This window comes from Dreissena polymorpha, chromosome 5 (assembly GCF_020536995.1).
Source record: "Dreissena polymorpha isolate Duluth1 chromosome 5, UMN_Dpol_1.0, whole genome shotgun sequence".
NCBI classification, from domain to species: domain Eukaryota; kingdom Metazoa; phylum Mollusca; class Bivalvia; order Myida; family Dreissenidae; genus Dreissena; species Dreissena polymorpha.
The window spans coordinates 114,412,490-114,548,157 of record NC_068359.1 but is presented as its reverse complement, the minus strand read 5'-3'; the positions used below and the strand labels follow the sequence as shown (position 1 = coordinate 114,548,157).

General features: G+C 35.7%; 4 protein-coding genes across 9 annotated transcripts; 1 reads left to right on the top strand and 3 right to left on the bottom strand.

The window, feature by feature from the left end:
- Window positions 1-975: 975 nt before the first annotated feature.
- Window positions 976-4,437, bottom strand: LOC127831561 (collagen alpha-1(XIV) chain-like). The gene is made up of 6 exons (XM_052356542.1): window positions 4,392-4,437; window positions 3,672-3,868; window positions 2,862-3,079; window positions 1,840-1,989; window positions 1,497-1,520; window positions 976-1,201 (listed from the first exon to the last, which is right to left on the bottom strand). The coding sequence occupies exons 1-6, from the start codon at window positions 4,435-4,437 to the stop codon at window positions 1,174-1,176; spliced, it is 663 nt and encodes a 220-aa protein (XP_052212502.1). The 3' UTR covers window positions 976-1,173.
- Window positions 4,438-27,374: 22,937 nt separating this feature from the next.
- On the bottom strand, window positions 27,375-132,437 carry LOC127832673 (cortactin-binding protein 2-like). 2 transcript variants are annotated; one of them, XM_052358282.1, is made up of 25 exons: window positions 132,165-132,182; window positions 123,266-123,367; window positions 114,946-115,044; window positions 110,028-110,267; window positions 105,289-105,396; window positions 100,023-101,132; window positions 87,016-87,154; window positions 75,707-76,583; window positions 72,264-72,388; window positions 71,821-71,920; window positions 70,357-70,507; window positions 65,183-65,362; window positions 64,636-64,753; window positions 62,883-63,164; window positions 59,330-59,428; window positions 37,927-38,003; window positions 37,370-37,456; window positions 34,781-34,880; window positions 33,822-33,968; window positions 33,088-33,160; window positions 32,428-32,587; window positions 31,649-31,785; window positions 31,033-31,202; window positions 30,039-30,204; window positions 27,375-29,684 (listed from the first exon to the last, which is right to left on the bottom strand). In XM_052358282.1, the coding sequence occupies exons 4-25, from the start codon at window positions 110,193-110,195 to the stop codon at window positions 29,030-29,032; spliced, it is 5,229 nt and encodes a 1,742-aa protein (XP_052214242.1). In that variant the 5' UTR covers window positions 110,196-110,267; window positions 114,946-115,044; window positions 123,266-123,367; window positions 132,165-132,182; the 3' UTR covers window positions 27,375-29,029. The 2 variants fall into 2 exon arrangements, with proteins under 2 accessions (XP_052214242.1, XP_052214241.1); XM_052358281.1 differs by lacking the exon at window positions 114,946-115,044 and having other exon boundaries at window positions 132,165-132,437.
- On the top strand, window positions 41,173-46,154 carry LOC127832681 (uncharacterized). 2 transcript variants are annotated; one of them, XM_052358313.1, is made up of 3 exons: window positions 41,173-41,755; window positions 42,391-43,469; window positions 45,083-46,154. In XM_052358313.1, the coding sequence occupies exons 1-3, from the start codon at window positions 41,421-41,423 to the stop codon at window positions 45,430-45,432; spliced, it is 1,764 nt and encodes a 587-aa protein (XP_052214273.1). In that variant the 5' UTR covers window positions 41,173-41,420; the 3' UTR covers window positions 45,433-46,154. The 2 variants fall into 2 exon arrangements, with proteins under 2 accessions (XP_052214273.1, XP_052214271.1); XM_052358311.1 differs by having other exon boundaries at window positions 45,080-46,154.
- Window positions 105,496-110,010, bottom strand: LOC127832692 (uncharacterized). 4 transcript variants are annotated; one of them, XR_008027063.1, is made up of 3 exons: window positions 109,464-110,010; window positions 109,194-109,283; window positions 105,496-106,368 (listed from the first exon to the last, which is right to left on the bottom strand). XR_008027063.1 is itself a non-coding variant. In XM_052358328.1 (3 exons), exons 1-3 carry the CDS (start codon window positions 109,867-109,869, stop codon window positions 106,137-106,139), a joined length of 630 nt encoding a protein of 209 aa, XP_052214288.1. In that variant the 5' UTR covers window positions 109,870-110,010; the 3' UTR covers window positions 105,496-106,136. The 4 variants fall into 4 exon arrangements, 1 of the variants encoding a protein (XP_052214288.1); XR_008027062.1 differs by having other exon boundaries at window positions 108,872-109,651; window positions 109,742-110,010; XM_052358328.1 differs by having other exon boundaries at window positions 109,194-109,463; window positions 109,742-110,010.
- Window positions 132,438-135,668: the final 3,231 nt, after the last annotated feature.

Sequence of the window (135,668 nt, the reverse complement as noted above, 5' to 3'; positions counted from 1 at the left end):
TGTAACTTTTGTTTCCGCAACAGCATGAATCGGTTGGCTTTTCCTTTAATACAACGGTTTTATCATCGCAACAAAGTTCCGTCTCTGGGTTGTAGCTTCTGCGTCCACAGCAACTTGTACTAAGACCTGAAACCAATGGCTGAATCGTGTCCTCGCAGCAAATTTTATATGTAGGATCATAATTGTCGTCTCCACAACATGTAGCAATTTCACCGCCGTTTCTTTTCTGTACTTTATTACCACAGCAGATGTCTCGGGCTGAACTGAAAGGTGTATTTCCGCAACAGCACGTTAAGTTACCCTCAACGGCTGGAAAAAGTTGTCCTCCGCAACATACTTGCTTCTTCTCATCAAACGTTGGTAGTGCGTATCCCATGTCACATTTGTAGCAACTTGAATGATAGTTTGGTGGGAAGAGCATACCTGTGTTATATAAAGAAGATCAATAAATGATGGTGAATACATTAACGAACAACATTTATGTTATGAAAAAAACAACATGCGAATTAATATTATTTTTAAATTAATAACATAAGTAGTGAGACGAAGTCATTAGATAAGGTTGACAGTTTGTTTTGGATTAACGCATACGCATAAAGCATACTTATTTACCATCGCAGCAGAATCTGTTACTGCCGTCATAACTGACGTTACCACAGCACAAGGTGCGCTCGCCAGCCGTGCGGGGTTGAATCTGAATGGGATTACAATCACACATCCGACTGATAATCAGTATGTTTATTTTGATTAAGTGAACAAAGTATACAATTATTAAATGTTTCCTGTCGTTAAAAAAAGTTGTAATAACAATGAAATTTCAAGAAACATTATGTAAACCTAAGCATACCAAATCATCATTTAACTATTCAGAAGAAAATGACTTTTGATTTATAGGGTTTAGAATACAATAGAAGAAACAAACGTATAACACACTGAATATGTAATATAGTATATAATATACTTACTACTGAGTTACAGCATATGGATTGCCTTGAGTCATACGATTCTTCGCAACAGCATGCGGTGAACTGACCAGCAAACCGTGGTTGTCTTTGTCCAGAGCAGCAGATGTAAGTTGTGCTGTCAAGAACATTATCACCGCAGCATACGGTCCCATTTAATCCACCGACCTGTGGGAAAAGCGTTTGGCCACAGCAAATTTCTTTGGAAGGTTCATATGGATTGACGCCACACAGAGACTCTGAAAATTGGAATGCAATATATACGTAAAAATATTATTAATTAAATTAACTAATGTTTTGAAATTTAAATCCCCTGTATGACAAAGTGTTTTTTTTGTCAACACGTACCATCGCTTCTATAACAGCAACACAACATATCTTTCCATGTAACAAATAGTTTGCACCGTCTGACATAAAGTTGTTTTTATTTTAAATTCGGTTATTTTTTACCAGATTATGGAAATTTTTCTAAAATATGTATATTGGTGATGTGTAAAAACAATATTCATCTAAATACCGTGAAAGAAAACTTACGGTTCATTGGTGGGATCGGGCGATCTGAAAATACAAAACACATATTTATAATAACTAATCTACTATTTGAAAAATCTATCAGTTTACTATTATGTTCAATTAAATATGTTCCAAATTTCTTGGAATTTTGCCTTCAAATATAATATTAAGAACAACGTCTTATTACTTTCACCTCCGATAAACAATAAATCATTATGTCCTATATGTGTGAACGTGTTGTCAATCAAATCCTAAATAATGAAAAAACTTGATCCCTTCTGAAGCATTATGACCTCGATCTGCACTTATCGACTAAAGATGTGAATAAAATATCACCAAGGTACATAATTAACAGTCATTTTACCTTGGCACGTGGTAATAAAGATAGATCCGGTGATAGCGTCGAGAGCTGCAGTCGAAGTTTTTGGCGAGAAACAGGTCCTCGGCGGGGTTGGAAGAGATTAGCTGGAGCTCGGTAATGTTCACGGCCTCACCAATACCGATGACGACCGTTCTGAAGCAGAGTCATCCAATCAAACAATTGAACTCCGTAACGTTTTACAGAAATCAAAACTTCGTGTGTTTTTTCAAGCAAAGTCCTTAACTTTTCCCAGCACAAACATAACAACTTTATGTTTTGTGTTCATATGCTATTCATGCACGTATTGTTCCAACCAACCGAACCGAACGTCACTGATCGACTTTATCAACACTTCTTGTGTTGTGTTTACAATACATTCGCGCAAGTTCTTTCGTTGTTCAAAATTTGTTATTTCTTTATTATATACAATCATACAGTAATGAGAAACGGTACATACAGCTTTATCCTGATTAAAAATCACACCAACCCAACTTGTAAAAAAAAAACACAACATGCAACACATATTATGACGCATCAATTATGGGATTACCATGGAGATTAATGAACATTAATTAACGAACAAATATATCTCGGAATAAAACGGTCGATTGCTTACATCCAATTAGTAAATCTTCAGCGAGTAGTTTTATGCATCAAATGTTAACAGATGTTACTCAATTATTTAAACAAGTGTATGCACGTTGCAAACTAACTAGCTAATCCTATCGCATTTGTTACATTAACATAATGCACATAGGTTGAATTCATCGGGAGCTTTTTCTTAATACCGCGACAGCTTTGCAAAGAGCAAATATCAAGCAGCTGTTGCAAATGCTTACACTAGGACAGATGTACCATAGATGAATAATTAATGTTGAAAATATAATAATCAAAAGTGTTCACATATAGAAGTTGATAAATTCTGATAAAATCTCGTCATTTGATAATTTAAGACAATAACGGTCAGAGTCAATTAATTGTTACCAATTATATTTCGGACAAAGTTAGCTTCAACTGCAACTGACCTGATGTTGTCGTTGTGCGCGATCTTGGCCTGATTAGCGGTGTTCACCGGGTCGTCGGACTGGCCGTCGGTCATGACGATCATAATGTCGGGGGCATCGGCGCGGTCTCCCTTGCTGGGGATGAACATCTCGTCGTGGGCGACCTTGATGCCGGCGGCGGTGTTTGTGCTACCCCTTCTATAGGGTATGTCGTCGATTGCTTTTAGGATTTCGTTGGCCTAAGCGTATACGACAAATCAGGATTTAAACAGCAAAAATGTCAACAGTTTTTGTGATAAGCCTGTCGCCTTCATATTTTTTATTTGTTCGTGTGTGTCTTTGATTATGTAAAATGAATGTTCAACGAGTTTTCGATGTAGATTTACAACGTGAATGGCAAACAAGGACACATGTTTTTATTTGAAATAGCAAAACCAATTAAGTACGCCGTGATTGGTGTTCCAGTGATATGCTTGATGCGAAATTAAAAGTTGTGTAGCAGCACAAAAAAGTAGAAATTTCAGGTAAAATGTACATAAGGTTTTTAATAATAATACAAATAATAAATTTTGGCAGTAAAGTGTGCAAAAGATGCTTTTAGAAAACCCACAACTTAATGCAATTTGTACCTGAATTAAAAAACAACAACATGTTCGTACAACACAATTAACTGTCAAAGTAAAATACTATTTAATGAAATAATTGACTTCGGCCGATATTTCTGACTCAAATTTTTTTAATAAATGGGCGCCTAAAGCTTATATTTTAATGCTCAAGGGAAACATTGAAATAGAACGCGGTAAAAAAAAACACGTAATCGAGCAGCAATACCTGAGTAAAAGCGTCGAGGTGAAAGTTGATGAAGGTGAAGTGGTTGTAGGAGACGCTACCGATGCGCGTGGTGCCTCGGTGGTCCATCTGCCCGGACAGCTTCTTCATGAAGTTCTTGATCTTCTTAAAGTTATCCTCGCTTATGCTCTCCGACTGGTCTATCACAAATATCACATCGGCCAGCGCAAAGCCGCATTCTGGAGGAGCGAAAAGAACTAGCTGATTGTATCTTGATATTTGTATAGAATGTTGGTGTCAATAATCATAAAAATGACGGTGTTTTATGGTTATTAAATCGACTGAGTTTTTTGATATTAAAATTAATCCCTTAAGGGTTATTAAATGGTTGTGTTATAAGAGTTTAAAATTTGGTAAGGTATGAGTTCTTTTTTTCTTTAATTATTTTTTTTTTTTTTGGAGGGGGGGGGGGGGGCGGTGCGTATAAGGATGGGTGGGAATAACGGTGTTTAAGGGTAATACAAAAAGGTAGAGTGCATTTTTTCACGTTCATCATGCTAACAATTTAAGCTGGGGTTAGCATGGTTAAAGGAAAGCATTGTTCATGATTTTCCAATTTATAATAAAAATGAAGGAAATGTATACATGTTACATTGATAAATGGTGGTAAATGCGTGAGTTTATTTAACTATTTCAAGCAACACATGCACCGATTATCGGTGACATATAAAGCGCAGAAACATGTGAATAAAGCAAACTTACTGCAACAGTCGGAGGTCATAAGCGTAGACGGCCTATCAACAATCATGCCGTCGCAACAAATTTTGTTTTTGGGATCGAACGTCCCAGTTTCGCAACAGCATGTCTTCAGCCCCGCCCTCGGGTAGATCTTTCCGGAGCAGCACACCTCAGTGTTCTGATTCTGACCGCAATCTATATGAACAGTTTAAAAGCGGCCATGTAAGGAATTAGTTGGGACTTGTCAATCAAGGCACGTTTTAATCAATACTGGGATAATATATTTGCTATATAATAGACCATAATTGTATATGATAAAATTAATAATCTAATTGTCATTTACTATGAAATAATGATTTTGTCGTAATCGTTTCCGGCATACAATAATGCAGATACATTTTCAAGCCCAATGTAGAAATATGTGTTCACTGAAACAGTTGATAAATGTGTTAACAAAATAGTGTAAGTGGTAAATTTCACACGCCATTTTTCTGTTACGGTATGAATTCGGTCACTAACGAAAAGATAATGTGGTGCGGCCCTTTTAACTCAGTCGGACGAGCACTAGCCAGGATTGCGAAGGGTCCTGGTTTTGAAAATCTGACTTGCCGAACAATTAACTCTCCTCAAGTGAGTTCATTTCATTATATACTACCCCCTCCCTACTAGAATAAGTCTTTGTCATAAAATGCAGGGATTCACGGTGTGATATAACCACGAGCATCGTAAGAACATGTCCAGCTAGTGTCTCGGTCCCACTTTGGATGCCCTATTTTACGGACTGTACATGGTTTTCTCTGGTGGGCTGTATAAAGCGACGAAGAAACCACGCCAATTAATAAAGTGAGGAAATATAGAAGGACACATACTCATGTACGCTCGACTTACCACAAACATATTATAGGTGTGCGCGTTTTTTCTTGCAAATTTTTGCAAGGTAAATCACGCAGTGGTGAAATAAAGAGTAAAATGTACACATAAATTAAAATGATATTAAAACAGAACAATGAAGTTTATATGGGGAATGTTCCATTAAAGTATATGATGTTATAATTAAATGGATATGATGAAAACGCAAAAAGCGCTAAAAGAATCATGGTACAAAACCTATTTAGCGCATACAATGTCCTTTCCAACATTGGCTATAAGATTTAATGTAATGTTTATGTATGATGAAAAGTATTTGTTAATATTAAAACTCATAATTCAAATGTTTAGAACTGTTTAACGGTTGTCCACAAACAAAGGGGATGGGAAGAACGTATTTGAAGCACGCGGAAACTTGAAGTGAGATATCAATGCATATGTGATAAATATGTACGATTGCTTGGCATTCTTTTTAACAAGCAGTACATAATCGTTTTCATTAAGCTGAGTATTTAAATCTTTAATTAAGGAATAAAAAATGTGACAGCATAAGGATTTTTGACCGACTTGTTATTGTAAGCTTACACGTGAAACGAGGTATAATACACTTAACTGAGATAGGAGAAATAAACTAGTAACATTGCTTGCAAATAAATATACATGTATTGTATGTATGTAACGAATTAACGTTACACATGTGTTTCTGTAAATCATTACATAGAACATTGTTTGTCTATGATACCATTTTTCTACCTCGTGGAGACAAAAAGACCCTCAATAACTAACTTCATGTGCATGATTTATCTCAAAAACATTGATACTATGCAACTGAATTGTCTAGTAACAGAATGTGGTTTCAATTAAAATAGCTTTCAAACATTAAAACATTCACTTGAATGGAAATGTGGTGTGTATTTAACAATCAATAAAACAGTCGCCATATAAATTATTTCATATACATAGACATTTCATTTTACAATAATGATTTCGTAATTACGATTACGATCTAACAAATATGTCCGCTTAATACATGTAGCTATTAAAAGATTATGGAACTTACTTTCTATGTGAGAAAACCCGTCCGTATGTGCGCCGCCGTAGACAGCTAAAGAAATGTATACAATACAACATAAATACAGTGCGCCAATATTATATAAATAATCACGATTAATATAAGAACGTGTAGAAAGTCTCGTAATATGCAACCAATTTCAGATTGTGGTCGTTTATATACTTCGTTTAGCAAACACTGATGGATGGTTGCGTTATGATGTCAAACATTCAATTTATCAATCATATTAAACAGAGGAGGAAGCTGAAATTACTTTTTGAATTCGGCGTTTGATTATTTAAATCAAATTTAAGGTCAAATAATATATTTAACGATAAATAACTTCTAAACCGAATGTATCCAATTAATTTTATTGAATACTAAAAAAGGAAAACTGAAGCAACTCTGAACTAAAGATACTCACTACAATTAATAGAATAATTTAATTTACTTAAATAAAAACCGTATCATTGATGAAAATATACCAGCAAAATATACAATACAATTTAACTTTAACTAGATTTACTTACGCTTTATGTTTTGCGGGACTGCTGCTGGAAAAAAATTACAATCGTACAACATTTGCAAATAGATTCGAATCTTTTATTTTCATCGATCACTATATAACAATAAAATTTAAACAACTATAAGTCAAAGACACGAACAACAATTAATACAAAAATTTGATATATTTAAATAAATACCGCATCACTTCTAGAGATATTCCAGCAATATAAACAATAAGATGAAAACTGTACTACTTACGTTGCATGTGGTGCGAGGTTGCGGCTGAAAAAAAAACACAATCGCATAACATTTGCAAATAGAGTCAAACTTTTCATATTCAGCCGTTAAAAGTGCGATGTTTGAATTTTTCTATTGTAGTTAATTCAATCAAATGAATAGTGAAATTTTGTTTGAGAAACAAATATGACGATTTGGCTCCATTTTAAATATGTAACGGTATTACTAGTATAAACCTGCTGTATATAGCAATACTTATGGAAGCCGAAACTATGTGATGAAATAAAAATATATATGAATTTGAAGCGTATCTCATTCAAGAAAAAGTGTATATATTCTTGCTAATTTTTTTTAATGTGCATAATTTACCTGATGAAACCGCATTGGCGGACAGCAAACAAAAGAATAATCGAAACAGCTGCGCCATGGCGCTGTTTAGCTTGACGTCAAGTATCGAGATGACGTTGGTCTGACGATATGCGTAAATTGTTCAGATGCACAGAAACGTTTCAATGCCCAGTCCAAAGCCTCGGGTGCCCAAACAACCGAGTGGCCAATTACTTTCTCCACTGAACTAAGTCTCTTAATTAAGTGAAAGAATGGACAGTAAAAATCGACTATCCAATACGGCTGCTTGCAATGGACTATTTGTCAGTGGGAAATAGGACTAACTACCCTATTTCTAGCATCAGGACTGGGCCGGTCTTGTTTGTAAGCGCGGTTCTGATTGGTCTGGCTGCTGTGTGGATGGGGATTACATGATTGACGTTGGGTGACATAAAATTCGTCTTTGAAATATCGTGGCCAATCTGTCAGCCCAACGTGTTACCAGGAGTTGAACTTAACGGATAAGTAAGAACTGTTAATCTTCTTTATTATTGCATAAGCGAACTAGATATGCCTGATTAAATTAGGATAAATATCAGTTGCCCGCAAAAAAAATGTATGTAAGCAAAATCTGATAAAACGGGTCGTAAAACAGGAATCTCGCATTCTTTCTGTCATGTAAACGTGTTGATACACACGCCTACCCAAAACAACGGATTTCAAAGGACACGTTTGCAACAAAGAGCTTGCAATGCGAGCAGTGTTTTTGCGTTATTCTCTGTGCAATTTATAAACATGAACCAGATGATTTCTTACTTTATTTTTTCAAATACGATCGAAGCACGCAAAAGAGCACATCATTTATATGCACGCATTTGAAACTAGTTAAAACGGGACAGATAACCGTACATATGTAAGACTACATATTATTAATTTATAAATAACTTTAATTTTGACAAAACATTAAGGCATAATGTGTCATAAGAATATTAAGCAAATTAAAAAAAAACACTTTATAAAATGAATAAACAAACAATTAAATATATAAACATTTTTAACGAAACATTTTGATTCAATAGTCAACTTCTAATAAAGTTGTGAAAAAGCACGTACTAAAAGGTTCACTTCTAATTGAAATGAGTTTTGTTGTTTTTTTACTCACATGTGTTTGTGTTTGCTTCATGTTTTGGTGTTGCTTCGCGTATTGTTTAGTCACAGTATCACTTGCCTGCTTAAATAAATGACCTCAATCACTTTTCTCTCTTGCTCGTACATCTGGTGCTTCACTCTGTTTACATGTGTGCAAAACGAATCATTTAAAATACCAGCGTTGGTCATATTACAGTGTCGCTTACAAGAACGCATTCAAAAACGTGATGATAACGTTTACTAATTTATTTTATTCGCAGTTCATTATAACAAAATGCGAACATTTCAACATATACACAAACAATAACGCATAAATGTTTTAGTTTTCGTGTATATTTGTATGCACTTAAAATGTATTATATTGAACATATAGAATATTAGCTTAAACATGGGTCGACTATAGTATTTATGTATTACATTTGCGAAACATGAGAATGATTACACGCAGATACGGGAACGTCGGTCTTAAAACGAAATATATAAGTGTCCGTATATAAACGAGTTACATCTCCATGTTTGTCAAAGTCGAGATTTATGTAAAAAGGAATCGCAATCGCGAGTTCTATAATGTGGTATCATGTTAACGGTATTATTTAACATGTGCTATCAGTGTTCACTCCCAAATGCCCCCCCCCCCCCGAGTATTGTTTCGATTTTGACCTGCAAAGTATGGAAGACAAGTTTCATATATTTATTTTATTTGTTTAAGTGATATTATGGGCATCTAATAGTTTATAGGTGTCTATCGCAACCGTTGTTTATTTTTGGTGTTTTCACTACATATACACTTATATTTGTTAATACAGCATCAACATACTAAACAATATTCCGGAAAGAGAAAAATAATGCATTTGAATATCAACCGTACTTTCGTTTGACAACTGATCACGCATGTACGATGTGAACCTAAATTTAGTTTTAGTGCAGATTCGTTCATACGACACAATGACACAATTTTGTTTTACGGATCATTTCGGCTTAGAGGACTGGGTGGGTCACGTAAGAATATCGAATATAAAATATATTTTTATAAACAATAGGTAGCAAGATGAGTTGCAGATAATTGGTCAGTATTCACATTTTAACTAACTCTTTTGAACTGTTAATTCTTTTCAGCTCAATTCAACAGTGCAAAATGCCCATAATATCACTTTAAAGAATAGACTAAAAATACTTTTTACTACACGCATGTGTTAATATCTAATAATATGAATTATTATCATTATAAATGGTCAAGATAAACATTCTGGGGCCCTATTCCAGTAGCTTCTTAAGTTAAAAAAATAACTTAAGTTGAAATATTGCGCAATATATTTTCTTATCTCCGCCATTTTTTCTTTAAACATAAGATTTCACTTAAGTTAAATTCTGGTAGCTTCATAAACTTAATAAATTTCTTTACTCTGTGTAGTGTATTTTTTCTCATATATAAAAAATTAAGTTACTTTAACTCTTAAAGGAATTTCTTAAAGAGAAATACTAAGGGCCTCATGTTTTGTTTTTGACATTTCAAATTTAACTTAAGAAATTTATTTAAGAAATTTCTTAACTTAAGTGAAAACTTAAGAAGCTACTGGAATACGGCCCCTGACAAGTTTCATCTATATTGAGACCTCAAACGTGGTAGCAAGGTTTTCCAGAGAATCACCCGGCGATCGAGTTTTTGGAGGAACGAGATACAGATTCAACCTAGATAGTGTCAAGATAAACAATCGGACCAAGTTTGATAAATATTGAATAAAAAATGTTGCCTCTTAAGTAGTAACGAGCTAAAAGTTGACGACAGACGATGACGGCAACCGTACATATTGTGATAACAATAGCCCACTATTAGCACTTTGTGCTTAGGCGATCTCAAATAAATAGCAATGACGTTGTGGATCTGGTTCTCCGCACGTATAGCCAAATTTCCTCTTTAATTGAATACAGTTTTAATTTTACAAACCTGGATAGTATTATTAATGGATATTATTAATGGATATTTATTTTACTTATCATTACTGTGAAAAGCACAACATATTAAAGTGTATAAAATTTATATGAACTACGTATTGATTTATTAACCATGCATTCAAAAGTGTACATGCAATACAATACATAACAAGCTTTTCATGCGGTGAAAAGGGAAAGAACAACTGAAAATATAGCAAAAATAAAACCAATTTGACCTTTGTCTTCTTTCAATATTTTGACATTTCAACATTCAATTTACTTTAAAAATCAGAACTTATTAAGTCGACGTATTTTATACCTTATATAAGCAATCTTCGTAGTTTCACAAAATTTAACGACAAAAACAGAACTCTCCAAATTATTCAATCGTTTCGCGTTGCAACGCTTTATAATTTTTAGGTTTTAAAATCGTCAAAAGATGCATATAATGGCTATATTAGACCATGGTAAATGTTCAGTATTACTGTTTCATCACAAATATCATAACTAAAACGAAAATTTGCGAATCTGAAACAACTTTTTTCAATTTTGTCAATTTACCAAAGCGTGAAAAGATCCCTTTAAAGCCACGCACCTTGAAATGAAATACATTTTAATCAATACATATAGATGCAATTTGTTCAGCATAAAACCAGCCCTTCTGAAGAAATGTCAAATCAGGCATCGTATTTGACTTTGGTATATTATGTAACCACACATGAATTAAGGTGGTATATGAAGACACAAAGGCTCTTAAATACGTAATCCGGTTTGGGAGGTAACGCAGCTGAAACTTACATGACGAATGCATAGACCATTTGTTTGAAACGCTTTCTATGGGATGACCTCAAAACAGGTCACATTGGCGTAATTATGCGGAAACAGTTAAGTAGATTATTACTAAACCATCAAAGAAAGTGCGACGTGTAATGGACAAATCGTTTTATCCATCAAAAATTCCTCAAGACAATGATGTCAAGGTAAATCATACTTACTGGTTATTCTTTTATTGCGAATCCGTCGCACTTTAAACTGCGCCGAAGTTCACCTAAATGTCAGGTTACAATATTTTGTTTGACGGGAGCGCTTACCTCGCGAAATAAAAGTACAATTACAAACAACTTTAATTCCTTAATTCTTATTTCATGCGCCGACCTGGTATTATATCAAAAGTTCACATTAAATTAATTATGATCGCTTAAAATATTAAAAACAAGAGGGCCCAGATGGCCCTAGTTCGCTCACCTGAGAGGAGACAGTTCATTCAATCTTTACCAAATGTCAAACTTGACCTAGAGATTGTCCAGACAAACATCCTGGTCAACTTTAATAATTATTTCATCTGCGAGTCATGATCAATGTACCTATGAAGTTTCATGATCCTTGGCATAAGCGCTCTTGAGTTATCATCCGGAAACCATCTGGTGGACGGACGGACCGACATGAGCAAAACAATGAACCCCCTCTTCTTCGAAAGGGGGGGGGGGCATAATGAGAAAACTGCCCCCCTCCCAGCAGCCATGTTATTCAACTGACCGGAACCATTTTTTAACTCAACTCTCGTATCAAGGAAACAAATGTTCTGATCAAATTTCATGAAAATTGGGCCAAAAAAGTGACTTCTACTGTGTTCACATGTTTTCACTCTACATATAGAGAAAAATGCCCCGCCCACTGGCGGCCATGTTTTTTCACCGATCCCGACCATTTTCAAATTCGTCCGAGATATCAATAAAACAATGTTTTGACCAACTTTCATGATGATTGGGCTAAAATTGTGACTTTTAGAGTGTTTACAAGTTTCTCTATAGCCAAATAGGGAAAACTGCCACTATATACATATAGAGAAAAATGCCCCGCCCCCTGGCGGCCATGTTTTTTCACCGATCTCGACCATTTTCGAACTCTTCCGAGACATCAATTGAACCAATGTTTTGACCAACTTTCATGATGGGGCAAAAATTGTGACTTCTAGAGTGTTTACAAGGTTTCTCTATAGCCAAATAAGGAAAACTGCCCCGCCCACTGGCGGCCATGTTTTTCAACGGATTGGAACCACTTTTGAACTCAACCAAGATATCATTAAAACAAACATTTTGACAAAGTTACATAAAGATTGGACATGAAATGCGACTTCTACAGTGTTTACAAGGTTTTTCTTTTTTTTGACCTAGTGACCTAGTTTTTGACCCGGCACAACCCAGTTTCGAACTCGGCCGAGATTTCATTGGGACAAAGCTTCTGACCAAGTTTCATGAAGATGTGACAAGAAATGTGGCCTCTAGAGTGTTTACGAGCAAATGTTAACGGACGGACGGACGGACGGACATACGACTGACAAAGACCGGTCACAAAAGCTTACCTGAGTAATCAGGTGAGCTAAAAAAACGTGTTTGAAAAACACATTGCAAATTACCTTCGAAATTAAGAAGAATATCAACTGATACTTATGGATTTGTTCAATATCTTGTAAAAACATTGGTCCCTTAAGATCCTAACAACAAATTTGATTATTAATAAAAATAACACAAATGAATCTTGGGAAAGAAAGTCCAGTCCGCATTTAAGATTTAAGTAACAAACCGTAGATCAAAAATGGCAAGAAGCATTCGTGTATTAAGATGTAAAAAATGGTTTATAATCCGATTCAAATGCATAGTCTGCATATTATGTTTGCTACAAAACACTAATTTTTACGTATTGTTGTTGAAATTGCTAGTAATTAAATATAAATTACAGTATATTTGGTATAGTGCATTAATTTAAATTAATTAGCCTTATACACTCTGACGCAATTAGGACATGATTAATTACATGTATACTTTTGATAATTATTTATGTTCTTGTGTAATACATATGTATATAATAATTCATGAATACATTGTTGTAACTAAACGTCTTTATTCCTTTGTATAAGTTTATTTTGTATAATCATAAACTGATTTTTTTTGTACACGCTGTATACTTGTTTTGTCAACTTGGGCATTCGGCCTTCTGGATGGATTGTTTAATAAACCATAAACCATTAAAACGATAACAATATTTCTTCTAAAAACAGACTGTTAATATATTATTACAAGCCAAGCGATTAGTATTTCCTAAACAAGTGTTTAAAAAGTTAGATATATACACGTCCACAATACATTGTTTAGGCTAAACCATTTTTTTCTGAAGAGATGATGAGGTCCGATAGTGATTTGAGACTGATAAATATGTGGTAAGTGGCAAATTTACCACTTTTTAGTATTTTTTTCCGTCAAAATATTTGCTTCCTTTTCCTTAAACATTATATACCGCCAGATCTAAAACAAACGTGCGCAAACGATAATTATTTCATTTTCGCTTTTACGTATACACACAAAACATAATTTTAGCATTTCGAATTAAAATGCATTTCAATCAAAATTTTGTGTTATGTATATTTTTTTCGCCTATGAAAATTCACAAATGTGTTTATTTTCAAAATAAAATAAGTAACGACAATTCTTTTCCCAAATGTCTTTTTTTTGCTATTCCGGTTTAAGTTTGTTATGTAATGTTTTATTTGTAATTCTCCCGCCCGACTGATATTATATGACAGATTTTCTGTAAAACCAATTATATAACACTGTTGGGCCACATGGTGTACCATTATTTTGTGCGGGTAGCTCTTGTCGTATTAAAACCTACAGATGTATAATAACTACCTAAGAAGTATAATACCTTGTAACATATCATTGGTCTTTGGAACGAGTTTGTCTTACATGCCAATCAAGACATACATCAAAGATACAATTCTAAAAGCAAACCATAACATTTGGTGAGCGTTTTCGTCGGCTAATTCTTGAAACAAATAGATACAAATGAAAATGATTGAACAATATATGTCGGTAATTTGGAAGGACTACATGGGCCTGTATACTTTGTCTGTGATGTTGTAATATTCTTTAAACATAATCACAAATTGTTCATTGTTAAGTTTGCATTGATTGAAAAGGCACATAGGTTCGACCTTTGCTTATAATTTGGTATTCGAAAAGGCAAGTCATGACAAATAACACCCAAAATCAATCATATAGATAGGTAAAATCAACTAGTCAGCTAAATCATGTTTAAAATCGAAACAAATCGAGCTATAACTTACTCGCAATAACAATGACCATACTGCAATAGTTACGAAAGAATGTTCACTAAAGAACCCGTCACCATACTGGGCAAATGTGTTCCCATTTCGGAAAGGTGTTATCATCCTAGGATGGTTCATCTTTGTTACTCGTTTGCACGGTTGGTACAAAAGATGTCTACTTGGAACATTTCTTTGAATAAGAAAAAATGATAAACAGATTCGGCGAAAATTAAACTGGGTGATAAAGAATCCGCTTGAAAGGTCTACAAGTCAGTTTAATAACTTGTTGAACTCTGTTGATGTTGTGGTCTGTTTAGAATGAAAAAGGTATTTCACTAAATATTGCAATACAGTTCGAAACGTTACTGCTTCGTTTCGAAATGCTATATTATGTGTAAGGAAAAGTGAGCAAATATATGGATGAAAAATGGTGATATAACCCGGTGGTCTTTTGGAAAGCCTTGACGGAGTTTTACTTCAGATGTTGTGTGAAATTATAATAGCAAACAAGTAAGCCATTCCCCTGGGTCTGTTAATAGACATGTGTCAGAAAATTGTTTGGCTAAGGTTACTATTTTGTTTAACAACCTAAATTGATTAAGCTTATAGTTTTGCAACGAAAACAATCGTTTGTTTGCATATTATTACATAAAAACTTGAACCAAAAATGAGTAACTGTTTTTTTTTCCGGCAAAAATGCATTTTTTATTGTGCACTTTTTTTATTATACAGAAGTTCGTAGTTACTGAATATACAACCTGTTAAAGTAAGATGTTTAAATGACGACAAAACTAAATTATATATCTTTGTAGAGTTTATTATGACACAATAAGAACTTTGCAAAATAAACACATAACGCGTGCAGACATCATGTTTCGTGAACATATTTGATGCGCCTTTAATTTCATATATTGAATAAATAGAATTTTAGCTTTAACACGATTCGACTAGTATATGTATATCATATTTGCGAGATAGGATTATGGTTGGACGCAGATGCGGGAACGTCAGCCCTAAAACGTTCCGGTAAATATAAGAGTTCTCCATTTTTGTCAACATTGAGCTTTTTAGATCAAAGGAATCGTTATCGCGAGTTATAAAAACAGTATCAATGAATATGTTGCTGTCACTTTATTCCTCCGAAGTTTTGTTTTAACACAAAAGTGTGATCTATATCTGAAAAGTACGGAAAACAGACATTTGAGATGGACAAAAACATCGCTTTTCAAAATATAATGAATTGGAACCTCTGTGTATTACAATGCATACATTTTAGTTGACTGTGACTGTGAAATACTATTATTTTTATCACATGCCATACCCTGTTTCCCATGTAATATAACAATTACATATATTTTTTTCACTCTCTTAGTTCTTACACTGCGGTTCATTACATTACATGTATGTTGAGGCACGAACGACAACTCTGCTAGATAATGATATTTTTTATCTCACACGTGTGTAATATACTTTTTAAGTGTTTTCATTGGCTTAGTTTTCGTTTATTGACCAATGCATTTTTGTTATTTTGCTGAAATGACGTTGCAACGTCAAATGACGTCACGAAATGTAAACAACATTCGGGATTTATCATTATGTTTGCGTAAATATTTATTTAATTTCCTCATTTAAAAGCATGTGATAAACAAGATCTAACACTCGTTGTCATATCATACCATATTTTATTAAACTAGTCCAGGAAATGCATCGCCAATGTCTCGCTTACTGACACAATTCCTGGACTCGTTTAATAAAATATGGTATGATATGACAACTCATGCCAGATTCTATAGGTAGATTTGTTCAAAGCATGTCAAACTTATGATAATGAAAAGTCACAACTTGATCAATTTTTAATCGTCGGCCTATCGCGGAAAGCCTTACTTTCAATGTCGTATGTTGCCGATGTGATCAGAGTGAAAACTGCCTTATCGGACTGCTTTGTTCTAAATCGCACCATCCCTTCTCAAGAAATTTCAAAACAGGCATGCACGCATTGAGGCAAAAGGTTCTCTTAATACTTTATACCATCTCTTATGAAATGGGTTCAACAAACAGTCATTTAAGGAAAACAGTAAACATGATTATTACTTACATCAAAGAAAGTGGGACGTGTAATGGACGAATCGTGTTATACAAAATTGCTCAAGCGAAGGGTGTTAGGGTTATTCCAACTAACTTGTTATTTTGTCTTGCGACTGTTTTCAACTTATCGGTAATTCAATCAAATCTAAGGCATTTATATTTTATATATTGTTTTACGAGAGCCCAAACCATGTATTTCGAGAAGTACACATAACATTAAAAGAAACGTTCGTGAAATTATTCTTATTTTATCCGCTGATCAGGTATTTATACTAAGCTCACATTCAAAAAAGTATTAAAACATTGCAAATAACAATTAAAATTAAGAAGATTACATTCGTATACTTATGGCTGCATTCAATATCTTGTTATTAAACTTTCGTAGCCCCTGAATGTACAGACAAAACAAAAACGGTGCGTTTTAATTTTAATCACACAAGAGAACGTTAACCTCGGACATGACAGTCTGCAAGCAAACTTGAGTGGATTTGGTAAAGAAATCATTCTTGACCAAAGTGGCAAGGCGCATTTTTAGATGTCACTGAATATGTTTGTAATCAGAGTCATATGCGTATTCCGCTTATTATGTTTGTTAAAACACCGTGACGTAAGGAAAGTTGCTGAAATAACAAGTATACAGAGTGGAAATGTTTTGTTAAACACAGACACATTTCATATCGCCCTATTGTTGCAAAGAGGAACCATGTGCCTTCTAATTTCAATCTCACATGGTACCTTTTTTGCACCAATGGGGTAATATTTAAGTATAACCAAGCGAAGTATTGTAAATGTGTTATATACACATCCACACTTCATTTTTATGCCAAACCATGTTGTTGTTTTTTTCTGAAGAGATGGACTCCGTGTATGTCTGAGAATAACTAAATAGATATTTTGGCAGGGGCAAATTTACGCTAATTTTAAGAAGCATTTTCCATCGATATATGCGCTCTCTTTTACTTAAACATAATATAGCGCCCGATCTAAAACAAAGTTATGCAAAATATAATTATCTGTTTTCAATTTAACGTATAAACGTACATCACATGGAATAATTGTAGCATTTACAAACCAGTTTGAATGCGTTGCTAACAAATATTTATTCAATGTTTTCTGTTATGAATATTACATTTTTGTTCATTCTCAAAATAAAAGATGACCCGTTTGCCAAATGTATGTTCAAAAGTTTATTTTTATTTTTATTGTATTTCACAAACTGGACTCATTTTTTGTAAAAGAGTTTTATAAAACCAACCATATAAAAATGTTGGCCTGAGTGGTGTACAGTTGTTTTATGTGGGTTGCTCTTGTCATATTAAAACCTACATAATCCTAAGAAGTATAATCCTTGGTCACATATGATTTACCTTTCTCAAGACTTTGTCTTTTTTTGCTAAATCAACATAGCTTAATGAATCTAACGAAATGTAATAAATGACAACGTGCTGTTGTGTTGAGGTTTTATCAATCAAGGTTTCGTCAGAATCGGCTAAAGGCACATGATTGACAAGATTGTGAATATCGGCATTTATTTTATGTTCCATTATTTAAACGACAAAGGTGTTTAATTATATATTGAACAACAATACGAAACGCTGGCGATGAATATTTAAAAGATAATCGTGCGACTGCAAGCTGAACAGAAAAGGCCCTAGATCACAGTACAGATTGAACCTTAGTATTGAACCTTAGTATCGACCTTAAATTGTTGATGAACAGAAAAGGCCCTAGATCACAGTACAGATTGAACCTTAGTATTGAACCGTAGTATCGACCTTAAATTGTTGATGAACAGAAAAGGCCCTAGATCACAGTACAGATTGAAAACAATCGACCTTGTTTCTCAACAGATACCTTAATATCGACCTTGTTGATGAACAGAAAAGGCCCTAGATCACAGTACAGATTGAAAACAAACGACCTTGTTTCTGAACAGAAAAGGCCCTAGATCACAGTACAGATTGAAAACAATACATAATGCCTTATACGTCGTGCAATTGAAGTATTAATTTTAAATATGCATAAACAAACACACTCAACCTTAGTATCGACCTTGTTGCTCAGAATTTGAAACGGACAAGTGAACGATTCCTAATGGCAATCCGTGACAAATATGCTCGACACGAATCATTAATTTAATTAGATAATCCAATTACTTACACGTAATATATTTCCAATATACAATGTATCCCATTTACTTATCGTTCATCAACCTCGAATTAAGATAAGGCAGCAATCGAGAATATGTAATTAAGAGTTAATTATCATTAAATTTGGAATGTGACGCTCTTCACAGAAGATTTTTCAATTGTTATTGAAGCATGTAATAAATATGCATAAAGGCAAGACATAGCTTACATCGAAATGTTTATGACGTACTCAGCTATCAAACCCAAATTCAGTATTATAGACTTCATTTGAGTTTCCTGCAGATCCGTAATACACTATTGAAAAGCAATAACGAATCGTAGCATAAATGTTCTTCTTAAATGGGCTCAAACGTAATAGGCATTACATCATATAGGCCATCAAACTGAAACTTGCACAAACACAGGCAACACGATTTGTTTCTGATGTATGCGTTACGCCATGAACCTGCAGCGCGTATCAACTAACAAACAACGTTAGAAACATATTTCTTTTAATACAAGCAAACAGTTGGCCATTTTTAAACCGATGACAGTCACACAAATCAATTTTCGCGTCCAACACTTTACCATGGATAACCATTATGCAAGGATTGTGAAGTGGCACCTCATTCAAACCGTCATGTATGTTGTAAATACTACGTAGTTAATACTCGTCTTTTGTGACAGTTTTATGAATTAACATGCCTGGACCACAGGCAGATGTGACGTTTCTTACCATAGATTATGTTGTTCAAGACGTATGTTATGCTGTTCAAGCCATCAATACCGCCATTTCTATAGCCTGTTCGTATATTAGATGACGATGTGCCATATGATCTCGCTCTGTATTATCGCAATTTGTCAACATCTTCGTAAATCCCCATATGGTGGTTTACTTAAGATGTTGTGTGCGTTAAATTATAAAGGCAAACAATCAAGGCGTCGTCATGTTTATCGTAAAATGTGTAAGAAAATTATCTGGTCAAAGTTTCCATTTTCTCAACTATACAATTGGACTGGCTTATCGTTTGACAACGAGACAATTAGCTCGTTTGTATATTGTTGCATTATAACTAGAACATATTTGTTCGAATAAATATTGTTTCTTTTTCAGCAATTTTTTTTAATATTGTGCATGTATATTAGTAGTTAGTCTTTTACTGATTTAGATTAAACGACCTATTAAACTAATAAAGTTTGGTCTTGACAGCATTGAGCATACAATCATTTGGCAAGAAATATATTTAAGTTAAATAAAAAATGTTAAATAAATTAATGAGTGGAAAAGAGATTGCAGGCTTTTGTTTCAACTATTTTAGCAAACATGTACGGACAATCCGCAGTAGAGTACATATGCCTGGAAAATATTGAAATAATGTATTCCAAAATAATTTTATGATATCTATCCAGAATTATGGCAATTAAATACAGACAGCTTGCATGGGAACTTTCGTGATAAATCCACAGTGTGTAATTTTAGTTACATCGCAGCTTAAAGCTTTATTCCATGGCATGATATATGACTTCAGATTTTATGATAAGGCTGTTCGTGATAATAAAGAAATTATCTGCGCGTTTCTCAGGAATATTACAAATAGCAGCTGTGTTGCTATACTTCAAACGTGTAAATCAAAGACCATTTAACAACATCTGTATATATTTCCTGTAGTGTATGTATATTTTTCAATTCCTTGATCAAAACGAGAAATGTCATTCAAAATAAGCATTTGCACACGGATATGACAAAAGACATTTAAAATTTATATTAAATCTGCACTTTGGTGTGTAAGAAATAATATTTGATGTAAGCTTAATTGTGCTGTTTTACCACCTATTTTGTAAACGCATGACACATATTATTTGTAATGCGTAAACATACCATACAATATGACTACATATGCAACAATTAAATCAACGTTCTATATTTGCTGTGAGTTCTGTTAACGATTATAAAATCGTGCAGAGTCGAAGCGCATTTTATATTAAATGGGCATTTTCACGTTTTGGTAAATTGAAAAAAATAAACAAAGTTGTTTCAGATTCGCAAATTTTCGTTTTAGTTAGAATAATTGTGAGGAAACAGTAATACTGAACATTTACCATGCTCTAAAAAATCCATTATATGCATCTTTTGACGATTTAAAAACATGAAAATTATAAAGCGTTGCAACGCGAAACGATTGAAAAATTTGGAGAGTTCTGTTGCTGTCGTTATATTTTGTGTTACTACGAGAATTTCTTACATAATTTATAAAATACATCATCGATTGTTGTATCAGCACGGATGGCCGAGTGGTCTAGACTTTTACTCAAGGGGTCGAGCCTAGTTGAGGGTTACTTTTTTCTTGTTTTAATTGTATTCTTGGTTTTTTTTTACTGGAGCTTTTTAGATACAATGTTTAAATTTATCAATATACAGCATTTAATGACAAACATCAATACATGCCAAAATCTGTGAAAAGGCCCCTTTAAAGCAGTTGAAGTGCATTTTTCTTCTAGGTGTACATTAAGAACCAAGAATCACGATTACATACTATTTATTTATATAAAACAATATTTACCTATATGTTCGTAATACAATTTTCATTTGATGATATTTCATCTAAGTCAATAATTATTATATAAGGTAGTTACTAATTTTAAATATTCAAATAAACAGTTCAAAGGATAATAATCGATATCGTTTATTATGTTTGAGTCATGTAGACCGATGATAGCACGTGTACCGCAAAACGCCCGTGTACCGCCAAACGCCCCATGTATACCCGTTGGTTTCGTTTAATACAAGCTGTTCAACCAATAGATGTCATTCGGAACTTGATGATAACACAGCAGATTAACAAATTTCAGAAATCAATACAAATGACCTAAATTCATTATCGTATCGTATGTATCATTCAATGTAACAAAAAATGACCGATATGACAGTATTGATGTTGCACAAGTGCATTTTTCAGCTTAAAGGAGCTCAATTCGAGGGATAAGTTTTAAATAAGGTCAATGTGTTAGCATGCGCCATTACACTGTCGAGATGACACCGCTGCTCTAACTTCTACACGGCCATTGGCGCTTTTATAAAACTACGTGCACATAAAATACATGTATCATTATGTTGGCTATTGTCGACGGCGTAAGACTAGAATTGATTAATTCTCGAAACTGCAAAAATAAAATAAAAATTAATGTTGGATATTCAAAACAAATATCTTACCAACACAAGTTCAAAAACACACCAACTGTTTTCATGCTGAAATTCGTTTACTTTTGACGAGAATGAAAGCCAATAACTGCACATGTTCTGTAAATCATGAAGGGTATTTCGACGGTCGCAATCAACTAGTTATACAGCAAAAAAAGTTCAGGGACACATTTTCATAACAACTTTAAGTAAAAGATCAATATTATTTGAAAATTGTGTAGTGTAATATTCATAATAACCATTTTCTTATCGCTCCCCAATGATTTGCTTAAGAGCATTCTCGATAGAAGACTGGATCTGTCAAACATATAATAATGGTCGTTCAAAATGCCAACTGCACGCATTTATTAAAACTGTCATGTAATGTCCTGTGTGTAAGTTTTATAAAAATGTATTATAGGAGTTTGTTGGCCTGGATGGTTTGCAAATGCTGTACATCATACAAGAGTTTGACTTCATGTCTATCAAATTTTCTTTTTTTCGCAAGGAACCCTATTGTGTTGAACCGTATACTCTGTGTTATAAATAACAAGAAATACCTTTAAAAAAGATATACGGCGTTGATTGTGGTTGGAGTTAATGAAAGGTAAAGACTTCAATGAATGAGATCAAAGATAGCGAATGTCTTTCTGTGCAGTTCTTAGCTGCAGCAAAAGCAGTACGGGATGATACGCGCAGTTTTCGCGGCTTATTTTACATTATTACATATTGCTGGTCATAAACCTATAGATACAAAACAGAAAACCACCGATCCGAACCATTTTCGAACTCAACTGTCATATCCAAAAAACACATGTTCTGACCAAATTTCATGAACATTGGACCAAAAATGTGACCAAGAGTATTCCCATGTTTTCACTTTATACATATAGAGAAAACTGCCCCGCCCCCTGGCGGCCATGTTTTTTCACCGATCTGGACCATTTTCGAACTCGTCCAAATAATCAATAAAACCAATGTTTTGACCAACTTTCATGATAATTGGGCAAAAATTGTGACTTCTAGAGTTTTTACAAGGTTTCTCTATAGCCAAATAAGGAAAACTGCCCCGCCCACTGGCGGCAATGTTTTTCAACACACAGGAACCATTTTTGAACTCAATCAAGATATCATGAAGACAAACATTTTGACAAAGTTACATGAAGATTGAACATAAAATGTGAATTCTACAGTGTTAACAAGGTTTTTCTACTTTAGTTTTTGACCCGGCACAACCCAGTTTCGAACTCGGCCGAAATTTCATTGGGATAAAGCTTTTGACCAAGTTTCATGAAGATGGGACAAGAAATGTGGCCTCTAGAGTGTTTACGAGCAAATATTTACGGACGGACGGATGGACATACGACGGACAAAGACCAGTCAGAAAAGCACACCTGAGCAATCAGGTGAGCCACGGAGTGTATATTCTAGAGTCCGTGGGTAAGCTAAAAATCTAGACTATAAATGTCTTTATTGATCTTTGGACGGTTGGCTACGGATATTACGTTACTTTTTATTGTTCGTTTTCAAACATCGAGAACTTACACGATCTAAAATGTAAACCGCAGTACTTTGTCCGACGTTACTTTTCTGAAAACAACGGTCTTCTTCGCAAATCCATTTTGATATACCGACATCAACTTCGACCGTCTTTTACGGTCAAGTAGGCACAATATGACGGCTACATTACACGATCACAAGTTGCGAAATTATATATAGTTTGTCATTATTATGGGGTTACAAAAATATTGTATTGATGATCGGGCCAATAATTGAACAAATTCATAGACACGATGGTCTACAAAATACTCAAAATGCATAGCAATTTACAAGGAAACGATTTTTTTTTAAATACGTTTTATTTTAAAGCCAAAACCTGTAACAAATGCGAGAGGATAATGCTTGACGAACAAGTATACTTGATGCCATATTTAAACAACACGTTCTATTAGTAAAGCCATGTATTCATGTAGATAAATTTCACAGATGTAATTCTTTCCCCATATGTAATTCTCTCCCTTACTATCACATTTGATTAAATTTAAAAACAAAATGTGACAGTGAAAGCTAAGTCTTGAACAAGATGAATTGCCAACCAACCCAAACCATTGCAATTGATCTTTTATTCAAACAAAGAAACCTATAATGTAAAATTCCGACACCCTTCTTGCAATGATGTGTGATATATGGTTAACAAAAAGATAAATGACACAAATATTATAAAGAAGTTATACAATATTTACTATTTCATGTGAGATCAAACATGACCTTAATTGAAAGAAAACTTAAGATTCGTTCAATGCCCTCTTTTTTTCAAATGGAATGTTAAACAGCTTATAAAACATTAATGTTCTATGAAAAACAACACTCCACTTGACGTGATTTCATTAGCTGCATAAAACTGGGTTCAAAATTGTGTCATCTACTCCTTCTTGTGTTACCTTAATCTTGTTGCCATTCTTTATTTGATTAAATAATCGTTCATAGCACAAGGCGCCAAAGGTGAAAATGATTAGATCCACATTTGATAACAGTCCCGATTTGTATGTACTTATCAACTGGATATATTTTTGTACAAGCTTGCATTTATTGTTTGTTCAAGAACAAGCCACATGAGGTGACATTGATAAATAGTTCTGGATTTGTGTGTGTAGTGCCTTTTTACTTATAATTGAAACAAATTCTGCTTGAGAATGTAGCATATAAATGTAAGAAATAATGAAAAGCGCATTTTTCATTCCTGGCACTAATCTTGGCAAGAAAATGTGGGACATAAACATGATGAACAAATATGATTTTTTTTATATTTACCGGTAATGCTAGGTATGTTAATATTTGCTCCGTTGAAATCATATCAATTTATACTGTAATCAGTTGGTTCCTGTGAACAATGTTGCAGCAGAAATTTTGGATTGAAATTCATGCAAAAATGTTGAAATTGTGTTTGTTTTTTTCAAATGTGTTGCAATTAAAGACAATAAGCAGCCCGTTGAGCTGCATAACTGTATCAATAATTGTAATATAATAGAAACAAAAGATGTGTTGGTCAGAAACACAATGTCCCCTCCTGCGCTGCTTTGATTTATTTTATTGTTTGGCAGGTACAGATAATTATCTCCCTTTAAAGTTTATTACTTTTCTTGGATTTGTTTTTTTGACCTTTGACCTTGAAGGATGATCTTGACCTTTCACCACTCAAAATGTGCAGCTCCAGCTGAGATACACATGCACGCCAAATATCAAGTTGCTATCTTCAATATTGCAAAAGTTATGGCCAATGTTAGTTTTCGGACCGACAGACAGTTCAAATGCTATATGCCACCCTACCAGGGGCATAAAAATAGAGCTAATAAACTTAACAAACAAAGTGATGCAGTATAACAAAATAACATACTGGAAATCCCAACAAAATATGTGTTTATTTAGTTGTAACAATTGGCCATTATCAACAGTATTTCAGTCCCATCATGGCAGTTAGTTTACCACCTCATACACACTTTTCTTGGATATCTGGTCTACCAGTACTAGGTCAAAAGGTGAACATACCAAGGCCAGAACATGACAACTGCCCTATATGAGTCAGAGGTAGGGAGAGAATGGCTGTAGAAAGTATTTAATTACCATTCCCCACACAAGTGATGTGGCCCTGCCAGGCATTGAACCTTCCATCCCAGCATTTGTTTTCAGGGCTCTACCAACTGTGATTACCGGCACAGTGGTAACACACGAAAAGCATTTTATTTAACAACTAAATACCTTTCCTAGTCTGTTCTACTCACTTATCATTACAATGAACTCCATAAATAAAAGTCTATAAACCCAAAACAATAATCAGGTTTTATCACATGCTATACCGTTTCCCATGTCATACAACCATGACATATTTTTTTATATTACACATGTGTAATACAACATTTTTAAGTGTTTTCAATGGCTTAGTTTTCGTTTATTGACCAATCGCATTTTGTTATTTTGCTGAAATGATGTTGCAACATCAAATGATGTCACGAAATGTAAACAACTTTCGGGATGTATCATTATGTTTGGGTAAATATTTATTTAATTTACTTATTTAAAAGCATGTGATGAAAAAGATCTGACACTCGTTGTCATATCATACCACATTTTATTAAACTCGTCAAGGAAATTTGTTAGTAAGCTCGCCAAAGGCTCGCTAACTATCAAAATTCCTGAACTCGTTTAATAAAATATGTTATGATACGACAACTCGTGCCAGATCCTATATGTAGATCATGGATATCCTTACTTTGTTTATAAATTCTGAAACTGGAAAGTTCTTATTCTATAAAAATACCGGTACTAAGGCAAATTCCATAAACTATGACGTACCCTTTGGGTCTAAAGTACATATACGCCAACAGCTAAAAATAGATATCACCGCGGTGACAAAATTGTCACCGCAGTGACAATTTTGTCACTGCGGTGATATATTTGTAACTGCTGTGATACTTTGTCTGACCCAAAGTGTTTGATAGGAGTTTAATCGAAGTGACCAATGAAATAACGTCTTGCAATACGGCAAATATTTCAATTGAAGCTTTATTCGTTGTATCTTAAGGATTGTCACTTTATGTTTATACAAGTATAATTTCATTAAAAATTAATAATCTAGGTGACAATTTCAGAAACCTTATTATTTGCCGTTGCCTCAACGTCTGTGTGTGTGTTTACAGCCGGAAAAGTGTCATAAAACCGGGTATACCGTGAAGGCAGTGGACCGTTCAACAAGTGATAACGGATCAATAGCACAAGTCTTTAACAATGGATTCCCTGATATCATTGCGATAAAGCAGATATGTCAATAAGTGTAATTTAACAAATAAAATATACGATTCATTAACCATTTATTTACTCAAACCAATAACTGTGACAAACAGCTTGCGATTTCTATAAAACTCTTTAAAAAGTTGCTGGTTTACCAAGAAAATCTATATCAAATTAACTTATCAATTTTTTTTATTTTTTTTTATTTTTTAGATCAATGTATGAGTAATTATACATTTGTAGACCACACTCGACAACAAAATAAATGTTGATCTGATTTTGATATATGAGAGTCGATTTGTAACGGGGAAAATGATTGATTGAAAACTGACCCAAACAAGTAAATGTAACAGCAGGCATAAAAATATACCAACAGTCAAAATTTGTCACCGCTGTGACAAAATTGTTACCGCAGTGACAAAATAGATATCACCGCGGTGACAAAATTGTTACCGCAGTGACAAATAGTCACCGAGGTGATATCTATTTTTAGCTGTTGGCGTATTTGTACATTTGACCCAAATGGTACGGCATAGTAAACAGTAACATACACTTATAGTGCCGAAATAGTTATTAAAACAATTTTTTTTGACCTCTTCAAGAAGAATTAAGCATTATTAAGAAACCAAAAACTTTACTACCTGCAACAGCATACTGCAACTTTATTTAAAGTTTATTCTATGGCATGACTATTGCATGTACAATGAGGCATTTGTTTCAACAAAGGCAAACAAATCATTACACATAGTATGACTGACATTCTTCATAAATATCCAATTGTTTAAGATAAAAAACTTTAACCTTAAAGATTTACCTATGGTAACCAATTTTAAATATAATCTCTTATGACCAATATGGCACACAAAACATACAAAATATGTAATTAAACTACATTATAGTTAATATGAACCAAAAATTCCTACCATTCATCACACATGGTCTTCAAATGAACATAGCATTGAATAGTTGTTGGCACAAGGGCAGTAACTCTTACAATTGCTGCAATACTGGTAATAAAGAGTAGCTATTCTTTGAAGAAACTATACATTTCAAGGTTAATGTGGCAAGAATGTTATATTCCTATGTATATATTTTTAGTAGTACACACTAAAGACTTCAGTGCATGTCTTCACAATTGCTAGCGAAATAAGCAAAGTCATCGGACTCTGTAATAGTTTTGGGAATATTTCTCCAGTCTGTACACTATATATGACCATAATATAAGTTGTTCTCAGTTTTATGCTGAAATAGTAAGCTTTAAACAAAACTGCATTAACTATGAAAAAGCAAGCTTAAAACAAAACTCCATTAACACTGAAATAGCAAGCTTTAAACAAAACTGTATTAACTAAAATATTTAAATAAAATCATATCAAACCGCATTAAAAAAATGTTGATGTATTTAATTGCTTTGAAACAATGCTGATGAATCTGCATGCTACATTGTATACTGATTTATGCTGAAAATTTGAATTGAAACAAAATTTACTTAGAAAACAAAATGCTGTGATGGGAAAAATATGGTGTAAATGCTTAAAACAATGCGTAATTTATGAATTACTGATACACAAAACTGCTGAATGTAATAAAATTTCATATTTAACAAGAGAAACACAATGCCCCCTACTGCGCCGCTTTGAAGCCGTATATTTGACCTTTGACCTTGAAGGATGACCTTTGAAGCCGTATATTTGACCTTTGACCTTGACCTTTCAACACTAATGTGCAGCTCCATGAGATACACATGCATGCCAAATATCAAGTTGCTATCTTCAATATTGCAAAATTTATGGGCAATGTTAAAGTTTTCGGATGGACTGACAGACTGACTGAGGGACAGTTCAACTGCTATATGCCACCCTACCGGGAGCATAACAAAACAAAGATCAGCAAGATACAAGCAGACAAATAAATGACCTGAAAGATAATGTTGGAATGTTACAATCCAAAGTTAATAAATAACTTGAATTTGTAACGTACCTGATATTTTAAGAATCTGATTCATTATTTCATTTATATTATACAATGTGTACAATTTCTAAAAAGTAGCATTTAAAAGGAACATTGCATAGATTTACATGTATTTCTTATGTTTATTTTTCATTGTAAGTGAACCTGTTTTGTCAATTGAACATAAATATAAGTCCAAACAAACATTTTTTTTTGCTTAAATTAACCGAAGAGAAATCATACTCATGCATTTCCCTCTGAAAGAATTCAAAATTTCAAAATAAATACTGGTATTCATTAAACATGTTGTTAACATATCATTTTAATTTGTATCATCTCATTTTACACATCGATAAAACATCATCTCCTATTCAGTGACCTTGGATAAAGCAAGGAAGTGGGGCTTGAACTCTGACTGCGGCTCTTGGACGGCTTTCTTTCGTTGCCCTTATCAAACATCTTGAATGAAAACAGCGATGTATTCGGTGTTGTGAGCGAGAAAGTAAACGGACTAGTTGCCTCCTTCTGGTCCTGTCTATTGGACAGCTGATCTGTCAGAGATAAATTCTCAGAGGACCTTGACCTTTTGTATGCCGAGGCCGCTGAGGACAACTGTGGAATCCTGCTCTGAGTAGATGAAAAAGTAGATCTTCGTTGACTGAATGAAGCATTCATCAAACTGTTACTGGCATTGGCACTTAACGAGCTACCGCCCGTCTTGGAATTTAACGAGGACCTTGATAGGCTGAATCTATCACCAGAGCTGAAAGTGTTGGGCAGGGATATCGGCAAACCTAAAAGCGGTGAGCGAATCTCCAGTTTGGGTATTTTGGCTTGTATATCGCCGGTAGCTGCACCTAGGGGGTCGTGGATGACGGGAATTTCAATGTCCCCATTCTGATTGGTTGGCTGGTCTGAATAGCTTCTTCGCTTTGGCATACTGTTGTTGTGATAGTTCTGGCTGCTTGCACTGGGGTTATTACTGCTGATGTTTGAAGGTGTACCACTTGAATTTCTTGAACGAGAATAATTTTCATTTGAAAAATATGGACAAAATTCACTGATAATAAAAGTTATATTAAATAGCTTTCAAGAATTTGATTTCTAATAACATGTATTTAAAAGATTCATTTATAGAGTTGCTATGAAAATGAAGATAAAAAGTTCTTCCAAAAATATAGTGTACATACTGATAATCTTTTTGTTAGTCATCTTTACTTTATTCTTATCATTCTGTAAAAAATGTAACAATACAACAATGTATACAGCTTCTTGTAACATTGTCCTAACTTTATTCTAATTTGATGTTAAGCATATGCAATCTTATATCATTCTTTACCATGGTTCTTTTCTCTTGAGAATATTTTACCTATTCTGAGCAGCAGACACCGGATTTTCGCTGTTTCTATGGTTTCCGTTGTGAAGGTTTTGCTTCAAGGACATTGCCATGGCAGCTGAGAAGTTAATCTTTTCTGTTTTAAGAGGCACATTGAGCTCATTGCTGCCACTCAGTTCACGAAGGAAGTCTTCCTTTTCTGAAATAAGCGAAAGACCAATGATGTTTATGCTGACACAAAAACCAGGTAACAGGTCAATGACTATGATAATGGAGGGAAACATAATAGTTTTCAGGAAATATCATAGTTTCTAGGAAACATAATAGTTTTCAGACATCTATTAACATATAACGAGAAATTTTATTTGTATCCGAGTTATATAACAAAAAACAAAAGCATACAATTAAATATGGCTAGCTCAGTTTAAAAATTTATTAGTAAAAGCCTTAAGGGCGTGTGCTTATTTCACCATGAAGACTATGCAGCGTGTTCTATGTCAAATATTGTTCAGGCAGGAATTTATCAAACAAGACTCTTTTTAGACAAAATAGCAATTCCCAATCTGATTCCTGTTGTCGGAGTAAGCTTAAATACATTTTGGGCTGTCACAAGATCCAGAATGCAGTTTCTCTTATTTGTGTAACCATAGCAACTACATTTTTTGCCGCATATAATATTGAAATCAGGTGCATATTTTCTACATGACCCTCAATCTACATCCTGACTTTAATCAACCTAGCTTAAGGACTTTTTTCAGTTATCACTTATTTCTGTAAACAAGGCAAAATAAATGTGCGAGGCAAAAAAAACCCCACTGAAATAATGTGCATATTCTTCATGGGACTCTATACACACACACATTTTTATCAACCTAACTCACAAACTATTGATTTATCACAGGAACCACATTTGAAGGGACTGTGGTTTATCCTATAGTCCAATCTAGTTTTTAAGGTATGGGACTAAGATGGCTTCAGGTTTGCTTTCTATTTACAGTTTGGATAAAGATGAAAGTTGAAATCTTACCCTGTCCGTTTAAGGGACACCCTGGCACTATTGCACGCTGCATCAAAACATAGAGGGCAGTGTTGGTGACCTTCTGCTGACCTTCAACAGTCGAGTCCTTCCCAGCACCCTTCAGTATGGCTTCATGCACTGCAGGGGCTACAGTTTCATTCCACAGGCGTTTTAACCAGCTACAAAATAAATAATGATGCAATCTTAATCCTGCTCGCTTTAACCTGATACCCTGACATTGCCTTTTTTATTTTAATATCTTTCTCACTGACCTCAAGATATACAGGGGTGTTATTTAAGAACCATACGAGAAGAGGAAAAAGCCCAACTCCCTTACAGAGATCAACTAAACGATTAAGTTGTATATGATTCCAGCAGTTAATAACCAAATGTAAAATTAGTTGACATTGAAAGGGAGGAAATCAGCTGAAAGGTGGAGAAATCACGAACAAGATATATGGTTACAATTACAATAATTAAATCAAGACTTTTAGATCAAATCAAACTTATGTGCAAAGAACAAATATCTATGCATGTCTTAGATGTCTCTTTCTGCCACAACAGCACGCTTTATGGCAAAATTCTTTCTACATGACAAATATTGTTGAAATCGTCTGCTACATACTCCAAGATGACAATTGAACTCTTGGACTCGAGAGGGCAGGGCAGGAAGATGTCGGGCCCAAGGACCACGTCCACTAGACCCAGCTTGTTGGCGCCGTGGTTCACACGCTGCCACACACACAGTACCCATTCCACAACCTGCAGCCAGAGACAAGAACAAGATCCACCAATGAGTTACACATCTGCAGCTATCACTGAGGGTGTTAAGTGTCCTCCCCCTCTCACTGACAAAATCAAGATTTGCATTCTGAAAACGAAACTTTGCCTATTTTTGAAGGTAATAAAAACACATCAATCGCCCTTACAAAACCAAAATTGTTCAACAGTATATGAGACTGCAGCTATCACGTAAGGTGATTATTACCCTATCACATACCACATGGACAAAACCCAAGATTTTCTAATGTCACGAAATCCTAGAGCTATCACTAAAGTTTATATGTATATACTAGCCCCCCCCCCTTAAACCCTTTCCACACTGTTAAACAGTTATTTTATAGTAAGCGCCAAAGCCATTAAGTTCTTTCACACAACACACTGTCTTAAATAGGTTGTGCTAAGTAATTTTTAGATCCATCAATGCATATGAAAGATAATGTGTTGGCAAAATTCAAGAAAGACATACAGGATGACAAAGTTATACTTGAAAAGAGCCAAAAGTCAGAAAATTATTTTACTTTCCTAAAATCTCAAACCATTGCATTAGATTGCTTGAATATTTTTTCATCATTTCATTTTATTTTTTATAAAATTGTTTTTTAATAATTTCCTAGCAATCACCTTAAAGAGACTCTCCTCTGGTGATGGAATCTCCCCACCATATGTATGCAGCAGACGTCGCAACATATGACGCCCAAGAAGGTTTTTGATTGGCTCGTTACTAATACGGAAATGCACCCAACGAAATCGCTGCTGCAGATTGAGGTCCAGCCCAGTCGATCTGAAAAAGAATGGACCTTATATTTGTATAACCAGGTATTAATCTCAGATAATGTATTGTTCTTGAATTTTATGTCATAGACCTTTCCCCTTACAGTATTAAAAAAGAAAAAAAACATCAACCATAAATTTACACCACTGGCAATTTCAGGATTACAATCATTTTAGTTACTGAAAACTTTCGTAACAAACTGTATAAATAAGTTGGCCCTATATCACTCACCTGAGTAATATTAAATTGTTTAAATGTGGATAAAGAGACATTACTTAGCTAAAAGATTATAATATCAACAACTTTCCCCCAGAGTGTGGCCACTTGTTATCTCAGGTGCATGATTTAAACACAGTAAGCAGAGGACCACTATGTGATATAACATACACATATGAACATTTATTAAATACCTGGGAAATTTCAGAAGCCCAGGTGAGCTAATAAAGCCTGACATGGACAACTATTAGCAGTAGGAAAATTATGGCTCGGAAAAATATAAGCAGTCATACCTTGGCTTATCCATTGTGGCAATGAGATAAAAGTTTTCTGGGAAGTAGTAGAATTCATGAACACCATCAGAAGCTGAGAACAATAAAGCAAAAATACAAATAAATATCTTCCAAGATTTTGGCTCGATCTTTCTTTATGTTGTAAATGCCATACGTATCTCAAGAAGAGCAACATTTTCATTCAAAGTAAAATTAAAGGCAATCGAGTTAAAAAAAATAAGACAAGTCTTTTAGAACACATGGTTTTGATTGCTTTATTCAAGTATATATAGAAACAGTTATGTATTGAACAGAGAATTTATCAAAAGAGCTGTTAACATTTCCTCAAGCTATCAACCTAAATTATTGGGCCAAAAGATAATTTATGCTTACAATTGATCACATGGCTCAAAAAATTTACCTTGGCAATAGACTGGAACATCTTTAAATAAACATTATATAGAATTTTCCACATGGCTCAACATTTTTTTTTTTTAAATCTACCAATTATTTCTGAATTCTTACAATTGTGGATATTTGATTGAGATTATAGTAGAAAATGCGCTGTCAAATTGAAATTTATTTCATGAATTTTGCTTATTGGTAGCCACTGGCTAATTCAGCCGATGCCATAGTAAGTCCTGGCCTTCTGAAGTCTGTGCAGATTGCACAGGCTTATCTTGGATGGCACTTAACCAACATGCATTTAGCCCAGTCTTCCCAGAACACAGCTCTAATCATACAACTGCACCCACCCTGCACACTGAAGGTATGCTTGCTGCCCCTATTGTCGATCCTCTCGGTGAAGCTGCCCAACATCTGGTCCAGGTTCACCTTCTCTAGGTGGAAGAGCACCAGCAGATTGCACCGGCACGTCTCACTGTCTGCTGGTAGCAGGCAACCTGAGGGCAGACAGAAATGCAATTAAAACAGCTAAAGAGACCCATTTTATCAGATTTAAGGGGTAAAACTCTTTATTCTTGAGGTGCCTGTTGGTGTACTGAGAAATAACCAAAACCCCAATATCACATGATTAGGTTGTTTGGGCAAACAATGTGGAAAGTGATCTACCAACAAACTAACATTGGTAAACCAATTAAGATCACACCGATTTGTAATGTGAGAGATGAGGGGGGGGCATTATCACATACAATCATTAAGGATCAACAACATTGCCTCTACCAATTCTATTAGAGTAAAACTGAGAATAATAACAATCTTCAAATTACAATTCATTGCGCAAACAACATTTTATTCACAAAGAATACCAAACAAAAGCCATAACTCTGTGTGACTTTTCTGCTTTTATAATTTCCAATTTTATAACAACTATTTTTGGACCAGATTTTGCCATCTCCATAGTACCAATAAACAAGATATGTGTTTGTCAGAAACACTATGTCCCCTTCTGTGCCGCTTTGAAGCTATATATTTAGCTTTGACCTTAAAGGATGACCTTGACCTTGACTTTTCACCACTCAAAATGTGCAGCTCCATGAGATACACATGCACGCCAAATATGAAGTTGCTATCTTCAATATTGCAAAAGTTATGGCAAAATGTTAAAGTTGGAGCAAACAAACACACAAACCCACCAACCAACCAACCAACCGACAGGGCAAAAACAATATGTCCCCCACTAAAGTGGTAGGGGACATAAAACGCACCTCCCAGCAATTCCTAAATTGCATTTGTTACCCATGTTTAAAAGTACCTTCAGTCTTGAGTAGGCTCTCGAAATCCCTGTGTTTGAAGTCCCTATGCAGGTAGACCTGGGAGAGACGGGACTCTCCACAACGCTGCCTCTCCTTCTCCTGTAAGGCAAGGAGGGGACATTTTAGTCTCGTTCTGAGATAACAGGGCTAAATGCATGTGTGGTAAGTGTCGTGCCAGATTGACCTGTACAGTTTTTTTCATCAAATTTCCTGACATAGCCATGCCTCATCGTTTTACTGAAGCAGTGGCCAGAACAGCAAAATAGAGAAACTCAAGTATCCATCTATAGCCATCTTAGTCAATATAAGACATCAATTCTATCTTCAGTTGTCATTTTTATTACACCCCAAGAGTAAAAACTATATGTTTCCACTGCATCTCTTCATCTTTCTTGCATAAACAAGTGAAAATCTCAACATAATAACACAAATCAGAACAAGAGGGCCATGATGGCCCTGTATCGCTCCACTGTTTTTTTACGCGAAAAAAGCGTGCAATGCGCATGGGTTGAAATGTACTCAAGCATGTGACTTTCTCTTTCTATCCCTCGTCCCACTGGGCGCTTAAAGTTGGATGGGCGATCATTTCTATATATGGAAAACGCTACTACCGTGTTAACTAAACAGACTAAAAAGCCCGGGAATTATCGCGCAGGTCCTTTGCTTATAACCTAGGTACATTTATCTCTCCAAAAGATATTGTCATTCTTTCTATTTGATGTTGAAGATCAAATATACGCATGTTCTACAAGATTAATAAAAGTTCCTTCATTCAATCATGAATCTTTTTCCAAAATTCCAAAGTGTTTGTAGGTTTCAAAGTTTCTGTTACTTATTTAGTTCATGACATGTGCAAAATACCTAATGACGTAGATCACCTGAACTTTACTTCATTCTTGAGGCATTAGTGAGTGTAGCAGGATTGTTACCTGGTACAGGGTTGAGTTGACGCATGCAAACCCCATTTCTTAGCACTTTCATGTACAAGTGCTATTTATCATTAGCAGCTGTCAGATTTTCAAGTTCCTTTGGTCACAGAGACCGGAAACCAATGCATGACAGTACATAAGATCTATTCACATACCAAAGTTCTATTATCTTGTAAATGGGCCCTTTCAATCAGAAATTGATGGAAATGTAATGCTTGCATAAATGCATTATAAAACTTCTGGATCCGGAGCAATCAAGGGATAAATTTGGCCATAGGGGCATAATTTGAACAAACTTGGTAGAGAACTATAAGATGTCACTACATACCAAATTTGGTAGCCCCAGGCTCAATGGTTATGGACAGGAAGATTTTTAAAGTTTGCACAAAAAAGGCTTTATATAAGCATATGTTCAGTTTTGTGACCCCCAGGGCAGGGTCAAATTTGAGCCCAGGGGAATAATTTGAACAAATTTGGTAGAGGAATATTAGAAGTCACTACATACCAAATTTAGTAGCTCTAGGCTCTATAATTATGAACAAGATTTTTTTTTAAAGTTTGCACAAAATAGGCCTTATTTAAGCTTATGTTCATTTTTGTGACCCCAGGGCAGGGTCAATTTTGACCCCAGGGGCATAATTAAAAAAAACTTGGTAGAGAACTTTAAGATTTTAATACATACCAAATTTGGTAGAAATAGGCCCAATGGTTATGGACATGCAGATTTTTAAAGTTTGCACAAAATAGGCCCAATATAAGCATATGTTCAATTTTGTGACCCCTTGTGAACGGTCAAATTTGATCCCAGGGGCTTAATTTGAACAAACTTGGTAGAGGACTATTAGATGTCACTACATACCAAATTTGGTAGCCCTATGCCATACTGTTATGGACAAGATTTTTAAAGTTTCCACAAAATAGGCCTTATTTAAGCGTATGTTCATTTTTGTGACCCTCGGGGCAGGGTCAAATTTGACTCCAGGGGCATAATTTGAACAAACTAAGTAGAGAACTATTAGATGTCACTACATACCGAATTTGGTAGCTCTAGGCACTATGGTTATGGACAAGAAGTTTTTAAAAGTTTGCACAAAATAGGCTTTATATAAGGATATGTTCATTTTTGTGACCCCCAGGGCAGGGTCAAATTTGACCCAAGGGGCATAATATGAACAATCAAAGTAGAGAACTATTAAATGTCACTACATACCAAATGTGGTAGCACTAGGCCCAATGGTTATGGACAGAAAGATTTTTAAAGTTTGCACAAAATAGGCTTTATATAAGCATATGTTCAATTTATTGACCCCCGGGGCGGGGTCAAATTTGACCCCAGCAGCATAATTTGAACAAATTTGAAAGAGGTTCACCCCAGGAACATTTGTGAGAAGTTTTATCAGAATTGGACTTGTAGTATAGGAGAAGAAAATGTTTAAAGAAAAAGTTACCGCACGCACGCATGGATGCACACACGCACGATGGACACAGGACCATGACATAAGCCCCGCTGGCCTCTGGCCAGTGGAGCTAAAAATGACCCGACTAAACTTGGAAGATTCCAAAACTCTGGCAAATGCAGACAAACTTTTGCCCAGGATATAACACTGTTTTGTTGGGTTAGCAATCTTTTACCAGTAATTGAACCAGATAGCAACTCACAGCCAAGTATCTTGACAGCCTTTTCACTAGCTGTTTCTTCCTGGTACCTTCTGGTCCGTAAAACACGACACATTTGTATTGCTCCAACTGAAAAGTTATGATACACGTCAACAAATGGATGACTTTAATTGTCTTGAACGTTTACTAGAACATACAAGGAATTGGCTACATATTACATTTTCCAACACATTTTGATCAAGGTTTTGATTTTCAATTTGATAAATATCGTTTGTAATATATAGTGCAGTTTATTCATTTTGTTAACCTCTTTTGCAACAGTCCCATTAATTAAAAAAAATTGCAGTAGCTAAATTAAGGCTTGTGATTTATCAGACAAAGCCCTTGCCATAAATAAAGGACCATTGTATAATAGGGTTCCTCTCCTTCTGATGCTGTGGAAGATTCACGTTATGTTTATCAGCAAATATTGATTATAAAAACAGTTTGAATTAAATTATTTAAATAATACTTGTTGCATGTTTTGTAAGCAAACGTTATTTATTTAGACTGGTACACAACTCTAAATCACAGACATGTGCACACTCTGTACCACTTACCAATCTGATGTAACTTTCAATGAAAGGTTTTGGGAGCAGCAGATCAAAAGCCAACGAGTCCAAGTCACAAGTGGAACCTTTATGTAACAAAGAAATAAGTCACAAGTGAAACCTATATGTAACCAAGGAAATAAGTCACAAGTGAAACCTATATGTAACACATAAATAAGTCACTAGTGAAACCTACATGTAACAAAGAAATAAGTCACGAGTGAAACCTATATGTAACAAAAATATAAGTCACACAAGGAACCTATATGTAACAAAGAAATAAGTAACAGGTGAAACCTATAAGCAACAAAGAAATAAGTCACATGTGAAACCTATATGTAACAAAGAAATAAAATCACAAGTGAAAGCAATATGTAACAAAGAAATGTCATGACAGGAACCTATATGTAAAAAAGAAATAAGTCACATGTGAAACCTATATGCAACAAAGAAATAAGTCGCATGTAAACCTATATGTAACAAAGAAATAAGACACAAAGTGAAACCTATATGTAACAAAGAAATAAGTCAATAAAGGAACCTATATTTAACAAAGAAATAAGTCACAAGTAAAACCTATATGCAACAAAGAAATAATTCACATATGAAAGATATATGTAAACAAGAAAAATGTGTTTGTCAGAAACACTATGTCCCCTTCTGCACCGCTTTGAATTTTTTTTTTGACCTTTAACCTTGAAGGATGACCTTGACCTTTCACCACTCAAAATGTGCAGCTCCACGAGATACACATGCATGCCAAATATCAAGTTGCTATCTTCAATATTGCCAAAGTATTCATAAAATGAGCGATTTTGGCCACATATACTTGACCTCTGACCTTGAAGGATGACTTTGACCTTTCACCACTCAAAATGTGCAGCTTCATGAGATACACATGCATGCCAAATATGAAGTTGCTATCTTCAATATAGCAAAAGTTATTGCAAAATGTTAAAGTTGGCGCAAACAGACAGACAGACCAACAGACAGACAGGGCAAAAACAATATGTCCCCCACTACTATAGTGGGGGACATAACAAAAAATATCTTTTTAAAAGATATACGGTGTTGACTGTGGTTGGTTTTGGTAAAAGGTAAAGAGATGAATGTGCAGTTTTCTGTGCAGTTCTTAGCTGCATCACACGCAGTACGGGTTGTCCATATAAACGGACTCCCAGAGCCTTTGATAATTTTTGCTATGGCGGCTCACTATGTCCCCTTCTGCACCGCTTTGAATTTTTTTTTTGACCTTTAACCTTGAAGGATGACCTTGACCTTTCACCACTCAAAATGTGCAGCTCCAAGAGATACACATGCATGCCAAATATCAAGTTGCTATCTTCAATATTGCCAAACAATTCATAAAATGAGCGATATTGGCCACATATATTTGACCTCTGACCTTGAAGGATGACCTTGACCTTTCACCACTCAAAATGTGCGGCTCCATGAGATACACATGCATGCCAAATATCAAGTTGCTATCTTCAATATTGCAAAAGTATTCATAAAATGAGTGATTTTGGCCACATATATTTGACCTCTGACCTTGAAGGATGACCTTGACCTTTCACTACTCAAAATGTGCAGCTCCATGAGATACACATGCATGCCAAATATCAAGTTGCTATCTTGAATATTGAAAAAGTTATTGCAAATGTTAAAGTTGGAGCAAACAGACCAACGTACAGACCAACAGACAGGGCAAAAACAATATGTCCCCCACTATAGTGGGTGGGGGACATAAAAAGAAATAAGTCACAAGTGAAACCTATATGCAACAACAGGACTTGACTCTAACTTCTACAGATTGAGGTCCAGAGGGAACTCTGCCTATTAAAATTAGAGCAAAATCCTTAGAAAAACCGGTGTCCCTCACCAAAATTTGGGGGTCTCGGGTTCCCTGGACACTGTTAGTGTCGAGGCCAGAACAAAAAAATAAGTCACATATAAAACGTATATGTAACAAGCAAATTCGTTGAATTGATATCCCCTGCCAATATGCTTCTGGACATAAAAGTATTCTATTGGACACTCAAAAAAGCATTTTTTGAAGATACAAAGGGCCATAACTCCGTTATTAGCAGATGGTGTACAAGGCCATGTAATGTAGGTATATCCCAATAAGAGGATGCAACGTTTACAAGAGCCATGCTTCCATATTTTAAAGTTATTTCTCTTTATTAAGTTTTTTCCTGAATTTTGTCCACAGTATATCTTTACAAAAATTATATGAGGAATCAGCTTTGAACTTAATAGGGGGGTAGTTCTCAATGAAGGGAAGTGCAGTTCATAAGAACCATAACTACAAGCTTTCAGTGTTAAAAAAACACTTCTTAAAACTGAACACCCAATGCCCTCTTAAAAAGTGGCAATATTAGGGGGGATAGGGATATTTAAGACATGAAAATGACAAAAAAAATCTAGATTTATTTTATTATCCACATATAATATATTAGAATAGTTTGATATTTTGTGTGTTTAATTATACTTGTTTATCACAAACTTGACATGGCTGCTAATGTAACCATGGTATTATAAAGCCAACATAAATGATATTTCTTTTTGAAGAGGGTACATACAATCTTACTGTTCTGACAGTATGCGTAAACGTTTTGAGGTTCCTCAGTCAACTTGTACATAAACAGAGTTTTATAATAGGTTAACCAGTTAATGATATAGTTCTTTGTTGCATTCCTAAAGTTATCTGAAGAAACAAAATTCACATGATTATGAAATTAAATTCCATGAAAAAATATATACATGGTACACATGAGACCTACACTTCCACTTCAAAATCACTAATTTGAAAACTAGGATATCTGAACATGCCAGGTTGTTTTTGTATCTTTTCAGTTACACAAGACATTCCGAAACAGTGTTAACCATATTGGAGGTTCATGCTCTCCTTTTAAGACTTTTTTAAGTGTGGCATAAAATATAATTTTCATTATCATCATGATTGTTAGTATCACAGTATTAATCTCTTGTTGGGTTTCTGGGTACACTGGTACATTTCATAACTTCCCAAACAAATCTTTCTTGAATGAACATTCAAACACTAGCTTGAAACAAAAATAGTTCTTCCAACCAATTGAAGTAGTTCACAATAAATGCTTTCTGCATATACCCATGTTATCAAGTTACCCTGAATGCTTTATTGATTGAGCACATTCAATGAGTTGATAACACTAAATCTTCCTATTTGTATATGCATATAAACCTCAGTTGTAAACTGTCCTGTACCAATATGGTTAAATCATATCCTGTCACAGGATAAGTTACATAGTTACTTTGTTTGTTTACTGACGAAATAACCGTGAAAAAAAACTTCAATTCAATTTTTATTTGACTTTTTAAGCTGGACATTATGTGTAGATAGACTTTGGACAAGAGCTAGATTGGTGTTTTGTTTTGTTTAATAACCATTTAGCCTAGATACTTTATTATTTGAGTTAAATACAAAGATATAGAGATCTAAAGTTTCAGTGGTGAACAAAATGGCAATGTTTTCTCAGTCCACCATTGAAAAAGGATCTGACATGGTCCAAGACTTCTTGTGTTCGACCTGTGAATATGAGAAACTGGATGAAATGGCTGATTACTATTGTGAATCCTGCGTGAAGTTTTACTGCCAAAAATGTATTTGTATGCACAGTCAATTGTTTAAAAAACATTCCACTCATGGAAGGGGAGATATGAAGAAATGGCCAGTGGCCAAGAAAGTGGAGGATTTTCTTCTTAAATGTGATGTTCATAAAGATGAAAACCTGGACATGTTTTGTAAAGACCATTGCCAGCTGTGCTGCACTAATTGTAAATTCCTCTATCACAGGTATTGTGATCATATTTGTGTTAAAAAACATTAATTTAAAAGACACTAAGGGCATGGTTTTAAATTACTTTTTACAAATAAACTTGAATACTTAGCCCACAATAATGTTAATACAATGAATAAATGTTAATTTACGAAACCACCATTTGATGTGCAATGCATAAAATGATTGCAGTTATAAACGTCCTGTCTAGCCATTTATTACTTGGATGAAAAGCAAACCTTCTGGTCTTAACACTTGGTGTAAGAATATGAATGGTGTATTTACACCAAATTTAAATCTGGTTTGTGGTTTATTATATCAGTAATATGATTCTGTATTCGTTTTGGTGAAAAAACACAGTTACAGAGTTCATGTCTCTTTAATTCTAATCAAACATGTATTAATGCCTTAATAGCCAATTATGTGTTGATAAATGTAACACTATTTTGGTTGTTAGAAGCCTCATAATGTAATGTATTGTGCAAAATGAACATTATGAATAAAGTGTTTTCAAAAGGCATATTGATTTTTGCAATAAATAAACTTTTTTAACAAAGAGATTTATCACATTTGCATGTATCAAGCTTTATTAGATAGGTGCATAATTGATAAATTATTTGTTTTAATAAAAATTAAATATGTTTTCTTCCAGACAATGCAAAATGGTGCCGCTTATATCAGACTTAGTAAAGAAAAATCCCACTGACCTGAAGAAGCTATCAGTAACTATCCAAACTTTTCTGAAAGAAATAAAGAACCTTCAAGACCAGCAGGAGACTTGCATTCAATCTGTCCAAAGCTCATATGATGAGCAATTGCAAAAAATACAGGAAACTCGCAAACAAATAAATGCAGCCTTAGACTTGCTTGAAAAGAATACACTTAAAGAAATGAAAGAAACACTAACCAAACTGCAAGCCTCTCTCAGAGGTGATATAGACAAATGTGCCTCACTTCAAGGTGAATTGAAACAACTTTGCGACGCCATACAGGACATTAGTGATAAAAGCATGCTGGAACTATCCTTTGTAGCAAGCATTAAATGCCAGGAAAAGATAAAACAGTCTGAAACCTATCTGAAGAAGAACTTTGCTCTAGCAAAATCTTCAATAGCTTTTGAGCCTAATAGTGATATAGTGCAGTACCTTACCAAGTTGTCAGGTCTTGGAAGGATTGAACACAGTGCCCAGACCTTACCAGTGCAGTACCTTACCAAGTTGTCAGGTCTTGGAAGGATTGAATACAGTGCCCAGACCTTACCAGTGCAGAGAAATCCACACCCAGTAATAAGGCTGAACTCTAAGTATGAGTATAATGCGAGCATACAAAGTGATTTAGACAATTGCTGTATCACAGCCATCTGTGTTCTCCCAGACATACTCATGGTCCTGGTTGTTGACTACGCTAATTGTAAAGTTAAACTGCTGGACCAGCAGTACAAGGTGGTGGATCACTGTATTGTATCCGATTGGCCAAAGAACATGTGTCAGATATCACCAACTGAGGTGGCAGTGACTGTAGATGGTGGCACCAATCATGAGATCTGGTTTATCACAGTCAACAACAACCAGCTGGTGACAAACAGGAAGCTTCAGTTACAACATATCTGTGGAGGAATTGCCCACTACCAGGGAGACCTGTTTGTCACATCTGGTACTGCACTGTACAAGTATTCAATGAGTGGAAAACTGGTCAGCAAACTGCACGAGGGCAAATCAGATGGATGGACAGGTAAGAACCATGATGGATTTATCTTCATAAAAAAAATATTATAAAAGGTTTTTGAATTTATTATCTTATAATAATTATAACAGGAGGGAAGAATTAATGCCTCGGTATGTAAAAGTAAGCATTTAGCAATCAGAATGTTCTTCTTAGCTCTGGATGTCTGTCAGAAAATTCTTGTCTAAGCCATAACTAGCCTTACTATGAGCGATTTTAAAATTAATCAGCCCAACTTTAACCATCATAGGACGTGTTATGTGTAACACCTGTCTCCCTACCTCATGGGTCAAGGTCACACTTAGGGGTGAAAGGTCAAAATAAGGCATTGAAATAGCTTCAAATTTCCTGTCTCAGTCATTACCTACTTTTCCATATATTGATAGATGTAAAACAAAACTTGGAAAAAATGTAAATCTGAACCTCAAGGTCAATGTTAAACTTAGAGGTTAAGTGTTAAATTTTGCCTTAAAGCAGCTTGTCTGTGCTTTAATTTTGCCAATCATCCTTAAATTTAACAAGAGGGAAAAGATGGCCTTTGTTTGCTCACTTTTTTACAAGGCCTTGTTCATTGCTTAGTTGAAAATTCAGTACTCTAGAGCATATTAGATTGGTTCTCTTCTGTTTACTTTTGCAGTGTGAGCATATGATTCTGATTGAGTTCTGTTCATTTGCATGGGTTTTTGCAATGCAAACATTGGCAAGTAATGCTAATTCTACATGTGTTTACAAGGTTTTTGTAAGATTTGGACCTCATGACCAAGATTTGACCCCACATGACCCAATGTCAAACTTTGCCTAGATATCATCAAGAAAAACATCCTGGTCAAGTATCATCATTACTGGACCAAAACTATGGCCTCTAGTGTGTTTACAAGGTTTTTGTAAGATAAGACCCCGTGACCTAGATTTTGTCCCCACATTACCAAACATCAAACTTGACCTAGATATTGTCCAGACAAACATCCTGGTTAAGTTTCATCATTATCGAACCAAAACTCTGGCGTATGGAGTTTACGAGGTTTTTGTAAGATTTGACCAGGTGACCTATAATTATTTTGACCTCTCATAACCAAACATCAAACTTTGCATACAAAAATATATATTATGACCACCGATCTGAGCCATTTTCCAACTTGTCCGAGACATTATAACCAATGTCTTGACTAAGTTTCACGATGATTAGGCAAAAAATGTGACTTCTAGAGTGTTCATAAGGTTTCTCTATAGTCATATAAGGAAAACTGCCCCCCCCGGCAGCCATGTTTTTAGACCGATCTGGACCATTTCTGATCTTGTCCGAAATATCAATGAAACCAATGTTTTGACCAAGTTTCATGATGATTGGGTAAAAAATGTGACTTCTTGACTGTTCACAAGCCATTTTTACCTTGAAGGATGACCTTGACCTCTCACCACTGAAAATGTGCAGCTTCATAAGATACACATGCAAATATCAAGTTGCTATCTTCAATATCGCAAAAGTTATGGCCAATGTTAAAGTTTTTGGACGGACGGACGGACTGACTGACAGACAGACAGTTCAACTGCTATATGCCACCCTACCGCCAGGGGCATAATTATGCCAAAACATTGTATACATGTATTATGTTTTGAAGTAGGGAGATGTGCTGTAAGCCCCACAGGTGACAAGTTGTATGTCGCCAACCCCTCCAACCACAAGCTCCTGACTCTGGCCAGTGATGGATCAGTCCTTGCGTCTTTCAAAGACCCTGATCTGAACTACCCAACTGGTTTACATGTAACACCTGCAGGCCAGGTGCTGCTATGTGGAGCAGTGTCCTGCACCATCCTACAGGTAAACAGTGAGGGCAGTAAGAAGCTGGCCACTCTGGCTACAGAGAGGGATGGGCTTCAGAACCCTTCCTCAGTATGCTACAACATCAACACTGCTTCCATTATTGTGGGACAGGAGTACACCAACAACATCCTGGTGTACAAAGTCCTATAGCTAATCATTATTGTATCTGATATGTGTAATAATAATAAATGATATATATATCAATAACTGTTAGTGTTACAATGCAACAATGTTTTTAAATTGTAATATATCGGAATCATATTTATACACATATTTTCTACAAATCATGTTATCTCATCATTTTTGAAATGAAACCTGTTTCTTAACTAACATGTCTTCCATGTCCTTAACATTAATGTTTTACTTTTTATCAAAGAACTCAATCAACGCATCTGTTCTGCGTTAAAAAATAAAAGTCTATTTTAACAAGAGCACCACATAACGGGTGTCACGCTCGGCTGCGGGTGCAGTTTTGAATAAATAAAAGCTTGTCAGATTTTTGTTTGTTTGTTTAGAGGTCACAGTGACCTTTGACCTAGTGACCCAAAAATGGGTGTGGCATGTAGAACTAATCAAGGTGCAGCTACATATGAATTTTCAAAGTTGTAGGTTGAAGCACTTTGATTTTAGAGCCAATGTTCAAAACCTTAAAATGTTAAGGTTTTAGCACGACGCGGAAGGCGAGCTGGCTATGACAATACCTTGGGTTTTCTCCGAAAACAGCCCAGCTAAAAACATTTTAAGTGACAGAGGTTTTACATTGAAAATAACCAGGTAAAAGACACTATTTTACTGTTTTAGGATGTAATTTATAAGATGTGCAACAATTTGCTGATGTATCCATTTATAAATAAATATATATGCCCTTTTTCATTCAACAACATTGTGTTTGTTTTTTTCCTCAAGACATACGACTCAATCCAGTCTATGACATTTTCATAACCACATAGGACAATACGTTAATATTTTAGGGAATCTGATAGATTTAAATCTATTGAAAATTATTTATCAACAGTAATAGCTAACATTCTGTCAATAATTAGTACCGTAAAAACCCAGTCATAAGTCTACCCGCTCATAAGTCGGGGGGTAAAAAATGATACGAAAATCGGAGATTTTGAATATGTCCAAGTCATAAGTCGAGTCAGAAATTGTCCGTCCACGAATTTCATAAACAGACGCTATTTAAAATGTACGGGAAGTTTTTATTCTATACATAGACCATGACGTCATTATAGCCCTGTGCGACGTAGACATAGCGGACACGTGTATTATGTACTGTGTAATATAATCAATACGATATATATTTAGGAAATCGAAAATAATAGATAAAAATATAGACAAGCAAATCATTATGAACCACATAAAAACAAAATCAACAACATAGGAAACCAAGACGTATATACATGTACATCGTAATTTACACAACAACGACATACGAAACACAAAACTTGCGTTCAGCAGCAGTATTATTATTTGATTGCTCTTCAAGTTCTATCACGCGTATTTTAAACACATTGTCATTCGCATGGCGTTTGCGTTTTCCAGGCATTTTCACAAATCAAATGTGTTAGTCAAATCAATAAATTATTATAAAGTTTGCACTTAATTGTCCACGCTAGTATTAATCCACAAACTTATAAACCGATGACACACTGTGATCACTGTAATCAAATCTTTGCACTTTTTATCTATCAAAACAATTGATTACTTCCTCGGTAAAACACGTTTTTATTACAATGATTGACATAACCAATAAACCGCTAACTCCACCTTTGATCTACATAACAGTTTAAAAGGCGGAGCAATGCACGTGCTCAAACATAATTGGACGATTACCAGTGAATAACAAACTCGTGATTGGTTAAACATGTCGCTTCACAAATTAAAGGAATCTTATTTTATCGGTGAGAAGGGTGATTCTTTATGGCTTCTTGACAGGAAGCGGCTTTCCTTTGATGACGTCAAACTGTCAATTCACACAGGTTGCCAATTATCGCTCGACTTTAAAAATCACCTGATCTTTTGTTTATGCTTTCAGTTATAAAAAACACCTGCTAACATGAAAACTTTGGATTAAATTATGAAAATAAAAACAATGGAAATGATGCAAACTGTGGTTATATTAATTGGTAAGTATCAGTTAAAAGACGACATTTCATGTGTCGTAAATCAACGAGTTTTTTTATACAACAACAACAATTGCTGCGGGGATCAATCTTCGTCAAATGTCATTAATTTTTTTCGTGGTCGACCTCATAAGTCGATACTGTATTTTTAATCAAATTTTGGAGGTAAAAAATCTCGACTTATGACTGGGTTTCTACTGGAGCTTTCACATAAAAAAACATTTAAATTCCTTGTTATTTGTTAACAGTTTGCTTGTTTGTTTTCCATCACATAGCGCTTGCTTTGATTATCATAATTTTATACCAAGCGCCTTCATGATACAGAGTCTTAAAGAATCAGGAACATCCCAGAGCGGATGCGGGGGTAGAGCATTAAATTCAATGTGAAATCATAACCCTAAAGATGACACAGCCATAGGCCACTACAGACTTGTAACAGAAATTTTGAAATTGTTCTTAATTCCCTGCTTCGAAGCTGGACAAGGGCCTTTAGTCAGTTCCATAATCTGTCTGTAACACTTTTGTGTCTGCCATATCTCTACTACGGGTACACCTTTAAAACAATTTTTTTTTAATAAAATTCATTTTAACAAGGGCTGTTTGTAAAACATGCATGTCCCCCTATATGGGCTATAAGTTGTAGTAGCAGCCATTGTGTGAATACGTTTTTTATCACTGTGAACGGTGGTGGTGGTGGTGGTGGTGGAGGAGGAGGAGGAGGAGGAGGAGGAGGAGGAGGAGGGGAGGAGGAGGAGGAGGAGGAGGAGGAGGAGGAGGAGGAGGAGGAGGAGGAGGAGGAGGGGAGGAGGAGGAGAAGGAGGAGGAGGAGGAGGAGAAGTAGCAGCATTACAATACCAATACTTAAGAATGATCAAATGGGAAAAGGTAACCTAGCACTGGCAGTAAATATGGGGCTCATTTACAGGTCAGATTTGGAATCTCTGCTGTAAAATGAGATTTTAAATGAATTAAAGGGAGGCAAATGCTGTAATAAAAAGGACATGCATAAATGGTAGTTGTTTACCTTGTTTGAACCATGCTAAATCCTTAAAATGCCTATTTCCAGTAACTGTGACCTTCACCTGTGACCTTGACCTAGTGACCTCAAAATCAATAGGGGTCATCTGCGAGTCATGATCAATGTACCTATGAAGTTTCATGATCCTAGCCCCAAGCGTTCTTGAGTTATCATCCGGAAACCACCTGGTGGACGGACTGACCGACCGACCGACATGAGCAAAGCACTATACCCCCTCTTCTTCGAAGGGGGGCATAATTATTAAATACTTACCTGCTATCTCATGCTTCTCCTTTCCAAGGGGAATTAACTCATCTGGAATTTTAACTGGGAATCCGCCACCTCAATACCGTAATACAGGCCAGGTTAAACATAGTGCAATGCAACCTAGCCAAAAATCGGTAACCAACCCTCAATATTCTTTCAATATATATACAGAAATATATTATTCGAATAGCGGGGTGGGAGGTTGGACTTACCGATAGCTGGTAAGTATTTAATAATTAAAATGAATTTTTTTTTTTTAAAAATGTTTTTTTTTATGTCATAAATACTAACCTGCTATCTCATATAAATTTTGCAGCTGCGGTGGGAAGGTTCGTATATATTTTCCCAACACAGTAGAACCCATAAACAGGGTTATCAGCTAATGATAGCAAAACCCTTAACAAGGGTTATCAAGTAATCTTCGTTTAAACGGTATTAATTATGACTTCTCGGACAAAGTAATATGTCTATGTCGTATAGAAGACACTACCGTTAGTGAAACCACAACAAGCCCAAACATATACAAATTGTATTGTTGGCACTTCAGAAAACGAAGATAAAAAGATGACAAAGGTGGTCTGATTCCTCCAGAAAACAGCTTAGAGCACGTCAAAAAGTGGGGTGTGATTAATATATGCCCACAAAACAGACAGAGCTCTTAATTCATGCGGTCAGATCCAAAAAAGGAATGAATCCTTAGATAAAGATAAGAGTAACTTTCCTTAGTCAAGGTCTAACCTTGAGAAATAGAAGCCGCAGACACATCTCCCCCTTTTTTAGGGAAATGAAGAGTGTCTTTTGAGAACCTCGAATGGACTTCCGACTAACACTGCTGAGATAGAACTTCAAGGCCCCGATTGCCCATAGAAGTTTATCCTCATCTTCATGACTACCAGTTTAAGAAAAACTTGGAAACTTGAAGGTTTTTTAGAAGCCATATAGAGGACTTGATATTAAGCAAGGAATCCTGGCTGACACAACAAAGTGAAGACGATATTAGATCCAACTGGTATTGGTCGTATTCAACAGAACAAGCATGAATTTCACTTCTCCGTACCGTAAAAGCCATAAAAAGAAGGAAAACCGTCTTAAAATTACATTGGAACTGTTAATAAGCCTGATGAAAAAGGTTCATAGGAAGCTCATTAAGCATCCCAATACATGTAACACAAGCCAAAACCGCTTAAGAAGGTAAAGGAACGAAAAACATAGTGTTGACGTTCCATAGCTTGGATCAGTTCCAAAATAGGTAAGACAGAGTTGTGATGACTTACACAAAACAAGGTATACGAAAGCATAATCGCTATCCTTTGATGAAGAAAAGAACAAATTTCTCATCATAAAGAAAAAGATGAGAAAAACCTCTATGTATCAAGCAGAGTGATTAAGGTAATAACTATGCTCTCGAATACCCAGTCTAAAAAGAATTTCCATAGAACCTTTATACAGTTCTGATGGAATTATCCTTGCACAAGTAACATGGATTGAAACTCTAACAGAAAAACGTTCTTCTGTAGAGATAACTAAATAATGGCCAGACATGTAGTGGCACATGTTTGGATCAGTACAAATATGTCTCTCTGAGATATGATATTTGGCCCGTGAAGAAGTTTCCTGAAAATAATTGTACATGAGACTTAAAAGGTCGTAGAACCATAATCCCATGGTTCATTAAGTATATTGCATGAAATTATGGCAAAAACTCAGTTATTCCAAAAACTCACCAAGAAGGCAAGATATTCCAGTTTATGTCAAGTGGACGAATGTATAACAATCGCACACCTGCTGGATCGATTTCTGTGAACTGCATTATTGACGTTGTTCAGCATACCGGTATATACTGCGATCTAAGATCACATAACGCTCATTACTAGCGTTAGATTTTAAACAATGTTCTTCGGTATACTATGCATCAATTTTTGTACGCCATTGCAAAATCACTGCCACGCATGAGCAATTACATTTATTTGAACCCAACGGAAAAATAATTCGACAGAAAGAACTGCAAGACAAAACGTCCAACAGGGCGTTGAGACGACCTGGTGTGAGTAAGACTTGCAAAGAACGAATAAGTTCCTGATTTCCAGATACAAGGAGTGATAATATGATCACCTCCGTGTCTGTAAGTAAACCACGACCGATGTGTGATAGTTGAAACCATCACAAAGGAATCGTGAAAATGTGTTGTAAATGAAAAACAGCTAAAAAGAATTTTCGCTTTTCAAGATGAAGATGTGCAGGTGACATTCATTAGGATACCACATAATTGAGAAAATCAAGATACGTTGTTCTATGTGATCGTCCCTAACCTTCTCTGCTCACATCTGTATAAGATGAAAGGAAGGTTGTGGTAGAATAAACTATATTCTTGCCAAGATAATCTTCTAGTCTAGACACCACTGAATAGTGGTAAATAATGACAAAAAGATGGAAATCTGTGTCATTGAATAATCCCGAGATTAATACAATTAACTTAAAAATAAAGCTGAAACATACGTAAGAAAAAACGTCTCAGCAGAAAGAACGGTGACCAAACCGGTAAATACCGACCGGTGGCCGGAACCATTAGATGGGTGGGGAAAGAAATCACGGCAAGCCAAACTTTCCCACTCCCAACACACTTGAAAATTGGTAGAATAGGAAAGTGTTTAACACTTATAAGTTTATGACCTATCTACAGTATATAGCCTCTGCTTGAACCAATAAAAGGCGCCTTTAAAAACCTGGAGAATACAGGTCGTGAAGTCATCGATTTGCGAAGTACGGAAATATGATTGACAGTGTAACCTCCGGAATCGGAGGTGTGATGGCAGAAAAAGGTGAAAACCCTAGGAGTAACCTTAAGGGGGTCCACCCTTGCCGGTAGAATGCTTGGAAGTCTTCAATTCTGACTTGATTAATCCATTTACTTCAAGACTCCTAACCGGATTTTTCCGAAAGGAATACGACCAGTTAAAGGAAGACGGCCTGTTATGGCCAGAAGTGTAATAAGAGAAGAACTTTAATATGAAGTCCCTCCAAATCCTAGCATCTATTATCTGAGTTCAATAGCTCCCAAGCCATCTACAAGACTGTAGCCGCCATGCGGTCAATCTGATAGGCAATCCTATGTATCAGAACTCTTGTTGATTCCAGTAGCTTGAAAATATGCACTGTCCTAGGAGCAATAGAAAAGCAGAGGTCGATACAAAATGTAGTATTGCTAATCCTGCTAGCGTCACTTATGCGTCCCAACTGTTCCGTGACACTGACTGCAAAGTCTGTAGCCGACAGGTAAAGGCGGTTAAAACAATTCATCCTTTGGGTCTGGAACATAAATTAATGGAGGTCAAATAGTAATGTTCGACCTCAATGCTAGACTCGGAGCCCGCTTCAGCCGATCTATCTGCAAGACCAGTAGTCTGCATATGGCCGGTTGAGATAGAAGTAGAAATAACAGATATAGGTATTTCATAATATTCTAGTATTAGTAGGTCATAACCAGCACCAGAATGGATAGCTGGTCAGGAAAATCAACCATAGACCAAGTCAGCGGAGATGATTTGGTAACCAACGGTCGCCAGTAGAAAATCAGTATTGAAAAACACAAAATGTCATGCAAAATTGTTGAATCCATAAAATATAGTATTCAATACAATCATAGCAAGGGGTATACAACTAGGTAATGTAGACGATACCTGTGATACTAAAAATTGACCGATGAAAACACAGTGGAATACCGGTGATTGGTAACTGGTGACCGAACCGGACCGGTCAATGACCTGTAACTGTAGCCAGGTGAATGGACCAGTCATAATATGACCAGTGACGTTACCAATTAAAGACCGAAAAATGGTGGAATCCATATGGTCTGATATCAATGTCAAGCACTGCTCAGAAAAGAAGATCGTGCCAAAAATCCAATCTGATGGCGATGAGACATCACTAAAGCAGACGACGAAGATTCATTCGATGACGAAGAAGAGGAGGAAGAATAGTCCAATGATGATGAAAGACTACTTATTCTGACCGGTGACCAGTGATCGGTGAAATGACCAATGGATGGTGACCGATGTCGCGTGATCGGACCGGACCGGTATAATACAACTGCGTCAGAATGGAAATATCTGGTGAAGAAGAATGACCATCCACGAAGTCATCTGATAATGTTAACCGGAAAACAATGGTAGATTATCAGTATTAATAGGCATAAATGGTCCTTGTAGTCGTAGTGGAGAAATGAACACCTTATCCCGAAGCCTGAAAGTTAAACGAACTAGTGTTCGTATACAAATACGGCTCGGTGACTGCAACATGTGTGGATGCCATAAGAAAAACCATCACACGTGGAATGGAGACATGATATTCCTAAAGGAATAAAATGGAGAACGTCGATATGACCAGTAGGTTCATAAACGCCTACATTAGAAGTGGCGACATCCCATATAACTGTGATGCCGAAATATTTTTCGGCTACACTGGAAATATTGTCTCCTACAATATTGTCTCCGTGAGCGTTGACGTGATCGCTTACGAGCGTATCAACGCCGAGAACTGCTCAATGAAGGAGAGGTATGTTCGATAACTATCCTGTTGTGCTCAATGAAGTCCGATGATGTCTATGTGAAGGTTGACTACGTCCTCGTTTCCTGCGATGTCGAGATCTGGATCGGCTGCGCTGTCGAGATGTGGATCAGCTGAGATGAGATCGAGATCTTCTAGAATACCGTCTCCGTGAGTGACAACGTGATCGCTTACGAGAGCCGGTACGATGAGAACTGCTCGACGAAGAAGAGCGTGTTCGATGTCTACTCCTTGACGAAGACGATGCATTCGACGACAAATAGGACGAAGAAGAATAATCCAATGATGATTACCGAGTTCTTCTTCTTGACCGGTGACTGGTGTTATTGGTGGCAGGCCTAACTGATGACTGTGGACCGGTGACCTGACCCGTGATTAATGACCAGACCGGTGACAGGACTGGTGACATGACGGGACCGGTGATCAAAGACCGGACCGGTGACATGACCAGACTGGTGACATGACCGGTGACCGTCCGGTATTTATCCACTCTTGTTTCTGCCACCATCATGTAGTCGAATATATGAAAAACAAGAGCAAAACATATTCAACCATAAACTGGTCACAGACCAGATTATCATACGGCACATAAAATCATTATTTGACCATAATGAAAATTATAATTATACTGCCGTAGATCATAAATTAAACAAAAGTTTAATTCAAAACAGATGAAAAATAAAATGACGATCAATTAGATTGTCATACGGAACGTTAAAATCATTATTGCACTCAATGGCAAATGATAAACAATCTGTCAATAGAAGAACACGCTTTGCACGATCTTGTTACACATTAGAAGAACATGCTTTGCACGTTCTAGCAAAGTATTAGAAGAGCACGTTTTGCATGTGGTCATTCGCGCCTGAAAACACCCAGCATGGTAGAAATAAACCATTGTTCGATAAAAACAAGCATGGCTTACCTTTACAAATGAAACAAAATCCATTAAATCCACATAAATTAATCAGAATGAGAAATAAAAAGATAAATAATACAATTTATCTATTCAAATCCCCAATCAACCAAGTGAAATAAATCGAAAAACAATTTTCAATTCAGAGCCGTAAAAGACACGTATACACCTGGTCGATCCGGAAAGAATATTGAGGGTTGGTTACCAATTTTTGGCTAGGTAGCATTGCACTATGTTTAACCTGGCCTGTATTAAGATATTGAGGTGGCAGATTCCCAGTTAAAATTCCGGATGAGTTAATTCCCCTTGGAAAGGAGAAGCATGAGATAGCAGGTCAGTATTTATGACATTAAATGGATTTTTAAGAAATGTGCTTCAAATATTAAGGTTATCAAAAGATGTGAATAAGGTGTAAGTCATTTAGACGATGTTCCGATGGTCAAAGGTTTTTGTCAACTCTTTATATTTGATGACCATTGGAGGATGTTCATGTAAAGCTGATGGCCTAGAGACGATGTCCAAGTGCACGCCCAATTGGCTACTGTAAATCTCTAGCATTTGTAGACCAGTTTAATGACAGATAAATCTTTAATCAACAAGCAAATTGGTTGAATTGATATCCCCCGCCAATATGCTTCTGGACACAAAAGTGTTATATTTGACACTCAAAAGAGCAATTTTTCAAAATACAAAGGGCCATAACTCCATTATTAACAGATGGTGTACAATGCCATTTGGCGTGCATCATCCTCTTATCCATATATATACTCATACCAAGTTTCAATGAAATCTGCCAAAACACTTCCAAGATATGGCTCCGGACGAACGGAAAGACGGATGGACAACGCCAAAACAATATCCCTCCGCCTATGGCGGGGGATAACAAAGAAATCAGTCACAGGTGAAACCTATATGTAACAAAGATATAAGTCACAAGTTAAACCTATGTGTAACAAATAAATAAGTCACAAGTGAAACCTATATGTAGCAAAGAAATAAGTCACAAGTGAAACCTATATGTAACAAAGAAATTAGTCACACGTGAAACCTATATGCAACAAAGAAATAAGTCATATGTGAAACCTTTATGTAACAAAAAAATAAGTCACAAAATGAAACCTATATTTAACAAAGAAATAGTCCTGAAAGGAACCTACATGTAACAAAGAAATATGTCACAAGTGAAACCTATAAGCAACAAAGAAATAAGTCACATATGAAACCTATATGTAAAAAAGAAATAAGTCACCGGTGAAACCTATATGTAACAAAGAAATAAATCACAAGTTAAACCTATATGTAACAAAGAAATAAGTCAAAAGTGAAACCTATATGTAGCAAAGAAATAAGTCACAAGTGAAACCTATATGTAACAAAGAAATTAGTCACACGTGAAACATATATCAGAGTTTGTAATGGACCTGAAGTTCCAATCCAGAAAATCAGCCGGGGTCCAGGGGTGGAACCCCTTGTAGGGGGTTCAGGGGGGCAAAGCCCCCCGAAGCAAAATAATTTTGAGCCTTTAGAGGACTTAAAAAGTGCATCCTTGCTATGTCAAATTGTATTGTATTGTTAAGGTAAATGTACCCTTGAAGGGGGTTCAGGGGGGCAAAGCCCCCCGAAGCAAAATAATTTTGAGCCTTTAGAGGACTTAAAAAGTGCATCCTTGCTATGTCAAATTGTGTTGTATTGTTAAGGTAAATGTATTGACTGACAGACTAAAACTTGACCTTTCTTTGGACACATTAAATCATTAGAAGCCTTTTTTTCTATGTTGTCACTTACAGGGCTCAACATTAACCTAAAAACCAACTTGCCCTACCGGGCAAGTATTTAGAAAATCTACTTGCCCTTAACTTAAAGCCACATGAAATATCACATTAACTGTAAACCTCATTTTTTTTATAAAGATCAAAATGATACTCCACAAAACCTTTTTTTATTTTTGCTAATTTACCAAATTGATTACAGCAATTTTAGTCTAATTTAAGTATAAATGTAGATTTGTGCCAATGTTTGACTTACAGTTACTTGTAAAGCCTTAGCTAAATAAACTAGACATTTCTCGTCTGCTAACAGTACTGTAAACAACAGGGAAGCGGACAACGACAACGAGCAAGGCATGGTATTGTAATGCGCATGGGGGTTAGAGGGTTAGGGTAAGGGTTAGGGTAAGGGGTCGGGTTTGGGTTAGGGTTAGCCTAAACCCATACCTTAACCCTAACCGGACCCCTTACCATAACCCTAACCTAACCATAACTCAGGGTTATCTCCCCTATACCATGCCTTGCTCGTTGTAATTGTCCTCTTCCCTAAACAACACCTGAACCGTAACAAAAATGTGAATTGACGTAAAGCAAAAGATTGTTGAAAAAGTATGTAGCAAAATATGAAATATATATACATATATTATATATATATATATATATATATATATATATATATATATATATATATATATATATATACGGAAGCTAGATCTATATAATTTTAGTATTTTTTTGTGTGACTGAAAACACCAACGTTATGTAACTGAAAAGTAAAGAAAAAGATAAACACAATTGCATTTGAAAGCCGATGTTTGGAATCCCAAGCCATTAACGGCGTTTCTAAAAAAAGGTTTGGAAATCCATGCGCACCATGCGTAGTTAGTTTTGACTTCCACAAACAACAAACCCCGAGGTAAATTCGTGCATTAGGCAAATCGTTCGTGATCATTTGTACTATTTTACCACATAAACACACAATTTTCTTTGTTCTTTTTTGCACTTGATTTAGCAGAATACTTTTAAACAAAAGAAGCTCCCGAAATAACCAGCCAATCAATTGATTGCTTTAAGACAGACGGTATCATACGAATAGAAACGCATGCAAACAATTGGCAGCCGGACTTTAACGTTTCTGCTGAATTCGACACGGTACGGATTAATCGCAAGTACCTGGATTTCGCGGTTCGTCACCAAAAACTTCGTACAGAGACTTTTTTTGCACCCAAACCCCCTCAACCCCCTGAAAAAAAACTCCTCAGATTTACGCCGATCTCAAAACTGGTACGGGAGCCTCCAAATCCTTGATGTAACAAAGAAATTAGTCACAAGTGGAATTTATATGTTACAAAGAAATAGGTCACAAGTGAAACATATATGATACAAAGAAATAAGTCACAACTGAAATCTATATGTAACAAAGAAATAAGTCACAAGTGAAACCTATATGTAACAAAAAATAAGTAAAAAAAGAAACCTATGTGTAACAAAGAAGATCATCACAAGTGAAACCTATATGTTACAAAGAAATAAGTCATAAGTGCAACCTAGATGTAACAAAGAAATAAGTCACAAGTGAAACCGATATGTAACAAAGAAATAAGACAAAAAAGAAACCTATATGTTACAAAGAAATGTCACAAGTGAAACTTATATGTAACAAAGAAATAAGTAACAAGAGAAACCTTGATGTTACAAAGAAATAATTCACAAGTGAAACCTATATGTTACAAAGAAATAAGTCACAATTGAAACTTATATGTAACAAAGAAATAGGTCACAAGTGAAACCTAAAAGTACCAAAAAAAAAGAGTCACAAGTGAAACTTTGATTTAAGAAAGAAATAAGTCACAAGAGAAACCTATATGTAACAAAGATATAAGTCAAAAGTGAAACCTATATGTAACAAAGAAATACAATCTGATCAACAACATATATGACACAAGATTTTCAAAGTGTATTTTTACGCTGATCGAGGTTATTTTCAGTGATATTATTAGCACAAGTGATTATCACCTGCACTGGTAATTCTTTATTTTTTGCTCAGTTTCTTCTTTTTCTTTTATTAAGACTAAGTTTCATTTTCTAGTAATCATAAATTACAAAAACTCATTTTTCCATGATAAATTTTAAGCCAGAAACACAACAATCTAATAATGACATAGCTCACCACCATTTACCTAACACTGATCGTTACTGAGGTAAACATAACATCACTTATATGGTGAAGAGTTTAGTTTTGGTACTGGGATCAGCTCAAAAACATATTAAAATATATCCCACAAACTTACTGTAATGTTGTCATTTTTGCGTAGTGAAATATGTCATAAACAAATTTCAGAATGAATATAGGAATCACTTTAATAAAGGCAATAATAAAATAAAGGCCACTACTTGAATTTTGGCCACACTTAAATATAAGTCATACTTGAATATAGGCTACCCTTGAATATAGGCTAAACTTAATAATGGGCCACACCTCAGGTTTTTTCCCTGATTTTGTGAAGCGGCCCTGGCCCCCTCACTTTGTGAAAAATGAGTCGCGAACTTCTGAAAATTGTGAAAAAAATGAGTCCCGAACTTCTGAAAATTGTAAAAAACGAGTCGCGTACTTGTACAAATTGTGTCATTCATAAATCAAAGCATAAGTATAGTAAAATTATGTTTACACTTAAATATTATGCAAATTTCCTTAAATAATGTAATTAAAATAATATTTTCCTTGTATGGATACTATATTCAGGGGTTTCACTTGCCTAAAAAAAAGGTCGCCACTTTATCGCGGTGTGAAAACCGTGGCGCTGGTTATTCCGACTTCATTTTATAAGAACAATCATTTAAGGAACCTTACTACATTAATGAATAATGGCATTGACTACATTTTTATTACTTTTAGGACTATGTTAATAAATAATAAAACATAAATAAAATAACAATTAGTACCTTCATAAGTCTAAATAAGCTTTATTTTTATCTAAATAACATTTTTTCACTCGATAAACCTGATAACCAACATAATATAATAATGTTAACAATAATGTAACAGTTATCATCCGGAAACCATTTTACTATTTAGGGTCACCATGACCTTGACCTTTGACCTAGTGACCTCAAAATCAATAGGGATCATCTGCGAGTCATGATCAATTTACCTATGAAGTTTCATGATCCTAGGCGTATGCATTCTTGAGTTATCATCCGGAAACCACCTGGTGGATGGACCGACAGACCGACTGACATGTGCAAAGCAATATATCCCCTCTTCTTCGAAGGGGGACATAAAAATTGGATCTAGTATGAAAGGCCTTTAATTAAATGTAACTTTCTAAAGGACTACAAATGTGTCACAACATGTATCTAAGTGGGAAAGGATTAAACTCACTATTACCTTTGAGTATCACAGCCACGGTGACTTCTTGTTGGTCAAACAGAATGTCTTGAAGCTTCACTGCCGGGTAGGGCTCAGATCTCCTCCAGAACACATTCCCTGATAGCATAGACACAGATTGTTAACAATTTACTTGATCAATTATTGTGTGGCTTACTTCATGGGTATTTTTAAAGCTCTGTAAGCATTGTTATTTTTGCTCTTTCTTTAAACAAGAGGGCCAAGATGGCCCTAGTTCGCTCACCTTTTTTTACAGGGCCTTGTTCATTGCTTACCGTTAGTTGAAAATTCAGTACTCTAGAGCATATTAGATTGCTTCTCTTCTGTTTACTTTTGCAGTGTGAGCATATGATTAATTCTGATTGAGTACTGTCCATTTGCATGGGTTTTTACAATGCAAATATTTGCAAGTAATGCTAATTCTACATGTGTTTACAAGGTTTTTGTAAGATTTGGACCTAGAAATCAGTCTTGGCCGTAACCGGCTCAACCGTCGACCGTGTCGAGTGATTTTTGCGTCGGTCGAGTGAAAATTCCAAGCCTGTAGCCCATGAGTCGAGTGCTTTTTTCATGTCCGAACTTAGTAACAAGTCCGAAATAGCTTCATATAGAAGACGCTTATTCAAAACTGCATTGGTTGTTTCCCTTGTGCACTTATTGATTAGACGCTTATCGAACAGTGTTGTAAGTCGATCTCGCCAGACACTTTAACAATTATTATTACTGGGTGTAGAACTTGTGGTGATTCATTTATTTTAATGTATTCTCTGTGTTTTTTTTAGCGCGCCTCGCACAAATTTAACCGCAAAATGAGAATGAAGGAAGCAACACAAAATATAAACAATAAAAAGAAAATTCCAAACGTCATGAAAAAATAATCGGTCTTGGCTTCATTTTGATGTCTCCAAGTATTGAGAAATTGATTATGCGCCTGCATTACTGACTTGCTGGTATGTGCATGTCATACACCATGTTAAAAAAAATGCAATTCAATATCATGCACTAACTTGCAAGTATAGTTTTTTTTTTGTACAGATAAAGTTTATCTGTCAAGGAACCAATCCTGAAAGTAAATTCAAATGTGTATTATACTGCATTTTAGATGCTGGTAAAATCGGAAAATCGGCTATAAACCATATGTGGCTTAGGCAATAGAACAACTGCTACAAATGTCATTTTAGGTTTAGGCTACTCAGAAGTTTAGGAAGAAAAGTTGCCTTCTTGTGCTTCTTCTTATGTCCAGGTATTATTGCTAGATTGACATTTTATTTACTTTATTCAGACATGTGTTAGGAAAATTTATATCATGTTATAACATTGTTTTGTTTTTCAGGCCGCCTTAAGGAGCATACATAATATGTCAGACCTGGATGTCGGAGACTCAGACCATGATTGAATGGAGATGTCTGTAGACATTGTGTTAATTTTTTTGTCAGACATTAACTGTGAATAAAAAACAGAATCAAGTGTGTATTTGTTTAATCTTTATTGTTCTATGTTTCTTCAATACAAACATAGTTATAAGTGTAACAGAATTGTAACTATTAATTCGGGCTAGTTAAAATTGATTCGGGCTAGTGAAATTTCAAAGCTGGTAGCCCGACCGGGCTTAAAAAAATTAATGCCAAGACTGAGAAATGAGGCCTCTAGAGTGTTCACAAGGTTTCTCTATAGCCAAATAAGGAATACTGCTCTGACCACTGGCAACCATGTATTTCAACAGACTGGAACCAATTTTGACCTCAACCAACATATCATTAGGACAAACATTTTGACAAAGTTACATGAAGATTGGGCATGAAATGTGACTGCTACAGTGTTTACAAGTTTTTTTGTTTTTTTTACCTAGTGACCTAGTTTTTGACCCAGCATGACCCAGTTTCGAACTTGATCGAGGTATCATTGGGACAAATCTTCTGAAAAAGTTTTATGAAGATCGGACAAGAAATGTGGCTCTAGAGTGTTTACAAGGTTTCTCTACAGCCAAATTAGGAAAACTGCACCGACCATTGGCGGCCATGTTTTTCAACGGACCGGAACCACTTTTGAACTCAACCAACAGATCATTAAGAAAAACATTTTGACAAAGTAACAAGAAGATTGGGCATAAAATGTGACTTCTACAGTGTTTACAAGGTTTATCTTTTTTTTGACCTAGTGACCTAGTTTTTGACCCAGCATGACCCAGTTTCGAACTCGATCAAGGTTTCATTCTGACAAATCTTCTGACCAAGTTTCATGAAGATCGGACAAGAAATGTTGCCTCTTGAGTGTTTACAAGGTTTCTCTATAGCCATATTAGGAAAACTGCCCCGCCCATATTTTTCAACGGACCGGAACCATTTTTGAACTCAACCAACGGACCAGAACCATTTTTGAACTCAACCAACATATCATTAAGACAAACATTTTGACAAACTTACATGAATATTGGGCAGGAAATAAGACTTCTACAGAGTTTATAAGGTTTTTCTTTTTTTGACCTAGTGACCTAGTTTTTGACCTAGCATGACCCAGTTTTGAACTCGATCAAGGTATCATTGGGACAAATCTTCTGTCTAAGTTTCCTGAAGATCGGACAAGAAATGTGGACTCAAGAGTGTTAACAAGATTTTTCTATAGCCATATAAGGAAAACTGCCCCGCCCACAGGCGGCCATGTTTTTCAACAGACCAGAACCATTTTTGAAGACAAACATTTTGACAAAGTTACATGAAGATTGGGCATGAAATGCGACTTCTTCAGTGTTTACAAGGTTATTCTTTTTTTTGACCTAGTGACCTAGTTTTTGACCCAGTTTCGAACTTGATCAAGGTATCATTGGGACAAATCTCCTGACCAAGTTTCATGAAGATCGGACAAGAAATATGGCCTCTAGAGTGTATACAAACTAAATGTGGATGACGGACGGACGAACAACAGACAAAGACCAATCACAAAAGCTCATCCAGAAATCAGGTGAGCTAAAGATCTTTATTTTGAAGTTCCCCTTTTGTTTGTATTTCTGAACAAAAACTATATAATTAATATCATAAAAGTTCATCCAACTCTTGCAGATTTATTTTTAAAATTTTGGTTTGGACTAAACTTCAAATCTCTGTTCAACCTTAATTATTGCAATTTTTATTAACTGTATCCCATATTTATCAAAAGTCTTCAGACACCATGTTTAAGAGTCACTATAATGATTGGCCAAACTAATAATTGTTAATGTTTCTATAAAAACAATTCAGAAACTTAATTTCTAATCTATGTACTCACAGATAGATTTTTTATAATTTCCTATAACCGATTATCAATTAACATATCATAGATCTTTTTGTTTATCAATTCAATGTGACAAAGGTTTTTTTCTGGACCATGCGCACGCATTGCCATAAATTAACGCCGCAAACAATAAATGAAATAGGCATAAAAAATAACAAATAAGTACATTCTTCATTTTTTTTTTAAAGGCATTCTGTTACAAGGTACCCTACCTATCAAAGTTAACAAACAAATCCTTGCTTCATAAAAAAAAAAAGTTGAGCGATTCTGTTGTGAGCTAAATTACCTATACTGTAGCCATCAATGCTGTCAGCAGTCAGGCCAAGGGTGAACTGAGATCCCTCGCTGCCAGACCCTTCCGGGTCCAGTCTGATGGTCTTCTTGGTGCTCAGACCCTTGTCCAGTTGTCCAAGGTATTCCCCAAAACATCGTGACACCGTTGTGTCCAGCTGGCCCCAGTGCATCTTGGGATGGACAAGAAGTCGACCAATCAGGTAAGGGTCTGCATGGGAGTAGGCAGGGCCAGAGCATTGCACTTCAACAGTGAGATTCAGGGTGCGAGAGTTAGCTGAAAAAAAAAAAAAAAAAAAAAAAAAGATAGAGATTCAGGTGCAAGAGTTAGCTGAACTATTAATGAAAGCGAGATTCAGGGTGCGAGAGTTAGCTGAAATATAAATGATAGAGAGATTCAGGGTGTGAGAGTTAGCTTTAATACAAAAGGTCTTGAGGCCTTAGGCTTAAATTGCCGTAATCAAAATTAGCAATTGTTACAAATTAAGAAATTTCTGAATGGTTTTATCAAGCCGCACATAAAGCAAAACTACAGTAAATTCAAAAATATAACACTTTGAACTGTATTTTTTTTTAAACTGCGTCGTTTATATAAACACTTGATTTCTCCTAGTTTTTCTGTCTTAAAATATAATTCGACTTATTGTATTCGCCATTTTATAACACTCAATCTTAATAATAAAGATGCTATTGCACCATACAATTCACCATATATTTGTACTCAATATATTTCTTACTGTTTTACATATTTTCAACAACAAAAAACTGTTGATTTTACTAAACTAACATAAAACAGACTAAGAAACTAAATAATATATCATAAATAAGGTGTAAAAACAAGCATCTTTCTTTTCTCCCAAGAAATAAACATATCAGTTAAGAAAATCATAGGTGATATCATTGTGTAAATATTGTGCAGATACCAATGCTTTGATGTAAGACCCCGAGAACTAAATGACCTCAAACTTAACAGTTGTTTTCTTTTCCAACTGAGTTACCACTTTACCAATTTGTTCTGTTATAAATTTCCTTCAACAAACCCCTGTGACCTTCACCTTTGTCTTGTTGACCTCAAAACCAATTCGCATCTTTCAATCAATCTAAATTAACAGCATACTAATTAAGATGATTGCAGTTGAAAGCGTTCTCTAGATATCATGCAGAAATCGGTCTCTTGATACAAGCTTAAGTGACCATGATCTTTGACCTGGTGACCTCCAAATCAAAATATTTTTCTTCCATGTAACCACTAAATAAATCACCAAGGTCATAGATCAAAGAACTCTCAAAATGTAGTACTGAAACTAATTTCCTGTTCCAAGCCCTTGTGACCTTGAACTTTGACCTGATGACCTAAAAATAAAAAATCATTTTCTTTACTCCTTAGTAACCAAATGTACCAATTTGCATAGTTGTAAGTCAAAGCATTCTCAATTTATGGTATGGAAATAAATTTAGTGTGGAAATCCCCTGTGACATTGACATTTTATCTCAATTTTTTTCCTGAGTACCTATCATACAAACCTGCATGGTTGTAGTTCAAACTTTTTCCTAAATTTCACATTGAAACAAATGTTTTATGGACTTATGAACCAACATGTTCAAAGCAATAATAAGGAAAGCCTAAATACTTCATTATCATAATTTATTACACTTTTTAGCTCAGTAATTATCCATGACTGACAGAAATCTTTATCTAAGATAAAACAACCAATTTTTGCCATCATAGGAAAAGATCATAATCCTACCATAATAGTCGAGAACATGCATGCAGTTAGGCGAGGATATATCGAGGACAGTTCGTCCCCATCTGTCGCACACATCGTAGTCAATATCACAGTAGGCTAGTATCACAGACAGGCATTTCTAAAAGCAGAAAGAATTTAACAGAATTTTTACATTCTGTTTGTCAGAATAATTATACTGTTGAAAAATAAACATTAAGAAGAAGAAAATATCAATATATGTGATATGGTCATCAAACATGTATTAACATTCGAGCTTTATTTTCTATTCATCCTGAAGTAATACATAGACAACTCCAGAAATAAAATTACTACACAAAAAATCCTTATAAGCATGTCCTTAATTTAATATTCGTATAACTATAAATACTGCTGTTAAATGTTATTTATTTTTCAACTTTTTATTATTATTTGTCACACTGACACAATCCTGATTTTGTGTCTGAAAACATATATCCAACTGCTTTAATATACCTTTTACCAATGACAACAGAATTTTGATTGTTTATACTGACATAAATTAAAAAACAAAAACAAACAAATTACTTACCTGGGACTGCTTACAAGCAGCTATATGAGATAATGTCTGGCCATCTTTATCTACAGTCTGAGCGATGGCCGACTGGACATGAGATGCCTTCTCTGATTGGGTGGATTCGAATGTTAACAGGAGTTCAAGAATTTCTGACCAATCAGATTGTACTGCCAGGTGCAAAGGTGTCCACATGTTCTTAAAATAAGGTAAGGTTAAGTGTAATTTCGAGCCATTAAGTTTAAAAGACATAACTGACATATAAAATGGTCTTGCCGACAGAGGGACTAAATATTACCCCCAAACAAGAGGGCCATGATGACCCTGAATCGCTCACCTGACTAACCTTGCTTCATGAACTTTTTATTAGACCCATATACAATCCCAAGCCAAATTTCATTAATTAATACATTCTGACAAAATTTCATTAAGACATGATGAAAACTGTGACCTCTTTCATCTACACAAGGTTTTACTAGAATTGGCGCGGTGACCTAATTTTTGACCCCAGATGACCTATATACGATTCAAAATCAGATATTATCAAGATAAACATTCGGACCATATTTCATTAAGATCATATGAAAACTATGACCTCTATTGTCTTCACAAAGTTTTTCTATGATTTGACCTAGTGACCTAGTTTTTGACCCCAGATGACCCTAATACAATCCCAACCCAAATTTACTAAAGATTAATATTCTGGCCAAATTTCATAAAGATTTAATAAAAACTGTGACCTCTACTGTCTACAAAAGTTGTTTTTTTAATCTGACCTAGTTTTTGACCCTAGATGACCCAAATTAAATCCCAACCCAGATTTTAACAAGACAAACATTCTGACTATATTTCATTAAGGTCTGATGAAAACTGTGACTTCTATAGACTACACAAGGTTTTTCTATGATTTGACCTAGTGCCTAGTTGCTGACCCCAGATGACCCAAATACAATACAAACAAGGCTCCCATGGCCCAAAAATTTATGTAGCCAACATTTTAGCCAAATGGAATTTTGTGTAGCCAAATTTTAGAAACTGTAGCCAAAGTTTTAGCAAAGCATTTGCATGGGTCAAAGTTGGATATTTTGAAAATCCTGAACTTAAAGCTGGGTGCCAGGGGGCCGCAGGGCCCTCGGTGGGTCCAGGGGACAAGGGGACCAGAGGCCCCCGGAAGCTCCTGGATTCGACGCATTTAATGGGTGCCTGTACCTGTTCTGGTGATTATTTTTTCTTTAAAAAAACAACATACACATATATTTAAAAACCTTCATGTATTTGATAAGGAACACACAAAAGTTAGTCAAAAGGCAATTCATTCACATGCACCCTGGCATGGACTCGACTGCAGGTGTTGCTTTTGAAGAACCCAGTAAAACCTGTAACAGTCGTTACAAATTATTATATTTTTCACACATACTTTAAAAAGTCAATAATACATGTGTAATAAATGCAGAATCAAATGTTTGTCACCATTTATATTCACAGAATCATGCTGCCAGAAGCCTCCACATACACCTAAGAAAATTGGGTATGGTGGCTTCTGCTCAACAGTTAAAATTGAAAATTTCATCATGGGTTCCCCTAGTTTTTATCCCAATCGTTTTGTTTGAATGCTAAATAGTTGTATCCTGGTGTGACCCAAATTCGACGATGTAACGGTTACATGAAGCAATATTTAGCAAATAAAGAAATAATGAAATGTTTAATAGCACAAAATAATAATTTTAAACTCAGCTATATTACTTTGAAATGATTCCAAGACAATAATCATCCATTTAATCGATAAAAATAGAACATCGTGGAATTTAGGTGTCGTCAAATTTGGGTTACGGTAGGTTGCCCATATTTGTTTTACAAAAAGTAAAAAAAACATTTCTTGCTGGTGGGCTCATATGTTGGGGACAATAAAACATTTTATTTAACAAACAAGGGACAAAATTGTCACAAAACCAGGTTTTCATTGTGAAAAAAAAATCTGATAAAGGGAGAAAACTCAAACTGAACTTTTGAAATGACCAAAAAAAATTAACCCCCTTTGTAAGTTTTTTTTTTTTTTTAAATCTATTTTTAGTCGTGGCGACCTTGACATTGGAGATATTGACGTGATTCTTTCGTGGGACACACCGTCCCATGATGGTGAACAAATGTGCCAAATGATTTTAAAATCTCACAATGAATGACATAGTTATGGCCAGGACAAGCTCATTTATGGCCATTTTTGACCTTTGAACTCAAAGTGTGACCTTGACCTTGGAGATATCGACGTAATTATTTCGCGCGACACACCGTCCAATGATGGTGAACAAATGTGCCAAATGATTTTAAAATCTGACGATGAACGACATAGTTATGGCTCGGACAAGCTCATTTATGGCCATTTTTGACCTTTGAACTCAAAGTGTGACCTTGACCTTGGAGATATCGACGTAATTATTTCGCGCGACACACCGTCCAATGATGGTGAACAAATGTGCCAAATGATTTTAAAATCTGACAATGAACGACATATTTATGGCCCGGACAAGCTTATTCCGCCAGCCCGCCAGCCAGCCAGCCAGCCCGCCAGCCAGCCAGCCCGCCCGCATTCGCCAATCTAATAACCAGTTTTTTCCTTCGGAAAACCTGGTTAAAAAAGACCTGTCCCAGTCAGCAAAAATGGCGTATTTGATCGTATTTTCAATTACTGTTAAAATTCTTTTCCTGTTTTATGCTTTATTCAAAGGCCAAAATGTTTTAAAAGCTCACAATTAATGAATCATACGTTATTAATAAAAAAAAATTGGCAAATTTGTAAGATCTATCTTGCCGATTTTTGATGCAAAACAACCTGAACAGTAAACTTTAGCAACAGAAAATACGACCAAATTCGGGGTGTTAGTTTAAAAAAATCCTACATGGTTGGTCTTGATGGTTCTTATATTCTTTATGTGATTAGGGTCCTCTTGCTCTGTGTGGAGACGAAATGCCTTCTTCCCACAAGACTGATAATTCAGGGTTTTCTTACAAACATCTCAAACCGCTTTTCCACAAGCTTCCACTTTTCTCAACCAGTTCACTCCCCACCCGTAGACTACGGCGTAGTCTTTCTCGTGTAACCATTCCCAGCGCCACTTATTTATGCACCTTCAAGATCTTTTACCTTATATCCAACAGGCAAGTATCTTGTTGCCATTTTTCTCAACTTAAGTCTAAACACAGATTCCCATTCGGCATTAAAAATACGCAACAAGTACTCAAATTGATTTAAATCGGCAGCAATCTTAAATCTTAAATCAGATATAATTGTTTATTTAAGCCGCTACGATGTACGATTTGTATTCACATCAGTAATTTGTCTCGATGACCGGTGTTTATGCCTACTGCGTAGCAATTTTTCAGGTCATTAACACGGCGATGTATTGAAGCACAGTCTACAGCTGAAAGCGGTTAATATCTGGGACGGCATGTCAGGAAAAAAATCAATACCAATAACAATAATTAAGCAACGATAAAAATGTGACCTCTATTGTCTACACAAGGTTTTTCTATTAGTTGACCTAGTGATCTAGTTCTTGACCCCAGATGACCCAAATACAATCCCAACCCAGATTTTAACAAGACAAACATTCTGACCATATTTCATTAACATAAGATGAAAACTGTGACCTCTTTTGTCTAAACAAGGTTTTTCTATGATTTGACCTAGTGACCTAGTTTTTGACCCCAGATGACCCAAATACAATCCCAACCCAGATTTCATCCCGATAAACATTCTGACCAAATTTCATAAAGATTGGATGAAAACTGTGAACACTACTGTCTACACAAGCAAGTTTGTTGACAGACGCACACACACACACACACACACGCACGCACGAACATACGGACGCCGGACATCACACGGTCACATAAGCTCACCATGTCACTTCATGAGAGGTGAGCTAAAAATAACGTATAACATTACATGGAATAAAATGACATATTCTTTAAAATTGATACTTATAAATTCTTTGGCAAAGCCTTAAATAAAATATATTCTTAATTTAGCTAAAAAGTAAACTAGAAATTATATGCATTTGTTATTTTTATAAAGAGCTATATTAGCAATTAGCAAACAACATACATTCTATTATAAGAGTCACATCATTGTGAATTTACTACACTAAATAATTTAAAAACAAGGGACAAAATTGTCACAAAACCAGGTTTTCATTGTGAAAAAAAATCTGATTAAGGGAGACAACTCAAACTGAACTTTTGAAATGAACAAACAAAATTAACCCCCTTTGTAAGTTTGTTTCAAAATAAATCTATTTTAAGTTGTGGTGACCTTGACATTGGAGATATTGACGTGATTCTTTCGTGCGACACACCGTCCCATGATGGTTAACAAATGTGCCAAATAATTGTAAAATCTCACAATGAATGACATAGTTATGGCCCAGACAAGCTCATTTATTGCCAATTTTGACCTTTGAATTCAAAGTGTGACCTTGACCTTGGAGATATCGACATAATTATTTCGCGCGACACACCGTCCAATGATGGTGAACAAATGTGCCAAATGATTTTAAAATATGACAATGAACGACATAGTTATGGCCCGGACAAGCTTGTTCCGCCCGCCCGCATTCGCCAATCTAATAACCAGTTTTTTCCTTCGGAAAACCTGGTTAACAATAACATAAACTAACAAGTGATGACTGTGTTTGTCGAGACACAATGCCCCCTATTGCGCCGCTTTGAAATAAAATTTCAATATATCATTTGGCAGGTTTAGAAATTATCTCCCTTTTAAAGCTTTTTACTTCCCTTGGATTGTATTTTTTTTACTTTTGACCTTGAAGGATGACCTTGACCTTTCACCACTCAAAATGTGCAGCTTCATGAGATACACATGCATGCCAGATATCTTCAATATTCAAAAAGTTATGACCAAACTTAAACGAAGGGTAAAGTTTTAGGAAAGAAAAATACCATGATATTTGACCTTTGACCTTAAAGGATGACCTTGACCCTGACTTTTCATCACACAAAACGTGCAGCTCCATGAGATTCACATGCATGCCATATATGAAGTTGCTATCTTCAATATTGCAAAACTTATCAAACTTTAACCAAGGTTAAAGTTTTGGGACAGAATGACAAATAGGCCAAAAACAATATACCCCCTCTTCTTCGAAGAAGAGGGAGCATAGAAATAAACTACCTACATTAGAATACACAAGTCTCCTTGCTCCATATGAGAGTAGAAGCCTGCATGCCCCCAGGTGGCCATTATTAGCTGCCCAGTGTAAGGGAGACCATCCATATTGGTCAGCAAGATTGGAGTTACCTCTCTTATCTAATAGCAGCCTCAGGCAACTGGAAATACCAAAAGAAACATTAGTTTTGTGTTTGTTTTAGATTTTTTATTTCTCTGATGCAAGGGAATAAATCTACTCACACTTTTCCTCGGCAAGCTTAGCCAATCAATTTGATTTACCGGTACTCAGTTATCATACACACCTCCCTTTGCCTGTTACAGACAAGTATGCATACTCTCACTCCTGCTGGGAAAAGAGGCAAGGGCCCTACCACTAAGAATTTTCACGCAAAATACCTTGACCGGGTAATTTCAGTATATTTTTAATTAATTTAAACAAGAGTCCCAAAGTCACTCACTTGAGATACAAAGCGACTGACCTGTTCTGTGCAGCCCAAGATATCAGGGCCCTCTCTACACTTTGGGGGATTGGGGCCGGGGCCCTTAAAGGGGGGAATTTCGCGTTGCTTTGGGCGAAAAGGGGATTTTAGAAGATCTTTTCACCAGTAATTAAACACCTAAAATTGCTATATTTTAATTACATAAACATACATTTAATCAATGTTTAGTAGCATGATACCAGCTGGCAACATAGGTATAAAAGTAAAAAAAACAAGAGTGCCAAACTGTCACAAAATACGCCCGTTTGAAGGTTTTGGACAACTTGATAACTTTACCATGACCTATATCTGAACTTGACCTACATGTACATATCATCTAGACACAACTTCTGACCAAATTTGGTGAAGATCAGATGAAAACTACTTCAATTAGAGAGCGGACACCATGCTAAATGCTTGAAATGCTCTAAGTGACCTCGTGATCTAGTTTTTGACCCGGCATGACCCATATTTGAACTTGACCTAGATATTGTCTAGACACAACTTCTGACCAAATTTGGTGAAGATCGGATGGTGATAATCAGATGAAAACTACTTCTATTACAGAGCTGACACCATGCTTAATGCTTGAAATGCACTAAGTGACCCCGTGACCTAGTTTTTGATCCTCATGACCCATATTCGAACTTGACCTAGATAATGTCCAGACGGATGGACGCACGCAAGCACGACAGACATCACACGATCACATAAGCTCACTGTGTCACTTCGTGACAGGTGAGCTAATAAATACAATAAATGTCAAAATGTCATTCATGCCAATATACATGTACATTCAAAACAAAAGCATCACTTAGGTATCTTTATTTGGGACTGTTCCTTGATATCCATATAAATACACAGAACTTTAAAAATATTTCTCAAATTGTGTATCCCCCTTTAAATCTAGACGTAGAAATGTAAAAAAAAATACATGCAAAACCTTAAAATTGAAAAGTGTAAATAAAGCGCAAGTTACATATAAAGCATACCCAATGTGACCAAAGGATGCTGAACAGTGCACAGGAGTCTGTTGGTCATCCCTCAAGCTGTTCACATGGCAACCCTTGTCCAAAAGTAGCTGTAAGCAGTCTGAAATATGTCAATGTCAACTGTGATGTTTGTATAGCATTTGAATATTTATTTCATAAAAAACTAAAGTTCAATATTGCATTGTTTAAGTTTTTTATTTTAAGTTAGGGGTAAAAAAAATTCCAGGAGGGGAGGCAAATATTCGTTTTCTTTCTTTTTGTTAATCAAATGCATAAATTCTCTTTACCCCTGCCTGGCTTTTTAACACTCGTTTACTGGCAACCTTTCATCAAGTTCAAAGTAAAACATTTAAACAATTTAAAAAGATTTTCACAAATACAATTTCAACTTTCAGGAACAATTATGCTTATAATTTGATTAAGGAGGCCATGAGATGACATACCTTCTTGACCATTTTCTGCAGCACAGTGAGCTGGCGTGGTACCGTCTTTCATGGGAAGATTAACATCAGCTTCTAGGTCAAATATCAACTTTCGTAGTGCATCCACAACCCCCGTTGCTGCATACCTGAACAAATGGCATGAATGTGAAACTGGTGCAAGTTTTCACCATTTCTATCAGATACATTATTTTGACATTTAACAATCAAATCACATGTAAGTTTCCTGATTGACAGGTTTTTATTGACATTTCGTAAAGCCATTCAGAAACACTGGACTGAATTATTCGTCAGAGATGTCATGTAAAAACATTTGTTTATTGTACACTGTGTTTGTAGGAGATCAAAGTGAGTTGTGGTAAAAAATCAAATAGCACTTTGTCAACTGTGCAACAAATTGGTGATATTACGAGTTTCATGCACTAGTTGTACATGGAGGGTCTACAGTGGAACAGTTGTATTTGCCTAACATTTATATATTAAACTATTATTTTACAGTTCTTACTTTACATGTTGATATTATTCTGATTCGAACTTGACAAAAAAGAACACAATTCTTTTATGCCATACGAATCTAACAGAAGTGGTGCAGTGGATATGGTGTCCGTCTAGCAATCGGTAGGTAATGGGTTCGATCCCCACTGTGGAAGTGTTCTTTAGATTTCCCACATAGACACCAAGTACTGGTTCTAGTCCAAGGTAACGGACACAAGAGCATTTCAAATAAGCTTAAGGCTTTTTATGCAATCAAGCTAAAATAAATAGGTTTTAACTAACAGAAGACACTTTGAGCAAACGGCTAATGTCAAACCCTACATTTCACTACATATGAGAGCGAATTAATAATAGTTCATTTAGACAATAGAAATGCAAGTTAACATTTTTAAATCTTTTTGCAGAGCTCCAGATAACATGCTTTAATGCTTCTGTACAAATTTATTTGAAACAAGAGATGTGTTTGTCAGAAACACAATGCCCCCTGTTGCGCCGCTTTGAAGCCATATATTTGACCTTTCACCTTGAAGGATGACCTTGACCTTTCACCACTCAAAATGTGCAGCTCCATGAGATACACATGCATGCCAAATATCAAGTTGCTATCTTCAATAATGCAAAAGTTATTGCAAAACTTTAACCAAGGTTTAAGTTTTGGGACACACACAATGAATGAATAACAGACAGACAGACAGGCCAAAAACAATATACCCCTGATCTTTCGATCCGGGGGGCATAAAAATAACAATTTAGATTAAAATGTGTAAGAATAAGCATTAAATAAAGGAAAATAAGTAATCCAAATAATATATCTTGCTAACCTGTAATATAAAGTTCATATACAATAAACCAATTTTTTGGTGTTGGTGAACTCATATACTGAAATGTCGGGGCACTAAGTCCATCAAATAGCATAAGTCATTTTGATTCATGATATCACTTTAGCACTTTCTACTAGGGATTATAGTCTAAACGACAACAGCTAACAGTTGTGTGTTCCAGTTACTGTCACTTATAACTGTTTTAATTGTGTTATGACTGCAGTACTTAGTATATTTCTGTTTATTATATAATGAGAGAGAAATTCAAAAGTAATATTATACACATTTGAAAACATTTGACGGTTTTTCCTGAACTGAAATGCCTTTTCCGTGATAATTTTAGAAATCAAAAGTACGAGTCCCAGGGATTTATAGGTTTTAAATCTATGGGTCCCAGAGAAAAAGTATGGGTCCCATCTATGAGCAGAAGAAAAACATAGTGGATCAGGGTATTTCAACATTTTAATGACATCACATGGCTATTTAGTCAGTAAACAGGAACTTTAATAAAAGGCAACTCAACAGTTTTATGACTCGATTATTTTCAAGAATTAAACAGGCAATTAAACAGGAAACTTTAAAAGGAAACTCAACAGTTTTATGACCCTATAATCTTTTAGACTGAAGGCGCTGATGTCGGAACAAAAAAAAAGTCGGTAACGGCATGATATGAACGGGTAGCAACAGATTTTTACACACAAAAAAATGTTTGAATAATGTATGCAAAACTGTCTTTGTTTGTGTTTGTGCACTTCTACATTCAAAGCTTTCGTTGGGCTGTTGACAACAAAACGGATAGCTGGTAAAGGGAGGTGTCGAGGTTTTAAACGGGTAACGGTAGGTGTGAACAGGGACTTCTGGTTGTTTTCCAGTTTGGTCTAGATTTTTAGCGCCTCCAGTGTACATCACTTTCACGCATGTGTAGTGTGACAAACAATAACCTCACTTGACCATTATAATAGATGAGCAGTTTTACGTCAATATTGACATATCTCCACGGCTGTAGCCATTAAGATGCAGCGTAATTAACATAAACATTTTCCACTTCAAAACAAAGCACTATGAGTTTTTATACATCATTCAAAGTAAAAGCCCAGGCTTTCCCTGAGGAAGAATTACATGATTTCTTATTTTTAAAATGTTTCACATGAAATGCACGAGGACTGTTAATTTGTTGCTAGAAAATTACAAAATTAATAGAAAAATATAGTGCTATGCAACACATGCTCCTTATCATAATGACCCTTCCTATTGTTGAATACAAAATTAAGCTTTCCAATGACCCGGATTATAAATAGTAAAATGGTCGAGTTGCAAGTTTTTTGGTCTTAAATTCTTTTTTTTTTCCATTCGTGAAATATTTTGCAGTATCATAATTTATACACCTTTAGGATTGTGCGTCCGCGGGACGCATATATAGCAAATGTTTGTGTCCCCTGCGATTTCTATGCGTCCAGGACGCAGACCTAAAATTATCCCTGCCTTTTTCAAATTCCAGATCAAAATGACACAGAGCACCTGTTCATGGATGCTTGATATTCTTAAAAGTTACTTAACTATAAGAAACCTGAAATGTGCAATAAGTTAATGTTACTGAAATGTAAAATTAAATGGTAAACAAGAACACTGCATAACAGGTGCCAACGCTCGGCTGAGGGTGCAGTTTTGAATGAATGAAAGCTTGTCAGATTAATTTTTTTTAGAGGTCAGTGACCTTGACCTTTGACCTAGAGACCCCAAAATGGGTGTGGCGTGTATAACTCATCAAGGTGCATCTACATATGAAGTTTAAAAGTTGTAGGTGGAAGCCAATGTTCAAAAGGTTAACAAAATGTAAAGGTTTTAGCACGACGCTGGATGACGAGCTGGCTGACAATACCTCGGGTTTTCTCCGAAAACAGCAGAGCTAAAAATGAATTGATGATCATTTTCAAGAATTCAATATTGTAATAAAATGCAATGATAATTGTTTTTAAGAATTCCATTTGTAAATCTGGGAGTAAAATAATAATTTCTATCAAAATCTTCTGGAGCTCCATCTCATTGTATCTACATTTTCGGATATGAACATTTTTAATTATTTCTGAGTGTCAAATAATGAACAATTGTCGTACATGATACATGTCATACCTATGGATTGGAGAAGCTGGCACAAATCTTTCCTGCATTCTTTGTTCTGGGGTTCTTGAGTGAACACTGTTGGCATACAGCTGACTGTTTTCATAGGAACTTCTAACAGCCATTTGCGCAGATACTCTAGTAACCACATTGATGGCACTAGTGGTGTTTATATCTTTACTATAAATCTCTACAGGCAATGTTTCCGGCAGAACTATCATTGTTGACAATTTTTGCTGAGGTTCAGAATTAGTTGTTGCTGTCCTAATGCTTATATTGGATGTTACTAAAGTCTTCTGTTGTGATATCATTGGTGATGTCATTGGTGACATATTTACACCAATTGCATGTGATGAAACAGCGCTGGCAGGTGAAGATATTACTGATGACATCAAAGATGATGTCAATGGTGACATGTTCATAGTATTTATAGGTGATACAACTGTTGACATCTTTGCTGATGTCATGACTGCAAATATTGGAGGAGATGTTGAAGCAGTACTCACTGATGCCATGGAGGTTACTATTTGCGTAGAGCGTGCTGATTGTTCAGCTTCCATTCTAGATGCTTCCATCCATGCTGATTTTCTTGGTGATATCAAAGGAGTTGCCACAGGACCCGGTGAAATTATTTCATTGGCTGCCTTATTACCAATATCTAATAAGCCCTGAGGAGTTCCATTGGAACTGCAGGTCATGGAATGGTCATCAAATGATGTCACTGATGATGTCATATTTACAGATGTGTTTGATGATGTCACAACTAATGATGTCACAGAGATTGGCACATTTGATGGAGACATTTCAATTGATCCAGAGCAGGGTGAACAAGACGAAAGCATGCCTTCTACTGCTACTCTAGAATCTACTCCAGGCGTATTGGAAGGTACTGCAAAATAAAGAATGCTTCTAGAAATTATATGACATATACTATTATTGCATGTATTTTTACATAAATATGCTATACATTTACATCACATTTATATTACACAAACAATAATTCATCATTATTTACAAACCCAATTCTCACAATCCATTTAAAATATTTAATTTTGATTAAGGGACCAAACTGGCCAATTTACAATTTTCTTTAATTATGCTTGTAAGACTATGCTGTACGCAATCATTTTGAAATGAACAAGTGATTACTAGTAATTCATACAAGAGTAAGCATTCCCATACATTTACATGATCTTTGCCAAAATGCTTCATACAGTATGGAGATACCTGACTACATTGCGACAACATTATAATTACATATTATGTACACAGAATAATGCATTACATGCTGTATATATTTTGTTACACTTTCAAAATACTGAAAGACCGTATTGTGTAACAAAATGGAAAGACTGAAAGACCTTAAGGTCCTTCTAAGTTTGGTGTCTTAAACTCTTACGATGCAAAATTACAGTTTAATCACTCACAACCATTGCTGGAGAGTAACACTATAGCATGTGTAAAATACATGTAGATTGTTTCTCTTGCATTGCATATTTTAAGGTCTACCTGATTTTTTGTTAACACTAAAATTGTTTGCATTCTTTGATGGTATTACACATAAAAGCATTGCCTTTTGCCTTAATATCAAACAAAAATAAACAATTTGTCAACATTTAATACATTACACTGAATATTAACAGTTTGACATGGAAGCACTTGAATAATGTGTCTGATGTCGGATTGCCCCACATCACATGTTTGGACAAATCTGTTATACATTCTACATAGGACAAAACCACCAAGGGCCATAATTCCACCAATATGGTCATAATAAAATTCCTGACTAAACTATCATATACACATTAAGTTCATTCAGCAGTGACAGTTTGAGCACAATGACCCAAGCAGTTAGAGGACTGAAAAACACAATTTGGGATAATTAATAATAATAAAAAAATATATCAAAGGGCCATAATTCTGCTAAAACTTGCTGTAAATGTTTGATAAAAATCCATAAAATTACTTAAGAGCAGTTGAAAACACAAGCTATGTAATGTACAGATGCTCATTTCGACAGACAGACAAGCTCAACGCTTAATGCCCCTTCCATTCCATGGGGGTGGGGGGGGGGATTTATGTTTAGTAGGAGCTTGTTACAGTAGTGATGAATACCCGCTGATGCTGCATGCAGTAATATGTAGTCAGTTCTAACAATGAAAATATGTCATTTTTTGCACAAAGTTTGTAAATGCAATGTTATATACCAAATATTAACCATTGGGCATTGTTGGTTAAGACAAAAAGGTATTTTCAAGTCATTTTGCTCTATAAGCCTATATTATAAACTATTGACTATTGGACCCCCTGGGTGTGGCCAGTTTTAACCCAGGTTCATGATCTGAAAAACTAAGTAGGGAGCCAATAAACAATCTTGCATAAGAAATATAATGCGAATTGAGGCTGTTGTTTAATAGATGTATCTTTTTGTTTATTAAGTCTAAACAACTATAACAATGTCAACACAACTCAAAAAAGGAGAACTACTCCCGACAAATATGTATCTTCAGACAGATGGACAGACATGGTGATTCCAGTTTTCTGCCTTTACTCTGTAAGGGGGTTGGGGCAGGGGTAGGAGGGTACAATAATGTGTTATGCACATTTATATTAACAAACTGGGACATGACAAAGAGATAAATGTAAAATGAACAAATGTGAATGACAACATGAAGATTACATTTTAGTAGTGGTAAAGGGCAAGTATTCACACAGTCATGCCATGCACAGCATTATTCTCTCTCTGTTAGTTAATTGGAATTAAAATTATATATATTGAAGAGTTAATAATGTTGATTTCAATATTAAATTATTGAACATTTAATAATCTCGAAGTCTTTCTTAAAGACATTAAGCAGTTTTGAAAATTTTGATTAATATAAGATGTGTGGGTCAAACATTTTAGATGCATAAACTGTATAAGATCAAATTATTTAATGTAACAACACTGTCTCTATAACAAACAACACAAGAGCTGTCACAAGACAGTGTTCTTGACCATTCTTCTGATTTGATAGTGTAGCGAACATAACCGTCAGTAACCTGATATAATTACTATTAAGACAAATTTCAGCACAATACCCAAAAGCAAAATCAATGTGTTCACTGAAAAGATTTTTGTCTATTCATAGTAGCATTGACCTTGACCTAACTGGCACTAAATGCAAACCTCAACTAAGTCTTCTTGTACACTACCTTCACACCAAGAAATAGCAAAATACCTTCATAAAAAAACAAGAGCTGTCACCATAGGATGACATATGCCCCCTAAAAACACTTTTACGAAACCTAAACACAAATTTCGAAACCTAAACATGGACCCAAAGTTCAAGGTCAAAGTCAAAGGGGTCAAAATTTGAGTGCATATGGAAAGGCCTTGTCCATATACACATGCATGACAAATATGAAGGTTACATCTGAAGCGACATAGAAGTTATGAGCATTTTTCGAAACCTAAACGCAAAGTGTGATGAACTTTCAGACAGACAGACAAGACGGACAGAAATGCGATCACTATATGCCCACCTTACGGGGCGTACAAATCTTAACTGAAATATTTATAATAATACACTTAATCTATTTTTAGTAATGACCTTGACTTAATTGGCTAAAATGCAGGGTCTACTTGCAGGCTTGCAATAGCCTTAGTTTCATCACAGTTTGAACGTGCAAACATATTTAGCAAACAAGAGGGCCAAGATGGCCCTAGTTCGCTCACCTGAGAGGAGTCGGTTCATTCAATCTTTACCTAATGTCAAACTTGACCTAGATATTGTCCAGACAAACATCCTGGTCAAATTTCATCATTATTTCATCTGCGAGTCATGATCAATGTACCTATGAAGTTTCATGATCCTAGGCGTAAGCATTCTTGAGTTATCATTCTGAAACCATTTTTCTAAGTTGAGTCACCGTGACATTGACAGCCATTGTGTGAATACATTTTTTGGCACTGTGACCTTGACCTTTGACCTAGTGACCTGATAATCAATAGGGGTCATCTGCGAGTCATGATCGATATACCTATGAAGTTTCATGAACCTAGGCATAAGTGTTCTTGAGTTGACATCCAGAAACCATTTTACTATTTCAAGTCACCGTGACCTTTGACCTAGTGACCTGAAAATCAATAGGGGTCTTCTGTGAGTCATGAAGTTTCATGAACCTAGGCATAAGTGTTCTTGAGTTGACATCCAGAAACCATTTTACTATTTCAAGTCACAGTGACCTTTGACCTAGTGACCTGAAAATCAATAGGGGTCTTCTGTGAGTCATGATCAATGTATCTATGAAGTTTCATGATCTTAGGCATAAGCGTTCTTGAGTTATCATCCGGAAACCATTTTACTATTTCAGGTCACTGTGACCTTTGACCTAGTGACCTGAAAATGAATATGGGTCATCTGGGAGTCATGATCAATGTACCTATGAAGTTTCATGATCCTTGGCATAAGCGCTCTTGAGTTATCATCCGGAAACCATCTGGTGGACGGACGGACCGACATGAGCATAACAATATACCCCCTCTTCTTTTTAAGGGGGGGGCATAATGAGAAAACTGCCCCCCTCCCAGCAGCCATTTTATTCAACTGACCGGAACCATTTTTGAACTCAACTCTCCTATCAAGGAAACAAATGTTCTGAGCAAATTTCATGAAAATTGGGCCAAAAATGTGACTTCTACTGTGTTCACATGTTTTCACTATATACATATAGAGAAAAATGCCCTGCCCACTGGCGGCCATGTTTTTTCACCGATCTCGACCATTTTCAAACTCGTCCGAGATATCAATAAAACCAATGTTTTGACCAACTTTCATGATGATTGGGCAAAAATTGTGACTTCTAGAGTGTTTACAAGGTTTCTCTATAGCCAAATAGGAAAAACTGCCACTATATATATATAGAGAAAAATGCCCTGCCCACTGGCTGCCATGTTTTTTCACCGATCTCGACCATTTTCAAATTCGTCTGAGACATCAAATGAACCAATGTTTTGACCAACTTTCATGATGATTGGGCAAAAATTGTGAATTCTAGAGTGTTTACAAGGTTTCTCTATAGCCAAATAAGGAAAACTGCCCCGCACACTGGCGGCCATGTTTTTCAACGGATCGGAACCACTTTTGAACTCAACCAAGATATCATTACGACAAACATTTTGACAAAAGTACATGAAGATTGGGCATGAAATGTGACTTCTACAGTTTTTACAAGGTTTTTATTTTTTTTGACCTAGTGACCTATTTTTTGACCGAGCACAACCCAGTTTCGAACTTGGCCGAGATTTCATTGGGACAAAGTTTCTGACCCAGTTTCATGAAGATGGGACAAGAAATGTGGCCTCTAGAGTGTTTACGAGCAAATGTTGAGCTCATAAAAACCTTTCATAAATTTAGTGACCTCACACAATGACACTGAACTCTTGCTCAGTTTCATTTCAATACTAGGACTAGAAACAGTGATATGGAGAGGTTACATGTTAACCTTAACCACAGCATTACCATGACACCAATGCAGACATTTGGGTGAGTAGTACAGCTCAGACTATTCGGTGAATTGTAAGGCTGAAAACAAACTGTGATAAGGATAACAAAAGGCTTGTCCTGCAGTCATTTATGGTTGCATGAACACAGATCCTATTGTTACAACAGGACCAAAGGCCCTAAGACGCTAACCTGAGACTCATAGAAACTGAACTGTTCTGGGCAGGAAGTGTTCACAAGGTTTCACAATGAACTGACAAGGAAACTACCCTTACACCTTGTAACTATATTTTTCTAACAAACCTCAATCATTTTCAAACTAAGTCTAGATATCATAACAACACAATCTTTAATGTTTTGTGCAAGTTTAATGGTGCATTGGTCAAAACTGTGACTTCTAGGTGTTTAAATGGTTTGACTTTAGCTCCCTGCTACATGACAGCCATGTTTTTCAATGGACTAATACCATATCTTTATATGGTGACGAAATCATTTGACCAAAATGTACTCACCATGTTTCATGAAGAATGTGCAAACAAATATGACTTTTACAGTGTCTAGTTTTCTAACTACTGACCAAGTTTTTGACCACATAAAACCACTTCGAAATCAGCTGAGGCAATATTGAGGAAAATTTCTGACCAAATGTTTTGAAGTTAGGACAATATATGTGACCTCTAGGGTTCACAAGCTTTGAATTTACTTTGACCTTGTGACCTAGTCTTTGACTAAATGTGACCCATGAGTTGCAAAATCAGCAGATATAATCATTAGGATAAATGTTTTGACCAAGTTTTTTGAAGATTGGGCTCTAAATATAACCTCTAGTGTTCCTTTATACTTTGACCTAGTGACAAATTTTTTTGACCCAGTTTCAAACGTGGCCCAGATATTTTTGGAAACATCACAAGCTGTTCAATTTAATTTGACCTAGAGACCCAGTTTCAAACTTGGGCGAAATATTATTGGAACAAATATTCTGACCAAGTTAAATGAAGATTTGGTTTTAAATGTGGTTTCTATCAATTTAACATACTTGATCTATTGTGTGACATAATGACCTTTTTACTCCAGTCTCAATTTCAGCCAAGATATTCTTGGGACAACTTTATGAAGATTGGTCAATAAATGTGGCCTCTAGAGTGTTCACAAGCTTTTTCTTTTATTTTAGCTAGTGACCTATTTTTAAGCCCCAAATGACTTAGATTCAAAGTAAGCTGAGACATCATTTGGATAAATGTTTCTTACCACGTGTCATGAAGATTGGACAATATAATAAATGTGGCCTCTATAATGTTCAGACTTTTTTCTTTAATATAACCTATTTTTTTTACCCCATATGACCCATTTTCAAACTAGGCAGAGACATGATTAGGACAAAAATTCTAACAAATTTTAATTAAGATAGGAAAATCAATGTGGCCTTTGGAGTGTTGATAATGGAAATGTTGAAGAATGATGACACACCATGCATTACGACAAACGACCGACACAAGAAAATCACAAAAGCTCACCATGAGCATGTTGTGCACAGGTGAGCAAAAAAGTGGACAGAACTTTTGACTTAAGTGTCATGTCTTAGCTTAGCTTTAGTTAGAAAATTCTATTAATCACTTATTCCAAATTTTAATTGTGTAACAAAATACAAATATTTCAATTAGGGACTAAAACAAGTATTGTTGGAAACGATGGATGCTCCCCGATGATGTGCTTTGTCAATCTATGTGTTAATAACCACCTTAAAAAATCTATTATTAGCCTTGGTGACCTTGACCTTGAACCCAGTGACCTCAAACCTCATCAAAAGGTAGAGGTCCATGCAAGGTACCTACATGCCAAATATGAAAGGGATCAGTAAAGTAGTGAAGGCCCTAGGAGAAACTGTAACAAAAGCGTGACGGAAAATCTATTATTAGCCTCGGTGACCTTGACCTTGAACCCAGTGACCTTAAACCTCATCAAAAGGTAGAGGTCCATGCAAGGTACCTACATGCCAAATATGAAAGAGATCGGTAAAGTATTGAAGGCGCTATGAGAAACGGTAACAAAACTGTGACGGAAAGAAGTAAGGAAGGAAGGAAGGAAGGAAGGGAGGAAGGAAGGGAGGAAGGAAGGACAAACTGGCAACTATATGCTCCGCCGAAATTTTATTTCGGGAGCATAAAAAACTTTGCATATAGTATAAATTTTAATCAAAGTTCCTCAAGAAATATTTTACTGGCTTCCATGTATTGTAAGTGTTCTGAGAATTCAATAAATGCAAACAACTAAATTAACACAAACATTTCTTTATATTTGGAAATAATGTATCTATATTGTAGAAAATATAAAATATAGCATATCATTATTATTTTAACACATCACAGGACCATGAGGTACACCATTACTATGATCATGTTCAAGCTGGAAAAAGCCCTTCAATATAAACAAGGGCTGTTTGTAATACATGCATGCCCCCCATATGGGCTGTCAGTTGTAGTGGCAGCCATTGTGTGAATCCTTTTTTGTAACTGTGACCTTGACCTTTGACCTGAAAATCAATAGGGGTCATTTGCCAGTCATGATCAATGTACCTATGAAGTTTCATGATCCTAGGCCTAATTATTCTTGAGTTATCATCAGGAAACCATTTTACTGTTTCGAGTCACTGTGACCTTGAACTTTGACCTAGTGACCTTAAAATATAAAGCGGTCATCTGCCAGTCATAATCAATGTACCTATGAAGTTTCATGATCCTAGGTGTAAGCATTCTGAGTTATCATCAGGAAACCATTTTACAGTTTCGAGTCACTGTGACCTTGACCTTTGACCTAGTGACCTGAAAATCAAAAGAGGTCATCTGCCAGTCGTGATCAATGTTCCTATGAAGTTTCATGATCCTAGACATAAGCATCCTTGAGTTATCATCCGGAAACCATTTTACTGTTTCGAGTCACTGTGACCTGGACCTTTGACCTAGTGACCTGAAAATGGATAGGGGTCATCTGCCAGACATGATCAATGTACCTATGAAGTTTCATGATCCTAGGCGTAAGCATTCTTGAGTTATCATCAGGAAACCATTTTACTGTTTCAAGTCACTGTGACCTTGACCTTTGTCCTAGTGACCTGAAAATGAATAGGGGTCATCTGCCAGTCATGATCAATGTACCTATGAAGTTTCATGATCCTAGGCCTAAGCATTCTTGAGTTATCATCCGGAGTCCATTTTACTGTTTCGAGTCAATGTGACCTTGACCTTTGACCTAGTGACCTGAAAATTGATAGAGGTCATCGGCCAGTCATGATCAATGTACCTATGAAGTTTCATGATCCTAGTCCTAAGCATTCTTGAGATATCATCCGGAAGCTATTTTTCTATTTCGAAACACTGTGACCTTGACCTTTGATCTAGATGAATAGGGGTCATCTGCCAGTCATGATCAATGTACCTATGAAGTTTTATGATCCTAGGCGTAAGCATTCTTTAGTTATCATCAGGAAACCACTTTACTGTTTCGAGTCACCCTGACCTTGACCTTTGACCTAGTGACCTGAAAATCGATAGGGGTCATCTGCCAGTCATTATCAATGTACCTATAAAGTTTCATGATCCTAGGCGTAAGCATTCTTGAGATATCATCCGGAAGCCATTTTTCTATTTCGAGTCACTTTGACCTTGACCTTTGACCTAGTGACCTGAAAATGGATAGGGGTCATCTGCCAGTCATGATCAATGTACCTATGAAGTTTTATGATCCTAGGCGAAAGCATTCTTGAGTTATCATCAGGAAATCACTTTACTGTTTCGAGTCACTGTGACCTTGACCTTTGACCTAGTGACCTGAAAATCGATGGGGGTCATCTGCCAGTCATGATCAATGTACCTATATATGAAGTTTCATGATTCTAGGCGTAAGCATTCTTGAGATATCATCCGGAAACCATTTTTCTATTTAGAGTCACTGTGACCTTGACCTTTGACCTGAAAATCAATAGGGGTCATCTGCCAGTCATGATCAATGTACCTATGAAGTTTCATGATCCTAGGCCTTAGCGTTCTTGAGTTATCATCCGGAAAACATCTGGTGGACAGACCGACTGACCGACATGTGCAAAACAATATACCCCCTCTTCTTTGAAGGGGGGCATAATAATTAAACAAATGACAGGCCAATACTAATTGATGGAAAGCAGAAAAAGCCCTCAATCAGTGAAGTTTTACAGTCAGGCAAGTTAAATCAGACCATCAATTCAATATAGTTCACATCCAAAAAACACTTTTCATTTGTTTTCATTGCCAAAAAAATTATTGTCTGATTAAGTTAATTCATAAAAGCCGAACTTTAAACAGATTTTGGTGATAACATTTCAAAACACAAACTTTCTAACAACGTTAAATACAAAACAAAAAAAATACTTCTTATGTCAACTTATTTTTGGCAATTTTTTTTAAATAACGCAGCCCCATCCAACTGACAATTTAACAAGGAGCAGTGGTCTGTATTTAACAGGACAGTTCTCACAGGGATTAACATACACAAAATACCTCCTTCTCAACCTTATTTGTAAAAGGTGGAATCTGTTAATTAAAAGAAGAACAGCACATTTATATAAGCCATAAAAAGAAATAATACAGAGTGTCAGTTTACTCAATAATATTTGAAAAAGGTTATTGATGACGAAACATCATTATTCACCTTATTTCTAAATGATTATGTAAACTTATTATCACGGAAAAATGCAAATCGTTTCCATTTATACTTTCTTGGAAAATTAACAAGTTACTAAGCAGAAACAAACCAATAACAAGGGCTGTTTGTAAAACATGCATGCCTCCTATATGGGCTGTCAGTTGTAGTGGCAGCCATTGTGTGAATACATTTTTTGTCACTGTGGCCTTGACCTTTGACCTAGTGCCCTGAAAGTCAATAGGGGTCATCTGCCAATCATAATCAATGAACCTATTAAGTTTCATGATCCTAGGCCTAATTATTCTTGAGTTATCATCAGGAAACCATTTTACTATTTCGAGTCACTGTGACCTTGACCTTTGACCTAGTGACCTGAAAATCAATAGGGGTCATCTGCCAGTCATGATCAATGTACCTATGAAGTTTCATGATCCTAGGCGTCAGCGTTCTTGAGTTATCATCCGGAAACCATCTAGTGGACGGACGGACTGACCGACGGACTGACATGTGCAAAACAATATACCCCTTCTTCTTCGAAGCCGGCATAATAACTAATGTTAACAATTGGATAACTCATGGCAATGTAGACAGAAATTTATAGCAACACCTTTCAAACGCTTGGCAAAGGGTTAACAGTAAAATGATTGGATAAAGCAGCCATGTGCATTTTTGTACCACCAAACAAATAAACCTTTCATTGATTGACCAGTGTCGACTGGTTTATTCTTACTTTCTGTAATTTAATGTGTCAATATATACAAATTACAACATTTGGTACAACATTATATTAAACGGATTAAGAGTACCAGTACATTGTACCATAAATTACGCACAACTTTGTTTCGTACGTGATTTTCACACAAATTGTGCGTCAAAGTTGAAGTGTGGGCTTTATGTGGGTGCGTGTAATTCATGGTGAATTATGGTATACTTTTGAATAAAAATGTCTTAATTAGTTTTAAGAATGGTAATACATAATACAAATTGAGTAAAAGCTTTATTATTCTATGGTTATTGTTTCAATGAATATATAATATCTATAGAAGTGCATCATATACAGAAATACGCAAGTTATTAATAAAATATTATATCAAAGTAATAAATTATCTTACATAGCCAAATTAGGTATCACAGTTTAAAGTTATTGGTTGCTATGGTTACCTGACACCATGGAAACAAGGAGCTGTTGAAGGTCGGCCATCTCGGGATCGAGAAAGTCAAAGGATTCAGAGGTGGGTGGGGGAAGTGGGAGATCAGCGTGCAAGTCAGAGGTGAAACTATCAAAACTATCATCACGAAACTGAAACAAACAACATGCAATGCAGCTAAAACACATGCTGTTAAGAGCAGAAGACAACAGAATGACAGGAAAATGATACACTGTGTTTACAAGTTTTGAAATATCAGTCAAAATTTCAAGGCAGGCGCTTGAAGTGGGCTATTATTTTGTTTTTTTTGCTGGTGTTTAATCAATTTTGTCGAACAAACAACACAAACAGGCAAAGATTATTTAGTTTTAGTTGTCCTCCCTTATTTCTTAACTATATATATATAAAGACATTTAACTTAAACAGAAACCCATGAAAGTCTTTAGCCCATAAAAATGTTAGCTTGATGCACAAATGTGAGCAAAGCAACCTTAATACGGTGTTTAATTGATTAACACAGGTTTAGTGTATGGTAAATCCTTTATTATTTTTACAAAAACAGATTTCATTTTAATAAAACATTAATTCCTATATTTTTCAAAAACATGAACAAAAATTCCCATTTTTTCAATTGTGTAATACGTATTAAGTGCAGCTATTAATTCAGTAATTTTAAACTTATTTCAATGTGCTACTAAAAGTACTGTTAAACTTTGCTGAATGTACTTTTATTAACCTAGCATATATTATAGTTGTTTTTATGGAAGCTGGATGATTTATATACTAATGCCATGTAAGATGGTATGCTTGCAATTTTACAAACTGTGATGACCTATATTTTTAATTTACAAACAGGTATTTGTATTATCAGCAGTTTCAATAAACAAAAATTTGAACAGAGTTAACACATGTACATCACGCAAACAAACCAAGAAATCGTATACAAAACCATGCAAAAATGTGAAAGCAATTAAAGCAAAACAATAGAAATGTTAACATTGCAACCAATATAAGAAATACCAAACCATACAGGCTTCACAAACTTTCACTTGACTCATTATATATAAATCCTTTTAATCAATTGTAATTTACAAATGGGCTGAAGCTTCTGTCAATATTTGCAAACAATTCATGACTATATTCACCTACATTCTAGGTAAATTATGTTATTCTTTGTATAAACTGGATGAGAATCTTTAAGAATATAAAACTTCACTACCGTACAACATGTTTCTCATGACAGTTCATGTTGATGTAAAAAATTGGCTCAAAAGCAGAAAAATCCTTAATAAGGATTGAACAAATGAAACATGTATGGTTAAGAAATTGTCACAGCATTAAGAGATTATAATAAAACATGTATGCCCTCAAAGTTGCAGCAAAGTGTTGTCAAAATGTTCAATTGTTAGCATTTTTTAGCATTGCATAAACCTGAGATATTTACCTTTAATCTCTTAAAAAAATCAATATGAATCTTCCTGAACTAACCAGCATATTTTATTGCTTAAAATTGTTCTATTTTGTGGAGATGAATTGCATGTTACAAGTGCCAGTGACCTTGACCTATGCCCTGTTGATATGAAAACCAATGCTGTCTTGCAATACTTCCACATAACCAGCACACAGCCTTAAAATGAGCATAGGTCCAAGCAAACTCAGGATATCATGCAGATTTGAGTTAAACGAAATATTCCGAAATGTTCTGTACAATAGAAATTTTGACCAACCAACAGGTGCAACAAATAGTTATTTATTGCAAGAAACTGCTCAGAGAAATCCAGAGGTATACATGTATACATTAGTGTAAAGCTGATAAGCCATCAAATCTATAATCATGTTTATAATTACACATTTTTGGTATAATGTGTGTACAATTTTTTGAAATTTCAGAGTGTCAAGTATTCGTCATAAAGAACTGTGTATGCATATTTCAAAACAACACCAACTGGGTAATATCATATCAAAGACGAAAGTCTGCTCAATATAATGAATATAACTATATGATTTTTTCTTGATGGATCTTTCTTCATGGTATGATTAGTATCAAGTCTTATGGTAGCAACACGGCATTCAAATGACATGTTCAACAAAATTACCAGTTAGCTTTGTGCCCAAATCTTATAAAGAGAAATGAACCCATTATGACTGGGTCCTAGGATGTGTTACTTTTTAAATGTTTTAATCAGTGGTTGAGAAGCAACAATAGCAAAACAAAACTAATATAACAATGATCAAACAAAAGGGTTAAGAGGGCCCTAGGTCGCGCACTGGAGTTGAACAAATCAGCTTTTGATTGGTGGTCATGTTTTTTAATTAACTTAATCTATTTTGAAAATAAAAAAAAGGCCATCACATGAGTTTTTTGTAAAGGCTAAAATTCAGCAAATAGGTTTTCAACAAGAGTTTATTTTTCATTTTCTGGTAAATTAAACTTGTATTTTCCATACAAACCAAATTAAAATATTCCGTTGAATAAGCAATTTTGTGAAGGACCACATGAGAAACTTCCTGCCAAGTTTGGTAAAAATCCTCCAGATGGTTTCACAGATTGTATTTGAAGGAAAATATTGACAAGGATAGATGGAAGCTGACCACAACATTACTGATCATTCTACCTCTGTGACAAGGATAGATGGAAGCTGGCCACAACATTACTGATCATTCTACCTGGGTATACTCAGGCGGGCTAGAAGAATTAAAGTTTCTAAACATATATGTACAATACTTAAGTCCATTTATCATGTGTGTAATTTTATAAACACTAAAAATAAGCAACATCAGAAACATGTTCACTCATATCCATATTACTGTAGCACTTGTTAAATTCCCATTCTTTTTAGCTGACAGAAAAACAATAGCTGATAGAAGGAAGAAATAGAGAAATTAACAATGGTACACACAGTTATATTACACTAGTACAAAGAAACTTACAATCATGCGTTATCATGAGCTATTTTATTAGGGAAAGATTTCTATGTTGATAAACAATAACTGACAATAAATGATTTAATTACTAGATACAGAGGAATACCTATTGTACACCCCATCAAATACAAGTATTGTTAATAGTGACCAAAAAAGCCAATTTGCAAGTAAAGACATTTGGTTAAAACCAAATTCTTTTATATTGTTTGAGAATAATGCAATGAAGTGTACTAGAAACTCATCTTTGCCCTAAATATAGTATTTTAAATCCTTCCCTGATGTCATGCACTGTCAAAACCCTCAATGACAAAAGAAAACACCATTGCAGGAACTTACAGATTTTATAGATTTTTTTTAATCACATTAAAAAAAATCATTATCTGAGGATCTCAACAATCATAAAAAAAATTTTAATTCTAAAAATGTAAATTCAATTGTATTTACTTTTCTTATTCAGATTTTTTCAAATTTAAGATTCTAAAACAAATGTTTCAGAATACAAAATATACCTGTCATTTAATTTTTTTGTATCACAATGTCTGCTTATAAACACATTAATATAAACCATTTTAATACATAAGCAGAAACATAATAAAAGACAAAGTAGAATAAAACATCCAAAGGGTATTGCTGAAACTACAATAAATTTAATTCAACATTTTAATGCAAGAGAAAAACCAAGCAGAATGAAAAACTTATTTGTTGTTTAAAACTGCATAGCTATTTCTTTTGTCTTTATACAGAAGTAGGATAAATATAAGTAATTAGTCATAACAAAGAACAATATGAACATGCAGAGGAAAACAACAAACATTTCAACTCACCAGGTATGGAGATGAATAAGGATGAAAAATGCTAATCACTTCTCGCACACATCTTTTTCATTTTGAAATACGATGTTGGAAGCAGTTCATAAAAGACTATTTTTTTCAAACTTCATCATGTCATATTTGTTGGATATGTTCTTGCTATTTTAAAGTTTTATGTTTAAATAACAGCACAGACTTACAAAATGCAAAACTATAACAGACAAAACTTGAAATGTTGCTGTTCTTATGGACTGAACCAGACACTTGATTCAATTTGATCTGCATTAGTTGTGCCAATAAAAATAAGCTTCATTACAAACGTGACGTATACACAACTTTGTCAGCTATGTTCAAGGGCAAATAACTTAACAGTGATAATATATTTGAAGTGTAAATATAATCACTCGATGAATGTGAATGAAATGTGCAAAAACTTCCAACATGTCGAGCCGACAAACTGACTGATTGATCGACTGAGAGAACAGATTTAATTACTCCCCTTAAAATGTTCTTTGAGGCCAGTATAAAATTAAATTTTAAAACTGCATGTTATCAATAAATACAACAGGACACTTGCTGCTTCATCATCATAAGCTGCCTTTTTCTTTTCCTTTCTTAGTGTTGGTTGTGATTCATACTTTAAATTGACAACAAAACAAATACAGTGGGACATAAGAAAATCCTCGACCATGAGAATTTGCAGCTGAAAGTTCACTTTGAACATCATACAACAAACAATTGACAAACAGACACTGTTGAAAATTGTTTTCATCTACAAATTTATTCTTTATGTTTTCTTGTTAAAGAATACATAGATGTGAAAATGACTATTGCAACATATCCCGATGCATATGGCAGGATCCAAAATGAATGATTTTCTGAAATATACAGAGGACTGTAAACAAATCCTCAAAAATGACATGCAAAAACTCTTCACACATTCGAGTAAAAATCTTGATAAAATGTTATACTTAAAATGAACAAAATACTGGTATTTTGTTGAGATTATGACAGGCATTCCATGAAAATGCTTTCATTTCAATAAATATATGTATACACCATACACCATAAAAACAACACAAACACAGACAATAACTTCACAAAAGTACACAATTCCTAAATTTATGTAAACATTTTGCAAATAAATAAAATATGTTATAAAATTTATGGTAAAGATATTATGACTTGAGACAAGTTTCACAATTATTACAACCAAATGAATAATATTCAAAATTTTAAATAATGTAGTAATCACAAAATTAATAATTTTTATATATTACTTATGTAAAACATAGCAAACATGGTGTGAATTTCTTTGTTAACTGAAGTTAGATTTCAAGAAACCAGCTTGAGAAACGAAGCTTAGCACAAATTTGCATAAATCAACAGGCCCTGACCTTATTTGACCAAGTCAATTAATACAAGCAACTCATTCTCTCTATGAAGCATCAACTCATAAGCTGCTTTATAATTAACATACATGTACTACTTCAAAAGATATACTTTTTCAGTATTGAGTATACCAGAAAAATGTTGTTCTATCAGTAATTCTTGTCAGACAATTATGAAATCTTATAAACTATAATATATAACATTAATGCTCATTTACATAAATCTGAACTAAGAACTAAAATCTTCTTAGAAACAGTTTGCCAGAGAGAATAGAATCATTAATAATGTCACTGACTATATTAGCAGTGTTTTATTCAACAATTTTGGGAATTGGGCTGGGTCCCATTGGATTGGGAAAATCGCAAGGTTTTGATTAAAATTGGGAAATCAGTGTTGTTGTTTTGCTAACAAATGCTTTAAAATTGAGAATAAAAGTGTTTTAAATAATATTTATACTAAGGTTCAACTAATAGAGCTGAATAGGAGACGAAATAAATGTTGAGATGTAAAAAAAAACAAAATAATCAAACAAATCTTTTTTTTAAACTTCAATTAAGAATTTGATGACTTTGGGAAAAATATATACTTTTCCAATTGGGAATGGGGCCAAATACTGTCCCGAATTCGAACGAAAAAACACACTGATTTCTCATAAATGTTAACTAACAACATGCAGTTCATTTAAGTAACTTGATTTCTGTCTTCATATTGTTCAAAAATACATTAAATTCAAAATGTATATTTTTGTGTAACAAAGTTAACACAATTTAAATGCAGGACTGTGACAGAGTATAGTTGCATATCAGTAAAATGAGTGATGCTTTAAAGTATATAGGCATTTTCCAGGCTATTTTGGGAGAAAATCGCTTTTGGGATTTGGAATATTTTTGTGCGAAAAGTGCACTGATTTGGGAAAAACTAATTTCACATAATTCTTTATCTGTTCAAATCACACACAAAATCATATAAAATATAGAAATATACTTTGTTAGATGTAATTGACATAAAATTGAGATATAATAATCATAAAACACTTTTATATATATATATAAAAAAAAAGATTTTTTTTTACAATTTTACTTTGGGAAAAGGACCGTAAATACGCCAGGAAAAGGTCTTATATAAATTGGACATTTCTTAGTAAATGAAAGCTTTCAACACTATGCATCATGTAAAGCAAATTTGTACATATTATACAAGAACATGTTCTTAATTCATTTGCAACCTTATCTTCCAAAACAGGAAAAATTATTCTGCTTTAAACAAAGTTAATGAAAAAGCACACTTGCATAAACAAAACTTGGCACCGCCTTCAAGAATCATAACTCCAGTCAATGCAAAATCGTAAACTAACAGCTTGCGTCAATAAGTAAACAACAACACGGTTAATCAATAGCCAAAAATGTTGCACATCCTTAAGTCAAGTTAATTTTATTGAGTTTGTTTAATGTCACTTAATAAATTATATGAAAATACATCCAGATCAATTATAAACAAGAGCACCGTCTAGCGGGTGCATTCTGCTCATCTATTTATCTTTTTAAAGGTGAGGGTCATTTATTACATTATCTTCCAAAAATAAGAAAACAAGAGGGCCTGAAAGGCCCAAAGTCTTTCACCTGAGATAACAAGATATTATTGGGACAAATCTTCTTACCAAGTTTCATTCAAAATAAATGTAGCCTCTAGAGTGTTAACAAGGTTTCACTATAGCCATATAAGGAAAAATGCCCCCTGGCGGCCATGTTTTTCAACCAACTGGCATCATTTTCGAACTCGTCCAAAATATTATTGGGATAAATCTTCTGACTAAGTTTCATGAAGATTGGACAATAAATGTGGCCCCTAGAGTGTTAACAAGATTTTACTATAGCCATATAAGAAAAAATGCCCCGCCCCATGGCAGACATGTTTTTCAAGCAAAGGTTACCATTTTTTAAATCATCTAAGATATCATTGCGACAAATCTTCTGAGCAAATTTCATGAAGATCAGAATATAATGTGGCCACTAGAGTGTTAACAAGGTTTTACTATAGCCTTATAAGGAAAAATGCCCCGTCCCCTGGCGGCCATGTTTTTCAACCAACCAGCATCATTTTCGAACTCGTTGAAGATATTATTGGGATGAATCTTCTGACCAAGTTTCATGTAGATCGGACATTAAATGTGGCCTCTTGAGAGTTAACAAGATTTTACTATAGCCATATCAGGAAAAATTCTCTGCCCCTTGGCAGCAATGTTTTTCAAGCAAACATAACCATTTTTGAACTCATCCAAGATATCATTGAGAGCAATCTTCTGACCAAATTTCATGAAGATTGGACAATAAATGTGGCCTCTAGAGTGTTAACAAGGTTTTACTATAGCCATTTAAGGAAAAATGCCCCGCCCTCTGGCGGCCATGTTTTTCTACCAACCAGCATCATTTTCAAACTCGTCCAAGATATTATTAGGATGAATCTTCTGACCAAGTTTCATGAAGATCGGACAATAAATGTGGCCCCTAGAGAGTTAACAAGATTTTTCTATAGCCATATATAGCAATATAAGGAAAAATGCCCCGCCCCTTGGCGGCCGTGTTTTTCAAGCAAATGTTACCATTTTCTAACTCATCCAAGAAATCATTGAAACCAATCATCTGACCAAATTTCATGAAGATTGGAGAATATATGTGGCCTCTAGAGTGTTAACAAGGTTTTACTATAGCCATATAAGGAAAAATGCCCCACCCCCTGGCGGCCATGTTTTTCAACCAACCGGCATCATTTTCGAACTCGTCCAAGATATCATTGGGATGAGTCTTCTGACCAAGTTTTATGAGGATCGGACAATAAATGTGGCCTCTAGAGAGTTAACAAGATTTTGCTATAGCCATATATAGCCATATTAGGAAAAATGCCCCGCCCCTTGGCAGCCATGTTTTTCAAGCAAACGTTACCATTTTCGAACTAATCCAAGATATCATTGAAACCAATCTTCTGACCAAACTTCATGAAGATTGGACAATAAATGTGGCCTCTATAGAGTGAACAAGGCAAATGTTGACGTCGCACAACGGACAATGCAGAACGGACAAAAGGCGATCACAAAAGCTCACCATGAGCACGTTGTGCTCAGGTGAGCTAAAAATGAAAAAAAATTAATTTTTTTTTTGGGGGGGGGGGATTCTTGTGTGGGTTGGTTGGACGGTCTTTCGAAAATAAAATAATTAAAATAAATAAATGTTATATATATGTTTTTTTAACCATGTTTTTTTTTGGGGGGGTCGGGGGGTGAGAGGGGGTATAGTATGAGGGTTTGGTAAGTTATTAGATGATCTTTAAAAAAAAAGAAAAAATGGGATTTTTATTTTAAAAAAAAATTTTGAGAGGGGGGGGGGATTCTGGGGTGGGGCGTGGTGATGGTTTAGGTAGAGTCTATTGTGGTATGTTAGGTAAGTGTTGTTTTGTCACAGTGTGAATCAAATCTGATAATAAATAAAGACGCTATGGCAATTTTAGCAACATTTAATAATTTGACCTTGAGAGTCAAGGTCATTCAAAGGTCAACCAGAGTTATGCAACTTGTCCTGTACAGTCCCCTTATGATAGTTAGCGAGTGTTCCAAGTCTGAAAGCAATAGCTATGATACTTTAGGGTAAAGCGGACCAAAACACAAAACTTAACGAAATTTTCAATTTTCTAAGTATAAAGGGACCATGATTCTGTCAAAATGCCAGTCAGAGTTACATAACTTTGCCTGCCCAGTCCCCTTATGATAGTAAGTGTTGCAAGTATGAAAGCAATAGCTATGATACTTTATGAATAAAGTGGACCTAAACACAAAACTTCACAAAATTTTCAATTTTAAAAGGGCACATAATTCAGTCAAAATGCCAGCCAGAGTTATCTAACTTTGCCAGCCCAGTCCCCTCATGATAGTAAGTAAGTGTACCAAGTTTGAATGCAATAGCTTTGATACTTTATGAGAATAGTGGACCTAAACACAAAACTTAACTGGACGCCGGCGCTCAGGTGATGACAATAGCACATAATTAAAAAAAATAAATACAGTACAGGCACCGTGTACTTAAACAAAAACGCCAGTCCGCGGGGTTCACTTTTCCCGACGGGTGACATTTTGCGGGGGAGGACACTAATGACCGCATTGTTAAGCAAACACCTGAAATCACCGCGATTTCACGCTATCGTTATCTGTATCTGTATTTGTAGGGTACTGGAAAATGACTCAATCACTGAGCAGAAATAAGAAACGGGAACACCCGTGATCACCGCGATGACTTTCTTCCAAAGTGTCTTGAACCCGTGTTTCTTATCCCTAAATGTTAAATAAGCACATGCACTATTAATTATTATGTTGGTCAGTACAAAAGGCCTATAGAAAACCACCGACTTCGTCTTTGTTTTATTTCCCAAACAAGCACCGAAAATCCAATATCCTATGTATTACGAAACACAAACTTTAGATCAGCACGTGTCATCTGTCAAAACAATGATTGTACATGTACATGTACATGTCAGTAAACATCGAAGTAATTCTCGTATATGATCTCGGAAATTGGACTTTCTTTTACATTTACAATTACGATATTTATTTTCTTAAGATTTGCTGAAAAAATGAGAACAAAACAAACGTACACAGACAACACAAAATATAAATAATTATAACAAATTAAATTAAAAAACGTTGGTTTATTTTCGAAAAATCGCTTTAACTTTCTCCCTATTTCCAGAAAATGACTTATACATGTTGAATGAAATCTAAATATAGATGACGCTGTTCATTGGTCGTTGTAAAAGAATATTCATGAACTGTACACGGCACTTTATGTGCAATCAGATACAGTACAATAATTGTTGCAATATTGAACAAACTAAAAGATGATAATGACACAGCATTTTTGCCTTTTATTTATTCAGAGGAAATGCCAATTCCAAATCATTTGCAAGATACATGTATACCCCGATACTTGAATGGAAATTCACTACCAAGCTTTTACAATGTTGTCTGCTCTTTGCAATTTTTTGTGTATAAATAATACACCCACGCCTATTTTCGCGCGCTTTTTGTCAAGACAAAACTGGACATGAAAATATCATGGGCATATACATGTATTTATTTGTGGCTACAATTTGTAACAGAACATGAATTGTACACGATGCGCGCACACCATATTAGGTGATTTACATGTACTCGCGTTGGAATACCCTTGTCCCGATTGGATGCTTATTTCATCAAATCTTTAAATAGAAACATATGCCGAAATTCATTTGATACTTTACTTTTGTCGTCAATATTAACACTTATAATTAATGAAAGGGATCAATACGTTTATGTTAAATTATTTGCGTTTAAAAATGGAAATCTGGCATTTATGGAATTATCGAGTAATGGATAAAGATGGGAGAAGTTGCATGTATGAGATTGAGACAGTTGACACGTACATGTATGTATCGGGGAATCCAGAGATTCGGGATAATACGATTACTACAATCAGTTATGATGAGTTTATGGCATCAAACTGTTAATTGCATAATCAAACAGGCAATTAACACTCCTCCAGGTGCAGTATGCTACAGCTAGGTGCGAACACGTTTTTTTTTAATACGCCTCGTTTAAAAAGACAGAAAACACTGTCATGGGCATGGGTGTGAAAAAACATCATTCATTATCACTTTAAAATGAAAGGGATCTATACAATACGTTTATGTTCAATTATTTTATTTTTAGCGAACACGCTGAACACCACGGTAGATATTATGGGTCCGCGGTGATTCGTGGTGTTAGCCTTACGGCAAACGGCCCCCGCGACATTTTCTCTGAACACCCATCGTGGGGTTCATATTGGTAGGCGAACACAGTGAGATGAACACCGCTGCGAGTGGCGTTTGTTTAAGTACACGATGCCTGTACTGTAGATGAGCTAAAAATCACAGAATATTTAATTTTTTGGTTTAAGTCAATAGCAATAGATTTATTACAATTTTACATGTCCCACCTGTTTGATGTGTAATTCCAAATCTGAAGTGATAACTATTTTGGAACAGTTTTGTAACAAATGTAAAAAGATCCAAAGGTGAAAATTTCAAAATTTATCCATGAAATAAAGGTGTTTTCCCAGATTTTCATGCATCTCAACCACATCGTATTAAAAGTATTTTAATAACATGTAGCTGTTAAATAGGATCATCTTACGTGTCATTACTGCACTACATTAACATAATAATTGTTGGTGCATTACAATGTGTGATCACTAACTAGCAACTACATGTAGAAGCGCCTGTGTAACCTTTTCCCATTAACTGCAGTGCCAAATGCTAAAAAGTGCATTGGGAAATGCATTCTCCAACCCTTACAGAAAGAGTCCTAATAAAAGAGATAGAGTTTAAGGAAAAATAAGGCATTTTAAGATAATTTGACTGTCTTTCTGTTATAACTCACATTGAATATAATCATAAATATATAATATGACAGTTGTTAAAGTTCTGACAAACCATTTTTGAAGCAGGTGATTTCTTTTACAAATGCTAGATTTTGTTAGAAAATTAATAGTATCCTTGGTTGATGGTAATTTAAAAACAAGAGATGTGTTCATCAGAAACACAATTCCCCCTACTGCGCCGCTTTGAAATAAAATTTCTATTTATCATTTGGCAGGTATAGAATTCATCTCCCTTTAAAGCTTATTACTTCCCTTGGATTTTGTCCAATCCAAGGGGGGGTGGGGGGTCTGTAGACAGTCAAAAATGACCAAGTCAGACGTCACTGACAACCAAGGCCTGTGGTTTATCAAAGAGATCATAGCCAGAGTTCATCATGTATCTATGGACATAAGTCTACAGGTATGTAATGAACCCTACTATCCACAAATTAGTACAGGAAAGAAATGATAATAATATCATTTAAAAAAAGCTTTGACAATCATTTGAGTTATAAATAATCAAAATAAAAAATCTGTACAGTAACTGTGAACAGAACTTAAATTCTTGGTAAGGAAATATATAATCTGAGATTTATAATTATATAAATTACTTCCCTTGAAAATAATTGTCTCTAACAAATCTCTATTTTTAGTAGCAAATAATTAAAAGCCACTACCGTGACTGTAGATTCACCACTCAAAATGTGCAGCTCCATGAGATACACATGCATGCCAAATATCAAGTTGCTATGTTCAACATTGACTAATTTTCTCCTTTCAAAGCTTATTACTTCCCTTGGATTTGTATTTTTGACCTTAGACCTTGAAGGATGACCTTGACCTTTTACCATGATGTGTTTGTCAGAAACACAATGCCGCCTACTGCACTGCTTTGATTTATTTAACGAAAATATATAGTTTGGCAGGTCAGATAATTATGTCCATTTAAAGCTTATTACTTCCCTTGGATTTGTTTTTTCGACCCCATGACCTAGTTTTTGACCCGCATGACCCATATTCGAACTTGACCTAGATATTGCGTAGATACAACTTCTTACCAAGTTTCGTAAAGATCGGATAAAAACTATTTGAATTAGAGAGCGGACGCGAAAAGTGTGACAGACTGACAGACAGACTAACTGACAGATTGACGGACAGTGCGAAAACTATATACCCCCTTTTCTTCAAAAGGGGGCATAATAAGTAGCACATGATTTTACAAAGCAATTATAGCCTGTATTGTATGTAAGCAATAACTAACAATCATAACACAGCTTTTTATTATCATTACTTTACCAATTCTCTGTCCAATCAGCTCTATGAAAAACCTACATCAAACATTACAAAAACAAACTAGTAACAATGTTTGGCTAGCAATCAAAAAGTCAACACAGATGGGTGGGGCAAGAACATGAAAGTCAAAGGGGTTTTCAAATCCTTCAAAGCAGTGCCTATTTTGCATTGACACAAACCTGAGCTGGTTTATGCAGAGTAGAGGGGGAGCCTTCGTGTGACGGTGTGCGTTGACTCGGTGAGGCGGAAACTGTCGAAGTGTGAACAACGCTTACTGGTATATGAACAGGTTTTGACCCAGAGAGGCGGTCCTCCTTTCGCAAGGATGTTGAGGCAGTCGTTGACGACTTCTGCGCAGGAATTGTTGTAGTTACAGGAAACGAGGGCTTGTTGGGAGGAACTGGAGGCGGTGTGCCCCTGGTTATGGTTAAAGTTCTACGAGGGCTGACGGGCCCTTGAGACACTGAGGGGTTATTGGTTTGCACCATGATCCGACTGCCACTACTCACAACAGTTGGACCAGTAACTGAGACATTGAGTGGTTTATGATGATCTAAAACATGTTTGCTATCTGCAACAGCCCCTATTGGGCCAACACGAGTCTCGTAGCTTGAGTCGCCATACTGAACATTTCCCCGTTCAACACTTATCGCCTGGGGACTTGCATATCTCACATTATCATGTTTACGAACGTTTACATCACCAGCCGAGCGAGGCGTTAAGCCTGCCTCTCTTTCCACTATATTTCCCACAGGCTTGCTTGCATGAATAGTCTGTGGACTTGAGGTCCAAGTACGTTCACTAGACAGCCTCAATGGAGGAGCTGAAATATTGGACTTAATCTCCACTGTGTGTACGGAATCTTTCAATACAGGTTTTGCGTTATGCACATTTTCTAATTGCCAAATGAGAGATTCAATGTGAGCTTGAAGTTCTTTGTTTCTATTTTCTTCCCGTAATAATTTGTTCCTCAGCTGCTCGCGTTCTAAATCAAATTCGCTCGCCTGCCGTTCCATGGTAGCCTCCATTTTTAATGACTTTTTACTTTCTTGGACTAAACCCTCTGCCATGTTATTTGATTTGCTCTTTTCTTCAACTAACAGTTTTTCTACTTCATCAGCTTTCTGTTTTTCTTGCAACAATTTCTCCACTAGTTTTCTGCGCTCTTTTATAAGCATTAATGCAACCTGCTTATGTTTCACAGAATTAGCTCGCTCGTCTTCTAGACTGGCCAGTGTTTTTTTCAAGTCTTTTTCCATCTTTTTAGTATTGGCTTTCTCGAAGTCCACCTGTAATTGAGTAAACAAAAAGACCTCTTTTCATATACCACCGATACAGTTGCCCACTATATTATCATTTCTGAATGTTAATCCCAACATGCTTTATCTGAAAACAATTTTTAAATTATAACAATTTTTAAAAGGATTATAAAAGCAGTTAAATGTCAGAAACACAATGCCCCCTACTGCGCCGCTTTGATTTTTTTTTTTATTATATCCCTTTAAAAAATATTACTTCCCTTGTAAAAATGATCTGTACCTGTCAAATGATAAATAGAAATTATCTCCCTTTAAAGCTTGTTACTTCCCTTGGATTTGGTTTTTTAACCTTTGACCTTGAATGATGACCTTGACCTTTCACCACTAAAAATGTGCAGCTCCATGAGATACACATGCATGCCAACTATCAAGTTGCTTTCTTCAATATTGCAAAAGTTTTCGGACGGACAGACTAGTGTTTTTCCCAGGCCATTTTAGCGTGGCGAAAAGCCATGCCGCCTTCCCGGATCGCCACGCTGCCCTTTTCAAAGGCAAATTTCGCCACGCGCCCTTTTTTTCAAAGGCAAATTTCGCCACGCGCCTTTATCGATAACATCTTTATTGCCTTACGATCTTACTTGGTCTGCAAAATCAGCTTCCTTGATTGTCTGTGACGCTCCGACTGTGCTTGATTTACTCAAGAGACGTCAACGTCTAATCGACAATATTTAATTGAGCAGATTTAATCTATAACAGTGCTCGATTTATAGGTAGGTCTTACTGAGTGCTCCAAGGCTGTGAATTAGTCATGCGTGAATAACCCCGTGTCAGTATCAATCGATAATGCCGGAGGCTATGTTATACCAAGCGCACTTTTCGCTCGGCAATGTGTACTCCTCCACGATATAATCATTTCTTCGGAGACTTTTGATGAAAAACTCGATGTTATTCTCGTGGCAATTGTGCTTTGCATGCATTATTCAGTTATATCAAAACATATATTTTTACGCATAATTACATTTAAATTCACAAACAAATTTATTCTTTATCGTTTTCGTCTTTAAGATAATTAGATCTAATTATTGAAATAATTACTGAGACGTATACCAATTTAACAAATGCGAATCGCGTATACGATTTAACGTTGCTATGCGCACCTGTCGCTTACATCATTTGACATTTTATCAACATGGCGGACTATAAAGAATTAAATTGTGACTCGTCAAAAATGGCAAATAACGTCGTAAACAATCCAATTAACGATAGAGTTTATACATTAAGAAGGAATTAATGAAATGTCTGTGATAATCAACGATGCATAAACATGTTTTAGATAGCAACAACATTATTTATTTATTTGTAATCTACTCGGTGGATGTATGTCACGGAAACGAGTGTTTGCATATTGTAAGCGATCAATTTACTCGCAATGTTATTTTAAACATCTGTCGAGATTATTGTTAGAACATGGGATAAGACAAACATGGTTTCATTTATATGTTAGTGGATCTGTGTATAATCAGATTCATATCATATACTGCTTTATTATGTTTGTCGTTCTGTACAGTTTATTGAAACAGCATGGAACTTAAATGTACATTGCAAGGTAAATGTATTCATAAAAATCATAGTAAGTTAAATACATCTATTACCATTAAATGTGCTTGTTTATATGTTATTTTTTCCACAACTGCTTTTGATGTGTTTACATGTTTCCCCGTAATTCAGGTATTCAGGGAACGTTTTTGCCCTTTTTTTCCTAAACTGCGCGCTAAATTGCCCTTTTTGAAAGTAATGCGCCATGCCCCTTTGCCCTCCTGGGAAAAACACTACAGACAGACAGTTCAAATGCTATGCAACCCTACTGGGAGCATAAAACCTGAGAGTGTACATAAGGCATAAAATACTTTACTGGTTCCGGACTGCAAGAAAAGTTCAAGGTGTACGGAAGAAACCCCCTCCGGAAGAAACCCCCTTCTCTAAAAACGGCAGGGCGGAATAAACCCCCTTTCATAGTTTGCATACGCGGCAGAAACACCCTCGCTAGTTTTGCATAGGCGGAAGAAACCCCCTCGCTAGTTTTGCATAGGCGGAAGAAACCCCCTTCCATAGCGGAACAAACCCCCTTCCAGACTTAGTTACATTCAAACGCACGGTTATTGTTTACAGAAATTCACTTTCATTTTCAGAAAGTTCCCGGGAAGCATGATTGCATGATTCAAATTTTTTTAAGACGAATTCTTCGGTTATTGTAGGAAAATATGTACGAAATATCTTCGACACTATCGGCTTGGGCGCTAATTTTGTGTTTTTGTTATTTTTATCAATCTAGTACAAGTTAACGCATATAAAATGGTATAATCTCACTGAAACGAGTGCAAGACAAATTCACACGAGCATCTCATCATTAACAACTTGTGAACATACGGCCGGTACACCTCTTTACTCAGCACATAACAGTTTGGAAATAGATTTTCGCACCTTCATTTAATCATATAAAAGGTCCTTTAATGTACCGGCTATCGTAGATAATGATGAGAAGTTGTGTCATGATCGGCGCCTTTGCGGCTTGTGTGAAGTTATGTACAGTTTTTTTTAATTACATTAGCATTCGGCCATAATTGGGTGATTTTAGGGAATGATTTGATCTTTGTAAATAAATGTAAATATATGCCTGTTTTATCATTAAATGCGTGTCCTTTTTTGCAACAACAATTTGTTTAATGTTTTCTAGTATATGCTTGCTTGATCTTTGTACATAAATGTTAATATATTTCATTCTATTTTTGTCTATTTTATCCTTCAATAATAATTCTTTCCCCCATTCATACATTATTCGTTTTATTACCATCTTGATTAATTCTTCACAGCTTGTGAACAGACGGCCGGTACACTCCTTTAATCAGATTTTCGCACCTCCATTCAATTACGGTATCACGATAACGATGTTTGAGTTTCACAGATTGAATATTTAGTGTGTATCATTAACAACTTCATTAGCAACTTGTGAACAAACGGCCGGTACATTTCTTTACTGTAAATCCGAAACACACTCCCGTAAGTTGGTGTTAACGCGTCTTTAATACGAAACACACTTCCGAATGTAAATGTTACCGCAACGTTGAAATATTTTTGCAGTGTAAATTCTATTTTGTGTTGACTCTTTCTCAATAAAAAGGGCGCGAAAATTATGCAGCATAGAAAGCGTGGGTGTATTGGGCGTTGTAACAAGCACACAACTAGTCAGGGGATTGATGCATGTTCGGAGGGAATATTTCATCAAGTCTATAAATAGTCACTTATGCCGAAATTTATTTGATACAAGAGAAAAAATGGCAAGGTTTGTGTTAAAGAAATTATTGAGAGCTTTTATCGTTAATATTTACCAGAAAGTGCTTTAAAATTGTTATAAACGGGATTATCAGGAAATGAATATAAACTTGATAAGTAGCAAGCATGCAGTAATAGAGTCGGGTTGAAACGGATGTATTTGGGGAATCGTTCGAGTCGGGATTTTACTACCTCTGCGGGAAAGATTTAACACTTAGGAAGGGGGTTTATTCCGCCTCGCGAAAAACACGAAGAGGGATTATTCCGCCTGTCTGAAAACTCGAAGGGGGTTTGTTCCGCCTATGCAAAACTATCGAAGGGGGTTTCTTCCGCGTATGCAAAATGTGAAAGGGGGTTTCTTCCGCTATGTGGTTTTTAGGGAAGGGGGTTTCTTCCGAAGGGGGTTTATTCCGGTAATCACAGTTCAATATTTGGAATAATCTTTAACAATTGCAAATTCAAAGGAAAATGTTATATGAATTATAGTGTATTATATATTCTACAGTAGACAAAAAACAAATTGTCAAAACTGGTTGCAGTCAAAATTGCTTCAAAAATGATCATGAGATTTCTTTATATTTCTAAGCCATGACGTTTAGTCCGCTTATTTTGTATGTAATGTATACTCTTTTTTTTTGGAACAAATGACAATAATATTGAAAATTGTCATTTTGCCCCATCTATGACAACAGTTTTGACAACCTCCTTTTAGAACCTTCTTAGGGAGAGGTGGCCAAAGCGCCTAACAAGGTTCATCTTAACTCTTCATTTGTAGCTGAATTGAGGAGAAATCACACCCCTGGCTCTAACAGTGACTATTACAGTGTGTTCACTGTTAATGGGTGTCTCTGCCTACCTCCTTGTTGAGTCGTTCTCGTTCCTTCTCCAGCATGTAGGTCACATCATCCCCCTGGGCCGTGTCCTGGGCATGCTTACGCTTCTCATCATCGAGCTCAGAGCACACCTGAGAGGGCATAACATGTTTGCATATTAACCTTGCTCTGTGAAAAGGGGGTTTAATGCACGTGTGTAAAGTGTTGATACAGATTAGCCTGTGTAGTCTGCACAGGCTCATCAGGGATAACACTTTCCGCCTATACTGGATTTTTGCTAAGAAGAGACTTTCTTTAAATAGAAAATATCATAACAGCGAAAAGTTTTGTCCCTGATTAGCCTGTGCAGACTGCTGAGGCTAATCTGGGACGTCACTTTACGCACATGCATTAAACCCCCTTTTCTAAGAGCATGGCTCATATCATTATTTAACCTGTACTTGCAATTGTGCTGATCGAATGGAATGATTATATTTCCACTTAGTAACATGTAAGTCGTTTATATGGCTGGGTACCACATATATTTAAATGATATACATTATGACAAAAACTCACAGAGCTTTGACCCAAATGTGACCAATACACCGGAATGACTTGGCCAGCTATGGTCAATGAAAAAATATCTGGAATGTGGATTGTAGCTCTCTCCACAAACTGATAAAACATTTTATGTGGACACGGAAACCAACAAGATAATGACTCAAAAAGGACCCTCTTTGCAGACATATAACTTTTCTGAATACTGCAAGTGTATTTAGTTTCAAGCCCAGTGATTGTTTTACCTCAGTGTCCCGAGTCCTAGACACATCACAACTGCAATGGACACAAAGATTTAGAGATTGTGCATGCGCAGAACGCACGCTATTTTCAACTAGCGAGTCTGTCCGCCATTGAAATTGTTATTATTACAATTATTACTTTTATTTTTATTAAACCCAATCCTTGCAAGCGTGTAACTTTGCTGAATACTGCCAGTATATTCAATAACAAGCCATACACCCACCCTCTGGCACCTGCCAGTATATTCAATATCAAGCCATACATCCACCTTCTGGCACCTGCCAGTATATTCAATATCAAGCCATACACCCACCTTCTGGTACCTGCCACAGGCTGTCAAGTGACCTTTTTTCAAAAAGTAGGAAAAAATAGGAACTACTTTTGCAAGAAAAGTAGGAAAAAAATAGGAAAAAGTAGTAACTTTTCCCTCAAAAGTAGGAATACATAATACTAATTTTTTAGACACAGATCCAGGAAACATAGCTTGAAACAGAGCAGGAGTGCCATCACATGTTCTGTATGGATACCCACTTGAAGCTACCTTAAGGGCCTAGAAGATTTCAGCCTTTTGTATCTGTTCCTTGTGTGATGGTTGTACTTGCATACAGATAGATTTATCCCCACCACCCTGAGAGCTGCTTGGCTTTGGGGCACTTCCACGCTTTTGTGAATTATCATGCATGTATTTCATGTTTTCCTTGTGTTTTTATCCATCTGCATGACTTATCAGTTGATTAGCACCAGAATTACAACAAGATGGACTTCATTCAGACAGTATAATATCTTGCAAACTCATTGCCGGTATCTCTCTTGCACCATGATTCAAGTGTTTTTCCACTGTTGTCCAACTTTTCCATCCATGAAGGGTTAAACTTTGTTTTCCCACTAGGCATTTTAGCACTCATAGTGTATCTATGATAATTAAGTTTCAAGCAAAGCTACCCTGATAAAGAAGTAAAATTAGATGCTGTTCATTTTGGTGTATCATCAAATAAGTGGTTAGAGGTCTTCTGTGTATCGATATAAAAATGGTAATATATTGTGCATGTTATATCCTTAAGCAGAAGACCAAATTTATTTAGTGATACACCAACTTGTTGTTCAAGATTAATACTAGTATATAAAGCAGTGTCAATGCTCTGCTACAGCTACATTGTGAAACCTTTAAATTGACAATAGGGTGCAGTTATAATAACTTAAGTTACATTCAAAATGACTGGTCATTGCAGAGCAGATTTTGCAACTGGAGATAGGACCTTATCACCTGACATCTTTTATGACATCATTGATTGGGCAATGAAACAGTTGCACTACATTGTTAATTCCAGTTTCAAATAATGGTTTTTACATTATTGATGACTTCGCGGGAGTGTAATAATGCTGTTTAATACTACGCTTTAACACCTTGAAGTTACCTCACTAGCTATGGCATCATTAGACAAGAATTGTGTTTGTCAGAAACACAATGCCCACTATTGCGCCGCTTTGAAATAAAATTTCAATATATCATTTGGCAGGTTTAGAAATTATCTCCCTTTTAAAGCTTATTACTTTCCTTGGATTGTATTTTTTTACTTTTGACCTTGAAGGATGACCTTCACCTTTCACCACTCAAAATGTGCAGCTTCATGAGATACACATGCATGCCAAATATCAAGTTGCTATCTTTAATATTGCAAAAGTTATGGCCCATATTAAAGTTCTCGGACGGACACACAGACAGACAGACAGACAGACAGACAGACAAACGGACTAACAGAACAACTGCTATATGCCACCCTACCGGGAGCATAAAAATGTATCAGGGCATTTAGGCTCTGTGCATTTATCTTTAATTACTAAACATGATGTACCTATGATATCAATAGAAAATCATATCCGTTGTCATGTAATACAGAATTTATTACATTATATTTGTAAATGATGAAAACTCGGCAAAGCATCAGTTTTATCTTTTTCCAATAACTTGTGTAATAAATTCCATATTACATAATCACTCATACAATAGATGGTATCTCTATATCTCTACATTCCAAACAGCAATATCATGTAAACATGCATAAGGTTTGGTCAAATTGTTGTCAATGGAAACAAAATAAAACTGGAATAAACAATGGGTTCCCTCAGCTCTTGCATCACTGGGAACTGTGTAAGGTAGTGAAGTCTGCAGTGAACAAATGCTAAGGAAGTAAACAAGGCACTATTGTTACTTAAAAAAACAACTTGTCAATAATTTCAAAAGTTACATAAGAAATAAATATTTATGCTTCCTGAAGAGGTGCTAGCAGACAGTCAGCATGGGTTTGTTTGAGGGTTAATTGTCAGGTCTCATCTAGATGAATGCAAATTAACAGGGATACAGTCATGCCATAGATTCATTCATACTGCAAGTTTACTAAATAAACTCTTTAAAAAAAAATATTCTCAATTGAAAATGAAAAAGTAGGAATAGTAGGAAGATTTGGTAAAAAAATAGGAAAAAGTAGGATCCTGATGAAAAAGTAGGAAATAGTAGGAAATAGTAGGAAAAAGTATGACCGCTTGACAGCCTGCTGCCAGTATATTCAATATCAAGCCATACACCCACCTTCTGGTACCTGCCAGTATATTCAATATCAAGCCATACACCCACCTTCTGGTACCTGCCAGTATATTCAATATCAAGCCATACACCCACCTTCTGGTACCTGCCTGCCAGTATATTCAATATCAAGCCATACACCCACCTTCTGGTACCTGCCAGTATATTCAATATCAAGCCATACACCCACCTTCTGGTACCTGCCAGTATATTCAATATCAAGCCATACACACACCTTCTGGTACCTGCCAGTATATTCAATATCAAGCCATACACCCACCTTCTGGTACCTGCCAGTATATTCAATATCAAGCCTAACACCCACCTTCTGGCACCTGCCTGCCAGTATATTCAATATCAAGCCATACACCCACCTTCTGGCACCTGCCAGTATATTCAATATCAAGCCATACATCCAACTTCTGGCACTGCCAGTATATTCAATATCAAGCCATACACCCACCTTCTGGCACCTGCCTGCCAGTATATTCAATATCAAGCCTAACACCCACCTTCTGGCACCTGCCAGTATATTCAATATCAAGCCATACACCCACCTTCTGGCACCTGCCAGTATATTCAATATCAAGCCATACACCCACCTTCTGGTACCTGCCAGTATATTCAATATCAAGCCATACACCCACCTTCTGGTACCTGCCAGTATATTCAATATCAAGCCATACACCCACCTTCTGGTACCTGCCAGTATATTCAATATCAAGCCATACACCCACCTTCTGGTACCTGCCAGTATATTCAATATTAAGCCTAACACCCACCTTCTGGCACCTGCCAGTATATTCAATATCAAGCCATACACCCACCTTCTGGTACCTGCCAGTATATTCAATTTCAAGCCATACACACACCTTCTGGTAACTGCCTGCCAGTATATTCAATATCAAGCCAAACACCCACCTTCTGGTACCTGCCTGCCAGTATATTCAATATCAAGCCAAACACCCACCTTCTGGTACCTGCCAGTATATTCAATATCAAGCCATACACCCACCTTCTGGTACCTGCCAGTATATTCAATATCAAGCCATACATCCACCTTCTGGTAACTGCCAGTATATTCAATATCAAGCCATACGCCCACCTTCTGGTACCTGCCAGTATATTCAATATCAAGCCATACACCCACCTTCTGGTACCTGCCAGTATATTCAATATCAAGCCATACACCCACCTTCTGGTACCTGCCAGTATATTTAATATGAAGCCATACACCCACCATCAGGTACCTGCCAGTATATTCAATATGAAGCCATACACCCACCTTCTGGTACCTGCCAGTATATTCAATATCAAGCCATACACCCACCTTCTGGTACCTGCCAGTATATCCACCTTCTGGTACTTGCCAGTATATTCAATATCAAGCCATACACCCACCTTCTGGTACTTCTTCTCGATGCCCAGCATCTGTTCCCTCATCTTGAGCTGTGCCTTGCGCTGTGTGGCTATCAGGTTCTCCAGCTGAGCCAGCTGGTTGTCGTACATGGACTTGATGGCAGACTCATCAAATGTATCGTCCTTCATGTTGTCCGAGTCCCTCTGCATTGCGGAGAATGGGTCCCCCAGACCAAACCTGCCATATTTGGCCTGGTACAGCAGCTGCTTAGCCTTCTCTGCCTGGAGATGACAATGTCAAATGTTCAGGGATAAAAATAAGCAGGGGTCATAGCCAATTTATATTTTTTGAAGTTAATTAGTTATCTTGCATTTATTCACCTTAATATGCAGTATTACAATTTTGGTTGTTGTTAGTTTACATTTTAATTTGTTAAAGAGCAGCTTGGCTTTTTCTGCCTGGAAGAAACAATTTAAAATGGTAACCCTTTAACTCTCAGATACGCACTTAGATGATTTTGGTCCCTTAGACAATCAAATTTAATAAAGGACCTTTCTCACTAGATAATAGTTTTAAAGGCATTAATTTTAACTTTAGTACTGGTGAGCAGCAAATAGCATAAAACCTGTACAGACTGTGAGTAACTTGCAGGTTGTTCAGGTTTTGTGGTGGTTGCATAATTATAGCATTTTCTCTTTGCTTCTGAACGGGAAAGCGTTAACAAGGCCCATCAGCTATTGGCCACTAAAATTGGTGATGAGAAACTTTCTACGCTATCTGTTCAAAGAACACCATGACTGAAATTTTAGTTTCTAAACCTTTGGCTAGTATAACTTAATATTAATATGTAATAACGATTCTAGGAGTGTGCATCCACATCAATTGCAGTGTCATCCGGATCATTCAGAAAGGCCTAAGCCAATGGCAAAACACTTATATGCTATTTTCTGTTTTATGGAACCAGGATGTCTCTTAAAACCATACACCCACAGTTGTATAGTCTAAGTTTAGCCAGTAAAGAGGCTAAAATTGACTTAAGTTTTGATTGTAAGAGAAACTATTTACACTTTTCTCATGATGCACATATGTAACTTAAACAAGAAATGGCGAGGCAGAGGCTGACGCGTATCCCCACGCAGCATGTTTGACCCAGGGGGCACCCCAGGGTTGATAATGCGGCCATGCATAGATGAGATTTACCGTATTGTCATGAGATGTTCAGTATCAATTGGAAGTAAATCGGTGTAGAAATGAAGAATTTAATGTAAAATAACATAAAACAAGAGATGTGTTTGACAAAAACACAATGCCCCCTCCTGCGCCGCTTTGATTAATTTAAAAAACAAGGGACAAAGTTGTCATAAAACCAGGTTTTCAATATAAAAAAAGTCTCATAAAGGGAAACAACTACAACTCAAAATGTGCATTGCTACTGCTTGTTCATCACAGTTACCCCCTTGTTTCAAAATCAATTTATTTTTAGTCGTGGCAACCTTGACCTTGGAGATATCTATGTAATTCTTTTACGCGACACACCGTCAAATGATGGTGAAAAAATGTGCAAAATAATTTTAAAATCTGACAATGAATGACATAGTTATGGCCCGGACAATCTTATTTATGGCCATTTTTGACCTTTGAACTCAAAGTTTGACCTTGACCTTGGAGATATCGACGTAATTCTTTTGAGCGACACACCGTCAAATGATGGTGAACAAATTTGCTAAATGATTTTAAAATCTGACAATAAATGACATAGTCATGGCCCGGACAAGCTCATTTATGGCCATTTTTGACCTTTGAACTCAAAGTTTGGCCTTGACCTTGGAGATATCGACGTAATTCTTTCCCGGGACACACCGTCCAATGATGGTGAACAAATGTGCCAAATGATTTTAAAATCTGACAATAAACGACATAGTTATGGCCCGGACAAGCTTGTTCTGCCTGACCGCCCGCATTCGCCAATCTAACCAGTTTTTTCCTTTGGAAAACCTGGTTAAAAATTAACTTTAGGCAGGTTCATTAATTACCTCCCTTTAAAGTGTATTACTTCCCTTGGATTTGTTTTCTGACCTTGAAGGATGACATTGACCTTTCACCACTCAAAATGTGCAGCTCCATGACATACACATGCATGCCAAATATCAATATTGCAAAAGTGATGGTCAATGCACCATACAGGGGGGCATACAAATGACTGAAAATCTCTGACCCGGCCCCACCCCAACCCCCATTACTTTTGACCCAGGGGTCAGATCAAAATTCCAAATAGTGCAAGGTCGCACATATGCTCATATATGTAGCTACCATTTGTGTAAGTTTTAAGGTTCTAGTGCTTATAGTCCAGGAGGAGATAGTGGCTAGGACGGACGGACAGACATACAGACGGCGGAGATAACCACAATACAGTAAAAGCAATACAGTATCAGGCATCTCATTTGAAAGAGAATCCTGCTTTTTGATGCAAGCATTCGGCAATATTCTGACATTTGATTCTTGCAAATGATCTACCTTGCATAGTTTTGATGCAAATGCTACTGGTAAACTAAATCAGTTATATAATATGTATAATACTTATAAAATTTCATAATATCTGACTAAAATGTATACTAAGAAACATTAAAAGAGAATTTAATTTGGACGTTCACACAAAATAACTCTTTGCTTCAGTACTTTGACCCCTGAAAATTTCATCAGAACCCTGCAATTTTGAATCATGGGGATTATTTGACTCTTCGTTTTCATATTCTATTGAAATCCCTGCTATGCCTGTTCAACAGTGTGATGGGTTTAGATTGTTATGCATTCATTTTTGTATACCTACTAAATTCAGCAAGAGATTGCCAAGCCTGTTAAACAGTGTGATGGGTTTAGATTGTTATGAATTCATTTTTGTATACATACTAAATTCAACAAGAGATTGCCAAGCAATATTGTCCCCTACCGGTCAAACTCCATGATTGTCAGTATTTATTTATTTATTTTTTATTTGTTGCCATAGCAACCAGAATTCTTGACATAGGAACAAAATGAAATGACGTGCATAATCTCTATATTGCCATCTATCCAAGTTTCAAGTTTCATGAAAAAATATGAAGAACTTTAAAAGTTATCGCAGGATCCAGAAAAGGTGTACGGAAGAAACCCCCTCCGGAAGAAACCCCCTTCGCTAAAAACGGCAGGGCGGAAGAAACCCCCTTTCATAGTTTGCATATGCGGAAGAAACCCCTTGCTAGTTTTGCATAGGCGGAACAAACCCCCTTCGAGTTTTCAGACAGGCGGAATAAACCCCCTTCCATAGCGGAACAAACCCCCTTCCAGACAATTTAGTTACATTTAAACGCATGGTAATTGTTTACAGAAATTAACTTTCATTTTCAGAAAGTTCTCGGGAAGCACGTTTTTTTGCATGATTCAATTTTTTAAAAAGATGAATGCTTCGGTTATTATAGGAAAATATGTACGAAATATCTTCGTCACTATCGGCTCTGGGCGCTAATTTTGTGTGTTTGTTATTTTTATCAATCAAGTACAAGTTAACGCATATAAAATGGTATAATCTCACTGAAACGCGTGCAAGACAAATTCACACGAGCATCTCATCATTAACAACTTGTGAACAAACGGCCGGTACACCTCTTTACTCAGCACATAACAGTTTGGAAATAGATATTCGCACCTGCATTTAATTATATAAAAGGTCCTTTAATGTACCGGCTATTGTAGATAATGATGAGAAGTTGTGTCATGATCGGCGCCTTTGCAGCTTGTGTGAAGTTATGTACAGTTTTTTTTAAAATTACATTTGCTTGATTAATTGGTATGTATATATATACACATCGTTGGTATTTCGAATATATCAATAATGGAGATCATCAAGAACAACAAGGGTGGGCAGAAGTTGTGTTACTAGGGGTACTGCTACACGAAGAAAGCAAAGTCAGCGGTTAGCCAGCGTTGGGAGTGTGACCAACGGGATTCACAGAAATGCCGTGCTATTGCTACCACTGATCTAGAGGTAAGTAATATTATACCATGTACTTATACTAAAAAATAAATGGGTCTTTTTCTACAAAACTCATGTATTGCGATTATTTTTATATAATATTAATTTTGCATAAAATTCCAATTCGTCACATCTGAGTATAGCTATATTAGTCATATTAACATTTTTAAAAAGGCTCGGACAAATGAATAAGTACTTGATATTATAAGTAAAACGATTGACCTGTTTCATCGATATGTATGCTTTATGTTTCAGCTCACCGTAGTGAAGTCAGTGACAGAGCACACCCATGCCGCCGACATGTTCAAGGGAAGGGGGTTTATTCCGCCTGTCTGAAAACACGAAGGGGGTTTATTCCGCCTGTCTGAAAACTCGAAGGGGGTTTGTTCCGCGTATGCAAAACTAGCGAGGGGGTTTCTTCCGTGTATGCAAACTATGAAAGGGGGTTTCTTCCGCCCTGCCGTTTTTAGCGAAGGTGGTTTCTTCCGAAGGGGGTTTATTCCGGTAATCAGACCAATCTCCAGAAAAGTGTGAAAGACAGACTGACAGACAGAGCACAAACCATAAGTCCCCTCCGGTTTCACCAGTAGGGGACAATAAAGAAAACAATATAATTGTGAACAAAATAAAGATATCAAATTTGATGTTTACAAACTAAAACTGGCATATATGTTGTACAAGCTTAGCACCATTTGAGTGTGCAACCAAAGGCCATTTACATCAACTAAGACCTAAAAAAGAAGTACCGATTAACTAAGAACACATAATTTGTAAATGAAAGTTCACTTCAGTAATTTATTCGGATAGGTAAGCAATGATTAATAAGGCAAACTTAAGTTCAACAAGACCACAATATGAACTTTTGTATAACAGTAATTGAAATTTAAGAACATGTAATAAATCATAACCACAATTTAACACAACCACCTGTTTCAACCTTTTCACCTAACCCCAACCTGCCAACAACCCTGTTACTCCATCAAAAAGCCATGACCAGCCAAATCAGCCGATCTAGATGTATTCTGCCAGGGAATGATTGAAACACCAACCTGAGTATATAAAATTGAGCAGTTGGACCATTCATGTTAAGCACTCACAACTAGATTCCAGCTTATGATAAAACCACCAATGATATGTTGAGCTGTAAGAGGTCTTTCTCTCTAATATTATGTATATCATTAAGCACATCAAACACTGTAGGCTGGGAACATATTTGTTTAACAAGAGCACCACAAAAGGCGCATAACGAGTGCCACGCTCGGCTGCGAAAGCTTGTCAGATTTTTTTTTTTTTAGAGGACCTTGACCTTTGACCTAGTGACCCAAAATGGGTGTGGCGTGTAGAAGCCATCAAGGTGCATCTACATATGACTTTTCAAAGTTGTAGGTGGAAGCACTTTGATTTTAGAGGCAATGTTAAGGTTTTTGTTTTAAATTTGGTTTTAAGTTTTATATTAGAGGTGACAGTGACCTTGACCTTTGACCTAGTGACCCAAAAATGGGTGGGGCATGTAGAACTTATCAAGGTGCAACCACATATAAAGTTTCAAAGTTGTAGGTGGAAGCACTTCGATTTTAGAGCCTATGTTAAAGTTTGATATTAGAGGTCACAGTGACCTTGACCTTTGACCTAGTGACCCAAAAATGGGTGTGGCGTGTAGAACTCATCAAGGTGCATCTACATATTTAGTTTCAAAGTTGTAGGTGGAAGCATTTTGATTTTAGAGCCAATGTTAAGGTTTTAGCACGACGCCTAAGGCAGACGAGCTGGCTATGACAATAGCTCTGGTTTTCTCCGAAAACAGCCTCGCTAAAAATTAAAGGTTCACTAAAAATTAAAATTCATTAAAGAGAGCATCTAAAAATAATTTGATTTTTACTGGAATTTATACTTTTTCAAGATAGCCAAGAACTTGATTTTATTGAAACTGTAACATCAACAAGGGCTGTCTGTAAAACATGCATGCCCCCCACATGGGCTGTCAGTTGTAGTGGCAGCCATTGTGTAAACATTTTAATTGTCACTGTGGCCTTGACCTTTGACCTTGTGACCTGAAAATCAATAGGGGTCATCTGCCAGTCATGATCAATGTACCTAAAAGAATGTATTATTGGGATGAATCTTCTGACCAAGTCTCATGAAGATCAGACAATATATGTGGCCTCTAGAGTGTTAACAAGATTTTACTATAGCCATATAAGGAAAAATGTCACGCCCCTTGGCAGCCATGTTTTTCAAGCAAACGTTACCATTTTCGAACTCATCCAAGATATTATTGAGACCATTTTTCTGACCAAATTTAATGAAGATTGGACAATAAATGTGGCCTCTAGAGAGTTAACAAGGCAAATGTTGACGCCGCACAACGGACGACGGACAAAAAGCAATCACAAAAGCTCACCATGAGCACGTTGTGCTCAGGTGAGCTAAAAAAAGGTTGTGCATTTTTTTCAAATGTGAGAACTTATTACACTACGCGACCTGTGATTGTTGCCTAATTCGCGGAGTCAAGGCGGACAGTTTGCTTTTTGAGTGGAAAATCACCGCGATTTCACGTGATTCGTCACTCCGCCGTCGCGCGAGAGCAAGATAATCTTCCCGCTGATTCCCCTCAATTTGGCGGTGATTCGCCATTACCGCCGCCGCGATTCGCCGTGATCGCAGTGGATATCGGTGACATTGATGATTCGCCAATTCATGCATATAAACCGAATCGTATCGATAATTGTATACATAACCCTTTTCTAATGTTCACAATTATCAAATAATCCAACATAATTACAACATCACTTACGAAAAAATAATCTTAAACATTTATGTCGGCAAATATGTTTGAGAATTTCATTAACACAACCATATTACTACGCCATTTTTCAGAAGTGTAAAGAGTACAGTGCATAATGTGGGACACAGCTTTCATTGGACGAGCGTATTTAAATTTAGATTCAATGCAATACGATCTTACAAAAAAACGCTTTATTGCGTCATACGCCTTCATGTAAAGAAATGTTTTCCTCCTGGAAATTGTGCTATTAATGCATAATATTATCAAAACATTTTTTCGACACGTAAAGCGTTGTAACAAATTAATATTCAATTCAAAACAAATATACCATACAGTACAGCCAAAGCGGAACAAACGTATTTCGCGATCCGCGTCGGCAAGGCGAAACGAGTCGATGCCGCGTCAGTCGAAGAAGCCGCGTCAGTATGCGGCAGCAAGTAGCATTTCGCCGCGAAACTTCGCATCTGTCCGCCGAGGCATGCCGCGATCCGCGACATGATGCCGAGTCGATTCGCATCATGAAATAAAAAAATCTTTTTAGAATTATTAGTTACATGTAGTTAACAAATTATGAAAGAACAATTATAATAATAATTAAAATCATAATAAATTTATTGTGCGCGGATTGTATAAGCATATAAATGTAAGCGTAGTAAATGTGTCTGGCCAATCATTAAGTTTGTTTCCCGCCCGTGGCGTATGTATTTCACACATAAACAAGGTCACGTAATTATGTTTTCGCACATACAAGTGGTCAAGGCTCCAGCATATGGTTGAATTATAAATTAATTGCATGTTGATTCCGCTATTATATTTTAGCTGAGAAAAATAGCAGTTTGAAGCCACATCAATAATCAAGACGGTGACGACGTATTTGTAGTTTTGTTAATTATCAGCTTATTATAACTATTGTTTGAATATGCGTATATATATACACATTTTAGTTTGTTCATATTATACAGTTAATATCGCTACTAATTACCCGATAATCCCGTGTATTCCAGTTTTAAAGCAAATGCTGGTAAATATTTACGATACACAAACATTCTCGATATTTCCTTAAGTATCAAATACATTTTGGCATTTGTTACTATTTATAGAGATGATGAAATAACGTCCAATCGGGGCGTTTTTTTCTCTCCACTGAACACGAAATTTACGCCTGACGTTATGTTCATGTAAATACAACACAAAATACACCCAAACTTTCCAAACGACGTTCTACATGTCTGCATAATTTTCGCGCGCTTTTTATGAAACAAAGGATATTTTAGCACTGTTTATTTGACGCTAGAATTTGCCAAAGGACGCGTTAGCATTAAAATTCGGAAGTGTGTTTCGGATTTCAAATTTAACAATGATAATCGAACGAAACATAAACAGTTGCGCGTAATTAATTCTATGCTACACATACATGTATGTAGGTGGATATCTTTTCACTCGATCCGCCAAGTACGTATGCGGCGGATTTACTCCGCAAAAGTACGCGAAGTTAATACAGACTCGGCGTCGTTGCGCGGATCGATGCCGAGTGCCACGGCGATACGCCGCGTGAACACACGATTCGGCCGCCGCGGACTAATAATCTGGCCGTGGCATAGCCGCGGATTATGTTTGTACCGCTTTGGCTGTACTGTAAGTATAAATGTTCCGTTAAATTCCCAAATGAGAATAATAATTTATAATCCGAAACAAACTTCTGATGTTTTAATGTTAACAGAACGGTTACAAATGCTTCCAATATAGTCATCATGTATATTTCCCGACATAAGAGCGCGAAAATTATGCGGCAATGTACAAGGTCAAGGTATACGAGCGTGCAAGTATTGATTTTTTTATACAAACTGTGTAACGCAGAGAACATTGAATTCTGTTGATTTCGGTTGAATGTTTCTTTGGTATTTAATTTTTTTTTATATCGCCAACAATTTGATATTTCTTTTAAAGTCATTTCAAATCAAACACGCTGTATCCGTATCGTTATTGATAGAAGTAAAACATAATACCTTGACTTGTATAGTTTTTTTTGTTGTGAGAGACCATCTGAGTAAACGCCGAAAAATATATGCAAACTGTTATTTTTTGTCAATGCCCTTTGATCCATTTTCACACTTAATTGGCAGCGCCATCCTGTTGTTTCTGTGATTGTCACATCTTTTCACAGTTTGAACACGTACAAAGAGTGCCAATTAGACACTAGAACAAACACAATAACCCGCTGGACAGCACACAATAAATAATCAAATGTTGAGTTTTTTTTTGTTTTGGGCGTGAAAACCCAGAGAAATGCATGTACATTATACATCATCATCAAATTTATTGAACTCTGTGAACTCTGAGTGCTACGTTGATATACTCGTTTTTTTTTCAGCAAAACAAACACAATGTTTAATGGTTTTAATATATGGGCAATGATGTAATAACAACATATTATATAACACGATGTCATAATAACATATACTTTAAAAAATTATGAATGTATGTACAACGCTCGGAAAGTAACGCGAGTAACACAAGTTATCCGCATTGGAGCCTGAAACAGAAAATAAATAAGTATAGCATAATTTAGTCCAAATAATTAGACGTAATCTACCGATTACATTTAACCTTTAAATGAAAGTGACAATTTTCCGTGTCTTAAGGCGCGAATATTTTGCTAAACACTGTTAACAAAAGGGCTACACTTATAATGCTTAATGAAATATAAAAAAATGGGTCTTAACATAATTAATAACGTCAATAAACACACACGGTAAGATCAAAGTTTAAATGGAAAACTTTTATCATATTTCTCGTAAATTACCAAATTATTAGTTTCGTCTAAATCAAATACCATATATAGAGAAACAAGGTTTTTATAACCAACCAATGACAAAACACTATGCAACTTTCAATTAACACAGCGCTACATGTACAGTACAGCCAACGCGGCACAAACATAATCCGCGGCTACGCCACGGCCAGATTATTAGTACGCGGCGGCCGAATCGTGTGTTCACGCGGCGTATCGCCGCGGCACTCGGCATCGATCCGCGCAATGACGCCGAGTCTGTATTAATCTCGCGTACTTTCGCGGAGTAAATCCGCCGCATACGTACGCGGCGGATCGAGTAAAAGGTATCCACCTACATGTGCATACATGTATGTGTAGCGTAGAAACCAAGATTTACGCTGGTTTCATAATTATTATTTTCACGTTTTAATAAGCGAAATGGCACGTAATGCGCTTTAACAAATTATCTTTGAATTAATTACGCGCAACTGTTAATGTTTCGTTCCATTATCAAATGATCATTATTAAATTTGTAATCCGAAACGCACTTCCGAATATTAATGCTAACGTGACCTTTGGCAAATTCTAGTGTCAAATAAACAGTGCTAAAATATCCTTTGTTTCATAAAAAGCGCGCGAAAATTATGCAGACATGTAGAACGTCGTTTGGAAAGTGTGGGTGTATTTTGTGTTGTATAAATACATGAACATCACGTCAGGCATAAATCGTGTGTTCAGTGGAAAAAAACATGCCCCGATGAGACGTTATTTCATCATCTTTTTAAATAGTTACAATTGCCAAAATGTTTTTGATACTTAAGGAAATATGGAGAATGTTTATGTATTGTAAATATTTACCAGCATATGCTTTAAAACTGGAATATACAGGATTTTTGGGTAATTAGTAGCGATATAACTGTATAATATGAAAAAAATAAAACGTGTTTATATACGCATATTCACACAATAGTTATAATAAGCTGATAATTAACAAAACAACAAATACGTCGTCACCGTCTTGATTATTGATGTGGCTTCAAATTGCTAATTTTCTCAGCTTAAATATAATAGCAAAATCAACATGCAATTAATTTATAAATCCACCATATGCTGGAGCCTTGACCACTTGTATATGCGAAAACATAATTACGTGACCTTGTTTATGTGTGAAATACATACACTACGGGCGGGAAACAAACTTAATTGGCCAGACACAATAACTATGCTTACATGTATATGCTAATACAATCCGCGCACAATAAGTTTATTATGATTTTAATTATTATTATAACTGTTCTTTCAAAATTTGTTACTACATGTAACTTATAGTTTAAAAAATATTTTTTAATTCATGATGCCCATCGACTCGGCATCATGTCGCGGATCGCGGCATGCCTCGGCGGACAGATGCGAAGCTTCGCGGCGAAATGCGACTTGCCGCCGCATACTTACGGGCTTCAACGACTGACGCGGCATCGACTCGTTTTGCCTTGCCGCCACGGATCGCGAAATACGTTTGTTCCGCGTTGGCCGTACTGTATACGGCAACAATATGGAATTTGAACAGTGGTAGTGTATTCGGGCCTGGAATATAATTGCTTGTAAATTTTTAATAAACATTCTGCTAATGCAATTAGTTAAATAATGTTCACATGTTATGTTCATTAATTATTGCATGATCATTCTGCGCTGTTATATTAATTTGGAGCGTTTAAAGCTTCCAACATAACTTCATCAAGTTCATGTCGGAACGGGAGTATTTTAGCTAATACATGTACGCCCATTGTATACAACGGCTTTATTGTTACAATGTATAATGTAAGTGTATACATATATATTACATGTACATGTTAGTGTAACCCTCAACGTAAATCGCTTAAAATGGTGAACCACGACGGTTCGCGGTGATTCGCGCTGATTGCGTAACAGCGAGATACATCGCGCGACGGTCACCGTGGAGTCGCCGAGACATCACCCAAATTTTCTTGTTGCTCGGAATCACCGCGATTTGTCACGTTGCATCGATGTTGGTGATGCGAGAATCGCGGCAAAAATCACGGGTTGCGTAGTGTAATTAAAAACAAGTCTTTTACGCTGTATCTAAGGCGCTATGATCATTGAGAGCAGTAATGATCTAGTGACATGTCACATGTACCATTATTGTATACACCTTCAAATGGGGACAGCGTGTATTCTGCTTCATGAGCACTGATTGACTGATGTTACCAAGAAGAATGTGATTGACAGCTGGTATATTGTCTTTGATGTTGGGCAAGTGGTGTTATTGTTTGTCGCACTACACAAGCATGAATATGATGTACACAGGCAAAAAACGCATGGACTAAACTGGATTTATTTATGAATTTCAGATAGTAAAGAATATCAGTGGATGTGTTAATTTATTTGTGTATTATAATTTGTGTTCTTTATATTACTCATAACCATACTCTTATCATGTTATCAACAAGGGCTGTTTGTAAAACATGCATGCCCCCCATATGGGCTCTCAGTTGTAGTGACAGCCATTTTGTAAACATGTTTTTTGTCACTGTGACCTTGACCTTTGACCTAGTGACCTGAAAATCAATAGGGGTCATCTGTGAGTCATGATCAATGTACCTATGAAGTTTCATGATCCTAGCCATAAGCTTTCTTGAGTTATCATCAGGAAACCATTTTACTACTTCGGGTCACTGTGACCTTGACCTTTGACCTAGTGACAGGGGTCATCTGCCAGTCATGATCAATGTACCTATCAAGTTTCATGATCCTAGGCATAAGCGTTCTTGAGTTATCATCCGGAAACCATTTTACTATTTTGGGTCACCGTGACCTTGACCTTTGATCTAGTGACCTCAAAATCAATAGGGGTCATCTGCGAGTCATGATCAATGTACCAATCAAGTTTCATGATCCTAGGCATAAGCGTTCTTAAGTTATCATCCGGAAACCATTTTACTATTTCGGGTCACCATGACCTTGACCTTTGACCTAGTGACCTGAAAATCAATAGGGGTCATCTGCTAGTCATGATCAATCTTCCTATCAAGTTTCATGATCCTAGGCATATGCGTTCTTGAATTATCATCCGGAAACCATTTTACTATTTTGGGTCACTGTGACCTTGACCTTTGACCTAGTGACCTGAAAATCATTAGGGGTCATCTGCTAGTCATGATTAATCTACCTATCAAGTTTCATGATCCTAGGCATAAGCGTTCTTGAATTATCATCCGGAAACCATTTTACTATTTCGGGTCACAGTGACCTTGACCTTTAACCTAATGACCTCAAAATCAATAAGGGTCATCTGCGAGTCATGATCAATGTACCTATGAAGTTTCATGATCCTAGGCCTAAGCGTTCTTGAGTTATCGTCTGACAACCACCTGGTGGACGGACCGACAGACAGATCGACCGACCGACCGACATGAGCAAAGCAATATACCCCCTCTTCTTCGAAGGGGGGCATAATTATTTTTTATAAATAACTTATTTGATATTAGAAGTACTCTTGTATCTATATTCTATCTGTATAACAGCGTTTCTATTGTTTAATACCTGAATAAATATACTGCCTTCTACTTTAAACTAAGAAAATGGTGGGCTACCAAGTATTTGATCAAGCTAGTGGCCCATAGGACTAACTGAAAATTCTGAAATGTGTGGCCACTGCACAAGGCTTAAATGCCCTTGGGAAAAGCCTGCATACCTTCAGAGTAGCTATTACAACATCCCTGGCTTGTAATTCTCCCTCTAGATAGCTTAGCAACTGAAGAAGATCTGTTCTTGAAAGATCCATCTTCGGGTGTCGCTGAAATAATAAAAAGTGTCTACTGTTTACTAATATTAATTTAAAGACAAGTGAGAATTTAGCAGAAAAGATAAGATTTCTCATTTTCAGCATACTATCAGTGCCCCGGATAAGCTGCGTATCTGCGTTTTTCACCCTATTAAAATGTTTAAACACGCAAAGAACTACAATATCATGCGTATTGCAAACGCAACCAATTTGACATTTACGCAAATTTGTAAAATTTAATCCGTATGATACAATAGCTTTGATAAAAAATGCTTTGTTCATTTTCAGTATTTTCTCTTTGGAATTATTATCCTAACATGGCGACTGTTTCATACTGCAAGCGCCTGGATGACGGAGCAGGAAAACAGATAAAGTTATTCAAACGATCTGCAGACTAAGATTTCATAGTTAAACTTAAATAATGCGTCTGACCAAATTATTTATCATGACGTACATGTGTTTTCAATCTGACTTAATCCGTCAATCATTGTTCAGGTATTTGTAAAGCGTCTTTCAGTTTCTATTACCATGCGAAATAAAAATGCCTAAAAGAGGTCGAAGGACTTCCGAGATTGTTGCAACAAATCATATTGCAGTCTATATGTTTGACAGTTACAAAGATGTCAGTAAACATCAGTTTGAAGTTTATATTATGGACAGTTTCAATGATTAAAGATGTTATGAAACATCAGTTTATTAAATACTGGTCTATATTGGTCATTACTGGTCAATAATGGTCGATTGAAAATTGTAGCATTTAAACATCACAAAGGAGCTTTTTCATATTCAATCCAGTGCTCACTCTGGCCTTCAGAAAATAATAGCCATATTTTTTTTTCTTAAAAAAATAATAGCCAAAACATATGCGGACTTTTCCGCAAAACGGTACTGAAGGCAAAAAGAAAGAAAAAACCATGAATCTCATTTTATCTATGTTTTATTAAATGTATATCTATTGATTTAAGTTATAATATATATATATACTCAAAAACAAGCATAATATCAGTGTGTCATTTTCTTATAAAATATTATCATGGCTTTACAATAAAGAATACAATCAATGTTGTGGGTGTGACTTAACAAACCAGATCTCAGCTACAGTTACATACACATAAGAATTAAGGGCAGAGGCCCCAACCCACCCAGAGCACTAATTATACTATTTTTTATAGTTTTTCAAATTGCAATTTTTGGTGAATACTCGAAATATTATAAACCACACCTTCCGTATCACCGCATGTGTATTCGTCATTCTATTTTTGCTGTTATGAACTTCGAAAATAAATCATAATGGACGAAAAAAATACAGTATCCGAAAACGGTAATCCGAAAAATTGTACGCGTTTTGCACATGAAATATGCATAATATAAAATATTAATATGCATAATCTAAAATGTGCATATCGTTCGACTACTTTATCTCTTAATACGGCGTTTGCCATCGGCCGCAATATTGTAGGCAGAGGCCAATATCAATTGTAAATGATTTATTCCAAAAATAACACTTTCGCAATGCCGATCATGTTTACATCAATTAACGTCACAGCGCGTGAGTTAAAATACACCACCTTAGTGTAATTCCAAACACGCGTTTCGTTAAAATTAGCTGACCATGGCATATGCCGGGTCCCTTTGAATTGGGAAAACCAGGTTACCTGGTTAAAAATTGGAATCATTATGTTAAAGCAGACGACAAACAGCGGTAATTACGGGGATAATTAGTTGATGGCGATTAAATAATTATTTCATCAAGCAATGTTCAACGTAATCTAATTGCAGAAAAAACGGCGTGCAAAACAAAACCAGCCAACAATATTAGCGGCGATTTTCAATAATGACGATTAAATAATAATTGGCGAAAAATTAACAAAGATCTAACAGTTACCGATAATTGGTAAAGCACAGGGAGATTAAAGACGTTTTTTCCGAAATATATCACTGCTGTCGGACACTGATTGAGAAAAATGCTCTAGGCCACAATGTCGCAGAAGTTATTGACGCGTGTATGACAATACACACGGTCGAGTGTGTACACAGGTAATCTCATTATCGATTTTTCCTGCTTGATGGCCCGATTTGCAGGCGTTTTGCAATCGCCGGACAACATTTAGTGGCAATTTGTTTTTTTTATGTAGGCGGATAAAATAATCGCCATTTTTTCTAGACAATTTTAAGAAATAATAGCCAGTTGGATAAAATAATCGCCATTGGCGATAATGTCTGGCAGCAGCGTGAGCACTGCAATCAATAATTATTCTGTAATTGATTAACTTTTTTAAAAGTTATTTATTGTAAAAAAAATCTTTTAAGATGTAAAAATTACTTCTTTATTATTTATGGAAATGGCATCAAATACATAAGGACTAAGGCAATATCTTTATCTCAGTGTATCACATCTGTTACTAAAGTATTATTACTATTGTAGTTACCACAGTATTCCACTTATCTATTGATATATCTATTTGATTAGCAGATGGACAAACAGATCTCTTGTGTTTTCTAGGGTCATAAATTTGGCCCCTAAGCCTTAATTGGTAATAAAATGCATGCAGTGTTATGTCTCTCATATTGACAATGAAACAAATCTGCCCTTAAGCTATTTCATATCACTCACACAAAAGGAGATTACTTGCTATTAATTAAATAGTTACTTCTAACTTGTCTCCTTTCTGTATTAAGAGGGCTTTTTTCCTTTCACATTTTAAAGTTCAATTGGTATTCAAATGAATAAGCAATCAAAGTTCTTGATTTTGACAATAAAAAATGTTTTCCAATTGTGGGTCTACTCTAGACTCTTCTTTTCAATTATTTTTTCTTTTAATAATTATTTCTCATTATGTTTTTTATTTTTATATCAATGGAAAATAATAGATTTTTTGACTATTTTGTTTACAAAGTATTTAAAGAAATCTATGCAAGAATACATGACAAGTAAGGGTCGTGTCAAAAAGGTGCCATTTAAGGCCCTATTATCAGTTTTGGATGCCCCAACCTGTGTGGTGAGAAGACTGTAAGAAGACTGTGGGGACAGTGGGGCATGATGAATAACTCATAACCAGTAATTGACAGGTTCTTGTTGAATCAAGCACAGAATTATCTGAGCATTAATAATTCATTAGAATTGAAAAAAAGTTCAATCGACCAGAAAAATCCAATTGACCAACTTTGACTAATTTGATTTTTTTGAGAGATTGGCCTACAAATTGCATTAACAGGTATAAAATAGTGGGTATTAATAGCTGAAGATATTATTGGCAACATGTCTTTTTAATTGATATTATCAATATTGTTTAATTAGGCATGGAATATTAATCAAAATTGTGGTTACGTTCAATCGACCAGTATCGACCAGTATTGACCAGTAATGACCACTTCGGGAGTATTGACCGGGGCGGTTTTAACCGGTAAAAACCGCCGGTTAAAACTGGGGGCAGTCGATTGGTGCCAACCCTGGTTATGATTTAAATATTAATTTGTCAAATGTCTTATATTCATTCATATTGTAGACCTACCTGTGAATTAAAAAACATAATTTTTTTACGTATTAATTTTCTATACAATTATCTTTATTTTTATATGCCACAGTATTTAAACAATTTTTAATAACATAATAATGTTTTTATTTTTTGGCATGCCCAGTAGCACACTGCTAACGCGGTGTTGCACGGCGGTCGCTTATAAGAACGGAAATTGTCTGCATTTACCGACTAGGCTAAAGTAATACACGCCGCTGGTATTAGCGAACTTGGCGGAACGCCGCATTTTACCTCGCTTTCAAACTCCGCGTAAACACTCGCTACAGGAAAAAAATGCGGAGTGAGCGCTTTTTTTGGGGAAAACGCGAAGACTGTACTGTATTTTCAAAATCAATGGGTGAAAACCCTATTTCCCAAATAATTATCTGGGGCACTGATACTATAATAAACATTTCTTGTTGTAATAATGGGAATAACTAGCTCTTTAAGGGGGAAAAGACTTGCAGGAGGGTGTATAAGAGAACCATTCTGTTGAACACTACAACTGTTAGTTGCTGTTTTATAACAATTACATATTTTTTAATATGTGAACAGTTACTTTCTAAATCAATATCAACCATACTAATTATTACTTAATAAACAAACATAAATAAATGACTGCATAATAATAGTATTTTTATATTATTTCATAATTATAAAATATATTTCATAAATACACATAAGTCTAACGACTCTAAGCCAAACTAGTTAAATTTTTACAATTTCTTTTGTAAAATGGAAAAAAAGGGCCTCCTCTTTTTTTTACAGGACCTAACGGCTACAGAATGTAATAGCAAAATAACTTGGTTTCATTGCTGGGATCAAGGTGTTTATTATATAAAATGATAAATGATTAAAAAGCTATTAATTTCAAGGTCACACATTTGTATCTGACGTTAAATAATAATACACGCCATACATGGTACTAGTCTTGTTTAGTGAAAAGCATATTAAAAACAAGAGATGTGTTTGTCAGAAACACAATGCCCCCTAATGCGCCGCTTTGAATTTTTTTTTTACCTTTGACCTTGAAGGATGACCTTTCACCACTCAAAATGTGCAGCTCCATGAGATACACATGCATGCCAAATATCAAGTTGCTACGTTCAATATTGCAAAAGTTATGAAGAAGGTTAAAGTGTTGGGACACACACACGGACACATACAATGACAGACAGGCCAAAAACAATATACCCCCGATCTTTCGATCCGGGGGCATAAAAAATGTTTTAGGCATGTTAACAGTAAATATAAATGGGAACACTCCTTCGTAATATCTTAAGAACATTTTCCAAAACAAAAGTAGCTGATACTTGTTGACCTAAGCTATGCTTAGCGCACATATCACATATGAGTCTGGTCAATACGGCCTAAACCGACGACCGCCTCGATAAATGACGACCAGCCTTTTTCACGCATGGACATTGACAGCCAAGATAATAATTGTTTGAATGACAATGATCATTATTATGCGAACCGCCGTGATACACTTTTTTTTCACTATTTGCGTTGACAGTTACACTTATCCGGTTCCGATATAAACTTTGTTTTGATTCAAATAAAAAAAAAAAAGCCGAATGGAAGAAGTCGGCAACATGGGAATCGGAAATACACTCTGCAAACAAGGATACATTGTAAATAACCGAAATAATAAATATTCGGCTTATTGGGAATTGCCAAAAAATGACTTCGCAAACTGGAAATCTGAAATTCGATATTCGGCAATCCGGCACAAAGATGGTGACAATCACAGCTTCATTGCTTTATCCGTCCATTTAAACGATTTTAATCGCTTAGAGGTTAAATGACCTTCGACAGATAATTGGTGTTACATGTAATCTGTTGTGTAATTTCAATAAAGGTGTGAAAAACTCGCGAGTCAGTTTTTATTACATGTTTTATATCAGAGCAGTATGTGTAAGAAAAATAAATGAAATCAGGGATTTCAATAGATTTTAAAAACCAGGAGTCAATGACCCCTGGACTGAAATTTTGAGGAGTCAAATAGAAAAATGCTGGGGTCAATTTTGAAGCGCGTTAATTGTGTTTTTGTTTGTATTATTCAATTTTTTAGATAAAAATATGCTCTAAGAGTAACATAATATCTTTAAAAGTTATATTGCTTTATTAAATAACAATACCATGATAAAAAACACAACATATTTTAATGAATTGGTACATAAAAATCTACTTCCTTTTAAAACATTTAAGTCTTTTAACACATTTAAGTAATTTAAGATATGTACCGGTAGCACCTTTTCATCACATATTTATCGTCATTATATAATCATTATCTCTATGCAGATAGCTTTTCTAACAAAACACAATAAAAATGCATTGGAACATCTAGTATATCTATTACTGTTTATCCGAATACTACCCATGTCCGAAATATGTTAGTACAAAAAATGAACTGTGATTCCAGTTTATATAAGATGGGTGTTACTCGGAATTATCGGTGGATTAACAAACTGACAAAACTCGCTGGACTTACTAGTGGATCTACGTAATTAATAGACCTTTGATCAATTTTGTTTTTTCTTTAATTACTTTTGCCGACTTACTTTAACCGTGCCGTCTGCAAGTTTGCAAAAAAACCTGCAATTATCAGATGGTCAATCAATTATCACGTAATCGCTGCTGCTTATTACCCAGTTAGTGCGCACGCACTATTTAGAAGGTGACATGTGTATTGCAGGAGATGAGATAAGATAAACAACGCCCGGGGTATTCCCTCAATTATAGACTGAAACATTAATTTTAATTAGGAGCACAGTGGGATTTATTACCATGGAACTCGAGATGTTTAATGACTGACGCACTGGTCAAATTTTCGATGCGTCAAAATGACGCACGGCAGAAAAAAGGGTTGCGTCAAAAGCGAGTCATTTTTAATTTGCTCGCGTCAAAACGCAGGATTCTGCGTCTATTGAAATCCCTGGAAATATTCAAGAAGATCTATTTACATCATTATATGCTAACGCAATGTAACTGTTAACAGATATTCACTTTCATTTTACCCGTTATCAGAAAGTCCCCCGGAAGCACTTTTTAACATGACTGCGTATGACGCAATATTTTTTTTGGTACATGATCGTATTGAATTCAATCTAAATTTAACTTTGATTGTCCAATGCAACCTGTGTCCCATAATGCACTGTACTCTTTAAATTTCTGAAAAATGACGTGGGCATATGTTTGTGTTTATGAAATTCTTAAACATATTTATCCAGGGCAACAGATAAGATTTTGGGTCAATTAGTTTTCACTGGAAGCTTTTTGAAACAATTAGTTTTTTCCATCAAAACTATTTGTTAATTAGTTATTTTTACAACTTGATCAAAACGTTCATACATTTCTGGATCAGATTAGCGCTTCATGTTTGGCTATTAATTATTCTCGGCAATTCTTATTCCAATTAAGTCATTATAAATTCACAGTGACAATGGTTGTTTGTAAATATAAGTATTAATTGTATATTGACAAATGGATGATGGCGTCATTTTGTTTCAACCAGTTTCAACACTCCTGCCTTTCAGTCTCAGAGCATACTCAAATTGCCAAACCCTCTACATGAATGACAAGCCAGTGGAAATCACGATGTTATTAGTTTTTTGAGACACGGAATCGCAGCGGTGTTTTGAGCCAAATATTTCAGAATCTGTCAACACTTGCGCTATTAAATCTGATAGTATACTCTTCCCCAATGTCTTTTCTCGATGGTTTGGGTCTCGTTACATATTGTAAACAAGGGCTGTTTGTAAAACATGCATGCCCCCCATATGGGCTGTCAGTTTTAGTGGCAGCCATTGTGTGAATACGTTTTTCGTCACTGTGACCTTGACCTTTGACCTAGTGACCTGAAAATCTATAGGAGTCATTTGCCAGTCATGATCAATGTACCTATGAAGTTTCATGATCCTAGGCTAAGCATTCTTGAGTTATCATCCAGAAACCATTTTACTGTTTCGAGTCACTGTGACCTCTTACCTAGTGACCTGAAAATCAATAGAGGTCATTTGCCAGTCATGATCAAAGTACCTATGAAAATTCATGATCCTAGACATAAGCATTCTTGAGTTATCATCCGGAAACCATTTTACCATTTCAAGTCACAGTGACCTTGACCTCTTACCTAGTGACCTGAAAATCAATAGGGGTCATCTGCCAGTCATGATCAATGTACCTATTAAGTTTCATGATCCTAGGTGTAAGCTTTCTTGAGATATCATCCGTCTGAAACCATCCTGTGGACAGACCGACCGACATGTGCAAAACAATATAGCTTCGAAGGGGGGCATTAATATTTGGCTGTCACGCTTTATGAAAGTTTTCTAACCCGTCCGCGTTTAAAAAAGAACATTTTCCCGAATTTTTATGGCGGAAGTAACTTTTATATTGACACTGGCCATAACAGTGTCGATATAATCTAACTGAAAATATAACGGCCACACTAAAGGTTACAGTACACTTATCATAATTTAACGCGGAACAGTAAACTGAAAACTAAAACGACGAAGAATCGATTTTAATTTGTTTTCCATTTTCATAATCGTTTTATGTACGATTGATTTTTAATTCAATTCGTCTTCTGTCAAACACAAATCGTAAAAAACTATAAAACGAACCTTATCTGTTGAGCTGATTTATCGTCATAAATGTCTCAGATTATTTTTCGTAAGTGATGTTGTAATTATATTGGATTATCAGATAAATGTGAACATTAGAAAAGCGGTATGTATACAGTTGTCAATACGATTGGTTTACATGCAGTAATTGGCGATCACCGATGTCACCGATATCCACTGCAATCACCGCGATTCACCAAAAAATTGTGGGGAATCACCAAGAAGATTATCTTTCACTCATGCGACGGCCAAGTGACAAATCACTTAAAATCTCTGTGATTTTCCGCTAAAAAATCAAACTGTCCACAGTACTCCGAGAATTAGGCAAAAATCACAGATCGCGTAGTGTATGTACCAATGTATTTGCAATTATGATTTATTCAATTAAAAACGGGGCCGGAAAAGCCTTGTACTTGGGCCGAATGAGCCTGAAAAAAAGGGTCCGAAAAAGCTTGGTGGCGAAAGAGCCGACACCCGATGTAGATGACTTATCATTTTAACCGACACCTGATGTAGATGACAGTTATCATTTTTAAGATCCAAATAAGAGTTAGAGACCAACTTTGCTTTAAATGTTTAAAATATTTGTTCAAGTAATTGAATCGGAACAATATTATCACATCATATTAAACATAGACTTCTAAGTAATGTATACATTATACTTACTTTCAATGTATTTGAGTTAACTTTCTCAGAAGTGTCAAATCCACCCGGGTTAGGATTTCGACCCGCCATCTTTGTTTTGGCCCGGTTAAAAACCCTGATCTATTCAGTTTTTGCCATCAAGATCCGAAATTATACGTGCATTAAACAACAAAAGGGTGCGAAACACAGTTGTCAAGTACAATAATTAAATGCATCTGTTCATCATTTGGTAATTTGCAGTATTTTCATTTTCCAGAATCAACAAAAAAATAATGACGATCACGTGACCTGTCTTTACGGTGCGTAAAATATATGTGTCGTGAATTATAAAAACAATGTGAACCTAAATACAGAAAAGCTTTTGATTGACGTGTATGGCAAGCTGCTGGACGCATAACCCCAAGAAACTATGTTTTTCATAAGAACCTAGGTTCTAATGAGAAACTAGTTTTTTTCATGAGAACCTATGTTCTCATGAGAAACTAGGTTTATGAAATCCCAAGAAACCAGATTTTTCATGAGAACCTAGGTTCTCATGAGAAACTAGGTTTATGAAATCCCAAGAAACCAGGGTTTTCACGAGAATCTAGGTTCTCGTGAGAAACTAGGTTTTTCATGAGAACCTAGGTTCTCATTTGAAAACCTTAGTTTACGCTCGAGAACCTAGGTTCTCATGAGAAACTAGGTTTCTCATTAGATCATTGGTTCTCATTTGAAAACCTTAGTTCTCGGCGAGACGACGCACATAGACACATAGAACTTAGGTTCTCATGTGAAACTAGGTTTTTCATGAGAACCTAGGTTCTCATTCTGAGAACCCAAATTCTTGTTTGATATCCAGGGTTTTCACAAGAACCTAGGTTCTCGACAGCTTTTTGCGTCGTTCTCTCGGATATCCTAAGTTTTCATAAGAACGCAAGATTTCATTTGGGAACCATAATTTACATGAGAACATTGGTTCTCTGAATGAGAACCCAGAACCTAGGTTCTCATTCTGAGAACCTAGGTTCTCATGAAAAACCTAGTTTCTTGGGATTATGCGTCGAACTGCTTGCAAACCTAGGTTCTCATGAAAAGCCTAGTTTATACAACAGGCATAAGCCGTCGGTGACTGCCTCTCGTTCATATGTACGACGTTTTTCATGCATGGGTGTTCTTGAGGAATGAAATTAGTAAAGTAATCGGTCTACATTGGTCTGAATACATGAATAAAAAAATTAAACTGTTTATGAAATACATCTTTAATTGTAAATATTATTTTGAGACTAAAAATTGAAACAAACTCAGATCAATCGTTACATAATTCATTGTTACCGCATTAAATGCGTTTCAGATATTCAGTTCCCTTGTTCGGGCCTTAAATGACTGTACGGTTCAGTTTTCTAGTTTAAGTGTGTCTGTGATATATTTAAGCAATCATTATGTTATAAATAGAAGTTTAATTTCTATCGATAACTTGTAATAATTTATTATTCAATCTTAAGATATCGGCCCACACTGCAAGAAAAACTTATGCACTAAAGACTTTGCAAACATATTTCAATAAATTGAGATATCTGCAAAAATAAAGTTCTTTACGGCGTGTTTTCATTATGTCCAGCCCGTGTGTAATCATATGTGAAACCCATTGATCCTGCATGCTGAATAATATGTGTCCCGTATTTTAAACGAGCAAATTTACGCCATTCGACGCATACTTCTGGGAACCTAGGTTCTCATGAGAACATATGGTTGCCAAATGAAAACCAAGAATGTAGTATTAAAGATGAGAACTTAAGTTATCCTCGTGGGAACTATTGTTTTCACAGTGTAATTCTGGGAACCTAGGTTCTCATGAGAACTATGGTTCCCAAATGAAAACCACGGATTATAGAAGCGGTTCGACGCATACTCCCAAGAAACTAGGTTTTTCACGAGAACATTAGTTCTCATTCTTACCAGAACCTTGATTTTCAAATGAGAACCTAGATTCTCATGAAAAACCTAGTTTCTCATGATAACATAGGTTCTAATGAAAACCTAGGATATCGAATAAAAACTTGAGTTCTGGAAGCCATGTGCAATCTTCAAGCGAGAACCTGGGTACTCATTTTGAGAACCTAGGTTCTCATTAAAAACCTAGTTTCTTGGGATCATGCGTCGAACCGCATGCCAAACCTAAGTTCTCATGATAAACTAGGTTTATGAAATCTCAATAAACCATGTTTTCATGAGAACCTAGGTTCTCGTGAGAAACTAGGTTTTTCATGAGAACCTGGGTTCTCATGAGAAACTAGGTTTATGAAATCCCAAGAAACCAGGTTTTTCATGAGAACCTGGGTTCTCATGAGAAACTAGGTTTTTCATGAGAACCTAGGTTCTCATTTGAAAACCTTAGTTTACATTCGGGGACCTAGGTTCTCATGAGAAACTATGTTTTTCACGAGAACATAGGTTCTCATTTGAAAACCTTAGTTCTCGGCGAGACGACGCACATAGACACATAGAACTTAGGTTCTAGGCTTTTTATGAGAACCTAGGTTCTGATGCTGAGAACCAAAGTTATCGTTTGATATCCAAGGTTTTCACAAGAACCTTGGTTCTCGACAACGTTTCGCGTCGTTCTCTCGGATATCCTAAGTTTTCATGAGAACCCAAGATTTCATTTGGGATCATAGGCTATGATCTGGTAAGAACCACTGTTCTCAGAATGAGAACCTAGGTTCTCAGAATGAGAACCTAACATAGGTTCTCAGAATGAGAACCAAAGTTCTCATAAAAAACCTAGTTTCTTGGGATTATGCGTCGAACCGCTTGCCATAGACGTGCTTTGTTGTGGAAGCGAAATGCCGATTGGCTTGAAAGTAAGCGTGTTGAAATCGTATGGATCTAGCGACACATAGAATTGATAAAATTTAACAATGATATCAAACATTATTGACAGATATTGAGAAACAATGGTACGACATCTCCCACTTCATTTGAGAAGACATACCAAGTAGTGCTATCAGACTAATGACATTAAAACCAAAAAAGTGCGTTGAACAGATATGTTAAGTATAATATACCATTCGACATACTACTTCAAAACTAATGCATTTCAGCATCTCAATTCAAGTAAAGACAATTAAATGAATTTAAATTGTTCCGAAAGAAATCAGCATCAAACAGCGCTTGCTTTTGTCAGAAAAAGTACTATTATATCTCTTCAAAATACGATCGTTATAAGGTCTGGGTTATATGTGTGTATTTCGAGGTTTATGAGGCCCGTCCGCCAAGGAGACTGAATTATGTGGGGACACGGAATGGGTCCCAGCACTCCTACCTATAGTTACCTTACTAGTCATATAACATTTTGAATGAAATTTGAATATGACTGTAATTTCAAGTTAATAAGCTTTTATTGCAAGATATTTAATTTCGATGTCGTCGTGTGTATTGGTGGCTGTTGGAGAGGAGTGCCAGAAGGAAATTCCTCATTGATCAAGTTTGAAGTTTATATGTTTAAAACGGGTACTTGTGTAAGAGAGCAGCCAACATTAAATA

What these genes read in the sequence shown, in the direction of transcription:
- LOC127831561 (XM_052356542.1), bottom strand. Translation starts at nt 4,437, where the DNA reads ATGATTGTTGATAGGCCGTCTACGCTTATGACCTCCGACTGTTGCA. An exon ending in ACCTCGACGCTTTTACTCAG is followed by an intron (nt 3,080 to 3,671) that starts GTATTGCTGCTC and finishes GTATACGCTTAG; the next exon opens with GCCAACGAAATCCTAAAAGC. An exon ending in CTTTATTACCACGTGCCAAG is followed by an intron (nt 1,521 to 1,839) that starts GTAAAATGACTG and finishes TTGTATTTTCAG; the next exon opens with ATCGCCCGATCCCACCAATG.
- LOC127832681 (XM_052358311.1), top strand. Translation starts at nt 41,421, where the DNA reads ATGGCAATGTTTTCTCAGTCCACCATTGAAAAAGGATCTGACATGGTC. An exon ending in TGTAAATTCCTCTATCACAG is followed by an intron (nt 41,756 to 42,390) that starts GTATTGTGATCA and finishes GTTTTCTTCCAG; the next exon opens with ACAATGCAAAATGGTGCCGC. An exon ending in CAAATCAGATGGATGGACAG is followed by an intron (nt 43,470 to 45,079) that starts GTAAGAACCATG and finishes TATGTTTTGAAG; the next exon opens with TAGGGAGATGTGCTGTAAGC.
- LOC127832692 (XM_052358328.1), bottom strand. Translation starts at nt 109,869, where the DNA reads ATGGTGGGTGTATGGCTTCATATTAAATATACTGGCAGGTACCAGAAG. An exon ending in GATATTGAATATACTGGCAG is followed by an intron (nt 109,464 to 109,741) that starts GTACCAGAAGGT and finishes ATATACTGGCAG; the next exon opens with GTACCAGAAGGTGGGTGTAT. An exon ending in GATATTGAATATACTGGCAG is followed by an intron (nt 106,369 to 109,193) that starts GTGCCAGAAGGT and finishes AGCCTGTGGCAG; the next exon opens with GTACCAGAAGGTGGGTGTAT.
- LOC127832673 (XM_052358281.1), bottom strand. Translation starts at nt 132,233, where the DNA reads ATGGCGGGTCGAAATCCTAACCCGGGTGGATTTGACACTTCTGAGAAA. An exon ending in TGCAGAAAATGGTCAAGAAG is followed by an intron (nt 71,921 to 72,263) that starts GTATGTCATCTC and finishes GACATATTTCAG; the next exon opens with ACTGCTTACAGCTACTTTTG. An exon ending in GAGCCTACTCAAGACTGAAG is followed by an intron (nt 33,969 to 34,780) that starts GTACTTTTAAAC and finishes GTCTGCCCTCAG; the next exon opens with GTTGCCTGCTACCAGCAGAC.